Here is a 144,179-nt window from a genome sequence, read left to right as displayed (position 1 = left end):
GATTAATGAGTTTGTGCTGAATTAAATGTATACTTCCTCCAGACCACGGTGTCCTTTATTTCGAAATATCCGACCACCTTGAGAAAACTTGAGGAGTTTACTCATATGCATGCATGCTATCTTGAGTACTAATTGAAGATTCTACATGACTCATTCACTGTAGGTGTGAAATGTTATTGTACTCTTTTTTATAGTGATACTGTAAAAAATCTTTTTGTTATAGAAAAAAAAAGCTTTAAAGCAAAGTTTTAAAAACTTTTTGTTATGGAAAATTTCAAACATATTCAAAAGTAGAAAGAATAGCTAATGAATCCTTAGGTGCCCATTAACTCAGCTTCAATGATTTCCTGTCTGAGTTTTATCTGTACCACCCCCACTTCCCTAAGTCCTAGATTATTTTGAAATAAATCCCAAACATCCTATCATTTTGAACAATAATTCTTTTTTTTTTTTTTGAGACAGAGTCTCACTTTGTTGCCCAGGCTAGAGTGAGTGCTGTGGCGTCAGCCTAGCTCACAGCAACCTCAATCTCCTGGGCTCAAGCGATCCTACTGCCTCAAGCCTCCCGAGGAGCTGAGACTACAGGCATACGCCACCATGCCCGGCTAATTTTTTGTATATATATTAGTTGGCCAATTAATTTCTTTCTATTTATAGTAGAGACGGGGTCTCACTCTTGCTCAGGCTAGTTTTGAACTCCTGACCTTGAGCAATCCACCCACCTCGGCCTCCCAGAGTGCTAGGATTACAGGCGTGAGCCACCGCGCCCGGCCTAATCATTCTTAACCCTTTGCACTTGGATGTCGAATGTGGATAATGTTGAGTGGATGATGAGAAAAAGGCAACCAGTGCAAAGGGTTAATATTATGAAATAGTTACTATTTAAATTTTTCTAATTATCTCAATTTTTTTTTAGAGTTTGTTTGAATCATGATCCAAACAAGGTCTACATACTATTAGTTTATATATATATATATATATATATATATTTTTACTTTGGCATATTATGGGGGTACAGATTTTAAGGTTTCAATAAATGCCCTTTCCCCCACACCCCCTACAAGTCTGAGTCTCCAGCATGACCATCCCCCAGATGGTGCACATCTCACTCATTATATATGTATATACCCGCCCCCCTATATATTTCCTAAGTCTCTTTTAATTTATAATTGCCCCCTTCTCCCCTTTTCCCCTTTGCAGTTTATTTGTTAAAGAAACTGGGTCATTTTGTCCTGTAGAATTATTCATGGTATGGATTTTGTTTCTTGCATCCTACTATGGTCTGAATGTTTATGTCTCCCCTCTCCCCTCAAATTCATATGTTGAAATTCTAACCTCTAGTGTGATGGTATTAGGAGGTTAGGGCTTTGTGGGTGATTAGATCATGAAGGTGGAGCCCTCATGAATGGGATTAGTGCCCTTATAAAAGAGGGCCAAGAGAGATGCCTTGTCCCTTCCACCAAGAAAGGACACAGTAAAAGGATGGCTGTCCATGAACCAGTCAGTGGGCCCTCACCAGACACCAATTTTGCCAACACTTTGATTTTGGACTTCCCAGCCTCCAGAACTGTGAGAAATAAGTGTCTGTTGTTTATAAGCCACTCAGTTTATTCTATTTTGTGATGGCAGCCTGAACAGACTAAGGCACATTTCTAAGTTATTGTTTAACATATTTATTCTGCTGTTCCTTGTATTTCTGTAGGCTTGAGAGATTTATCTTTCATTATCTGGTATGTGGTCTTGTGTACTCCTAACCAGATCCAGTAATATCTTTTGTTTGTGATGTTAGCATCCATTAAGTCTTTTCTCAGATCTATTATTTCATGAGGTTTTATAAAATGATTATATTTAAATTGTATTATTCTTTATTAGCTGGGCTATTTCTATAAAGAATAACTTCTCTGTATAAAAGATGGTTATTGTGGCCTGAGGTATAATATGCATTAAAAAATCAAGACTGGCCGGGCGCGGTGGCTCACGCCTGTAATCCTAGCACTCTAGGAGGCCGAGGCGGGCGGATTGCTCGAGATCAGGAGTTCGAAACCAGACTGAGCATGAGCGAGACCCCGTCTCTACTATAAATAGAAAGAAATTAATTGGCCAACTAATACATATAGAAAAATAAGCTGGGCATGGTGGCACATGCCTGTAGTCCCAGCTACTTGGGAGGCTGAGGCAGAAGGATTGCTTGAGCCCAGGAGTTTGAGGTTGCTGTGAGTGAGGCTGACGCCACGGCACTCACTCTAGCCTGGGCAACAAAGTGAGACTCTGTCTCAAAAAAAAACAAAAAAAACAAACAAACAAAAAAAAAATCAAGACTTATGCTTGATTCTTTCTCTTTATTTCCCAGTTTTCAAAATAATGAATTGTTTCTCTGGCACCCTCCAAATTATGACTGGTGGGGTTTTGTTTTAGTGTAATTATGAATTCATGGGTTTAAATTTATTTGATGTGTTTTAGTCCTTATTAGTGCTCCAATTGTCCCATATTCAGCCAGTGGTGGGAATATTGGTCAAGTTGGCTCCTGAGTCCTTGTACAGGACCACATTAGTCTTTTATAGTTTCCTTGCTTTTTGGTATATAATATGTTATTCCAGTTTTATCAGGCACATTTTGTGCACCGGATTTGGAATCAGCTATTTCTCTAAGATATCTTGTGGTTTTTAGTGAAAATGATGTTTTGAAACTTCAATCAAGTTTCTAGGCTTTTTTGGTGGACAGAGCTAGGAATTTTTAAAAAATTAAATGAATGATGAATTCATACTGACACTGCTAGGTCAAACTCAGGATTACAGGGTTTTAATCCAACATTACCAATCTTATGTCATCTGTATCTCCTTTCTCCGTGATGGAATTGGTTGGTTCCCAAGCCCAACAACATAATCGCTCATATGCTTTGTCCCAGAAAACATACCCCCCCAAAATAACAGTATCAGCACCATACCAACAATACATTTACTGAAAACAATTTGTGATTAGTTCTAGAGTTATTTTTTGTCTTCAGGATCTATCCTACTAAGATTATACAACCAAATTATTGTATTGTAAAGTCATTTGAAATAATTTATGTGGTTCTTTTTTAAAAATTTGTATTTATTTTATAGAAATTAATTTTTAAATTTAATTTTGTTTTATAGTTACTTAAAATATTTATATGTCCTCAAAGTCAAATATGGAAAATCAAATATATTCAAAGTAGCATAGCTTTTACCCCCATCTCCTCTATTCTCTCCCTCTTCCATAGATAATTTTTTAAATTAATTTTTTTGTTTAGTATTCCATTTTTTCTAGTTATTATAGTGTCTTAAAAGATACATTATATGTAATTGGTCAGTGTTCTTAGGAAACTAAGTAGCTGCGACAGCCGGAAGTTACAGAGTCTGGGGTGAGGAGAGAAAGGGAAGATAGAGGTAGGTGTGAGGCTTCTGATAGGCATAGTTGTGGTCATGACGTGGAGATTGAAGAAAGTCTGTTTCTTGCTCGAATAAATAGGGGAAAATGCTATAAGAATGTGGGGTGATCTTAGGAAAACCAGAATGAAAGTGAGAAGCAGGGCAGGGCAAAGATTCAGTAACATTTATTGAGAACCTATTGTTTTCTGGGAATGGTGATGGGGCCAAGACTAATCAGGTTTCAGGAAAGATCCAATGTCTAAGTCAGGATGGATATTCATCTATGATCATTTGAGTTCTCTGATGTTATTCTTGTAGTAACGATACTGACAAAGGCCCATGCAATTGTATTTGGGGAAAGCACTTGTACATAAGTACATTTCAATTTAATACGTTTCAGCTAAAATAGCACAATTAATATATTTAAGATATTTTATGAAGTGCTGTGAAGACACAGACATGCAAAAGATATGGTTCTGCCCTTTAGGACTTCTGTAGCCAATGAGGAAGAGTGAAGGAAATAGGCTCCCTAAAAATATAATTGTGGCAAATAGGAACTATAACGGAAATAGGTCATGGAAACCCAGTTAAGAAAAAAATTGATTTTGGATTGGAAACGTTTCAGTCCAGTTCTAAAGTCTTATACTGTGTTATTTCCTTAGGTAGCTCTTGGGTAAGAATTCAATAGATGGAGAGGCCAGGAGAAAGGGCATTCCAGGAGGAAAGGTACAGGTGACTTAGGTGTGTTTGTGAACATTAATTCATAGCTGTTCTTGTGAATTGTTTCTAAAACCAAAACTTGAGCCGATACAACTCAACTTGCTCAGAAATTCTTGATGATTTGGCAGTATGGTAGAAGTGGAACATTTTAAAATAAAGAGAGCATATTTCCTTTCACAGAGTTATATTATCTAGAGATGGATGGTTAATTTTATGTGTCAACTTGACTAGCCACAGTATGCCAGGAATAAACATTATTTCTGAGTCTGTCTGTGAAAGTGTTTCTGGATGAGATTAGCATTTGAATTGGTAGAATAGGTAGATTTTCCTCTACATTGTGGGTGGGCATCATTGAATCCACTGATGGACTGAATAGAGCAACAGGGGAGGAAGGAGGAATTCTACCCCCTTTTCTTCCTGCCTGCCTACTTGAGCTGGGACAGCTCATCTTTTCTGGCCCTTGGCCCTTGTACTAGGATTCATACTATTAGCTCCCCTGGTTTCAGACCTTCTGATTCTGACTGGAGCTATATCACTGACTTTCCTGAGCCTCCAGCTTGCAGATGGCAGATCAAGGTACTTTGCATCCTCCACAAGAGTGTGAGCCAATTACTATTAATAAATCTCTCTCTCTCTCTCCCATCCTCCACTCCCCCCATAAAATCTCCTCCTGGTTCTGTTTCTCTGGAGAATCCTGACTGATATATAGAGTTAGCAATTAATTTTTAACAAGTCCTGCCTGTGAAAAAGGCAAAAAGAACCCCTGTTATTTCACAAAAATCTCAGTTGTTCTTTTCACAGCCTGAAAAGTGGAATAGTCAGGTGAAATGGAGAAAAATTGTTCTCAATTGTTCGAAATGGTTGCCTTCTAGGTGTATCCTGTTCTTTTTAATCCTTTAGTGAAGCCATAAGGGATGGCCCCTTCCAAGATGTGCTTTGGGGCATTATAGTGTTGCTTTTTATTTTCACAGTGTTACTTGTTAGATTTGGAAGGGAATTAAGAATGTTCTTGCATACAGTGGTAAGATAAAGAGAAAGAGAGGTAGATGGGTCTGCTATACTTTGGATATTTGATTCTCCAAACCTCATGTTGAAATCTGATCCCCAATAATATTGGAGGTGGGGCCTAATGGGAGGTGTTTGGGTCATGGGGGAGGGTCCCTCATGAATGACTTAGTGCCATTCTTGTGGGAGGTAAGTGAGTTCTTACTCGCAGTTTCAACAACCAACCCTGAGAGTTGGTTGTTGAAAAGAACCTGGCACCTCCTTACCACTCTCTGGCTTCCTTTTTTACCGTGTAATGTCTGTGATCTCGGCACATGCCAGCTCCCCTTTCCTTCTGCAGTGAGTGGAAGAAGCCTGAGGCCCTCACCAGACACAGATGCCAGCAACATGCTTCTTGTACAGCCTGCAGAGCTGTGAGCCAAAGAAACCTCCTTTTATAAATTACCCAGCCTTGGGTGTTCCTTTACAGCAACACGGAAATGGACTGAGACGTGTGCAGCTGGCCCCCACTCCCATCAGGAAAAGCTTGGTGGAAGTCGAGCAGAGAGGGTCAACTGGTGTTTGGGCTGTGACTCTCAGAGTAACCACCTTTAGTCTTGGTATGGGTTGTCTTCTAGGTGTATCCTGTTCTTTTTAATCCTTTAGTGAAGTCGTAAGGGATGGCCCCTTCCAAGATGTGCTTTGGGGCATTAGTTGAAGGGTCTGTGTCCCTGCTTGGATTCTCCATGGAACTGGGAAAGCAGGAAGAGCCCAGGGTGGGTGGCCAGCTGTGAGCGGAGATGCTGTGCTCAGAGTAGAGGGATACTCCAGACAGAGTGCCTAGTGGGGGAGCCCAAGGCTTTGTGGAACCTGTCATCCGTTTGCAGGTTTTCGCTGCTGTACTTGGGAAGTAACCCAGTGAAAGATGAGGCGTTCAGTTCAGCTTTTACAGGGATGTAGGTCAGGTTATTGTCATGGGAACATTAAAGAGAAGGTTGCCCTTGGAAAGCTGGGGAACTTGGGGGAATAGCTGAGTTGCACATCCTTCAACAGTCAGCTTAGATATGATTTCTTCTTAAAGGCTTCTCAGCCCCATGTCTGAGTTCAGTGTCTTTTTTAGTGTTGTTTTTTGCTCTGGGTGTTGTTATTTACACAAGTATATAATAATAACAGCCAACATTTATTGAGTGCTACATTGTATCAAACAGTAAGTAAAGTGCTTTATATGGATTATCTTATTCAGTACTTTGGTGATCCTCATTTTTCAGCTGAGGACCCTGAAACTTAGAAAAATTACGTGATTACATTACTTGATCGCATTAAGTCACACTGAGTGGCATTTGAACCCAGATGATCTGGTACGGAGCCCCTACATGAAGGATTTAGAATGTATTTTTCTCCTTGTCTCCTTTGTGGTATTAAAAAATACCACAAAACTGTGAGCTTTCTTATATACTCTCTGTCTTTTATCTGTGTATCCCTATCTTTCATTATAATGCAAGGCACTTAGTGTTTTTCGAATGTTTATAAAAAGGATGAATGAAAGATAGAGCCTAAGGAACAAAATTTTAAGACAACACACTGAAGCTCTTTTAAGAGTTTTTGACTGAATGAGATAAAGTACTCAACTCTGCTCTTGGCACATAATAATCACTCAATAAATGTTAGCTGTTATTATAGAAAATAAAGATATATTTATTTAGAAGAATAATTATCCTTGCATAAGAATGCATCATATATTTTAATTTTTCTTTCAAAATTTCCTCTACTATAATCACATACTTCCATATGATTTTAGAAAGAGGTGAACATTTGGTCTATGCAGTATTTGAATGCATAGAAGTTAAATGTCATTTTTGATAGAGTTTTCCCTTGAAATTTGAGCTGTGCTTGCTTGAAATATGAATACAGTTAAGTAGCAAAGCAGGCTGCTGCACATTCAATTTAAGCAATCTGCAGTGTAACAGAGTGAGAATACAGATGACACTAAATGTAAAAGGTTTTCTTATCATATGCGTCCAGCTACCACTGCCTGAGGACAAAAGCCAACTGGTCAGATTAGAGGAATATTGTGAATTTAATATAATGCAAAACTCAATTTGATCATTTTTGGCTTCATAGCCAATCTATTCCTATTATTCTTGCTACAAAAGTATCTGAATTGATTTCATGTCAAAAATTTTGTAAATATAAAATGTACTATGGTACCTACATATGGGGCTGGAATATTCTGATGTGGATGTCTTTGAGGAGGGAGATCAAGTAAATTATTATTATTGTTATATTTCCCCATTTGTGGCAAAGCCTGCTGGTTGCACATCCAAATAGCCATTCTCTCTCCTCCTTAGGAAGAGAATCCTGCATTTATATGGGGGCAACACACTCAGCTAAAGGACTTAGCCTCCCTTGCAACTAGGTGTGGGTGTGATTATTTCCTCAACAAGATAAAAGGGGAAGTGTTGTGAGTTACTTCAGGAAAATCTCTTTAAAAGAGAAGAAGTAGACCCTTCTTTTCCCCTTCCTTTTTTCCAGCTGCCTGGGATGTATATATATAATGACAGGAGCTTCAGAGGTTATTTTGGATCATGAGGTGACGTTGAGAATGGAAGCCATGAATGGTAAAACAATGTGGAAAGAACCTGGGTCTCTAACACCACGAAGCCTTAATACTAGCCTTGAACTACCAATTTCTGGCCTTCTATTTTGTGAAAGAGCTAATAAACTTTCATCTTATTTCCACTGTTACTTTGGGTCTTTCTGTTATATCTGGCCAAGCCCACTCATAATAAAAAAAAGCATTATTTTAAGGAAGTAACAGAAACTTTTCAAGAGCACTTTCTCTATATGTCTATCAGCATATTAAGGTACTTTCATTGTGTGATGTTTTGTTTCTGTTCATCTCCAGCTTCCTGATCCCATCTTCCCTCCTCCAACATTCTTTTTTAGTTTCCCATTAAGATGTCAGCTATTTTGAGGACCCTTATTGCTATAGTACTATTTTCAATTTCTCTGTACGAATCTTATAATTTCCTTAGTTATCTTTCTTTTCTCTGAAATCCCCATGAGGTTCCAGCATAAAATTACAGTTACCTCAATTAATGCATAGGTTTCTCATTAATTCAGAGGGCAGGAACTTGTGGACACAACTGTTCTGAGTGATTTTTTATTTAATAGGATTTGTAGAGACTAATTTTTAGATAATGTTTCTATGATGATAGATTAGCAAACACTGAGTTGAACACTGGCAGTCTTGATTTCAGCCAAGCATTTGATAGTCTCTAACAAGAAGTGCATAGAAAGAACTCCAACCAAGGAGTCTAGACCTTTGACTCCCAGCTCTGAAACTTATTAACTATAAGAACTTGGAAAAGGTATCTAAACTCCTTAAGCCTTTGTGTTTTCCTTATCCATAAGATGAGTTGTGATAAAGATTAAATAAGCTAATGTACATGTAAAAACACAAACAGACATGTTTTTGTTTTTAATTCTACTGTACTTTGCAAATGTAAGGCAGTTTGGGTCATTGGAAAAAAATCTGGGTCAATAACTAAGTATACACTTGCTAGATGCATGATTTTGGTTAAATTATTTAGTGTCTCTGAGCCTCAGTTTTCTTCAGGAAAATCAAAGTTGGGAGTAATGGAACTATGTAACAACCCTAACCCTAACCCTAACAAAGTTGGGAGTAATGGAACTATGAATGCAATATAATGGGAAAGACACAGCGTTTGATGACTTTAGCTTTGAGTCCCAAAATTCACTCATGTGATGATTCAGTATCCTCATCTGCAAAATGGTAATAACACTAGCAAAATACCAAACAGATGCATTACATGTGAGTATATGTTTTTAAGGATCTCATATAATTCATGACTCATTCTGAAAAATGATGATGGGCTTGCTTGTTTACAATCTAAAGTAGTCCCAATAAGGGGCAATAATATAAACATCAGTCACCAGCTTCAAAATTATGCAATTATTGACAATTTCTTTTAAAAATTTGAATTACATCAAATTTTATGCACAAAATGTTTCTTTATTATAATGTACTTAAAAATCTGCATTAAATGCAAGCAAATGAATTAACTTAGGCTGCCACTCAGGAGATGGCTGAATTTTTGAGATTCTAAAGCCAACCTGAATCATTGGGAAGACTTAAGGAAAGCAATTTGACCCAAACCTGATGGTCATTCCTAAAAAGATCAGTCTTGAAAGAACACTGACAATAAAAATCCTTTGTCTCTCAACCTTGTCTCTGAGACAATGGTGCTCTGCTGGTGTTGGGGGAAAAGCCAGTTGGAGCAGACTAGATAAGCTCAATTTATGTATTAAGTTGGATAAAACTGGACTTTGAAGCCAAACTGGGTAACTGTTATTTTCCTGTTTGTGCTTCAGACTATAGGAAGGTATATCTACCAACACTGGCTATCTGAAATGCATTTTCAGCCTCACCTGATGTTGCAAGCCTTGGGTTTTTATGGCTTTGCCATAGCTACGGTGGTGAAGAATTCTATATGGGTCCATGCATTTCTCTTACCTGAGGCTAACACTCAGAGTGTCTGGCCCCCTTACCATTTCCAGATTTGTGTGAAATCTCATGGCACAAAGCATGAGATAAGTTTCCCTAGTGGCCACTGAAGGGGCCACAGCTTCGGTATTCAGAGGAATAAACCCCTTCTTGAGCAAACTTTGATCAGTGGGAATTAGGAGTCAGGATGGAGCTAGCAGATAAATTCCCTTTTTATTTCTTCCTCCAACGGACTGCTCTGAGTCATGGTTTTTCCATATAGCATGTCCGGACACGTCCTGCATGGCCAAGTGGGAGCACTAGTCAGCAACGCTTGCTGTGGATAGTAGCCAGTGTGATCGAAGCATTGTCTCGCGTTGCTCCCCATCCTCCACGGCTTCACTCGTCTTTTCCTCCTCTCTCGCTGCCTTGGGATTACACTTGTCGATAAAGTCTTGCCTCAGACTCATTTTTTCTTGAGAACTCAGACTAAAGCACTAACTATGGACAGTGAATTGTGCTAGGCAGTGGTTCCATACAGTCTAAAAGCTACAACTGAGGCCAAGAGACAGATAAATCAAGCACGAACTACAATGTAAAGCCATGTATGATGACAATTCACAGTCTCATCTTTGAGATCCTCTAAAACCTGAGTAGTTATCTCTCATTCTGGTGATTTCTTTCTGTGCTAATTATCTGAAACATCTTGACATGCTTATAACATTACAGTTAGTCCTCTGAGATTTATTTAAGCACCTTACCTTATTTGGAGGACAGCATTTTCCTTGGAGTTTCAATAAAATATGTTCAATGTGTTCATGCTTCTGTAGGCCTTTTGCTTTAGAAAATATACTACTCAGTTTTTCTTTAATAATAGCATTTTATCATAGTTCTCTTCTCCTAAAATCAAATTACTGGCAGATTTTTTTTTTTTGGCTTCTCTCTTGACTCGGATAATTGAACATAATGATGTTGTTTACCCACAGATACTGTCTAGACCAATTTTTTGCCTGCTTTATGAAATTAATTTAGCAGACCTTGCAGCCTCGCTGGCTACCTATATGGTACTGTGGTGGGTGTTTTAGACCTAGACCTTAATATTTTTGAACATTATTGTCTCTAAGTGGAGAGAAAAATGTGACTGAATTTAAAAAGCGCCAGAAATTTGCTCCAGTTCACTAAAGGGGGAAGATGAAACCTATTGTTGGAGAAGTCTTTTTCTTTGTTTTATTCAGGTGGGTATAAATTAAACATATGGGTCAAATATTGCTGCTTAACAAATTATCCTAAAACTTGCAATAAGAATACTAATTCATTATTTCAGAAAGTTTCTGAGGGTCATTAATTCAGGAACAGCTTAGCTAGGTGGTTCTGGCTCAGTCTTTCATGAATTTGCCCTTAAGATGGTGGCCAGCGTTGCAGTCTTCAGAAAGCTTGACTGGGGCTGGAAGATGCATTGCCAAAGTGGCTCTCTCAGAGGGCTAGCAAGTTGATGCTGACTGCCCTCAGGTCCTCACCACCTGGATCTTTCCATAGGGCTACTCTGGCATGCTTATGATTTGGTAGCTGGTTTCCCCAGAGTGAGTGATCCAAGAGAAAACAAGGAGGAAGTGGCCATGTTGTTTTATGACATAGCCTTGAAAGTCACGCATTGTCACTTCCACTGTATTCCATCGGTTACACACAGCAGCACTGATACATTGTGGGAGGGGATTACATAGGGTACACATTAAATAGTATTGGTTATTTTTCTTGAAAGCCTTTTAATTGTGGAGCAACCCAAATACAAATGTATCAGGCTGGGATAAGAGATATTTTCTTTAGTAATGATATTCTCAAAGGCTGACCTGACTGGAGATCAGCGTGCATCTCTGCAGAGATGAGTTTGATGTTAAGTGATTTTTCTGTCTCCTCTGGCTAGACCACCAGAAACAGTGAGGAGATATGAGGAAAAGAGATGCCCATTGGAAGGACGCATGGGGGTCAGGTAAAATCTTAAGTTAAAGATTAAATTAAGTTTAATTAAAGATTAACTTAAGTTTAAGAGTAAAAAACCTTAAAACCATAGTGACTCAAAGGTCCTGTAACTCACCCTTCTGTCAAAGTTCCCACAGGAATTTGTGTGATTCTCCAAAGAGGCCCTGGCTTCACACATGCCCACATCCAGCTCATCAGGAATGATCATCACATGATATTTCTTTGTTTTCTCTCTTTTGTGTCAGCTTCAGTGAGCTCATGGCTGCAGCCTCCACTTGGCCTATGCTAATAGTACTCATCATAGGAATGGCAAAATCTTTGCCAATTATACTTTTTCCCCAAAGCCACAAATCCTCTAGGAGCCAAAGGGATGCTGGACCCAGTGCAGTAATATCACTGGTGGGGAACTCAGCCCTTTCTCTTACTCTTAGGTCCTACTTCATTGTCAGGGCCCTGAAGCCACACCACCTGTGCACAGACCATCGCAGAGTCTTTCATGAAAACGGATCCTTTTTGTCTGAGTAACTCTCCACCAAGAATACACAAGGACAAGCAGGAGTTTTTAGGCACAGTTCAGTCTTAATCCACAATTCAAAAGGAAACATGCCTCCAAAGGAAATGGAGTTTGCAGAAAATCAACTCGTCCTATAACGTAGATAACATTTTCTTATCTCGAGTATTTTTCTTCCTTGGAGAGATACTCTCTCAAATATTTCCTCTTTCATTATGGCATGCATCCTGCGTACCCAGAGACCCATTGTGGTAGGCTTTCCCAGAACAAAGGAGCAAGGCTTCTGTAATGCCTTATCAAAATTTCTACTGCTTGCATACCAAAAGCTCTTGCATAGCTGGACCAAATCCCACTTGGTCATGGTGTATAATTCTTTTTATACATTGTTGGATTTGATTTCTAATATTTTATTGAGGACTTTTGCAGCTAATTTCATGAAAGATATTGGTCTGTATTTTCTGTTTTTTGGTATACTGCCTTTGCCTGGTTTTGGTATCAGGGGATATTGGCCTCATAAAATGAAGTGGGAAGTGTTCTTTCCTCTTCTATTTTCTGGAAGAGATTCTATAAAATTAGCATTAAAGTTTTGTAGAATTCTCTCCAGTGACACAATCTGAAAATTGATTCATTTATTCCTTCCTGCCTGCCTTCTTTCCTTTGAATAGACTTTATTTTTAAGAATAGTTTTAGGTTCACAGCAAAATTGAGCAGAAGGTACAGAGATTTCCCATATGCTCCCTGTCCCCCACATTGGTATTCTTCCCTATTATCTACTTCACTCGCCATAGTGGTACATTTGTTATAATTGATGAACTTACATTGATATATTTTTATCACCCAAATTCCATAGTTTTTAAAAAATATATTAATGGATGTAGTGGGTACAAGTTGAATTCCATTATATGTATACATTGTATAGTGGTGAAGTCTGGGCTTTTAGTGTACCTGTCACCTGGGTAGTGTACATTATACCCCACAGATAATTTTTCAACCCTCACCTGCTCCCATCCATGTTTTGAGTCTCCAGTGTCCGTTATACCACTCTGTGCCCTTGTTTAGCCAGAGCTTAGCTCCCACTCATAAGTGAGAACATGTGGCATTTATTTTTCTGTTCCTGAGTTACTTCACTTAGGATAATGGCTTCCAGTTGCATCCAAGTTGCTGCAATAGATCATTTCACTCTTTCTTATTGCTAAGTAGTACTCCATGTTGTGTGTGTATATACGTATATATATATACATAACATACATATGTATATATATATACACGTATATACATACACCATGTTTTCTTTATCCATTCATCAATTGATGGGCATTTAGGTTGATTCCATATCTTTGCAATTGGGAATTGTGCTGCTATAAACACACAAGTGGAGGTGTCACTTTAATATAATGATTTCCTTTCCTCTGGGTAGATACCCAATAATGGGACTGTAAGAGCGAATGGTAGATCTATTTTTAGTTCTTTGAGAAATCTCCATACTGATCTCCATGGAGGTTGCACTAATTTACATTCCCAGCAGCAGTGTTTAAATATTTCCTTTTTACCACATCTGTGCCAACATCTACTGCTTTTTGACTTTAATAATGGACATTCTAATCAGAGTAAGATGGTATCTCATTGTGGAGGTTTAAATGTTTTTTTTCTCTGATGATTAGTGATAGTGAGTATTTTTTCATATGTTTGCTGGCCATTTGTATATTTTCTTTTGAAAACTGTCCATTCATGTCATTTGCCCACTTTTTAATGAACTTGGTTTTTTTTTGTGTTAAGTTGTTTGAGTTCCTTGTAGTTTCTAGATGTTAATGCTTTATCGGATGCATACTTCATGGATATTTTCTCCCATTCTGTAAGTTGTCTACTTACTCTTTTGATGATTTCTTTTGCTATGCAGAAGCTATTTAGTTTAAGTCCCATTTGTCTATTTTTGTTTTTATTGCATTTGCTTTTGGGGTCTTAATCATAAATTCTTTGCGTAGGCCAATGCTTTCATCTTGCAGCTTGTGAGATTTTCTCCTTCACTTTGACTTTGGCCAGATTGATGACTATAAACCTTGGTGATGTCCTATTTGCAATGAAGCTTCTAGGAGTTCATTGAGCTTCTTGTATCTGGATATCTAAATCTCTCACAAGACTGTGGAAGTTTTCCACCATTATTCTGTCTGATATGTTTTCCATGCTTTTTGCTTTTTCTTCTTTTCCTTCAGGGATAACTATGATTCTTACATTTGGATATTTTACATAATCTCATATTTCTCTGAAATATGTTCATTTCTCTTGATTCTTTTATCTTTATTTTTGACCGACTGAGTAAATTCATAAGCCTTGTCTTCAAGCTCTGGAATTCTTTCTTCTACTTGTTTTAGTCTGTTAAGAATATCCACTATATTTTGAAATCCCTAAATTACTCTTTCATTTCCAGAAGTTCTGTTATTTTGTCTTAAAAATATCTATTTCTTTAGCAACTTTTTTCATTCATGTCCTGAATAATGTTTTTGGTTTCTTTATGTTGGTTTTTAACTTCTTCATTAATCCCATTGAGCTTGTTTGTAGTCCATATTTTGAATTCCATATTTGACATTTCAAAAATTTCCTTTTGGTTGGAGTCCATTGCTGGAGAGCTAGTGTGCTCCTTTGTAGGTGTCAAAGGAGCCTGTTTTTTCATATTCCCAGAGTTCTTATGCTGGTTCCCTCTCATCTGAAACCTCTTCCCTCAGCTCAAAATAGATAGCTTTGCAGTTCATGTGTTTTCCTCTGCCGGGAACTCTGCTGGTCAATGTAGAAAGGGAGAGGTATGCCGCCTTTCATCGCCGCAGGTAGGTACCCACTATAGTGCTGCTGGCAGTTTGGGTTGTTTGAACTTCAGATGCCTGGGAGAGTATTCAGGACCATTTACTTTTAATCTGTATGTGTCTTTTTATTTAAAGTTGGTTTCTGATAAACAATATAAGTTGGGTGTTTTTTTAATCCATTCTGATAATCTGTCTTTTAATTGGTGTACATAGATCATTGACATTCAAAGTCATTATTAATATAGTTGGACTAGTATCTATCATATTTGTTGCTGCTTTCTATTTGTTGCCCCCATTCCTTATTCTTTTTTTGCCTTCCATACTTTTTCTCTCTTTTGTTGTTTTAATTAAATATTTTATATCATTCCATTTTTCTCCTTTCTTAGCATATCAGATATACTTATTCCTTTTTTTTCTTTTATACTTTCTTTATTGGTTGCCCTAGAGTTTGCAAAATACATTTACAATGAATTCAAGTCCACATTCAAATAACACTATACTGCTTCATATAAGTACCTCATAATTAAAAAAATTATAGTCCTCCCTCCCATCTTTTGTATAATTGCTTTCATTCATTTCACTTATACATAAGCCTACATAAGCACAGACACACACACACACACACACACACAAAATGATACATAATCAAATACAGCAGTCCACCCTTATCCTCATAGGGTATGTTCCAAAACCCCCACGGATGCCTGAAACTGTGGATAGTACTGAACCTGATTGCCATAAATGGGAACATGTATCTGTTCATGTCTTGCATCCACAAATTTAATGTCTTTTCCATCTTAACTAAGCACTTATTCTACTGTGGCCATAAATTGTTTTGGATTGGATATGATAGCAAAACTAGCATGAATTTCTTTTTCACAATTTCATGGGTAAAGATTTGTTCTTACCATAGAGTTTAGCAGCATCAGCATGTGGGTTTTTTTCTTCTCTCACTAAGTTGAGAACTTTCACCTTTTGCCTTGAAGTGCTTTATGGCTTCTCTTTGGCATATCCAAATTGCTGGCATCACTACTCCTGTACTTTGGGGCCACTGTGAAGTAAAATAAGGGCATCTTGAAAACAAGCACTGTGGTACCTTGGCAGTTGATCTGATAATTGAGACAGCTACTAAGTGACTAATGGGCAGGTAGCATATACAATGGGAATATGCTGGACAAAGGGAGGATTTACATCCCAGGCAGGATGACGTGAGATTTTATCAGCTATTCAGAATGACACATAATTTAAAACTTATGAATTGTTTATTTCTGGAATTTTCCATTCAATATTTTTGGACCTTGCTTGATGGTGCATAACTGACACTGTAGAAAGTGAAACTGTAGATAAGTAAGAACTACTGTATATTGTTGCTAGCATTATTTTGAACAAAATCATCTGTTAGATCAGATAAAATAAGAAAAAAAATAAAAGTTTTTATTTTACCTTCACTTATTCCTTCTAGTTTACTCTTCCCTTTTTTATGTAGAGCTTCTATTGGCAACACAGTCCCTCGTTTTTTTGTTTGTCTGAGAAAGTCTTTATTTCTCCTTCACTTTTGAAAAATAATTTCGTAGAATTCTAGGTTGGTGGGTTTTTTTTCTCTGAACACTAAATATTTCATTCCATTCTCTTCCTGTTTGCATGGTTTCTGGAAAGTTGGATGTAATTCTTATCTTTGCTTCTGTATAAGTAAGGCGTTTTTTTCCTCTGGCTTCTGTCAGGATTTTTTGTCCATCTTTGATCTTCTGTAGTTTGAATATGCCAAGGTATAGGTTTTGGGCTTTATTCTTTCTGCTTGTAGTTATCTGAGCTTCTAGTATCTATGGTTTGTTATTTGACATTAATTTTGGGGAAATTACCAGTTATTATTATTTCAAATATTTCTTCTCTTCTTATTCTCAATACATACATGTTATTCTTTTTATAGTTGTCTTATAGTTATTGAATATTCTGGGGTTTTTTTTCAGTCTTTTTCCCCTTTGCTTTTCAGTTTTGGTAATTTCTTTTTTTTTTTTTTTTTTACTGAGATGCTCCTCAAGCTAACAGTTTTGGTAATTTCTATTGAGATATCCTCAAGCTCAGAGACTCCTTCCTCAGCTATGTCCAGTCTACCAATAAGCCCATTAAAGGCATTCTTTATTTCTGTAAGTATTTTTGATCTCTAGCATTTCTTGTGGGTTCTTTCTTAGAATTTTCATCTCTCTGCTTACATCGCCCATCTGTTCTTACATTCTGTCTACTTTACCCATTATAGACCTTAGCATATTATTCATAGTTGTTTTAAATTCCTAATACGGTAATTCCAACATCCCTGCCATATCTGAGTCTGGTTCTGACACTTGGGCTGTTTCTCCAAACTGTGTTTTTTGCCTCTTAGCATGCCTTGTAAATTTTTCTTGATGTCCAGACAGGATGTACTGGGTAAAGGAAGCTTCCATCAATAGGCCTTTAGTAATGTGGTGGTAAGATGCGGAGTGAGGGGAAGCATTTCACAGCCCTATGATTAGCTCTCCATGTCTCAGTGAGCCTGTGCCTCTCACTGTGAACCTAGTGATGCTTTTCAGCTTTCCCCCCTTAGGTGGCTGGAGGGGGCTGGAGCTGGGTATTTTTCATCTCTCACGTGGAAGGCTAGAGCTCGTTGGACTTGGATATTTCCTTTCCCCCAGGTCATGTAGGCTTTGATCAAACCTCAGCAGGATAGGTGTAAGGGTGGCCTTGCAAAAAATAACAGGAAAATACCTAATCCTATAATTTCCCCAATAAGGTTAAAGATCAATCCTATGCGTTCTCTCACTAACAGGCACCCCGCAGGAGTTCCGTTTTGCACAACTTCTGAAGAAAGCTGAACAGACGGAAAAGACATGTAAATCTCTCTCTTTCAAAATTGTTTTTTGAGAATCTGCTTTTACAGAGTTCTTGAGTAAACAGCAGGAGAACGAGCTACAGCCTCAACCATATCTCCAGGACAGAGTCACGTCTCCTGTGATAATCCCTTCTCCTAGGAAAGGCAGGAAACCAAGTCTTGGACTCTGACATCCTTGCAGTTCTTTTTTATCTACTTGCTGCTGCCTTTGCTATCAACTGGCAGCCATCACTATTTTTTTCTCTTCATCTCCCTTAAAATCAGCACAGCCACTTGGCTTCACTGTTAGCCCTCCCTTCTCTATCTTTGGGATGCCACAGCATCTCCCTGCTCTCTTCTCCTTCCCCCTTTCTCCTCTTTCTTTCACTCTCTCATTCTCTTTATCCTTCTGAGAAGATAAAATAGATTTTACTATTATATCTTAACTTCTGCATGAGAAATCTTTCTCCACTTGCACCGTGAGCACCCACTAGGCTTTCCAGCCTAACATAGGCTCTGATTAGTTTCTTCTGGGGGCAGACTTTGTTAAGAAGATCCGAATGCTCTGGAGTGTTCTAACGGTTCCTTTTCCCCTCCCCTTGTGGGAAAGACTAGGGGATTTTCCTCGGATATTTACTATGAGAATCTGGTAGAGCTCCTGGAGGTAAAACTCACAAAAGTGTGCCACCCCATGTCCCATGACTGGGTATCTTTGGAGTTTTTATCTATTAGACTTGTCTACACCAGCAACCTGTCAATTACAGTTTAGGTTCTTCTACCCTGGCATTGGTTCTCACATGGGTTTCTGCCCTGGTAAGTTACAATTCTCTGTATTTACCTGTCTCTCTAATTTGGAGGGCAGTGGTTTACTCAGTGATCTCACTTCTCTTATGAATCTAAGAGAGTTGTTGATTTTTCAGTTCGTTGAGCTTTTTACTTGTTGTTAGGACAAAGTGACCACTTCTAAGCTTCATACATGCTGGACTGGAAATTGGGAGTCTAAGATTTCTTTTCCAGGAGATTTTAAATTATGAATTTAATTTATTTAATTGTTATAAGACTAATTTGGGTATCTATGTAATGTGCTGGCTTTGAGTTTATTTTGCTATTTTTTTCTAATTTCTTGAGGGCAGAACTTAGTTTGTTAATTTGAAACATTTCCTTTTTTCTAATGTAAGCATTAGAAATGTATGTGCTATAAATTTCTCAGCATTACTTTAACTACATCCTATACCTCCTAAATATTTTGATATGTTATAATTTCAGTTGCATTGAAATTCTGATTTTTATAAATTTCCTGTGAAACTACATCTTTGATAGCCTGAGCAATATAGCAAGACTCAGCCTCTATGTAAAATGGAAAAATTAGCCAGGCCTGGTAGCGTGTGCCTGTAGTCCCAGCTATTCTGGAGGCTGAGGTGGGAGGATCACTTGAGACTGGAAGTTTGAAGTTGTTGTGAGCTATGGTCATGCAACTGCACTCTAGCCCAGCAACAGAGCAAGACCCTGTCTCAAAACAAAACAAAACAAAACAACAAATCAAACATTCTGTATGATTTTAATTTTTAAAAATGTATTGAGGTTTTTGGCTCACGAAACGGTCTGTCTTGGTGAATGTTTCGTGGGCACTTAAAAAAAGTGTGTATTCTGCTGCTGTTGGATAGAATGTTTTATATATCAATTAGATACTGTTGGTTCATTATATTGTTCAGTTATTCTATATCCTTGATGGTTTTCTATCTAATAGTTTTTTAAGTTTCTGAGCAATTAAGAGCTCTTTAGGCTGGGCACAGTGGCTCACACCTGTAATCCTAGCACTTTGGGAGGCTAAGGCAAGAGGATTGCTTGAGGTCATGAGTTGGAGACCAGCCTGAGGAACGTAGTAAGACCCTGTCACTACAAAACTTAGCTGGGTGTGGTGGTCTCAGCTACTTGGGAGGTTGAGCCAGGAGGATTGCTTGAGCCAAAGAATTTGAGGTTGCTGTGAGCTCTGATGATGCCAGTGCATCGTCATAGCTCTCTAGCCCATGGCAACAGAGTGAGATCTTGTCTCAAAAAAAGAAAAAGAAAAAAAGCTCTTTCGTTTTAAAAAGAGGCTTTTTGGAAGAATCATCATCCCCAATAAGATAACAGTTAAAGCTCAAATTTAAAGCAACATGTGCTGCATTTTCTCCCAGGAATTTCTGTTGTTTCCAAACTCAGGCTAGAATCAATCAGTGGTCATTCTCCTTTTGCTGACAAACAAAATTATTTTCTGGACTCTTCATTTTTAATGCAGATGATTAACCTTTCAACGTGACTTATATTTACAGGCTGCTTTCTCCCCGTGTATTTATATAGTCTGCTAACTTTCCCCCACACTGCCGAATGTCTTCTGAAATAATCAGCTGTCAGACGTGAGAAAATCTGTTAACACATGATGTGTGGCATAGCACAGAGTTATGATATGAAATCATCTTGAGTATTAAAGATTCAAGCTAGCCTCTTCTATCTAAGCTTTGAGCAAGTGATAATCACTACCCAAAGTCATTTGACTTTCACCAGATTCTCTGCACTTTGAGCACTCTTGTGATACTCCTCATATGGCATCATTTAAAACAATCTTTTTTATACTGTCTAGATATTTTACATAAAAGTGCTAAGTAAACTGTGCTTAATGTTTTGGATCTATCCAATAAGGCTCCTGGGCCAGAGCCCTGGGGATCCCTAATTGACTGTTTCTCTGTTATTGCACATATTGTACATACCTCCTGTGTATTCTGCCTTCTAAATATCTTTCAAGTTTATCTCTTCCTCCTCATCTCTACTGCCACTGGCTTGGTTCTGGCCCCCAGCAAGTCTTTCCTGGATAATTTCAGTAGTATTCAAACTGGTCTTACCCTGCTTTAATTCATCTTCTATGTTACTGCTGTCAGAATAATCTAAACGAAATCACATTCTTCTCCTGCTTAAAGTACTTCTACAGGTCCCCCCTAGGTACTGGGTTCAAATTCAAGGTATAAGTCAGCCCACACATTTTTGCCTACCTCTCTGACCTCATTTCCACCATCCCTCCTGTGCTTATGGGCAGCCTCTCAACTTGCAATTCTCTTAAGATTATGTTGTTGAATGCCCTATGCGTTTGCAAGTATTATTCCTTCTGCCTCACGTGCATTTTCTACTCATCCTTCCAGACCTAGGTCAGGTATCACTCCGTTAAGAAGCCTTTCTGGTCTGGGTTAGATGCTCCTGCCATGTTTCCCAGCATCTTTTACATACCTCTCTTTGTATGTGATGCAATATTACATTAATTATATTAAGCTGTGGGCTCTGAAGCCAGAGTATGTGGGTTTAAATCACATTTTTTAAATTATTAGCTGTGTGGCCTCTGGCAAGTTTCTTAGCTTTTTTTTATGCCTCAGTTTCCCTGACTGTGAAAGTGATAATACTGTCTCGTGGTTGTTCTGGGCTTTCTACTGAGGTGAAAAATAGAATCCTTAGAATTATGCCTAGGCCAGAGTGAACACTTTGTGCATATCAGCTGTTCCCAATAACTTATTTTATTTTCATTTTGCTGTTCCATAAAATTCTAAGCTTTTTATTTTTTGAAACAGAGTCTTGCTCTGCCACTCTGGCTGGAGTGCAGTGGTGTCATCATAGCTCACTGCAACCTCAAACTCCTGGGCTCAAGCAATCCTCCTGCCTCCACCTCCCAGAGTGCTAGGATTACGTACATTGTGCACACCTCCTGTGTATTCTGCCTTCTATTGTGCCTGGCCAGATTCTAAGCTTTTAAAGGGATGGACCTTGTCTTTATTTTCTCAGCATCTAGCACAAAGAAGGCATTCAATGCTCTGTGAATGCATAAATGAATTATGAGCACCATATGTAAGGTGTTATTATACGTGGTATTTTCCTATTCTTCAGTACTTTCTGACACATTCGGTTCATACAGGAACAAGCTAGTCGTGTGTACAGTAAATCATTAAACAATTCTAGCAACTTATAGCATATATATTACATAGCATTATTTATTTCCAAAGAAAAGTTTCTAAACTTAGAGAAGGATAATCTAAGTTTGATAGAATTTTATTATTTGGATGATTTCTATTATAAAATCAGAGCTATTCTTTCTTGTTGGTGTGTGACATCTTTTATGATACTGGGTGCCACTGGCTTCAAATTACCACAAAATCCACATGTTGCTCATGTTGTTGACTTAGGTGAAAATTCTGTTTCCTTTGTCTTTGAATCTCTTGTTTTTGCATTTTAAATAAAGTTTCAAAATCACATCATGTGTTCCATAGACTAAAACCAAGCAAATTCTTGCCACCTCCCTGAGAAACGTCTGCTAAATGACGTGAGATTTCATTTTACAGCAACATCATCTGGCAAATACACAAGACATTTATCTTCCTCCATTTCTAGATTAGTATGTTTTTATTTAATAATTGTGTAATCATTCTGAGGCTAACTGTATTGTGTAGCAGTCAATAATCTTCTGGATGTCTATGTTAGAATTGGATTTGACTATGAATGATAGAAACTCAGTGGCTTAAACTAGTTAAAAATTTATTTCTCCCTTATGCAAACGTAGGCAGTCAGGGGCTAGAACAGCAGTTTCCAGCCTTCATGGCACCAGGGACCAGTGTCATGGAAGGCAATTTTTTTCACAGATGTGGGGGTCAGGGAGGGTGTGGGGGGAGACGGAGCTCAGGTGGTGATACGAGCAATAGGGCGACTGGGAAGCCACTGGGGTGACTGGGGAGTCGCTGTAAATACAAATGAAGCGTCTGCTGGCTCTTGGTGTTCACCTCCCGCTCACCTCCCGCTAGGCCTGGTTCCTAAGTTTCATGGAAGACAATTTATCCACATGGGGGTTGGGAGGCTGTGGGGGGGAGGCGGAGCCTGCGCAGCCTGGTTCCTAACAGGCCGTGGATCTATATCATGCTTGGCCCTGGAGGTTGGGGACCTCAGCGCTAGAATGGCAGCTCAGTCATCATAAACCAAGGCTCATCCCAACTTGCTACTCTAACATCCTTAATATGCAGGTTCCAACTCCTCGTTTAAGAAAGCTGCGCCAGCTCCAGCCTTCACATCTTTAGTCCGGCCAGCAAGAAAGAAGCAAAGGGAAAAGAATACTCTGCTGCTGTTTAAGGATACTTCCTGGAAGTCACATATACATTTCCATGCATTGGAATTAGTTACAGGGACAAACTCAACTCAAAGGAAGACTCAAATGTAGTCTTCGTCCTGGCTGGCCATATGCTTAGCTAAAAATGGTAGATGCTATTTCTGAGAAGTGGTTAAAATGTACATTAGATGAATACTACCAGTCTGTGCTATTCTTTGCCATTTAACACATTGACAGCCACACACAAAAAAAATCAGAAACTTTTCCCTGGGGCCACAGTGTTTTATTATGAAAATAGAATAAAAACTTTGAGTGTAATTTAAAGGTAAATATAAATAGGAAAATGAAAATTATTGACTTCTATTCATTTAATCCATGTTTTTAGAATTAAATTGTCAATATTAATTGTAACAATAAGAACATCAACAAGTAAGATTTTATATATGCTTCACATGGCTCGGGTCAAAACTAGAGTGAGTTAAACACAATTCTTATGGCAGTTACTGTGTTATCTGTCTCAGGTCACTAGAGTCTAAGACTGAAAAAATAGGTGGTAAAATGGCCTTATTCATGTAAAAAAATGTGCATTGAAGGGTCAAAATTAGGGTCTTAGCTAATATGAGACTTTCTAAAAAATTTTTAGAAGCTATGTTTATTTTATAAATGACTCCAAACTATTTTTAAAAATATTATTAATGTTGCAAAAAACTTTTTCATAAAGGAGCTATAAAAAATAAAGTGGCTTATGACACCAAAGGCACAGGTGACAAAAGACAAAATAGACAAATTGGACTTCATCAAAATTAAAAATTTTGTGTATCAAAGAACACTATGGAAAGAGTGAAAAGGCAGCCCAAGGAATGGGAGAAAAACATTTGCATATCCTATATCTGAGAAGGGAATAATATCAAGAACTACAACCACAAAAGCTGAACAATCCTTTTAAACAATGAATAAAGGACTCAAGCAGACGTTTCTTCAAAGAAAGTATATAAATGGCCAAGAAGCACATGAAAAGATGTTCGACCTTACTAATCACTAGAGAAATGCAAACCAAAAACCCTAAAAAGATACCACTTTACACCCATTAGGATAGTTATTGTAAAATAAAAATAAAAATAAACCAGTAAATAAGGTTTGGTAAGGACTGGAACCTTTGTGCATTGCTGTTGAGAATGTAAAATGGTACAGCCTCAGTGAAAAAGCATTGGATTACCATATGATCCAGCCATTCCACTTTTGGGTATATACCCAAAAGAATTGAAAGCAGGGTGCCTCAAATAGATATTTGAATGCTTATGTTCATAGCAGTATTATTCACAATAGCCAAAAGGTGAAAGCAACTCGTGTCTATCAATAGAGTGAATAGACAAAATGTGGTCTATCCATACAATGGAACATTATTTGGCCTTAAAAGAGAAAAGAAATTCTGACATGTTACAGCATAGAAAAGCCTTGAAGACATTAGGCTAGGCGAAATAAGCCAGTCATAAAAGGAAAAATACTATATGATTTCATTTATGTGAGGTATCTACAGTAGTCGAACTCGTAGAGACAAAAAGAATGGTGGTTGCCAGGGGCCGTGGAAAGGAGGCGTGGGGAGTTAGTGTTTAATGGGTATGGTTTCAGTTTGGAAAGATGAAACGTTCTAGAGATGCATGATGGTGATAGTTGCACAACAATGTGAACCCACTTAATGCCACTGAACTGTACACTTATGAATGGTTAAAAGAGTAAACTTTATGTTATATATGTTAGGGTGGAAAGCATAGTAGTTGCTCACAGCATCAGTGGAGAAAAGTTTTTGATGCAGAGATTAAGATATATAAAAGTAAAAAAAGTTTATTTTATGTTCTTAGAGGAGAGAGAGAAAAAGAGAGAAGGAAAAGAGGGGGAGGGAAAGTGGCATCCCGAAGAAAGAGAAGGGAGTGCCAACGCTGAGGTCAAGTGGCTTGCTGATTTTAAGGGGAACAAAGAGAAAAAAAATAGTGATGGCTGTCAGTTGATAACAAAAGCAGCAGCAAGTAGATAACAAAAACTGCAAGGATGTCAAAGTCCAAGAGTTGGTACCCCACCTTTCCTTAGAGAGGAGATTATCACAGGAGATGACTCTGCCCTCTAGATATGGTTGAGGCTCTAGCTCATTTTGCTGTTTACTTGGGAACTCTATAAAAGCAGATTCTCAAAAAAACAATTTTAAAGAGAAAGATTTATATCTCTTTTCCGTCCATTCAGCTCTTTTCAGAAGTTGTGCAAAATAGAACTCCAGTGGGATGCCTGTTAGTGGGATAGCTCAAAGGACTGATCTTTAACTGTTACGAGGAAATTAGGGATTAGGTATTTTCCTGTTATTTTTGCAAGGCTGACCCTTTTAACCCTTTGCACTCGGATGTCGGGTGTGGATAATGTTGAGTGGATAAATGAGAAAAAGGCAAGTGAGTGCAAAGGGTTAATATATATTTTGTCACAATAAAAATGGTTAAATATATTTTTTTAAAGTAGGTGTTTGGGTATTCTTACACCACATGCATTTATATAATCGGACTTGAAACTATTTCAAGAGATTTTTTCCCAAAAATCTTGATCTTATTTTGAAATTTTATTCTTTTTTTTTTTTTTCTTTTTTGAGATGGGGTCTTGCTCTGTCACCCAGGCTAGAGTGCAGTGGCATTATCATAGCTTACTGCAACCTCAAACTTCTGGGCTCAAGTGATCCTCCAGCCTCAGCCTCCCTAGTGACTGGGATGCACTACAGGCGCGCACCACTACACCTGGCTAGCTTTTCCATTTTTTTTGTAGAGATGGGGGTCTGGCTCTTCTCAGGTTGGTCTCAAACTCCTGGGCTCAAGTGATCCTCCCTCCTCAGCCTTCAGATGTGCTAGGATTACAGGCATGAGCCACTGCACCCCTCCTGAAATTTTATTCTTTTAAAATCCTTTAAAACATACACAGAACTAGAGAGAATAACACATGGAAAACTCCTGAGTTCCCTTCACACAGTGTTAACACCTCAACTTATAATAAGAATTTTCCGCGTCCTCAAACTACGGCCTACGGGCCACATGCGGGTGTTTTTGCCCTTTGGTTTTTTACTTCAAAATAAGATACGTGCAGTGTGCATAGGAATTTGTTCATAGTTTTTTTTTTTAAACTATAGTCTGGTCCTCCAACGGTCTGAAGGACAGTGAACTGGTCCCCTGTTTAAAAAGTTTGAGGACCCCTGGATTAGACCATGGCCCCAGGTGTTGAGTTTTTGTTTCATTTCAGTTGTACACACTTGCTCCTGAGGAGTTGGGGTCTAGAAAAAATTGTATTTACCATCCTTATTTCAATGATTTGAAAATCCAACTATGAACTTTTCATATTTCTGAACCGAACTGAACTGGCAAAGCCTTATTATTGACTCTGCAAAAGTAGCAGCACTGTATAAACCAAGGGTTGGCAAACTCTTTCAATAAACATCGAGATAATAAATATTTTGGGTTTTGTGGGTTGCATCAAACCTGTTGAATATTTGCCTGCTTTTGTTTTTGTTTTTATAACATCCCTATAAAAATGTAAAAACCTTTCTTAGCTTGTGGAGCCATGCAAAAGTGACTGTAATTTGCTTTGGTGCCAGATTTGGCCCACAGGCTGTCATTTGCTAATTTCTGGTAGACTATGAGGCCCTTCTGCCACCAAGCCATAGCTAATAGCCAGATGTGGCCATCTGATGAAGATCAGCTGATCTTCAGGGCGGCCAGCCACCTCTGTCCTCCCTGACAAGATGAGTGGAGCCTGTCAGGTCTATTTCCTGAAACGGACACAGAGGCATTTAAAAGTGTGCAACCCCAGGGGGAACAGAGATGGGTCCTGAGTGAGACATTGAGAGAGTGGCCATCCCCTAGAGTAGCCTCAGTTCCAATCCCAATATATGCATACAATCAACCACTTTTTCTTGAGGAAATTGTGTTCCTTGGTAACCAGAAGAACCTAAATTACTCTCATCTGTTGCAAATGTAAATTGATACAAACAGAAGACAGCCTGTGCACTTGCTATAGATAGAAAAAAAGAAAATAAAAAAAAAAAAAAAAAAAAAAAAAAAAAAAAAAGAAGACAGCCTGGTAATATCTCATCAAGTTAAATATGGACATATCAATGACCTAGCAATTCCATGCTTAGGTATTTTTCCTGCAGAAGTTTTTGTATGTATATGTGTGTACCAGAAGATATGTACAAGGATGTTCACAGCATGTAGCAGAGCGTCCGTAGAGACTGTTAACCTGACCAAATCCCAGCTCTGCCACTTACATAGCTGTGTGGCCTCAGACAAGTTACTTAGGTCTCGGTGGCCCATTTTACTTATCTGTGGGTGGGGATAATTACTTTATCCTCATAAGGTTGTTGTGGGGATTAAATGTTATTATATGTAGAATGCCAGACACATACTAAATGCTATATTTTTAGATATTTTCACAACTCTTACTATATATATAGCAGCATTGTTTATAATAGCAGAAAACTGAAAACAATCCAAATCTCTATCAAAAGAGGATAGAGAAATAAACTGTGGTATATTTATACTATGGAATCTTATGACATAGGTGTAAAAAGAATGAACTAGAGCTAACTATATCAACAGATACAAATCTTATAACATTAAAAGAAAAACACATGTAGTATCATCCCTATAGTATAACATAAGCAAAATTAAAGTTACATACTATTTAGAGTTACATACTTAGGTAGCAAGAGTAGCAAAGGAATGAAAAAGAAATAAAATTCAGGATAGTGGGCAGGGAAATGGGACTGGGAAAGATCTTCAGTGACCTTTGTAAAGTTCTTAAAATTCATAAATTGAATGATAGGTTCATGGGTGTTCCTCTGTGTTATAAAGAACAATTAACCTCAGTGAACCAAATCTTTAAGATAAAATTTACATCGATATGAACTAAGCTGGTTGAAATTCAGGAAATAAGAATTAAAACAAATAGTTTTAATAGTTAACATGCTCTATAAAAAATTCATTAAGTAACTAAATTGGTTGAACAGAGTTTGCTCTAGGAAATACTTTCTGATGAAAATTTATCCATCTGGTATACTTCTGATTAAAATGTTTGTTTTCATAAATTCAAAGTCAGTGTGATCTGGTTGTCAAAATATCGGAATTAAATCATCCTGTGCATAGTTAACAATACCTTAATGATACAGTAGGCATTGAATTTATATAATGAGTTTTACATGTCCACAGGGAAAACAAGGTTTCTAACAGGAGCCCCGGTGAGGAGCAGATGTCAGGAACCTAAAAAGTCAAATAATTATAAGGTAAAATAGCAGGAAAGTAATTCATCCCTAGAGTTAAGAGAAATAGGAAAATACCAGGAAATACCAGTATGTTATAAAAAAGAAGAGTGAATTCAACACTGAGGTAGTGGTTTGGGTGGTAAGTTTGATTTACTTTCCCCACGACTCGATTAACCTGGTTCTTGGAGTTTAGGAGTGGACATATCTGTTGACGGCTTCACTTCCAAATGCCACTGCATACTTAGCTAGTTTCCCAGGCAACAGCAGATACACTGCATTCTGGATATCTTCAGGGGTGAGGGTACAGCGATTCCTGAAATACATCAGATTGCAGGCTTGCATAGCAATGCGCTCAAAGATGTCATTAATCATGGAGTTCATGACGTCCAAGGTGCGAGATGACATGCCGCTCTGGGGAACCACTTCCTTTAGGACCCTGTTTACGTAGAGTGAATAATTTCTATGGCCTAAGTCAGTGCTGGAATGTGATCTCTTTCTGGATATTGGGTATAGATGTCCTCTGCAGCACTTGTATTTTTTGATGGTGGATCCAGCCATTGTAGATGTTGTTTTCCTCATCAGTTATGGAGAGGAGAAGGGCCTAAGTAAGAGTGGTGGAAGCTCTCATATTTATAGTGTCCTGTCACAGTCAGACTGAGGAGACTTCTCTCTGATTGGGGGATACCTTTCTATGTCACAATCACCTAGCAACAGCACATCTGTTGTTAAGGGGAAATCTTGTTCCTGGCCAACCCAAAGCTTTCCAAAGAAGGATTGAGGCTGATTTCAGGGCAGAAAAGAGGAGTGCTCATTTTTGCTACTTTTTTCTTAGTAATTGCGAGCATAATAGACAATATTCTCAGAATTGGGCAAAATCTCATCAAATTGGGGGGGGGTTAGTGAAAGGAAAGTAAGAGAAAAGGTGCCCCTTGTCTGAGGATCACTGTGTTTATAAAAGCATTCATAAGTTCATTTTATAAGCAAACGAATAATTAAATAAGCCATTAAAAATCTCAAAGTGTTGGGGGGAGGGGGGGAAATGGGCATTTATTGAAACCTTAAAATCTGTACCCCCATAATATGCCAAAATAAAAAAAAACTTAAAAAAAAAAAATCTCAAAGTGATCATTTTATAATAAAAATTAATACATATGGCTAATCCAGTTTTAAGAATTGTAACCTCTATATTTAAAATGAAGCTTAAATTTTTTTCTAGACCCCAACTCCTCAGGAGCAAGTGTGTACAACTGAAATAAAACAAAAACTCTATTACTTTATTGTTTAAATTATGATATATGGACTGTGTTTAACCTTTTATAATTATATGAATGCCACAAATTTCATTGCATGGTCTGCATTTAATTGATGTTGTAGTTCTGTTATTAATCAAACGATGTTTGCAAGGTCATTCTTGCCCATGTCATGTTGATATTCATGTGTTTTAAACAACTTTGTTTGCTTTCTTAATCAAATTTATCACTGAGTAAAATACAAAAGAAATGGAAGTAACTATAAAAATAACAACTCATGAGCATTTCAATTATTCACATTTGCCACAAAATTAATATAACCACTGAGTGTCCTTCACTAGGAGATTCTTCACAGATAAAGTCGATGGGATTAGGTGTAATTTCTGGAATGCTCTCTGTAATTCTTCCCCTGTTTCTCCCACTGGAGAAAGTAAATCTGAAATGAGATAAGAATAATGTTATTATAGGGATTACTTTGAACAAACTCTAATTTCTAAAGACAATAGACATCATTTGTAAATATCCGCACTTTATTAGCAAGTGTCCCAGACTGCATTTGTCGCACTCATCACACTCAGAGGGATGTGGCAGCTTCCAAGCATGCGTGGGGGTGATGGATTTGTAGTCAGCTCTTGCTAATTTTGCTTTCCGATTTCTCTAGATATAATTACTTAGTTTGCTTAATTATAGCATAGCCTTATTTGCTGCAATTTAGAAGAACTCTCAGGTGGAGAACGTTTATTCCCTCTTCTTCAGGATCCATCTTAGAGTTTCCACTAGAGTAACAATCTCGGCCTCTCTTGCCCCATCACTTGCTCCTCCCCCAGCACAAATGACTTACCTGACTGGGGAGGTAGAGACAAGACAGCCAAGCATATCTCAGCTGCTTCTGGATTCCTACTGGGGGGTCTCACAGTAGGCAGCTCCACTACTGGGAATGGATCACTATTTGCTAGCTGCTTGTGACTGAGTAGGTCATTCTGCTTAATTCTTTGATGCTATAATAGGAAGCCTATTGTCACTCCACACATAAAAGCTGTTCTCCAAATATTTTGCCAGTAATAAGGCTGACATTTTGAGGTCCATCTTTCAGCTTCCTTTGACTCTCTCAATTGATTCTGTGCTTGAGTAGGGAGAAGGAAGGATGCACTATATTATAGTAGCTAAAAGAAAAGAGCTTTTAAAGCTGAAACAGTTAGCTGTATGCTGAAATACCGACTGACTAGAAAGTTCAGAAAATGGGAACTACCGGTTCTATCAAATTTCTGGCTAATTTAGGGTTAACCCAAATTCTCTTTTAAAATTCCCATTCTAAAATATGTATGCTTTCACCACTGACATGCTGGATTTTTTTCTCTTTCCTCCTCCTCCAGACAGTTTGGAATAAGGGATAAACACCTTTTCATGTAAAGACCTTCAGGAGATGCATATTGGATTATTAATCTGGGCAATGTAGCAAGTCTGATTATTTTGCATCTACCACATCCTGGGAGTAGACATTGTAAGAACCTCTGTCCTCTCTCCCCTTCTCCTTTGTCTCCATCCTCAAGGTCCTAGACTTAAAACAAAGCCCCGTGTCCTTCAGCTGGAGACAAAACAGATTGAAAGCACTGTTGACCCACATACCAGAGGTCCTGGGTCTCCATGCTGTTTAAAAGTAGGCTGGAGTCCAAAGTCAAGAACTGTTTCATGCATTTTTCCAGGCTCTTGTTTTGTGCTCCGACACATTCTGTCTATTTGGGACATGGATCACATCATATTCTCCCTTGTATGATCAAGTAAAGTACTGTGGTTGCAGCTGCTTATTCTTTCATTGATGATTCAGGATCTTGTACCGATTCAAGGTCATCACTAAGACTACCAGTGATTATTCCACAATAACTGTAGTAGAGGTGACATTAATTCAAAGCAGAAGACATGCACTGACAGGTATGAGTGTACTCTGGGAACATTTTTATAGTCACTGTATCGGTTTCTCATTGCTGCTGTAACAAATTGCCACAAATGTACTAGCTTTAAACAACATAAATTTACTATCTTACAATTCTAGGCATCTCACTGGGCTAAAATCAAGGTGTTGCCATGGCTGAGTTCCTTACTGGAGGCTTGAGGGGAGAATCCATTTTCTTGCCTTTTCTAGCTTGTAGAGGCTGCTTGTGTTCTTTGGTTTTTCCTCCATCTTCAAAGCCAGCAGTGGCTGGTGGAGTCTTTCTGATACTGACTGCATCATTCTGACACCGAATCTCCTGCCTCCCTCTTTCACTTATGAGGACTCTTGTGATTACACTGGGCCCACCCTGACAATCCTGGATAATCCCCCCACCTCAAGGCCCTTAATTTAATCACATCTGCAAAGACCCCTTTGCCATGCAATGTAACATATTCACGGTCCCAGGGTGTGGGATGTGGATGTCTGTGGTGGCCAGTATATTGCCCACCACGGCCACCATGAACAGAATGGGATTGTCAAAGACCTGGGCACCAATACTATAGAAGTAGGCGATGAGTACTACTGTCTTTAGTAGATGACCAGAAATATATTTTAAAAATAACTTTCTATATATGTGTTTTCTTGTAATTTTCTTTTTCTCCCTAAAAAAATGGAGAGTTGTCTTGGATTTTTTCTTTCTGAATTGTGTCTTTACATTATATATTTCCAAAAATATGCTTAGTAATGCATTTTATCCTGGGAAGGCTGGACAATGACAGTAGAGGTAAGATATTTCTTCTTTTCTTCCTGCCTTCTCCCCTTGAATTCCCTTGTCTACCTTTTCTCTTCTGCTTGCTCTCCCTCACAAGTGTCTCTGGAATGCCAACCAGGTGTCAGGCACTGCCACAGTTACATTGTGGAGATACAGAGGTAAAGAAAATACAATTCCTACTCTTAAAGAACTCACAGTTTATGGAGGTAGGCAGCTATGGAAAGACCTGATTATTATGAACAAGGGAGATAAAGGCTCTGACAGGCAACTGTGGGATGTAATTGAGAAGAGAGGGTGGTCCCTAAATCACTCAGCCCTCCAGGGCAGGCTTCTAGGAGGAGGTCATGTTTTAGTTGCATCTTGAAGGACATAGAAGGTATTCAGGCAGATAACGTTGGTGGTGGGGGAGAGGGTGTGTGGGTTATGTGAATAAAATGCCTGCAGCAAAAGGCATATATATATATTTTTTGTTTGGTTTTGCATGGGGATGGGAGGCCCTTGGTGTGGAAGAGGCAGTGTGGGGCCTGGGCTTGGTTGCCTTTTCTGCCGGGTAGTACTCAGGTATGGGAGGATGTGTAATCTCCAGAGAGAGGCAAAAAAAAAGCACATTTGCCAGGAAGGAATCCAGGTTTCAGTTAAGGCAGTGAGAGGTTCTCAAGCCTGGGTGCACACCGGAACCCTTTGGAGAGACAAAACAAACAAGAATAAAACCGACAGCCATGCTGGGGTGAGACCCCAGGCTAGCCGAATCCAGTCTGCAGGGGCCAGGTTCAGGCCTTTATTTTGTTTTTTAAGTTCCCCAGGTGCTTTTAATGTGCAGCCAGGGCTGACAATCACTGTTTGAGCTAAGATAGAGAAACTCTTTGGAGGTGTTGGGAAGCTCTTTTTTTTAAACCCAGAATGGGAGTTGTAAGGGCCCAGGGTTAGGGGGTAGGGGAGAAGAAGAAGGTTGGAGTGACAGGAAGTGAGCAGATGAGAGGGTGGATGACTGGAAGAGTGGCCCCTGAGGGCCACACATATTCTCTGATCATGGGACTTCTGGTACTAAGACATGAAGAAAGGCTGACTTTGATGTAAACTTGTTTCTGTGCATTGCAGATTGAGGCAATCTGAAAAATTCTTTCAGCATTTGGCAAGGAAGAGATCTAGAAGAACTGAGGAGGGGAAATTGAGAGGAAGGAACCAAAATTTTTGCTGCAGAGACCAGCTTAGCTCTTAGCTGTCTTACTTTTCCATGTTTGAGGGGCAATAAAACAACAAACGTTCCATGCTCCCCTTTTCTGATTTGTCAACAATTTTTTGGCCTAGGTCATTTTTCTTTGACTTGACCTTCTTTCACTGTATTCCTAAGGCTGACACTTCTAACCTCACTAGTGCAGAGCCTTCTCCCTCCGGTACTGGAGTCACCTGTGTCCTGCTTTGACTAATCTGAAAGGTAGGTCATTGTTCTCAGGTGACCCGAGAGAAAGAAAGAGAGAGAGAGAGAGAGAGAGAGAAATTAGATTATCTTTGTGCAGAGTAAGAGTAATAAAGGAATTAGCCTTGAAAGTAAGCAGAAGACTGTCAAATACCTGATAAGTTCTTTAGCAGAAAACAGAAAATGTATTGGGACAACAGAGAGAAGAAAATTTTTAATTTTATTTTGAATGCTAGTTCATGTATTACAGTAAAACATCAGTGAACTACAAAGCAATTAAAAATCCCACTGAATCAATAAGATTATCATCGTAAAATGGATTTCTCTCTCATTATAATAAGAGTGTCCTTGCTAAGCACATAGAATTGGAATAACAGTTGCCCAAGGTCGCATGCTTGGGAAGTTGTAGAGCCAGGAGATAAAAATAAGGCCTGTTAGACATCCAAGCTGGAGTCTGTAACTACTATACTACACCGCCTCCATTTGTTGGCCCACAAGGAAGGATGTTCTAAGTAGGAGGAAAAGAATGGATAATATCAGGGAATCATGAAATTACAAGCTATATGCAAGAATTAGGGGAAAATTGTTTTGCTAAAGGAAGTGGGATTACATGTGAGAAGTATGGTGGGCTCAATTTATAAAATGTCTTAAATTGTAGTCTAAGTGTTAAAATTATTCTATTGGTATTTGATGATCACTGAGAATTTGAAGCATGTAAACAATTGGCTCAAAGTGGTGTTTTGAGAGAATGGATTTTGTGCCAGGTGCAGGAGGGAGTAGAAGAAATGAGACCATGGGGTCCATCTAGCAGGGCCATTGCTCAATGGCCCAGGAGTGGAGCAACAGAGGCCTGGACTGCAGGTAGTGGGAACGAGAGGAAGGAGTTGTCTTTGAAAGAATCGGGAGCTCTGATATTGATTTTCTATCTTTGAAAGAATCGGGAGATCTGATATTGATTTTCTACCGGGAATGAAGAAGGAAGGCTCTGATAATATGCTAACATTCGCTGGGCACTGACTGTGTGTCTAGGCACTGTTCTAAGTACTTTCCGGCTATCAACTCAGACAAGCCCATGATACAAGTACTGTCATCAGCGTCTCCTTTTCCCAGGTGAGGAAACCAAGCCTGCCTCAGATCTCACAGCTGGTTAGCAGTAGAGCTGGGACGCAAATCGGGTGTCTAGTTGCAGGCCCCATGCTCCTTACTCTCAGAGAGCCTGCTCCTCTCCTCCTCCCCTCCCTGTGTGGTGCTCTACCTGCTGCCTGAGCCTGACTGCCGCAGCTCCTGAGATCTTCACAGGGATTGAGGCCGGCTGGGAGTACTTCCTGCCTCACGGCTATAAATTTGATTGTTGCTAACAAATAAGTGTCACAATCAAGTCTTGTACCCAGATTGTTTAACTCCGTCTACAGTGCTCCTGCCAAACCCTCATGCTCTAGGCTATTTGGGATGGGGGGATGGGGGGAAAGATTCAAGAACCAAAATAGTACAGTGAGAGCAATGGAGAATCTGTGATTTTAGGATTTAGGATGAAAAATCTGATTTTAAGAAACCTCGGGAATGTGCTTTTCTCACTTTATATTCGATAGAATCCCCACATTGTACACGTAAAGGAGGAATCTTTCTGTTTTCCTTTTTCTTTTTGTGCAAGAGCATAATATCAGATATGGAGGAATCATTTCTTTCCTTAACAAGTGAGAAGATTCTGACAGCTGTCATATAGGTTTACATTCCAGAGAGGTCAGAGGGAAACCACACCTTTACCTAGAGGGAAAGGATGATTGATTCTAAACTGGGACAAAGGATTTAAGGAAGGGAGCCTGCACTCAGAGAATCCTGATAAGGTTTTAAACCGGTATCTCTTCTTCAATCATGCCTTTAACGCAGGTTTACATGTAAAGAAACCAGAAAGGCAAATATATTAAACATCATAAAATTACAGGCTGATAAGCATACTAAGAGAATCATGTCCATTGCCAAATAGCTAATTAGGTACCAGGGGCTGCCAACTATCTTTCTTTAAGTACGAAGGACTATTTTCCAGTTTAAGTGATACAATAAAGTCTTGCCTTGGTTATACTCAGAGAAAAAATATCCAGTATTCTTGACTTTAGTAAAACCCATATACCTAAATCTTGTATCTCTCCAGGACCCAATAAAAGAACACAACTCTTAGAAGCTCAGTCTGAAGATATTCACACTGAGGCTAGTTCCTAATGTTCTTGTTGCTGAGTTTTATTTTAAGACCACCCACCATTGCAGTACAGTCCTTCTCTTGGTTTCTTGATCTCTCTAATCTCTTTGGCCAAGGCTGTGTTGCTAGAGACCTCTTAGAGGAATGATGAACCGAGTGAAGCTGGTTTGCTTTGGAGTGTGCTAAAGGCTGCCATCTGGGGACATGATATCTCTGTTCTATTGTTTCTTGAAGTCATCATTTATGATTAACATCTGCAGAGTACTTCCAACTTACCAAAGTATAAGGAGTTTATGAATTAAAAGAATAATCCTATATACCCTGTTGTGGGCTTTGTCAGCTCCCTGATAAGGTCCTGTACTGTTTCCCCACAAAGGGGGGGGGGTTTACAAGACATCTGCTTACACAGGTTTGTCCAGGATCCACAGAATACTGCAACCAAGAATCTCCGGCCAATGGAATACCTTAGCAGTGCTTATTTTCTCCCAGCTGTACAGGTGAGGTAAATTGTGATATAATTGATGACTTTCAAATAATGCTATGGTTCTCTGAATGGTGCTTCCAACAGAGCAGGTTTAAGAAACATCTTGCCTTCGTGGCATTTTATCTTCACTGATGAGAATCTAATCACTTTGTGGAAGTCAAGGCCACATTTTCTTCCATTTCCTTAACAATGCTTTGATATAAGCAGGCTAGTCCTACTCCATCGCAGGTGAAATTTAACTTGGAGAAATTATGCTCCTTGCTTTAAAGATGCATACCCCAGCAGAATGGTAAAACTGAGCCTAGAGCTAGGATTCTTCACACTGCATTCCGCTGGAATTGAAGCACATTCCTATCTCTGGCCAGCTCACGCCCGTAATCCTAGCACTATGGGAGGCAGAGGTGGGCGGATTGCTCGAGGTCAGGAGTTCGAAACCAGCCTGAGTAAGAGTGAGACCCTGTCTCTACTATAAATAGAAAGAAATTAATTGACCAACTAATGTATATAGAAAAAATTAGCCGAGCATGGTGGTGCATGCCTGTAGTCCCAGCTACTCGGGAGGCTGAAGCAGAAGGATTGCTTGAGCCCAGGAGTTTGAGGTTGCTGTGAGCTAGGCTGACGCCATGGCACTCACTCTAGCCTGGGCAACAAAGTGAGACTCAATCTCAAAAAAAAAAAAAAAGACATTCCTATCTCTGTAGCCTTATCGAACTTGGTGGTTTTCAGTGGACTCAGTAGTATTTGTTAGTGAGTTTCTGTAGGTCCTTGATTCTTGTGAGAATCTGTGATGTGCACCCCAGTACAACATACCCGTCTCACAGATGTTCTTCGGTTGGTTTTTCTGTCTCACATTCTAATGACCATAAATCTGGGAACAGGACCCTGAGAGATAAGGACAATGGGGGATCCTGAGAGCCAGGGTGGGCTGTGCAAGAAAATATACACTTCCAGGTGCTAGTGGGGGCTCGTGGCAAGAGAAATGTGATTGTTCTTCCCTCTCTTTTCTAACTCAAACCCTTCATATTATGAACTACACCAACTCAAGGATTGTAATCATAAATAAAGAAGAGTTAGAAACTCAGCTGCTTTCAGTGCATGTAAAAGAATATTTTTTTAGGAACTTGGGATTAGGGAAAGGGTTGCGATAAAGGTAAAAAAGCACAGATAATAAAGGAAAAGATTGACCTATATTAGACTTAAGACAACTATATGAAAAAAGACATCATAAACAAAATTAAATGATAAGCCACTGGCTGGGAGAAAATATTTGTACAGCATGCAAATAATTTAAAATAAGCATTTAGAATACGTAAAGAACCCTATGTGTCAATTTTTAAAATGGCAATCTGTTGGGAAAATGGGAAAATGATTTGATCAGGCAATTCATAGAAGAGGAAACTCCCTAAAGCTAAGAAACACACAAAGAGACACTCAACCTCATCTGTAGTGAGGGAAATGCAAATTAAAACTATAGAAGTTATTTCACATGCACCATAGTCACCAACATTAATTACCCTGATCACACCAAATTGTTAGCAAGGATGTAAGGAAATTATTATTATTTTTATTTTTATTGCAGATATGAGAGCAAATTACTATAAGCACCTTGGATAGCAACTTTGGTACTACTTGGTAAATTTGAAGATGTGTATCCCCTACGATACAGCACTTCTCCTTTTGAATGTCTACTCTAGAGAAACTTATGCACATGTATGGATGCAAGTGTTCAGTAGAGTAATGCTTTGTACAGAAAAAAAGTGGAAATTATCTGTCCCTCTGTAGGGGAATGGCTAAATAAACTGATTTTCTCAATAGGGTGTAATGATCTGAAGCAATGATAACAATGAAATGGGATCTACATGTATAAAACTCAAATACTGTTGAGCTAAAAAAAGCAATTTACAAAATATGCATGGTATGTCATTTATTTAAAAAAATGAAACATAAAACAATAGTATATATTGTTTATGGATTTAGACATATGTAGTACAAATGTAAGAAAATACGTAGAATGATTCCAACTGCCTAGTAGTGATAACCTCAGGAGAGGGAAGGAGGGAGGGAGGCAGAAGAATTGAAGTGGGGCTTTAGCTGTATCTATAATGTTTTATTTAAATTTTTTTAAAAAGAGAGATCTAATGCAAATATGGCAAAATATGAGAGTCTGTTATGTTATTTTCTTCAATTTTTTTGAAATAATAATTTAAACCCTCAGCTACTATCAAAACCAAATAAACATGCACAGTGCTGTTATTATATAGTATTAAGTCGTACACATAAAAGAGGGACTTAAGGCTTTGCCTTGGGATTAAAAGACTTCAGTAATACCTCCTAGTCACAGATGGTACCACACAAATATGACATATATCCACTAACAGAAAATAGTAAGAGGTTTATTCTGGAGCCTGAATCGTAGGGGCTGCTAGGCTGATGGAAATATCAAATCATAAATATTGAAGGAATCCTAAAAACTATTCAGCCCAGTGTTTCTCAGACATTCCTGATGATAAGATTCACCTGGGAAACTTATGAAAATTATAGATTCTTAGGCTCCTTTCTTGGAGTTTAGATTGAATGAATTTCTGGGGGACCCAGTGTTTGGAAGAATACACTTGGGGAAACGCTGACTTATGTGTCTCACTGGCAATGGAGACTCATTCACTAATTCCTTCTGCAAATGCCCTTCTTCTCACCATCACTTCATTATTTGTTCTATCACCTTGCTATCTAAATTGACTGCAATTTAAACAACAAAAAAAGAAAAACTAAAAAGGATTGTGGAAGCAGTCAAAATTGGCCTACTTTTCTGGGAGGGGGGTGCTTTCCTATGACTCCTTGCCACCCCCTGCAGATACTCCCCAACAGCCGAAACCTCCCACTTAACCCTGAGTTTCTCCACCTTCTCTCTCGTCACCCTCCATGCACTGAATGGTGAAAACAAAGAATGGAGATGGAGCTCAAATTTTGGATCTGCCTCTGAGCTTTAAACTGCATATAGCTTGTGCATATACAAGCTCTTTGTGAGTGCTTTCTCCATTTTTAGGAGATTCCCTAGTAGAAGAGAGGATCTAGAATTCCTAGGATGATAGAAAATGGGGACTCCTGAGGGTCTTAGTCATAATTATGTTCCTAGTGCCAGCACAATTACTTATAACTATTGGTGTTCAAAAGACATTTCTGAATGAATCAAGAGGGCCCTCCCAGGGCAGTTGGTAGGTCCACAGTTCACTTCAGGGAACTGAACAAATAATTTTGAATGCCTGTTGTGTGGGTGCTTTATATATAAATCTCATTTAATCCTCATCATAGCTCTATGAAGTAGGTTTTATGAGCTCTGTAATCAAATGAGGAAACTGCAGATCATAGAGGGAAAGGGCTTTGCTCAAGACCATATAGTTGTGATAAGACTGGAATTTGAACTTAGTTTCGCCCAACCTCAGAGACCATGTTTTCTGATACATGGAGCTACTTCTGAAGGACCTAGATATTGTCTTGAGAAGTCACTTGATTTTTTCCATTCTCCTCCACCCATTTGAAAGGAACATGGATTATATTAATAACTATATTCAAATATTTAAATGCTTTCTCTTATGCTCAATTCAAAATTTTCTTTTTTCCCTCAGTTGTTTGACTTTCTACTTTCTCACCTGTGAGGTAAGTATTTCACAAAATGCTTGTTAAATTAAAACTCAGGCTGGGCGCGGTGGCTCATGCCTTTAATCCTAGCACTCTGAGAGGCCGAGGCGGGCAGATTGCTTAAGGTCAGGAGTTCGAAACCAGCCTGAGCAAGAGCAAGACCCTGTCTCTACTATAAATAGAAAGAAATTAATTGGCCAACTAATATATATATATAAAAAAAATTAGCCGGGCATGGTGGCAGATGCCTGTAGTCCCAGCTACTCGGGAGGCTGAGGCAGCAGAATCGCTTGAGCCTAGGAGTTTGAGGTTGCTGTGAGCTAGGCTGACGCCACTCTAGCCTGGGCAACAAAGCGAGACTCTGTCTCAAAAAAAAAAAAAAAAAAACCAATGTAACAATATCAGGAGCAAATTTTGAGAAAAGATGCCATATGACTTAAAGAGTTATAATTTAGTAATGTTTATAAACCTATAACAAAGTTTTAGTGGAATAGCTCTCAATATGGAAGTTTTTGAATTGCTTTATAAATAGCTGAGGTTCTTGCTAACTTTCTAGCATGCAAACGTCCTTTACCTTATGTAACTGTTCGTCTTCTCCCTGGTTTAGTGGCTCCATAACTAAGCTGGGTCCATTGTGCATTCAAGCCCTCAGGGGTGAGATCTTTTATGTGCTACAGGAAAGAGGTGAGATATGACATGAGATGTGAGATGTGTTGGCTTTATGTCTGAACATGCTTTGTGCCAAGACAAAATTTAACTGGTTCAATACTACTTAAGCATGCATACTTCAGAGCACTTGATAAAGATTCCAAATGGGTGCACAAACCTGAGAACAGGAAAGAGCAACTCAAAGCTCTGACGATATTTTCATGACAAAATGTTAGAAGCCAAATATTGAGGCATTTACCTAATTTTGCTTCATGCTACATATATATGTTGTATGTATATGTTTTATCTTTTCAACTGGACTGTGACTTGATAAAAGAGAATATTTCTGTATTCCCCCACTGTTCTTATCACAGTGCCTTTTAAAGGATTTTTTTTGGATAAATATGTATTGAATAAGTGAATTAATGAAAGAATAAATGAATATCCTCCTGGAATATAATAACTATTTTAGACTTAGGCATGGTTTGCTCATGCTCCCATAGTGGCTTCATTTTCAGTAAAAATAATTTTGGGACTAATCTTTTCCTATTTCTTATATTACAAAGGTGTTAATAGAAAACAGGATAACTCTAAGTATCCAAATAGCTTATATTTTTCTTTTTCTTTTTTTCTGCGACCCCTGTCCACAGCTCATTCCCTGGGCTCACCCAACATAACTTATATTTTTCTTAATGACATGATAGTTGATTTCTTTAGAATCCACTGTCCTGTCAGAACCAAGGTAATTCTTTTACATAAAGTAATAAGATAAAGTTATAGAAGGAAAAGACATTAAATGGATCTCAATTTTCTTAGCTATGATGTAAATAGAACATGCAAATGGACTCATGATGCCCATGAATTAATAGGAAAATAATTTCCTGAAGACCAGGAGAAAGTATTCTTTTGGAATGCTGACTGACCACCATTTTCCTGGACACCTCTTGCTGGTGTGAGTGGTGGCCTCGGTCATGTAGGCAGGTCAATGTTTTTTTTTTTTTTCAACCTGAGGAAGAATCACTAAAGTTGGTTAGTAATTCATGTAAACAAAATAGGAACCTACTATATGTTAAGCACCATGCTAAATGCTTCATTGCTTCATTTTGGCCTCTCAATAGATCTTAGAGGAAGATATTCTTCTTCTCAAATTAGTGGTTTCAGGGTTATCCCTACAATTATGTTCACTCACATATATTCTGATATATTTCCTTGAATGAGAAAAATATGGAGTAGGGCTCCAGGTTTTCTGTTGGAAGTTGCCAGAAGTTCAGATACTCATGTGGGATTGTGCTGGCCATGAGAATGGCATCTATATATATCATGGAGGGGAAAACGTTTCACCAGCTATCTGGGCATCCTTAGCCCTATCAAGTTGACACATTAAATTAAGCACCACATGGAGGAAAGTCAAGAGCTCTTACCAACCAGCTTTCTGTGGAAGAGGCAGGAAACAATCTGTTTTCCTTTGACATTGCTGAGGCTTCCATGACCCTTATTTTATTTTATTGCTGTGGTTTCCTTCACTTCTCAGAACAGAAAGTTGTTCAGAGACTTTTTATCAAGTACAATTTCTGCCCCAGGCACAGTGTTGACCAGGGATTGAGAGAGAAATGGCAGAATCTTGTCCTTGAAGAGCTATGGAAAACATTATTAGGGAGAACTCAGAGTGCTGGTCAGGGAGACAGACTGCATTTAAGAAGCCAATTCAGGACAGGTAAACCCAGCATGTAACAAAGACTTCTAAGAAAATCTCTCTATATTATACTATGATGAAGAAAGAATTGGAGTGGAGAAAATTTAACACAGAATCATAGTTACATACAGATGAATTCATTCTTGAAAGCCCAGGTATCCAGGTTTGCCTTAAGCCACTACCAAAAAATAGTGGTTATCTGTACTGTTTCTTAATATCTTCAGGGATGGGATTTACACATGTTTCCCACAATACTTATACCCAGGATATTTTCTAATGTCTATGGTAAATCCCTCCTGTGGAAAGTTAAGCCCATCCTCTCTTGGAGAATATCTGTCTGCTATTTCTTTCAATATCATGAATGATTGGAAAAAACTTTTTATGAGTCTTCCCTCCCTGTTCCTCTATATTCCTTTCCCCATTCTGCCATTCTTAGCGCCTCTGGTCATGAACTCTATCATCCTGTTTTTTCCTTCTTATATATTTTTCTACTCCCAAATAGTTGTACCACTACCTTCAATGTCTCCTTCTAACTATATAGACATAAATTTCTCTTGATGTATTATCTCTTCTCCCATATTTTAAATTTCTTTCTTTTTTTTTTTTTTTTTTTTTGAGACAGAGTCTCACTTTGTTGCCCAGGCTAGAGTGAGTGCCGTGGCGTCAGCCTGGCTCACAGCAACCTCAATCTCCGGGGCTCAGCGATCCTTCTGCCTCAGCCTCCCGAGTAGCTGGGACCACAGGCATGCGCCACCATGCCCGGCTAATTTTTTGTATATATATTTTTAGTTGGTCAATTAATTTATTTCTATTTTTGGTAGAGACAGGGTCTCGCTCAGGCTGGTTTCGAACTCCTGACCTTGAGCAATCCGCCCACCTCGGCCTCCCAAAGTGCTAGGATTACAGGCGTGAGCCACCGCTCCTGGCCCTTAAATTTCTAAGGTCTCACATTCTCCCTTCTTGCATTTTTCATTTCATCTTCAAATTTCCTTTATCTTACAAATTCTAAATGGTAATTTTATTTAAAGTCCAGGTCTGTTTACCTTTTAGCTGGATCTAATTTCTTTCTCAGGGAATCAGCATTGCCTCTTTTCATTCCAAACCTTGGAGTGTAGTTATGCATGTTCATTTCTCTCTCTCCAGAGGCACCTTCAGGATGAGACTTGACTTGGGGAGTCTGTCCAATGGAGGTCCATGGAGACGGACCGAGAAGGAGATAAACGTGCTTTCATCTGGGTGCTCTGGCAGCACCACATTAGGGACAGTTACTGGGAGGTATGTACTTCTTAAAGAGGTCTCAGGTTATTTCTTACCTCTGGATAGAAGACACATGGACTATGACCACCTTTCATGTGTATGTACCTAGGCAAGGTAAGGGAGCCCACTGGTTTAAATTATTGCCTTTCTGTGTCCTGAGGGCTAGAGCTACATTATTCAGTGTGTGAGAATCTGAGGGAAAAAATTATAGCTCCACAGCTTTGAGTGCTTTCCTGGGCTGTAATTTCCAGGACTCAGACCTTTAGGGCTGCATTAATGCTGTTGCTAACAGGGAGGGAGCAGATGGAAAATGAATACACTCGAGGGCTTCGAGGCTATTTAGGATGCTGGAGGCAGGTAGTCAGGCAACAGGAAGTAAATACAGAGAAACAGTGGGGAAAAGATATTTACCTTTGGTCTCTTGAGCAACACAAGTCAGGAGCTAGGGGATGGTTAGTCCCAGGGCTCCTGCTTGGGGCAGCATTAACAGGTGGCTTGCAGAACATTGTAGCCAACTAGCAATTGACTCTGAGCTGCTGAATCTTACAGACCTGAAAATGAGTTTTCTCAAGGGCTGCATAAGGCGGAGCTGGTGAGAGTGGTGCCAGCTGCACCTCTCTTTACCAAGTGTTTTCCATGCCCATTGTTGGAAAGGACCTTGTAGCTACTCTGTGGGGGACAGAGGGCAAATATCATTAATATTCCGTGGCACAGATGAAGAAACTGAGGCTCAGGAGATTAACTGAATTGCCGAAAGCCTTGGGACTTAGTTTTAATGTTACCCCATGCTTCCCAGGGCAAAACAGCTTGAGGGTAGAATTTGGTCCTAATAACAGTTTCTAAGCAGTATTTCTTTCATCTTTATTCACCAACTTTGGAGAATTTCATGTCTCCTAAAATTCTTCCATAATAATAGTAATATTTATACTAAAAAATAGCTACCATTGTTTAAGGATATACCACCTATTTAAACCTCACAGAAATCCCAACAGCTCATAGTGGTATTATTATCCTTCTTTAACAGATAAAAAAAAAATGAGGTCCAGAGAGGTTTAATAATTTGCCTAAGATAATATAGCTGGTAAGAGGCTGATCTAAGAGCATAACCATAGTTCTAAAGTCACATATTTGCATTAGGACAAATCCGGGAATAATTTAGGGAATCCCCAGGGATTACTCTTTGTGCTCATAAGCACAGCCCTCTCCCAGGTAGTTGTGCCCTGGGGCTACGCCAACTCTTGGCCCTGGTGGTAGAGGGTCTCTGTCCATCGTGGTTCTGGCTGCTTCTGCCCTGTTCCCACTTCCGTTCCTCATTACAGAAGCTACACATCTTAGGGTTGTGGCAAACACTGTTGGGGGGCGGGGGGAGAGAATACCTCTAACTCTTCGTAGGGATCGGCAAAGATATACAATGTAACCCAAAGGTCAAAAAAAAGAGAAAAAAAACTTTTATCGGGTGGTGGGCAGATGGGAGGGGGGAGGAGGGGAAGGATATATACTTACAAAATGGGTGCAATGGGCACCACCTGGGGGTAGGACACGCTTGATGTTTTGGTAAGGGGCAGGGGAGGAATGGCAGGGGCAATATATGTAACCCTAACAATATTTGTACCCCCATAATATGATAAAATAAAAGTTTTATATATATATATATATATATATATATATATATATATATATATATATATATATATATATATATATATAAGCTTCTGCAGTCATCCCAATGAAAGGGGCACCCAGAGTAAACTACTTCTGTAAGAAGCATGACCTGGTGCTCTGGTTTCTTAAAGAATGTCAGCAATAAAAACCATCTTACCTTTTTATGTATCTCTCTTCCTAAGAACTTGGACATGAACCCAGAGGGGCAGGGAGGAAGGGCTCTGACTAGCATGCTCTCTGGTCTGTTCAGAATTGCCCTCTTCTTTCAACAGCTACTTCTCATCTTTACACAGATCATGCTGGCCTTCAAATCTTCCATGCCTTAGCATACTGTTTTGCCTCTCACCAAATTAGGGCTGCCCATAATAATAATATTAATAATTATATTAAAAAATAGCTACCACTGTTTAAGCACTTACTGCATGCTATTTAAACCTACAGTCAAACATGCCCAAGTGGGTCTGACTTCTCAGAATTAATATACCCTTAGTTCTTTAAACTGGAAGACCCATTATCCCATTATTATAGTCATTATTTATTATGTACGTCTTGAACCCTTTCCTATTAAATTGTGGTTGTGAGGTTTTTTTTTTTTTTTGAGGCAACTCATCTTTGCATTCATACACACAGAAGAGTGCTTGATATGTAGTTTATTGTATGAATGAAAACATGAATGAATGAATGTAGGTAAACAAAATTAAGTGGTTATAGTTACTGTTGATTTTAGAATATATTCCTACCAGAATCCTTAAATAAGCCCAGCTCATTTCTGCCTCAGGGTATTTATATTTTCTGTTCCCTTTAACCAGAATATTTTTCTCTGAATTTTGCATGGCTTCCTTTTTCACTTCATTTAGATACAATGTAACCTCCTCGGAGAGGCCTTCCTTGAAGCTTTATCTAAAATATTATCCCCTGTCATTTTCTACCTCCTTACTGATATTTATTTTTTCCTAATAGAACTATTGAATGTTTGCTTATTAAGAGTAAAATAAAGTTCCATGAAGATTGAGCCCTTTGTTCTATTCTCTGCTATATTTCTAGGGCCTTGAATAGTCACTGGCAGATAGCAGGAACTCAAAAAAATATATATACTGAATCAATGAATTAAGGTGAGAAAGGCCCCCTGAAAGGGGTGTGTGCCCATGGCAGAGGCTTCCTTAGTCTTTCTTAGATGCTACTCTAGTGAAGATATTCAAAGTTCAACAGTCTGGTAACGTTTAAATGTTGACTTCTCAAAGAAGTTAATTGTTTATTGATCTTTTCTTGTTGATCCTTGAAAATATGTATCTAGATTTATAAAACTCTTAGTTTGGAGCCCATTATTTTCTGGTATTTACAGCTGGACAGTTTCGTGATGAATGACAACTTATATTAAAACCTGGTTTTATGTGCCAAAAATTGAGAAATAAGTAGACTTTAGTGCAGTGTAAACTTTAAAAATACCCTTATACTAAACAAACAATTTTGGTGATATTAAAATATTTTAATATTTAACAAATTTTGGACCTTTGCTTCTGGCCATGATGAAGTAATAATGACTAGATTTACCCTCTTGTCTGAAATAAGTAAGAAATAGGGCAAACTCCATGAAACAATGGTTCTCAAGATATCGGACATCAGATAATGCACAACAGTGACCTCTGGTAGATGACAAACAAAGAAGGTGAGCCCTATAGTTGCCCCAACTTACTGTCTTGAGACAACTTCTAGGCTGTGGTGCAGGGAGGGGGACCCAGGACAGAGCTGGGCAGGCTCCCTGAGTTTAGGGGCTGGAACTGGAAGTCAAGGTCGGTCAAGTGTTTAGAGTTCAAGGACAGAGTACCAGAGAGAGATGCACAGAGAACTCCAGAGATCTGCACAGGGTCTTTTCAAGCATTCAGCTGAGCACTGATCAGGTTGTGCATATATAAGATCCTACTGAGACCCCGGGAAGAACTACCTAAAATAATTAGAGGGAGCAATCTCTCTGGCTCACATGCTTGTTCCCACCAGCAGAGATGAAAGTGACATAATTCACAGAGCATGAAGTAAAGCATTAAGGAGTATTTTCTCTCAGTAGCACAGAACAATTAGTTGTATTCTAAATGCTGCTCTAGTCCTGCCTAACAAAGCTTAAAAGCAAAACTTGAAGTTTCCAAGTATCTTAACCATGTCCCAGAACTAAGCTCAATAACAAGGCAGATGACATCCAATAAAAAGTTTCCAGCCAAGAAACAAGGAACATCAAATCTCAGTGCTATGCTAAAAAAAAAAAAAAAAAAAAAAAAAAAAAAAAAAAAAAAAAAGAAACAAGGAACTACAACTCACAATTAGGCTAAAAAAATCAGTCAATAGAAACTGACCCAAAAATGACACAAAGGTTAAAATTAGTAGACAAGGACATTAAAATAGCAATAACCATATGTTATTGTATGTTGGACATTTCATATTTAGTGACCTAATATATGTTCAAAAAGCTAAAGGAAAGGTTTAACATATTAAGTAGAGACATGAAAGATACCAAAAAACCCCAAATTGAACTTCTAGACATGAAGGCAACAATAAGATGCAAAACATGCTAAATTGTATTAATGGCAGATTAGACATTGCAGAAGAAAAGATAGAGAACTTGAAAGGATAGCAACAGAAACTAAACAAAATGAAACACAGAGAGAAAATAGCATAAATAGACAAATCCACAATTATAATTGGAGGTTTCAACAGCCATATCTCAAAAATTGTTGGAAGAAGTAGACTCAAATTCAGTTAGGATGTAGAAGACTTAAATAACACTATCAATCAGCTTGGCCTAATTGATATTGATAGAACACTCCACTTACTAACAGCAAAATACACATTCTTTTCAAGTGCACACAGAACATTCACCAAAACAGATCATGTTTTAGACCATATAACAAATCTCAATATATTCAAAATGATTCAAGTCCACAAATTATGCTCTCTGACCACAAATGACAAAATTAAAAACCGACTGAAATGTACCTGTAAAATCACCAAACTTGGAAAATAAAGAAACATATTTCTAAATAACCTATGGATCCAAGGAGAAATTAAAATAGAAATTAGAAAGTAATTTGAACTGAAGAAAATTAAAACCGAACATATCAAAATTTATGTGGTGCACCTAACTTAAGCAGGATTTAGAGAGAAATTTAAAACACTAAATAACTATGTTAGAACAGATGAAAGTTCTCAAATCAATGACCTTAGCTTCTACCTTAAAAAACTTGTAAAAGAAGAGCAAATGAGACCCAAATAGGTAGAATAAGGAAACAGTAATAATCAGAGCACAATTTGATGACACAGAAAACAAAGACAATAGAAAAAAGTTAAGGAAACCTAAAGCTGATTATTTTAAAAGATAAATAAAATTGATAAATCTCTAACCAGACTAATCAGGATCGAGAGGTGACATCACTGCAGATTGTAAGAATTAAAAGGATAATAAAGGAATATTATGAACAACTTCTTACCAATAAATTCAACAACATATATAAAATGGATAATTTCCTTGAAAGATACAAATTACCAAAGCTCACTCAAGAAGAAATAGATAACCTACATATCTCCATACTTACTAAGTTTGAGTTTGTAGTAAAAAACATTCCACAAAGAAAAATCCAGGTCTAGATAACTTCACTGGTAAATTCTACCAAACATTTAAGAAAGAAACAATACCAATTTTATACAAACTCTTCCAGACGATTGAAAAAGAGAGTATACTTTTCAATTCATTCCATGAAGCCAGAATTATTCTGACAGCAAAACCTGATAAAAACATTACAAGAAAAAACAAACACATGAAAAACCAATCAGAAATCTGAAAAGTCTGGCTTCTGGCCAAAATTCTATGTGTGGTCTTTCAGGCCTGGCCAAGGTTGTAATTACAAAGTGTTTACCTAGCAGGTTTCATTGGGAAAGCTGCCTTTTCAACAAGAGACTTGCCTTGGCCAGCTGCCCATGTACCTCTATTTGGAGTCCCCTTTACTGGGGGCCTTTGCTGGAGGTACCTCTGCCAACACCTCCCTTCTTATTGGGGTAGGGGATGGGGGATAATTTGAAGACACTTTTCTCTATTCTGATTCAGTACTCAGGACTTTTCTACTCTTACTCATTCCCCTCTTCCTCCCTCCCCACTCTCTGGGTCCATAAAATGGCAGGACTCCTTTGTTCCTCAGCAGTGAGACAGTTTCCCTCAGTACATGCTGAGACCTCTGACCCTAACTGAATGCCATTCCGTAGGGCAAAAATGGGACTTTGGGGGAGCCAGCACTTTCTCTTGTTTAGCCTCTTGTTTATACTATTGCAGTAAAGTCTTGACTATTGCTTTCATTTTGACTTGTTTTAATTGGCTACTCTGCCACCTGGCCACTAAGCTCTTTCCAGCCCAGCTCAGCTCTTGACAAAACCAATATCCTTCATGAACATAGAAAATAAAACTATACAATATATAAAAAGATTATGCATTATTGTCAAGTGAGGTTTGTCCCAGGAATGCAAGATTGGTTTAACATGTGAAAATCAATCAATGTAATTCACCATATTAAAACAAACTTAAAAATAATAACTATATGATCATCTTAAATGATGCAAAAAAAAAAAAAAATTTGACCCAATCTAATATCCATTCCTAATTTTAAAAAAAAACCTATTAGCAAACTAGGAATAGAAAACCAACTTCCTCTTTTCAATTAAGGGCATTTATGAAAGATATACAACATTATATTTAAAGAAAAAATGCTTTTTCCCTAAAACAGTAACAAATAAGGTTGTTTGTTATTATACTTCAATTCAACTAGAGGCTGCAGTCAGTGCAATAAGGCAAGAGAAAGAAATAAAAAGCATCTAGATTAGAAAAGAAGTAAAACTATCTTTATTCACAGATCATCTATGTGAAAATTCTTATGGCCTGTATAAAAAAATTACTTGAACTAATAAGTGAGTTAGCAAGTTTGCAGGATACAAGATCAATATACAATTAAAATTGTATTTCTATATACTAGCAATAAACAATGTGAAATTGAATACTTAAAATAATACTTATAATAGCATCAAAATTATGAAATATTTAGGGATAAATTTGACAAAAGATGTGCAAGGCCTGTACGTTGAAAACTATAAAATATTGATGAGAGAGATTAAAGAAGACCTAAACAAATGGAGAGATAGACACTAGAGACACAAATAGAGACAAATAGAGAAACTATCTTCATGGATTGGAAGACTCTATATTTTAGAGAATTCAATTATCTTCAAATTGCAATATCAATGCAATATCAATCTAAATTCCATCAGGTTTTATGTAGAAATTAACAAGCTGATTCTAAAATTTGTATGTAAATGTAAAGGGCCTATAATACTCAAACAACTTTAAAAAGAACAAAGTAGAAGGCTAACACTACTTGATTTTAAATCTTGCGGTAATCAAATCAGTGTGGTACAGGCATGAAAATAGACAAGTAGATCAATAAGACAGAATATAGAGTCCAGAAATAGACCCACACATAGAGGGTTAACCAATATGGACAAAATAGCAAAGATAATTCAGGGAGGAAGAATAGTCATTTCAATAAATGGTACCGTTACAATAAGATATGAAAGAAAGAAAAAAAATTAAAAAAAAAAATAATTAAAACAAAGCATCGCGAAAAAAAATTAAAAAAAAAAAAAAAAAGATATGAAAGAAAAAAGAGCCCCTAAATTAAACATAAAAATTAACTCAAAATGGCCGGGCGCTGTGGCTCACGCCTGTAATCCTAGCTCTTGGGAGGCCGAGGCGGGCGGATTGCTCAAGGTCAGGAGTTCAAAACCAGCCTGAGCAAGAGCGAGACCCCGTCTCTACTATAAATAGAAAGAAATTAATTGGCCAACTGATATATATATAAAAAATTAGCCGGGCATGGTGGCACATGCCTGTAGTCCCAGCTACGTGGGAGGCTGAGGCAGGAGGATTGCTTGAGCCCAGGAGTTTGAGGTTGCTGTGAGCTAGGCTGACGCCACGGCACTCACTCTAGCCTGGATAACAAAGCGAGACTCTGTCTCAAAAAAAAAAAAAAAAAAAAAAAAAAATTAACTCAAAATGGATCATAGACCTAAATGTAAAACCTAAAACAAAAAACATCCTGGAACAAAACATGGGAGAAAATTCTTTGTGGCCTTGAATTAGGCAAAGATTTCTTAGATGCAACACCAAAAACATGACCCATAAAAGAACAAATTAAATTGGACTTCATTAAAATTAAGAACTTCTGCTCTTCAAAAGGCCTTTTTAAGACAATGAAAAGACAAGTCACAGATCGGGAGAAAATATTTGCACGTCACATATCTAATCAAGGATATGTAGAGAACTGTGAAAACTTGATAATAAGAAAACAACCCAATTAAAAATGAGCTCCGCCAGGCGCTGTGGCTCACGCTGGTAATCCTAGCACTCTGGGAAGCCAAGGCAGGCGGATCGTTTGAGCTCAGGAGTTTGAGGCCAGCCTGAGCAATAGCGAGACCCTGAAAGAAAATAGCTGAACAATTAAAAATATATAGAAAAAAATTAGCTGATTAGCTGGGCATGGTGGCGCATGCCTGTAGTCCCAGCTACTCGGGAGGCTGAGGCAGTAGGATTGCTTGAGCCCAGGAGTTGGAGATTGCTGTGAGCTATGATGATGCCACGGCACTCTAGCTAGGACAACAGAGTGAGACTCTGTCTCAACAACAACAAAAAAATGAGCAAAAGATTTGGACAGATGTTTCACTAAAAAAAGATATATGGATGGAAATAAGCATAGGGAACTATGCTCAATATTGTTAGTTATTAGAAAAATACAAATTAAAACTACATTGATACCATCACACACTTCTTAGAATGTCTAAAATTAAAATCTCCAACTCTCTACCATGATGTGTTAGTGGATGGAAAGCAACTGGAACTCTCATATACTACTGGAAGAAATGTAGAATGGCATAACCACTTTGGGAAACAATTTGACAGTTTCTGAAAATGTTAAACATACATTTACTGTATGATACAGTCGTTCTTCTAGGTATTAATTTAAGAGAAATGAAAGCATATGTCCATGTAAAAACTTACACATGAATGGTCTTAAGAACTTCATTTTCCTTTATATATTTATATATATATATATTTTTAGTTGGCCAATTAATTTCTTTCTATTTTTAGTAGAGATGGGGTCCGTCTGGCCAAGAACTTCATTTTTAATAGCTCTAAGTGGGAAACAAATAAAATACCCATCAATAGGTGAAAGGGTAAGCAAACTGTAGTATATTTATATGATGGAATTCTATTCAGCAATTTAAAAAATGAACTATTGATACACACAAAAATATGGATGGATTTTTAAAAATTATGTTTGAGTGAAAGAAGCCAAACAAAAGGAGTAGATAAGATGTTATTCCATTTACATAAAATTATAGAAAATGAAACTAATCTACAGGGACAGAAAGCAGATCAGTAGTTGCCTGAGGATTGGTCATGGGGGCAGAGAGATGTATTACCAAGGGGCATGAATAATCTTTTAGAGATAATGAGCATGTTCATTATCTTAATTGTGGTGATGATTTCACAGGTATATATACACATATCAAAACCCCCAAAAGTATACATTTTAAATATGTATATTTTATTGTATGTTAATTATGTCTCAGTAAAGTTGTTAAAAATATATAACAATTTTTCAGTAAAATATTTTTTAAAAAGAATTTCCTTTATCCTGAATTTTAAAAAAGAGCTACTTGAGCACGATTTAATACCTTTTGAGTGACTCTGAGTCATCATTATGAACATGAATTCTTATTAGCCTCAAAAATGAACTCAGATGAAAATGGACGATGGAGCCCATACCTGAGATTTTGGTCTGCTCTTCAAGTTCTTTCAGCCCCTCTCTCTGCTATTAACTTCCATGACCTGCCGCCATCATATCATCCTCTAATCTGAAACTTTAAGGCACTGTTGGCTGCAAGTGTATTGCCAAACCCTTCTACAGACTAAAGCTCACAGGCCACGTCCGCAGATGGCCTCCCCCCTCATTCTCACTTGCTCGGCTTCCTTGGACTACTCTCTGCCTTCTCTCCTTCTTCATTTTCAAGATCAATCCCAGCCTGGGGGACATCTATTGCCACAGTAAGCATCTGTTCAAGGAATGAATTAATGAAAAGATATTAAATAATTCTATAACCTGACACATGCTATCTTCTTTCTTGTTCCTACATTTGAGTTTCTGATGTTTGAATGCTGGTTTTTGGGGGAACGCTGCTCTGTGGGCTCTCGTTGTGGCTCATGGAGACGTGGGCCTTAGGGCTCTAAGGTGTTAGTCACATTAACACCTTAGATGTTGTGAACATCTAAGTCCCAGAGATGAAAGAAACAGCAGCATGATTGCTGTGGAAAATGGCATGAACTTTGTTTTGTTGTTAGCTCTGAGTATATGGAAATTGGAATAATTTTTGTTTGCCAAGCAGAGAGCTAGATATTTTCAGATTTCTTTTCTCCTTTTCATCATCCTAAATGTTATTTGTGGTGCCTCTTCTATCATTCATTTTGAATGCAGTAAGGCTTTCTCTGCAGGTTTGTTGACAGCTTCTCATTGAACTTTTCTGGGAACAAGCATGTTAATGGCATATTTAATGTTGGCATAAGCCATTGATTTGGGTTTGTGATATTTGCTGGAACATTGTGTCCTGAATAAAACATAAAAACACACTAAAATGTAACCTAAGAAACTGAATATTCAAATGGTCATGAATGAGAAAGCACAATCCAATTATTTTTTTCCCTGGAGTATACAGAATGTAGAATTCTAAATCTGGAGGATTAGTACTTGATTTTAAGAAGTGTTATGTTTCAGGAAAATTCCTTTTAAGAATGAATAGAGAATATAAATACTGACATCTAAAAAGTTGCTTGCTTAAAATTGCTATCAAAGGTGTAATATGTATGGTAGTAAAAGTCACTTATTGGTATTTATCATTGAAATGTTGGTCTTTAGAAATAAATTGCTGTAATAGAAATAAATTTGGTATTGCTGCTGTTCTCATAAAAGTACACTGAAATCAAAATCTCTTTGAAGCTGATGATTTATTCAGTCTTTTTTTTTTTTGCATTGTTGAAAATTATTATTCTGCTGTTGTATTCATTAAGTTAGGAAGCTGGTGTTCAGAGATCTTAGCTTTGAGATAATAAAACAAAATTTTTTTTTTTCTCATCATGGTAAATTGCAGCATTGCCCCTAATCTTTCATCCCTTGCTGTGTCCATGTCTTTTACTGTTCGTATTTGCAGTTTCCTTCACCCCCACGAGTGGAGGATATTTTCTCTGCCCTGCGACATTGTGTTGGCTGAAGAAAATAGAGCAGAAGTGACAGTGTGTCAGTTCTGAGCCCTAGGTCCTACATGATTCTGCTTCTCCTGTGCCTCTGCCGTCACCATGGAAGAATCTGCCTCACCTCAACTGCCCATAGGAGGAAGAGGGTGAGTGGCACAAAGAGCTGAGTCATCTAAGCTGAGCCTGGCCTCTATCAGCTGGGCCCCAGCCTACAAGCAGAGGAGCAAGTTAAATAAAAGCCTATTGTTACATGCCACTGAGATTTTATGGTCTTTGTTATACAGCATTATTATAGCAATATCTAACCGACATATCCGCAGATAAAGAGAATTTCAATGATAGCCCCAAAATAGTTATCCACAGTGATTTTCTAAACATTTGTAGCAAAATGACATACACATAATATTTTGCTTGTGTGTAAAGATCTTAGATTAGAAATAATCATAGCATCAATTTCTTGGAAATGCCGAAGTTAATCGACCCATGATGATATTCAATTAAGCAAGTAATCTGGATGGCATAAAAATTTGGGCTGTAATTGTCTTACCTACTTATCTTTAACACAATGTCTGTTCAATAAGGATTTGTTGAACAAATAAATGAATTAAGGAGTAGAGTGTCTTTTCCTTCCTTACTTTTTTTAATTTTTTAATTTTTTATTTATTTTTGAGACAGAGTCTCACTTTTGTTGCCCTGGCTAGAGTGAGTGCCATGGCGTCAGCCTAGCTCACAGCAACCTCAAACTCCTGGGCTCAAGGGATCCTCCTGCCTCAGCCTCCCGAGTAGCTGGGACTACAGGCATACACCACCATGCCCGGCTAATTTTTTTTTTGTATATGTATTTTTAGTTGGTCAATTAATTTCTTTCTATTTTTAGTAGAGACGGGGTCTCGCTCAGGCTGGTTTGGAACTCCCAATCTCGAGCAATCCGCCCACCTCAGCCTTCCAAGAGTGCTAGGATTACAGGCGTGAGCCACCGCTCCTTCCTTACTTTTGATTATTTTTTCCCCTTATCAGGTTAAGACAAATGGCAAAACATTTAAAGAAGAGTCTTCAAACAACAAACAAACCAATCAGAAATTCACAAATCATTGCTTTAGGTTAGTGGTTCTCAATAGATGTGATTGTGTCCCCTGGGGGAATCTGGCAATGTCTGGAGACATTGTTTGTTGTCATGACTTGGGGGTGGGCTGCTAATAACATCTAGTAAGTAGATGCCAGGGGTATTGCCAAACATCCTACAATGCACAAGACAGACCCCCACAATATTGAATTATTTGGCCCAAATAATGATATGTGTCCTTTTATTTATTTATTTTTTGTATTATTTTGTCTTGGACTTTCCGAAATCCTTCTCTTGGTTTTTTTTTTTTTCCCTTCTCTTGTTTCTTTTTTCCTTCTCTATGCTGACTCCAAAGATTGCCTCTATTCTTCTTTTGTCCTTTTTGTCCCCGGTCTTTCCAGAATTGCCTCCTTGAATCTCATGTCACTTTTAGGTTTCTTCCTTGTAGTCAGCATTCTTATCTACAAGAGCTCTTTTTCAGTATTTTGACACTTAAGATGGAATTTCTCTTTCTGGGAGCTATTTTAAGCTCAATTCCCTCTACTCTCTTCCACCTAGGTTTTCTGGAGATCCTTTCTGCCCCACGTGAGCTCTGCAATGGCTTGTGGTGGGAGGTCTAGATATGGCGCTGCTATAAATGGATTTTTAAAAATTACAGATAATTGAAAATTTGTAGTATCACTGGTTTTGAATCTAACTTTAATTTTTCCTATGAATAGTTGATTTAAAAAATAACATATTATTTCAGAGGGGTTAAACATCCTCTCCAAATTCTTAGGCTAAAGAAAGATTAAAGGCCATAGAGGACATATGTAAAAGATTTTGATGTGAAAATTCCCTGAAGGCGGAAGCTAAAGTGTGGGATGCATGACTGAATTGGAGTTAATTAAGCAGAGATTGAGATTAATGTTAGTAAGAAATGTACCCTTTTTTGCAAAGACATTTGAATGCATTTGCAACTTCTACCGACTTGTGAATAACTAACCATTTAAAATGAAAGTATTTAAAGATTAGTAAATGGTTGTGCTTCTGCAGTCAGTCAGGAAGGGCAAATAAATTTTGATTCATATGCCAGCTCCAATTGATTGATCATGGCTGCATGCAACACTGGGTTAAGAAGGATTCTCAGGCCAAATTTGAGCTCAGTTGAGAGAAAGGATATAATGACTACTGAAAGTTAGGCATGGGGTGGGCAACACTTTTTCTGTCCCCACAAACACCTTCAGTCTTGATTGTTGCCTAGGATGGTGTCTGGCACATGGTAGAGCTTGGACACAGAAGATAGGCTGCCTGGGTTTGGATCCTTACTAGTTTTATAACCTTGGGTAAATTATTTAGCCTCTCAGTGCTTCACTTTCTTTATCTGTGAGATGGGGGTAATAATAATATCTACCATATAAAATGGTTATTAAGAATAATGACTTACATGTAAAGTGTTTAGAATAGTCCTTGGTTTTTTATAAGCATTTATTATTATTATTCTTGTCATTGGTATTAGTATTATTATTATAGATGCTAAATAAAAATCTGTGGAATGAATATGTTCAGCTGTTTTATCACAATGTTCATAGGAAATTACACTAGTGTCTGTAAGTCTGTTAACTATGCTTCTGAAAAGCTTAGTTATTATGCTCAATAAAAGAATCATTTCCAAAGTATTAGTATGTTCTATTTAGTATCTACTTACCCAAATGATAGAAATGATAGAAAAATTAAATTGCCTTTGTGTATTAGCCTTGCAAATCCAGCTCTGTAAAGTGACCCATTTCCTTACCAAACTCAGAAAAGATTATTGGGAGAATGAATATGAGGTGTTATGAACTTCTCATAAGAAGGTAGCTATTAAGTACAGGACCATAATATCATTAAAGGTGAACTAAAAGATTCTGAAACTTTGACATTTATCTCCACAGTTGAATATATATTAGGCTAATAAATTACAAAGGGAGTTAGTTTTAATAATTACAGAAATCTTATTTAAGCATGTCACATTTAAATAAACTTTGAACAGGAGATGTATAGATGAGAAAGTGAACTTGAAATCTATTCTCAGGAAGAGGTTTTCAAAAACAAGGAAAGCATATATTGATCTGTTTGTGTATATTTACTGCAAAGGAAGAGCCAGGCAGTCATCAATAGTGCAGCCGTGGAAAAGTATTGGATTTAAGCTTTGCTTTAAATGAATCTGTGTGTGTTCTGTTTTGGATCACTTCCTGAAGCCAATACTCATCGACCTCAAAGGACCTCTCTGAGATCTAAAAAGATGTCTACCCAGGGAGATGACATTGAGGGAGACTACAACTGTGTTTTAAAATTCATGTCTAAAAGCCATTTCTCTTTAAAAACAATCATTGTTATCTTTCATGAAACAAATCACATGCAATGATGTAACTGTGTTTATATTTACTGTTGGAAGTTTCAGAGAACACTATCAAGATGATCTATGCCCACTGTGTGCTTCTCAGATTAGCAACATCACCTGGGTGTTTCCTGGCCCCACCTGGATCAGAGTCTACATTTTAACCAGATCCCCAGGTGATCTGTATACACACATTACAGTTTGAGAAGCAATGCTCTAGGTTGTTGGACTAATGGATGGAGACATTTGCTAAACATCTGGTAGGTGGGATAGTTTATTACACAATTTGGACTGATAGTCATTTAGATAAGTACAAGTTGAGTAAGGTGGGACTAAAATGTTTGCTCCAATGACTTGTTGACTTTTGTGAAAAGAAGGCCACCTGAGGGCATTAAAACAAAGGGAGGGCTGGGCGAGGTGGCTCACGCCTGTAATCCTAGCACTCTGGGAGGGTGAGGCAGGCGGATTGCTCAAGGTCAGGAGTTTGAAACCAGCCTGACCAAGAGCGAGACTCCGTCTCTACTATAAATAGAAAGAAATTAATTGGCCAACTAATATATATAGAAAAAATTAGCCAGGCAGGGTGGCGCATGCCTGTAGTCCCAGCTACTCGGGAGGCTGAGGCAGAAGGATTGCTTGAGCCCAGGAGTTTGAGGTTGCTGTGAGCTAGGCTGATGCCACGGCACTCACTCTAACCTGGGCAACAGAGCGAGACTCTGTCTCAAAAAGTAAATAAAATAAAATAAAATGAAGGGAGTCTCTGAGCACTGTGTGTCAGGCTGCTCCTTTCCTATTGCTTAATTAGAAACGTACTGTCCTGTCTGCTTTTATAGCCAGCTGCACATTGAACAGAACATCACATCTGCTTAGTGATTTAGGAGCTGGATTTTCATGGGAGAAAGTTATCTAATGACAGCATCACCAAACTTGTGCGAATTTCACAACATTCATTTTTCAGTCCTCTATGGAGAGCGAGATTAGGAAACATCCAGAAAGGGCAAGTCAGGTCTGCTGAATGAAGTCTGCAATCATTGGCTAATTTAAAACAAAACAGCCCTACGGCCCAACCCACACACAATCATCCTGTGTTGCCTTCTGCAGACGCATTTTCTGTCAGAGCTGCTATCTGAGGACATTTATCCTCTGCTTCCTGGGCTTAGAGCACAGGTGGATTTAAAGCTCTCTTTCGTATGATTTGTCACGAAGTAACAGTAACTGATAGATGATCTCCTTCCTCCTGGAGACAGAGAGAGCTAATGAGATTTGACGACTGCCTCTGCTTAAAGACCCAGGACTGATGAATGTACTAGTGACGCCACTGACCAGGTCAACTGATTTTTATTGACAGCTTGTTGACATAACAAACTAAGGGTTTGTGATTTAAGCTGTTTCTAAGCCCTTAAATAAATAAGGCCTTTTCTAATAGTACTTGTTTGTAATTCGTACTAATTAAACACACCTACCACCTTCCTGGAAGCATGCTTATTGTTTTTTAGTTATTTACAAAATGGCTTTGTCTAAAGAGAAGAGTGTGCATGTGTGTGTATGTGTCTTATTATTTTTTTTTTTTTACCATCCTCCCCCTCCTGTCGCAGTAAAACTCAGCAACATATGAAACTCGGGTGCTATAATTGATTTTTCAATTTCTATGTTGTTGGGAGATGGAAGTAAAAGGGTTACATCAGAATCTATCTAGAAACATTCTGCTCTAAATCAAACTACACTGGTAACAGTTGTTGCCTTGGTGAGCTTTATTGCCATTTGCTGATGCAGCTTGCTCTAGCCAGCCGGCCACAAGGGACATATAATGGGAGCCCCGTATTCAAGCCCCTCTTGGAAGAAATCCATAAAAGAGCAGAGATGTGAACCCAGCAATAAATCCTAGAGGCATTTGTGCCAGAGCCATGAAATGATACCAATAACTCCTTAGTAACACATTAAAGGGACAATAAAGGGAATTCACCAGGGTTTTTTTTTTTTTTTTTTTTTATGTATTAGGGCTATGTTTAATTGAAGCTCATCAAAGACACAGAGCATGTGACAGCAGCTGTTTGCCCATTGCTTGTCATTCATTTCAGATTTTATCTTGAACTCGACTTTTATCTTGCCACTTAAAGCTCATTATTTAAAACAACCTTAAAGATTGGTTCAGTCATACTCAAGGGCCCCGGAGTGGGTTCCGCAACCTACAAGCTCCATACTTGTTCTCACCCTTTCAAAGTTACTCTCTGTGATTTCATCTCCTTTTCTTCAATGAGCCAGCTACATAATCCGCCAGTCAGTGTAGGTTGAGTTGGTGCTTACTGTGTGTCTAGTGCTGTGCTAAGTGTCACAGAGAATATGGGGAAGGAGAAGTCACTGCCTCTATCCTCAAGGAGCTCAGAGCACATTTAAAGGTGCACCTTTCACTCTACAAGGGGCCAGGTGGAGAATAATGTATGGTAGAGTTAAATGCCAAATCACTTAAGGAGGGGGAACTCAGGGTGGCAGGAGTATTAGGGAGGTTTTCTTGGAAGGAGAGGACCGAGCCGGGCTCTGAACAGGAGGGAGAGAGGAAGGGCAAGCAGGAGGCATGGGAGGTACTGCTGTCTGAGGCACAGGCTTTGTGTTAGAGACATGTGGGGGAAAACTTAGATGGACTGGGGGCGGGGTACAGGCTGGAAAGATGATACAGGAGGATTTTACCTGGAGAAGACCACACTAGAGCCAGAGAGGCAAAACTGTGGCACCTCTAATGTGGCAGAGGATTCAGGTGATGACAGTGGACAGCAGGGGAAGGCAGAGCCAAGGAGACATAGCAGAGGGTTTGGGGCCTTTTCTCTCCGCCCCTCACCTGTTTCAGAACTTCCTTCCTAGAACACGCTCTGTGAACCACCTACATTAAACCTGCTGAAAAGGAAGACTTCTGGGTTTTACCCTGGACCTAATAATTAGAATCATTGGAAATAGAGTTTTAGTAATTCCCCATATATCTTACCTAGGAGGAAAACGAAGCTCAGGGAAGAAAAGCAATTTGCTCAGTTATCACAAAGCTCAGCCTATGGTGGAGCTGGGGCTTGTCTCCAGTCTCCCAAGTCCATTCTGCTTCCACCTTTTTTTTCTTTCTTTCTGTTTTTTTTTCTTTTCTTTTTTCTTTTTAGAGACAGGGTCTCATTCAGTCATCTCAGCTAGAGTACAGTGGCACCATCATAGCTCACTGCAGCCTTCAACTCCTGGGCTTAAGGGACCCTCCTGCCTCAGCCTCCCAAGTAGCTGAGACTATAGAAACGTGTCACCACACCCAGGTAATTTTTCTCTTTATTGTAGAGACTGGGGTCTTGCTCTTGCTCTTGCTCAGGCTGGTCTCGAACTCAGTCTCGAACTCCTGACCTCAAGCAATCCTTCAGCTTCAGCCTCCCAAAGTGCTAGGATTAAAGGCGTGAGCCATTGCCTGGCCCTAGCAATGTTGTGTTGTTGTAGCTTTGATGTGTTTATCTTTTTAAAAGTATTTTCTCTTTTCTTGTTTGTGTTTTTGTTTGCAGGGCAAATGCCATTCTGACAATAAAAGGAATAAAAAAGAAAGTTATCCACAATATTTGATCTCATCAAGTCAACTATTTTCATTTGTAATCTCTCTAACAGGCTGGGAGAGATATAAATGTAGCAAAATGTCCAGAGTTGATAATTCTAGGTGAAATATTTTTAGTTCCATTTTTACAAATCTCTCATTTTTTTCCTGTAGATTTGAAATTTTCTCAGATGAAAATTTACCAGAGTGAGGGAGAGAGGGGGAAGCAGCTTGCCCTATTCTTCCTCTTTCTACCTTCCCACTGACTGGGAAGTGGCAACAGCATTGGATTAGAGAGATAAAAGGCACATTTGAGCAAGGCAGTCTCTCCGTCAGCCCTGGCCCATGTGCCTCTGTGCTAATATACAATACAGAAATCAACACCTATCTTATTTAAAAACGACAACAATCACAACACAACCACTTGTAGTTTTGAATGTGGTTTCTGGAAGCAGACTGGGATGAATCCCAGCTCCACTGCTTGCTATTTCTTTAGACCTGTCTATGTCTCAGTGTACACATTTAAAATGTTTAAATATTGCATTTCTCATAGGGTTGTTGTGAACATTAGATGATCACAACATGTAAAGCATGTTTAGATAATGGCTGGCATATGGTAAGCATTCAATAAATGTAATTACTATTACATGTATTTAATACACATACAACATGCATTTAAATATAATTATTAAATGCCAAAAGAAATTGGTGATGAGACCCAAACCAGGCACTGAAGGACACGAGGCAAGTTTGTGTGGTGGAGAAGTCAGAGGAAGAAAGCGAGTTTCATATTGGTTTGGGATTTGAGATAGCTCTGCAATAAAAGGAATGTTGGTGTCAAACTAGGTATGAATCTGTATTTTATGTGATAAACAACCTATAAAAAAGGCCATCAGAAAAGCAAGTCTATTCATTCACTTTCAGAATCTAATGCTAGCAAAAGCCAAGAAGAACCTCTGGGGCTACCAGTCTGCAGTGCCTGGGTTGTACTGCTGTGGCCCTGGGGGCAGTGGGGGGCACTCACCCGACAGGTGGGGACCTGGGCTTCTTTTGCTACCTACCAGCTGTGTGATTTCTCTGGTTTCAGTTTTCCCATCTGCAGGAGGGGGATTGCTTTTAAAAATCTGGATTCGTTTTTTTTTTTGTTTTGTTTTTTGAGACAGAGTCTCACTTTGTTGCCCAGGCTAGAGTGAGTGCCTTGGTGTCAGCCTTGCTCACAGCAATCTCAAACTCCTGGGCTCAAGCAATCCTGCTGCCTCAGCCTCCCAAGTAGCTGGGACTACAGGCATGTGCCACCATGCCCGGCTAATTTTTTCTATATATATTAGTTGGCCAATTAATTTCTTTCTATTTATAGTAGAGACGGGGTCTTGCTCTTACTCAGGCTGGTTTCAAACTCCTGACCTTGAGCAATCCGCCCGCCTCGGCCTCCCAGAGAGCTAGGATTACAGGCGTGAGCCGCCGCGCCTGGCCGAGGTCTGGATTCTTAAGTAAGCATTGCATGGAGGGATTCTTTGATTTTAAACAGAAATCACTTATGACTACTTCAGTTTTTATTTCTAGTAGAGAAGGCTGATATTTCTCGATATGCCAGTCCTCTGATGCGTGCTGACTCAGCCCCTGCCCTCAGCTTCAGAGCCTGATGCACCTATCTGGGTGAAGACATCTGCTTTCCAGCATGAGTCTGGTTCACTCATTCATTCATTTAATACATACGTGTGAGCCAGGCTCTATGCTAGGCACAGGGTATATAGTGGTAAGCAAAACATTTGTAATCTTCCTTCTGTCTCATGGGTGAGACAGCAAATAAACAAAGAAGCCAACAAAAGAATATATAATTATAAAATTTTGTCAGGCACTATGAAAGAAACTGAGCATCACTAGGGTATTTTTGAGAACATGGTTTTACTCATCTACAGGTGGGAAAACCCAGCCATCTGAAGAGATGGTGGTAGAATGGGGAGACTGGGCCAAGTGAAGGGACTAGCTAAAATTTGTGCAAAGCTAAAATTGCCAAGAGGCCTCGTTACTTTTAACACAGGTTACAGAGTTAATGCTTCATGATTTTACCATGAATATTGCAACTTAAACTTTCTTCTAGTGTCTTTTTGAAAAATAAAGCAAAAATGACAAACCACATTTAAAAATTGAACAAATAAAGATGTTCATTATAAAAAAGTTGGGAAACAGATATGCCACAAAGAAGGGGAAAGAAAGCCCTCCTTTAATTATGCCCAGATATACTCACTTTGGTAGTATTAGACATTATATTTATATCCATCTCTGCTTCTATGTCTCGGTTGCTTTCTATATAAATTTTTATCTATATCCACATCTATTTTCATTTCCATGTCTATATCTATCTCCAAGGAAGCATATAGCTTATATTATTTTACAACTTGCTTTTTTATTTGTGAAACAAATCCCAGGCATCATATCATTTCATCTGTAAATATTTCAGAATACACACGTGCTTTTCCTAGGGATGTTTATATAGCACTGAGGTGGTGAGGGAGGTAACAATAATGTCAGTATCAGTCATTGCATTTGGGCCACTGAGAGTAATTGGGCAAACAGTTATTATTATAATAGCTTTCCAATAATAGCAACAACAATCATTAGCATTTATATAATAATTACAACTTTTTCACCCCCATCTTCTCATTCCATTCTGTTAGGAAGCATTTCTACTCAAATTTTATAGATGAGGAAACAGAGGCTCAGAGAAGTGACACAGGCTTCCTACAGTGGGTGTAGCAGGTGACATTGCTTACTCATTGTCAGGTCCTAATTCTGTGCACCTGGATGTCTTCTGACCACCAGGACACACCCAACTCTGCCACTTACCACGATACTTTGGGATTATAATTGGATATTAGTTAATAATTTGGATTGGAAGTGTTTTCTTGTCAAGACAGAGTAGACAAGACCAAAGTAAATATTCGATGATATATTTAGTAAGATTCCACTTTTAAGAACTTACTGCAACATACACAATGGAAAATAATTATTCCTTCTAAAAATAGAAATCTGCCCTTACATTCTAGAAGGGATTGCACACCGACTGGGCTGCTTGGTTTTATTTCTGCTGTAGGGCAGAGGAATTTGTAGGACAGAGGAAGGGCAGAGGAATTCTTCCAATTGTCGGGAATTTACTTGGGTGGGGCAATGAGCTAACCGCAAACCTTTGCTTCTGGTCATTGCTTGCTTGCTACACCGCTGTATGGGGAATTATGGGATGAGGTCATTGAAGCACGGGCGACTGGCCCATCAGGCAATAGAGGGCAACCAACCCGCCAATTATTTCAAAAGGCAATAGTGGGCAACCAATCATTTTAAAGGTCAACGCATGATCCACTTGTAGTCGGCTTGTGCGCAGCTTGTGCACCATGGGGATAAAAGGCATGCCGTTGTTCCGGTCGGGGTCCTTGCCTGCGAGAGTGGCCACTGCGTTGGTGCTCTGGGGCTTGGACCCTGGCTAGCCAGAAAATAAACCTCCTCTTGTGTGATTGCATCCTCGATGTCTCTGTTTTTCTGTCCGGTGGAGCTGTGGAAGGTTGGTCCCTAACACTGCCTGTCAGCTTTGGAGTTTTTTGTAAAGCAACTAACATGTTCTTTCCTTGCATATACATTTAAACACAAATTTCAAGCTTCAAGTCATATTGTTAAGTACGAACAAAGAGCTAGACATGTAATCTATGGAAGGGTAGACAACAATGGATGTGTCTCCTCTCCAGCAGGGGAAATCAAGCCCTTCTCCCTGTTATTCCGGTCTATCAGAGCAAACTGATTACTTGGATGTGTTCTGAATAGCTCATCTAAAATGGCTTGAGGCAAGCAGACACTTGAGATTTTATAATCAACCTTCAGGCTTCTATAGACCATTCTTATGCACAGAAGGCATCTTTGAGAGACTGACGAATATGCACGGGCTTTGCTGTGGATTAAATTGGTCATTTTTGTATGCTATTAAAAGGTTTTCTGTCTGGGTTGCCAGATTTCTGCAGAGACAGAGAAACAAGTTTTTTTTTTTTAATTGAAAGAATTCCGTGTTACTACTACTACTTAACATTTCTATAGGGCTTTGAAGTTTACCAGGAGCTTTTAACTATGTTATTAACAACAACTCACTGAATTTAGCATTATGGTCACTCTCAGTTTTTAGATGAGGAAACTGAGACTAAGACATTTAGTGACTGGAAAGACTATGTGTTTCTAGCACAATTTGGGTGTTTTCTGTAGCAAATCTGTTGCCTTGCACACTCAACGATCATAATGAACAACATTTCAGTTCAATGGATGGTCCTTTTGTGAATTAAGGGGAATGTCACTCTTTGATCATGAAGTCTATCCAAAAATGACACTATCCATTCTGCCTTCCATTCCAGCTCTGCTGAGCAGGGAATACTTTTTGGTTCCAGAGCTGAGTGCACACCTCACACGGTCCTGGGGACACCCAGGGGCTACCGAGGTGTCTGAGCTGCTTGGCACTCACCAGAAGCAGTCTTCCCAGAGGCGACAAACACACTGTACCTCCTGGCTCAGGTTCAAACAAGAGACCGTCAAAGTAAGAAAGATCTTCCTCACCTGCTTCCCTGGGGACACCTGGAGAAGACTTCCTTTTTGTCAATTGTTCCCAAATTGCCCCTATCTGAGTGGTTCTGAAACCCCCTGCAGTGGCTGTGAGGGTCTGCAAGGGGAGAAGGGCCCCAAGCATGGCCTGCGGGTGAGATAAATGAAGCCTCTCCCCTGTAAGTGTTACTATTTTTCAAGTAAATGAGGTTGCTATTGGGCTTAATTAAAATAAAAATTAATTTAAGAGCAAGGCTGAATGCTTAGTAGCTTTTTGCCATGATGTATTTTTGTAACCGGTGATTATGAAAACTACCGCCACTCTCGCATGGGGAATGGCGGAGTTGTTTACTGTGAAAATCTCTGGGAATGACCCACTGCTTACTCCCGGAGGGGCAGGGCACCGCGGTTTATCACACTCTCTTTTTCATGCTGCTTCAAGCTAAGATGTCTCCGCTGTTCAGACACAGATTCTCATCCTTTGAAGTTAGAGCCACAAGGATCCTAAGAGATCAGTTAGTCAGGGTCCTTGTTCTAGAGATGAAGAACCGGAAGCTAGAGGAGGTGATGTGACTTGCCTGAGATGACACACTTAGCGGTGGCAGGCTGGACCCAGGTCTGAAATCCTGTGACTTTTTGAGTCCAGAGCACCCACTCTGCTCAGTGCCCACTCTGCTGCCACCGCCTACAGCAGTCCTTAGTTATAATGGCTTGGTCATCTGAATTCATCTTCACAGCAGTCCTGCAAGGTGGATGGTATCATCCCCCTTGATGGATGGAGAAGCTGAGGCACTGAGCAATTAGGAACTTGCCCAGAGCCATCCATCACATACGTATGAGTTGGGCTATACCCCCACGACACCTCAAAGCCCATGCTCCTCACTACTGCACCATATACATATGGAGTTGTATGACATATTGTTTTGTAATCTGCTTTTTTTTCCACTTAAAAATATAACGTAATTTTTTGTGATATTTTCTACCCCAGGATTTAAAATTTATTTTATGTATATTACACTCTATTGCGAACAGCTTCTGTATCAATTTTTGCTAATAGAGACAATGCTAAATTTTGCAGAAAATTCTTCCTTATTTATTTCCTTTAGGCTAAATTCCCAGAAGTGAAATCGCTGGGCTAAATGGCATGCACGTTTAAGATATCTTTTGCTATGTGTATTAGTGTATATGTGTATTTTGTTATGGACCACCATAACAAAATACCACAGACCGGGTGATTTCAATAACAGAAATTTATTTTTCCACCTTTCTGGAGGCTGGAAAGTCCAAGATCAAGGTTCCAGCAGTGCTCGGGTTCTGGTGAGGGTTGTCTTCCGGGCTTGTAGTCTGCCACTGTGTCCTCACCTGGCCTTTCCTCAGTGTGTGCATGCAGACAGAGAGAGCTCTGGCATCTTTTCCTCTTCTTTAAGGACACCAGTCCTATAAAATTAGGACTTCACCCTTATGACTTTATTCAACGTTCATTACCTACCTAAAGGCCCTGTCTCCAAATAGAGTCATATTGATTGTGGGTGAAGGCTTCAACTATGAATGGGGTGGGGAGGGGCCACAATTCAGCCCACAGCACAATGTATTCCCAACTTACTTTAGAAAGATGTAGGGTTTATGTGCCTACTTTTGGTGCATGAAGAGTTTTCCCCTGCACCTTTGCCAACAGTGGGTATTATCATTTAAATATATTTGTCAACTTGGTGGGCTAAAAAATGGTCTTTTGAGGCTCTAATTGCAATAATTTTTCATCCATATACATTTCTTTCTTTCTTTCTTTCCTTCTTTCTTTCTTTCTTTCTTTCTTTCTTTCTTTCTTTCTTTCTTTCTTTCTTTCTTTCTTTTTTTTTTGAGACAGAGTCTCACTTTGTTGCCCAGGCTAGAGTGAGTGCCATGGCATCAGCCTAGCTCACAGCAACCTCAAACTCCTGGGCTCAAGTGACCCTCCTGCCTCAGCCTCCCGAGTAGCTGGGACTACAGGCATGCGCCACCATGCCCGGCTAATTTTTTCTATATCTATTAGTTGGCCAATTAATTTCTTTTCTATTTATAGTAGAGACGGGGTCTGGCTCTTGCTCAGGCTGGTTTCGAACTCCTGACCTCAAGGAATCCGCCCACCTCGGCCTCCCAGAGTGCTAGGATTACAGGGGTGAGCCACCGCGCCTGGCCCACATACATTTCTAATGGATTGTCTATTATATTTATTCCGTTACTCCATTTTTCTATTTGATATTCATCATTCAAGACATATTTGGGCACACATACTCTTTGTGATATGTTACAAAATTTTTTGTAGGATGATTTGTGTTTGCTTTAATCTGGGGGTGTCATAGACTAGGGGTCACTTGAAACCACAATTCTTATATTATAGTTCTTTAAGGACCATATAAGTAAGATAGATTTGGGCCTTAAATCCATTTAAGTCCTAAGCAGTAGAAAAAAAATTTTTTATTCTCAGCTTTTACACTGAAGGTAGAGACAGATACTAATTTTCTTGCAGTGTCAATTGGTTCCCCTACCTCCGTTTTTTCCTAGTCTGCCCTTTCCCTGATGGTGTACTTAATCCTAGATGTCAGATGTCACTTCCCTCCACATGCTCAAGACTTTGTGTGCTGGTCCAGGGCTTTGTTTGTAATCCTTCCGTGCTATGGGCCACCAGGATCCACCTGTGCCCGCAGGCGCCCAGTAGCTTCCAAGCTTGCTTCCCTTCCTAGGCTCATGCTCCAGGCTGTGGCCAAATTCTCTCACCTTCTTGTAGCCTCAGACACTCAAATAAAAGTATCTATTTATCATCTATCCATCTATCCATTTATCTATGATTTATTCATGTTATATTGAGTATTAGATGTTATGTAGCAGGTGGATTTAGGACCTCTACTCTGCCATAGGCCTTTCAGTCAATTTTTAAACCATTCCATTATATGTGCTGCTTCAGATGCCTAAAGTCCCCTTTTCCTAACCTTTTCCTCTCTCCTATTTTTCTAAAGAAATCCGTCACAAGGACTTCACATAGTTAAGAAGAAGGTGGGCTAATTCAAAGTGATGACATTAGATGTCAAGTCATCAGTTGTCATCTTGGCTATTCCAGTTGAGACTTACTAACCTGCCTGCACCTCAGTTTTCTCATTTATAAGGGACAGCATCACCCTAGGAGATCTCAAAGCCACCTTCCAGCCTGGACATTTGATGCAGAGCATGGATTCCTACAGAGCACAGATTCCTTCGTGAGCCTGGTACCTGCAGATGTCAGCTCTTGATTTATGGTTGAGGGCACTGTTTGCCCTGAGTATTTTTAAACAAGGAAATTAATTTTTGCTTGAGAAGACAGAAATCTTGTGTAGTTACTCTGTGCTGGTGCCCTGTCTAGCCTTGGAGACATCACTGAGCCTGACATCTTGGGGAAAGACTAAAGGAAGCATTGGGGTGTGAATCCTCATGGTGAACAGTGAAGCACATTAGACAGGGAGGGTGTGGTTTTGGCTCTGCTATTTTAACTCCCTCCTTCCCTCCCTTCCTTCTTCTCCCCTCCTTTGTCTATTTTCTTCCTTCTTTCCACAAATGTTTACTGAGCATATACAATATGGTACGGAATACAGTGGTGAACAGAACAAATATAGTCCTAGCTTTTAAAAAGCTTACAGTCTAGTGAGGCAAGTAGATATCAAACAGGCGAAATGTGAATTCGTGTCATAACACTTTAGCACAAGAAATGTCTCATCACTCGAAAAAAAATCAAATTAATTTTAGCTTGTACAGAATTATTTGGGCCAAGGAACACAAATGTATTTTTGTGTGGCCTGTCTCCCTTCCCTGGAGCTTTGCAAGATCCAAGGGTTTATGAAATCCAGGAAACTTGAGAAAAGGCCTCTGGTCTTCAGCCCACTGACTGGCCATGTAATGATCCCAGCCTGAGCCTGCAGCGTCCGCTAGGAAATGCAGACTTTGCTGCTCTGGGCACTCACTCTCTTGGAACCTCAGTGCTACATTGATTTATGGTAATTTGCTTGGAAATACTTCATTTCCAGGAGTGTGTTGTAGGTGTAAACAAGATAATCTGAGTCAACACCTTGAAGCTGGTTAAGTAACAAAAGGGATGTCAGAGATAATTTTTTCATGGGTGATATTAATGGTAGTTAAGATATCTCATTGGCGAATAATGCAACAAGAGCTGTAGTCCTTGTGCGAACAAGGTATTAAAAACTCAAGCTTGATAATTTGAGCGGGTGGTCCTACTTTCTCCGATTTGCAGAAGATCCTGTTGATGGCCTCTAACATTAGAAGGATCCTAACAGTCACCAAAAGGTTTCTGATAGTCACAGCGTGGTTGAGCTCACTCAGATCACTTCCCCACATGCTTGGCCAACAGTGTCTTATTTATTTATTTAAATTCACGAGTAAATATTGTATATATTTATGGTGTACAACGTGATGTTTGGCTATATGTATACACTGTGCAATGGCTAAATCAAGCTATTTAGCAAATGTATTACCTCACATACTTATAATTTTTTTTGTGGTGAGAACACTTCAAAATCTACTTTCTTATCAATTTTCAAATACTCAATATATTGTCATTAACTGTAGTTGCCATGGCATACAATAGATCTCTAGAACTTATTCCTCTTGTCAACAGTGTGTTGACCAAGGTGCACAGGCCAGGGTGCATTGTGTCCGGTATGTGGTGCTGTGTAGGCTCCTGCTTGGAGATCATGCCATCTTGGAAGTGCTGTATGGGATGAGGCACCTGTCCCTGGCCCTCCCAGGGCTGCCCACCTCTCTGTCCTTGTGCACCTGCTCCTTCCATTCCTCCCATCTCCAGTGATCTAGTTCTACATATTTTGAGATGTAGAATTTAACATACGGTGGATGAAATCCAAAGTCTCTGTACTCTGCCCTGGGGGAAGGGAAGCTCTTACCATCTTGAGGGGTGGGGAGGAAATAACACTGCTCTGACTGTCCTCTTGAGCCTTCTACTGAAAAAAGAAGGCTGAGGGTAATTTCTCACTTAAGTTATTCTGCCACACAAGTAGTTATGCAAATAAGGATTTTACTTTCAATTCTGATTCCGCTGAATCGTCCATCCAAGTTGAGTTTGCGAGTTTTTAAGGTCTATCGAAATATATATGTTAGGACTTTTCCTGAAAGATATGAAAGAAATGGCAAATGTGGCCCTAGACATGAACATTTCAGACACATATACACTCAAGGGTCCAGGGTAAACATATTTCAAAGAAATCACCAATGTCCTTGCGAGAGTAATGATTATTCTATGGACAGCAGCATAGAAAGTTGAATTTTACATGCATTTGTATTGTTCTCTAAGTAATTGGTCTAGTTTGGTTCTGGTGAGGTATTTTACTTTCTGAAACCATGCTCACACAGACTCAAGCATTGTAAAACATAATAAAATCCTTTTAAAGAAGACAAAGCATGATCTTTTGGGCTTTGCACTCCAATGTGTCTTTAGTACATAGAGATACTTTTTTCCTTTAGGCTACATAAACAAAAGGGGTTCAGCACTTGGATGAAAATACAAGATTTCTGCTCGGCCTAGAGCATATGCATTTTCTCTGGGGATGTTTACTCGATTGAGATGATGAAAATATTGAACCAGAAAAAGAAACATCAATTTATGCATCCATTTGATGTCCTGCAAAATGGTGACTGGCATGAATACAGCACTCATACAACAAATTGAACCAAACATATGATAAACGGGACTGAGCTTTGCTATTAGTATGAAAAACATTATTATATAGTCTCTGATTTGCAACATTTACATACGTCATTATGAACTGGATGCTTAAAATGCGATAGAGAATTTCGTTTCACCTTGTTTTGTGCAATACATGGTTTCCAAGAAATATTAATGAGACAATCTCATAAATCTTTATTTATGGAGTTTAGCATCTTCCCTAAATTTGCATTTGCAAACTATGATTGCATTATGTTCCTGGAACACTGGGCTACGAATTTACTATTGCATGTGCAGGCAGCTTTGTTAGAGCCTCTCTTATTAAAGAATGTTGGAGGAAGAATCATCGCTGTTTGAAATCCATCTGAGCACTTTCTTTTGTAACAACAACAGAACTTAAACTTGCAAAATATATTACACTTGCATATTTTTTTTCCATTTTAAGGAAATTTCCTTTGAATGTCTTGAAATTATACACTTTGGAATCTTAATATCTTTTGTTAACTCTAAAACTCTTCCTAAAAGGCTGAACCTTTAAAGAAAATAAATAAAGAGTAGAACACTAATTGTAACTTTACCCTTGGGGGACATTGCATTAACTTTTTATTTGCAGCATATTTGCATTTTACAGTGGCAGTCACGTCTGCATAATTTGGAGATCAAATTGTTCCTGACTCTCAACCTCTGATGAGCTGTGCTCTACCGAGAAGGTGAGCATGAGGTTAATCTTGACTCTTGAAAACAGATTTTTCTTTATAAACTTTCTCTATTCTAGGAAGAATGGTCATCACAAGGAATTGCCAAGGGAGGGAACATCATCTCTGTCCTCTGGAAGCTCACAGAGTAAAGGGATCTTTTTCTAAGAATGGGGCTTTCATTGCTGGTAGTCCTACAAAGATTTTAATAGTACATAGACGCTTTTAAAGTGTCAATAATTATATATTTTTTTGTAATGTATATTTGAAAAAATTATATCTAAACTGGATATTATTTCTCAAGATAAGGCTAAAGAAGGTGGCAATGTTGGATGAGCTGATATAAAGAAAAATATATCAATTAAATAATATGATTGATATTCAGATATGGCAAGTTTTCTCCACCTTCTGCTCTAACTGCCTGAACATCTGCAAAAGCCCTCCAGTCTGTTCTTTGCCAATCTCTTTCTTCCCATCTGACTTCTACTAATTTAAAGCCAGGCATTGACTTCTCCTCTCTAGCTATGAAAGTGCCATATGGCATCTCCATCCAGTAGAAGGCTGTTTTGTCTCCATGGAACATCTATTTAGTGAGTGTAGCTACCTTCATCAGTGATCTTAGCTAGATCTTCTGGATAACTTGCTGTGGCTTCTACAATAGCACTCGCTGCTTTACTTTGCACTTTTTTTTTGTTATACAGACAGCTTCTTTCTTTAAACCTCATGAACCGACCTCTGCTAGCTTGCGACGTTTCTTCTGCAGCTTTCTCACTTCTCTTAGCCTTCATAGAATTGAAGAGAGTTAGGATCTTGCTCTGGATTAGGTTTTGGCTTAAGGGAATGTACTGGCTAGTTCGGTCTTCTATCCAGACCACAAAAACTTTCTCCATTTCAGCAGTAAGTGTTTGGTTTTCTTATCATTTGTGTATTCACTAGAACAGCACTTTTAATTTCATTGAAGAACTTTTCCTTTGAATTCACAACTTGGCTAACTGGTGCAACAGGCCTAGCTTTTGGCCTATGTTGGCTTTCAACATGCCTTCCTCACTAAGCTTAATAATTTCTAGCTTTTGATTTAAAGTGATAGACATGCAACTCTTCCTTTTACGTGGACACTCACAGCCATTGTAGGGTTATTACCTGGCCTAATTTTAACATTGTTGTGTCCCAGGGAATAGGGAGGCCTAAAGAGAGGGAGAGAGATGGGGGCACAGCTGGTCAGTGGAGCAGTCAGAACCCACACAACGTTTATCAATTAAGTTCACTGTCGTATGTGGGCGTGATTTGTGGCGCCCCAAAACAGTTACAGTAGTAACATCAAAGAACACCGATTGCAGATCACCATGACAGACATAATAATTATGAAAAATTTGAAATATTGCAAAAATTAGCAAAATGTGGTACAGAGACACGAGTGAGCACACACTGCTGGAAAAGCTGTGCCCACAGACTTTCACTGTGCAGGATTGCCACAGACCTTCATGCTCTTAAAAGCATAGTATCTGTGAAATGCAATGAAGTGCAGACCAGTTAAACAAGGTATGCCTGTACATTCATTTACCTGATTTGCTTATACCTAGTCAGCAGGTAGCACAATCATTGTTTGTACTAGAAAATTTGAGTCAGATTAATTTTATCATGTATTTTGATTACTAAATTCTTTCCTTGAATGCTCTATTTTCAGGGATTATTTGTAGCATGGTCATGACTTATCATAGCTGAAAACAAAATTAGAGGGAATAATTGTGCAAAATGTTTTTGTCTAAATTACTTTTTTCCTCCAGCTGTATTTTAGGATTGAGTCTCAATGTGGCCATATTTACACATGCTCTTTTATCATATTGCAGGACTGGAATAAGAAACGGACTCCAGCACACACATTTCTATGGTACTTATAATCTATGCTATATGATGGAGTAAGGGGTACCCCGTGTGCCTAGTAGCCCTAAGTTTAATCAGAGCTGTCTGGTCTCCCTGGCACGTCCCCAGAGAGGATGCATTTTAAGTGGCTTTGCATTCTCTTTGGTTCTTTCTGCCACTGTTGATCCACCTCCCTGACTATAGCGGTGTTTCAATTATTATTATTTTTTACATCAAAGAATCCAGATTTCCTGTTGATTGCTGCTCTTGATTTCCTAACCATTTCTGTGAAGGAGCCTTGAGCCGCCATTATTCATGTTGTTTGTGGTCAACAAACCACAGTGGGATTTTTCTTTAATTTATTTTCAGCAGATCAAGTAGGGTTACTTGGATATCCTTTTTTTTTTTCAGTCATTATTTGTCAAAACTATCCTCAAAAAAGAAAATAATGGCAGGAGGACAGACCTCTGCTGAATGAAAGGAATGGACAGTGCCCCTCAGATTGAGAAAAGGAGAGCGTCCCCTGTGAGAACCCACGGTGGAGGGGCTGACCCTCTTGAGGGTTTGACCCCCCTGCAAGCTAACAAGTTAGCCTGCCACAGTTTCATGGATGCTGGTACATGACATGAGACTCCTGGGAAAAGAACAGTTTATTACTCACAGCAATAGCAGCAGCTAGAGTATTAGCAATGAGCCCTGATTCTTACAGCAGAATACTAATAGGGCCTGATGACACCTGCACAGGCAGTGCATTGCATTGCAGGGAGGAACCCTGAGTATAAGGAACCCAAATCTTTTATAATGGGCAGTGAGCAAGCTGCTTTTTGCTCTCTATCTTCTAAGACCTTTCATTCTACAAACATCCTTGAAAAGGCAGCCTGGAGTAAAGGGCAGTGTAAGTTGTGCAGAAACACAAGAGACCCATGAAAAATTGTCTCCCAACACTGAGAACACACAAGAGCATGTTGTTCACTGCACTGACGGCTTGGCTGTGAGAGTAACACATTAACTGCGCCAAGTCAGGACCATAGGGAATTAATACCATACATTTTGAGATAAGTGTGCTGTAATGAACCAGGGCTGTATGGGCAGTGCTAGAAGAGGCGTGCTTCTTTCTACTTACCTGCTGCCTGTCTTTCCTCTCCAGCGGGCTTGTACTCCCTGTGCATATCTGTTTATGTCTCACAGAGCAGAGCACAGAGTTGACTGAGAATGCTAAGAATAGTGTAGGCATTTATTCTTTATAATTCAGAAAGAAGCTTTCTTAGGCTTCCTCAGGGCTGAGGATGGTGAGGTGTTAGCATTTTCAGACTAGTGTTATTTTCTAGTATTTTTGCCCAGGGTCTAGCAAAACTCTTCACAAGATGGCCACTGGGAACATCTGCTTCCTCTGGTCCCGTCTGCTGCCTGTTCGGCTATCCACGTCGTGGAGGACTTGGCTGAGACCTACTTCAAAGGAGGCAAAGAGGGGCTTGCTTCTCCAGTCTGATCGGGAGGCTGCTCACTGAGGACAGGGGAGTGACAGGAGGCCACACTGTTGTGAGGAGAGAGGAGGGCACACCAGGAATGGGCAGAGAGGGAAGACTTCATGCACCTGCAAAATGATCTCAGGAGGTGGTCGGAACACCAGGGTCTAGTTTCCTGGTTGTGAGCTTCAGAAATAAATGGCTTTGGGGGCTTCATTTTTTTTTTAATTTAAAAACATATCTCCACTTTTTATTTTTAGTAACATTTCCTCCCAAATGCAAAAATGATGCATGCTTAGTGCATAAAATTTGGGAAACACCAGAAAGTGAAAAGAATAATCTGACCCTAGCAATTAGAATCTTGAAACCTGAAGGTCCCCGCAGCTAACATCTTGGTGTGTATGTTGGTCGGCTGGTGGAACAATGATATGAACAGGTGTGTGGTCAGTGTCAAAGACAGACAAAGCCAACACTTGTTAAAGTGGTAAGGACAGATTTTAATCAGTAAGCTATATTGCAACAGGGAAAAGAGTGCAGAGTAATCTGAACTCAACTTGGATTTGCACAGAGGTGTCCAGGTGTTTTAAAGACAGAAGGAGGGAGAAGGGAGGGGGCGAGCAGGGCCTTAGCAGTCAGGGAAGTGACAAACCACAAGAAGCAGGAAGCGGGGTGGGGATGGGTCCGAGTGACACACCTGGGTTTGCTAGGTGGCACTTACCTGGTTGGGCTTCTACCCTCCCACAGACTCTGGGAGACAGAGGCCCTCTCTTCAGAGGTTGGCTGGAACAAACACTGAATTCTTTTGGTAGCCATGAATTTTCTCAGGCAGGTCCTTTAAGGGGGGGTAGGGTCGCCATAGGGATGCAGCCTTGAGCTGTTAGAAACTATGCTAGAGTTTAGTTCAAGTCTTCCTAGGCCAAGGTTAAGACACAGTCAAGAAGGTGGCTCAGAGGAGCCTGGCTAGGGTTTGGTCGAGGAGAGAATCTTTGCCAGTAGTCAGGCTGGGTTTAATTCCCAGCTCACTCACACCTTGGGTGATTTATTTAATCTTTTTAAGACTCTGTGTACTTGGCCGGGCGCTGTGGCTCACGCCTGTAATCCTAGCTCTTGGGAGGCCGAGGCGGGCGGATTGCTCCAGGTCAGGAGTTCAAAACCAGCCTGAGCAAGAGCGAGACCCTGTCTCTACTATAAATAGAAAGAAATTAATTGGCCAACTGATATATATATATATATATAAAATTAGCTGGGCATGGTGGCGCATGCCTGTAGTCCCAGCTACCCAGGAGGCTGAGGCAGAAGGATCACTCGAGCCCAGGAGTTTGAGGTTGCTGTGAGCTAGGCTGACGCCACGGCACTCACTCTAGCCTGGGCAACAAAGCGAGACTCTGTCTCAAAAAAAAAAAAAAAAAAAAAAAAAGACTCTGTGTACTCATACTTACCTCATGCCATGCTAATGCTCTCTGAGCATTAACGAAGAAATGCAACCTGTGCCTGGCACGAGGTGAGTACCCAACACACGTTAGCTGTTACTGCTATTGCTGTTCTTTTCTCCCAAAATGCTGTCATCACTTACATACTGGTCTTAAATTTAGAGTTATGTCATGAACTTTGTTCCTGGTTTGGGGGTTATTTCTTCAGGCCAATGGACTCTTACTTGGCAGCGTATGTGAGTCAGGTTGACCTCCCCAAGAAACAATTAGCTGGTCTCTGAAGAAGTTCCCAGTCTACTCTGGGGCCACTGTTCTTGGGCCTGACTTGGGCGGTGGCCAGTGAGCAGAAGGCATTAGGTCACAGGAGAAACAAACAGGAGAATGATCCTTTTGAGACCTGCAGGGTTAGAACTCTTCAAATTCAGTCCAGGCAGGTGACTCATGTGCTCTTACCTCCCTCACCCAGATGGAGAAAATCTTTGATTTGGGGAAATGAAAGGGAGTTGTTTGACCCAGCTCATGAAGCAGGGTGACACAACACATTTGCAGGTGACCTGGTGTCAGACACTCTTGCGTCAGAGATGACACACTTTTTTCTCCAGCTCCCAGCTGGAGACCTGGGGAATTCTCTTCACCGAGCAGTCTTTTGGGCCTGCAGACACCTTGCATACAGGGCCCGGAAGACAGCTTTTAATATTAGAGGAAAAGAAAATCAACTCCCACATTCTGTAACAGGGACAGCCCCACCCAAGGCCACCCCCTCCCTGAGAGGCTCAGGGACTGACGCCTTCTCTGAGGAGTCTGTGGAACTCCCACGATTTTCCTTGGACTTCCTGAGTTCAAATCCCAGCTCTGTTACTTTCTAGCTGTGTTGGGGTAAGTGACTTAATTTCTCTGTGCCTTACTTGGCACATCTGTAAAAGGAAGATGATAATAATACTTCATAGTGTCATCACAAATATTAAACGCATAGGCAAAGTAATTAGATCAGAACCCAGCATGTGCTAAAACAATGATGATTATATTTTTAAATCATCATTATTATCACCTGTCAGCCCCAGTGTTCTCAGTCTGAGCAGTGCAGTTATTACTGATTTTCTACCAGGCTCTCTAACTCCAATACACACTGGGTCAGGCCCTTTGTGGCCTTAGCAGATTCGGATAGTTTGATACTTACCCAGGAGGGTGGCTTTGTTTTTTCTTGGGGAGCTAACATTCCCCTCTGCTTTGGGGCTCTATTTCCCCGTGGTTGTAGGAGAAGCAGCAGGTTTTATTCTGTTTTCTAAAGAGTCAGCCTGTTGCCCCCTATGTACCCCCATGTTGATGGCGGGATGGAGTGACCCATCTGGGAGGCAACTTGCTGTGCAGGAGCCTCAGCTACGTTCCCACTCCATATGAGCTGGTAATGGAGCAGGGATTCTCGCAGGAAGCTTTTCTGTGGCCTGTGGTTCTTAGGTGGGAGGTCAGAGATCCCAGAGCTTGCTGTTGCCAAAGAGGGCTCTGCAGGCAGAACTGCAGGGTGTGCTGTCGTCAGTCCCCTCGAGTGACTCTAAACAAGTCACTTCTGGAATATGTTTATACTAATGATGCCTTTTGGTTATGCAGTAATAATAATCCAAGCCTGGCAGGTCTGGGATAACACAGGGCCTGACAGGGCCTCCTTCCTCCGCAGCTCTTGCGTGTGGGCAGATAATGCGCCTTTCCCCCCTCCCTGGAGCCAGCAGCGAACAGCAGCAATTGAGGAGTAGGCTGGGATGGGTGTGGCGAGCTGCTCCCCAAAACAGCACCATGCTGCGGTGCTTATCCCTAATGAAGACGGCAGGATTTGACTTTCTGTGTTGTGTTGTGTTGTGAAGCTCTCAGAGTGGTTTTTGGTTCACTGCTTGAGGAATGATGGTGGCCACCACAAACTTTGGGGCTGCTGAGAGAACACAGCCCAGGGCTCAAGACTGGAGAACTGTATTTGTCAGAGCCAGTGAATAAAAAGACAGCAATGGCCAAATGTCCAGGGCACTCTGTTTGTAGCTCTCCCCTGGCCCTCACCTAACCTGCCTGCGGGTAGCTGCCTGAGCTCCTAACCAAGGCACAATTTCACCCTCTCGTGGGATTAGGTTTCTTGATTTGAATCCCAGCTCCACCAGCCATGCAATGCCTGGTATACTCCTTGACCTCTTTTAGCCATCCCCTGATCAAGGTAAAATGGAGACCATAATAGTACTGCGCTCATTGCAATGACCATTAAAAAAGACATTTTGCACAGAGGCTGAGCAGAGGCCTGGCCCATAGTGGCTGCCGCTCAATGAATGTCAGCCCAGATAGCATCATTCTTACTCTGTGAGGGATTTAAGCATTGGCCTTATCCGCTTCCCGCGTTCTGTTCATCTCACGAGGCAGCGCCGTGAAGAAGGAGCACACAGACCTGGAGGCTGCCTGGTCCACACCTTGCCTCTGCTGCCTGCTGGCTTTTAACTCTGGGCATGTTCCTTAACCTCCCTGGCCTCAGATTCCTCCCTATGAGTGGGAAGAGCAATGGGATCTGCCTCGGCGGATGTGACAAAGATCAATGAGCTCATCCACATGAAGCCCTTCCGCTGGGTGAGAGCCTGGAAAACACTAGCACTGGTGGCTCCGTGTCCAGGGAGGACCCAGCACGATGCCGCTCATCAATTTGGTGCTCCGCAAATGCGTCTTCGCTGGGTTGGATCCAATGCTGTGGACCAGCTCCCTTCAGTTCCTTCTTGCTCCCCACTTCTCCCAGCTTCCATTGTAAGTCTTTTTTTTTTTTTTTTACTTCTTTTTGTGGCTGGGTTACAGTTTATCTTTGTAAGTCTTTAAATGTACAGCCCAAGAGAGACAACAGAAATATGCTGGGGTGACCAGCTGGCCCTTTTTGCCAGAGTCTAAGTGGTTTCATGAAATGCAGGACTTTCAGTGCTAAAGCCAGAACACTCCTAGGCAAATCACTCCGCTATTGCTCACAACTCCCATCCCAGGGCCGGAGCTAAGGTGTTTGCTGTTGTCATGGAGGGGTGGTAATTTTGGTGATGCCTTTCCCCTCCTCTTTTTAATTAATGCCTTCTCTCCCTTCAATGCTGCAGAAATCTGCAGCGGGAAACTCAACACTCCACCCTGAACCATGGGTGCTGGGGCGGCTTCCAAGGCAGTGGGACACGTTGGCCAGCGGTGGTGGGGAGTGTGTTGAGCAGCTCACAGTGCATCTGTGTCTGCTTGCAGGCAGTCACACTGAGATTCTTGAGAAGCTGGTGCTGATGGAAACTTGGGGTCCCACTCAGCACAGACTGGGAGTTGATATACATGATTCTAAGCATCACTCTGCACTCTTTGAGCTGTGTGACCTTGGACAAGATGCCTCATTTCTGTGGGAATCCAGTTTTTTCATCTATGAAACAGCAAGGAAATTAGATAATACATCCAGGATCTTTCCCTGTGCTCAGCAGGCAGTGGCACTGGCCATGCTGGCCTGGGCTGGGCTGGGGGTGGGGGTGGGGGAGAAGCCTCATGCTGAGAATGTCTCACCTTGGGCATGTTACTTAAGCTCTCTTGGCCTCAGTTTCCTCATGTATAAAATAAACATAATTATAGTACCCTCTTTCGGAATTGTTGCTAGAATAATTATTTAAAGGCTAACTATCTGGATTCAGAAGACTGGTTTTCATATAAGCCCAAGAAATCAGTCCTATCATTTATATTCATAATTCATTCTTTAGTTCACTCATTAAACAAATATTTATTGGACAATTACTGTGTGCCAGGCACTGAACTAGGCCCTGGGGACACAATGATGAATGAGTCATGGTTCCTGGCCTCAAGGAGACCATAGAAGGTCAAAGAGATAAATTAGTAGGTCATTTCTCTTCTTTCTCCTCCCCCTTTCTTCTTCTTTCTTAAGCAACAATTTATTAAGAACTCACTGCAGCAAAGATTGCTAGGGTCTCTGACTGGTATGATTCTTCTTCTCCTTTTTGCTGACAGTATCCCTATATTCTTAGTGTGGCAAGGTGTCCACTAAAACATTATTTTTCCCAGCCTTCTTTGCATAGGTGTATATGTGCCATCGGAGGGGGGGGGTATGAAATGTAATTGGAAGTCATTAAATGGGGCTTACAGGGGAAGCTTTTTAAAGGGGTATGACTCAGGCAGTAGGCCACACTGTCTCTCCTTGTGTCCTCCTTCTCTGTGCCTAGAACACTAAAGTGAGGGCTGGAGCTTCAGCAGTCATCTTGAAGCCCGAGTATAAGGGCTACACCTTAGGGATGGAGGAACCTAGAGCTGGAAGGAGCCTAAGTCCCTGATGACATTTTGGATTCACCACACCTGCTCTAGACTATATAACTTTAGATATACTTTTTTTTTTTTTTTTTTTGAGACAGAGTCTCGCTTTGTTGTCCAGGCTAGAGTGAGTGCCGTGGCGTCAGCCTAGCTCACAGCAACCTCAAACTCCTGGGCTTGAGTGATCCTTCTGCCTCAGCCTCCCGAGTAGCTGGGACTACAGGCATGTACCACCATGCCCGGCTAATTTTTTATATATATATCAGTTGGCCAATTAATTTCTTTCTATTTATAGTAGAGACGGGGTCTCGCTCTTGCTCAGGCTGGTTTTGAACTCCTGACCTTGAGCAATCCGCCCGCCTCGGCCTCCCAAGAGCTAGGATTACAGGCGTGAGCCACAGCGCCCGGCCTTAGATATACTTTTTAAGGGAAAAAGAAATCTCTGCTTGTTTTAAGCCAGTATTTTAAGTCTCAGTTACTAGTAGCTGAACACAATTTCTAGTTGATCTATCTCATATACACAGAGCACAATGCAGAGACAGATTTAATTATTTTCCCCTAAACATCATGAAGAAGTGGAGGTTGCAGAATTGAGTAAGAAGTTAATATTAAAACACAAGACACTCATTAATCTTTTCCAGTCTACATCAAGAGAAGCTGACAAAACCTGCCTTTTCTTCCTATGAAAAAAGAACTGAGTTTGAATTACCCTTAAATCCTGGTCTCTCTAAAGTTTGACACCATGGGATTAAATTCACAGAATTAAGTGTTTTATTTCAGCTTTGTTGGTATTAAATGATGTGCCTAATTAATCTTTTTTCTTAGTGGAGCACTCACAAATGCTCAAAAGATTTATCAGGAATCCAGATTGTTTTATCCAATCTGCATACCCCCATTATAGTTGTTTTTAATAATGTTAATGGAATTAGAGTTTTTAATAGGCCTAGCACACATTTCCACTCACTGCAAGAAATGATGAGAATAGCTTGCATTTATTAAGCACTTACTCTTTGCCAGCTAATCTGATAAATATTTAACAAGCAAATTTTCTTTAGTCATCTCAATACTCCTATGAAGTAGGTGCTATTATTGTTGCCATTTTGCAGATGGGGAAACCGAGGCAAAGGGAGTTTAAGTAGCCTGCCCATGGTCCCACAGCACAGAAGCGTTGTTGGGATATGAACTCAAGTAGTCTTGAAAGTAAGCTAGCCTGTCCCAAAATAGGTGAGTGGCTTTGAACAAACAAATTATTTTACTGATTTAAAAGAAATCTTGCACTGATTTTCATATTACTATGTATCAAAAAGAAGATATATTTCCAGGAACATTATTTAAATCTGCCAAAGGGCACACTGAATTTGCCCAAGATCTTGGGCAATCTGTTTGAAGACCCTCATGTTAAGGGATGGTAAAAACATTGCTCCTTGATTTGAAGGCAACCAACATATGTGATATTTAATATTTATGCTTTGACATCTCATTTAGAACATCTGGATTTTATAACCATTTTATAACCACTCAGTTGGGTAGGAAGATGGGGGAGACATTTAATATTCAACACCTAGTAAGTCACTAGGTGCTTACCAGAATGGAAACCAGCTAGTACATGCCTATCTGCCCCATAGAAAGCTAAATACTACTGCCGCTCTTAACAGACGAAAGACCAAGGCCCAGGAAGATCAAGTGATTGAGGGCAAGGCTCAGCCTCAGCAGCCTCACATCCAGTTGGTTTGAGCAAAGGCCCAGGCATCAGTATTTTTATTTTTTCTTTTTTTCTTTTTTTTTTAATTTTTTTTAAAAATTTTTAAATTTTTTTTTTTTTTTTTTTTTTTGAGACAGAGTCTCACTTTTGTTGTCCAGGCTAGAGTGAGTGCCGTGGCGTCAGCCTAGCTCACAGCAACCTCAAACTCCTGGGCTCAAGCGATCCTTCTGCCTCAGCCTCCCGAGTAGCTGGGACTACAGGCATGTGCCACCATGCCCGGCTAATTTTTTTTTTTATATATATATCAGTTGGCCAATTAATTTCTTTCTGTTTATAGTAGAGACGGGGTCTCGCTCTTGCTCAGGCTGGTTTTGAACTCCTGACCTTGAGCAATCCGCCCGCCTCGGCCTCCCAAGAGCTAGGATTACAGGCGTGAGCCACAGCGCCCGGCCAATTTTTAAAATTTTTACTAATACTTTCTTTTTTCCTTTTTTTATCTGGCCAGCCAGGGATCAAGACAGGCATCAGTATTTTTAACAACACACTTGGTCATTCTATTGTGCAGCCAAGGTCAATAACTACTCTATAGTCTTAGAGGTAATCAGTGACAAAGTGAGATCACACACTTGAGACTTTAGTCCACAATTATAGGCCGTTTGCAGTCTCTGCTCTGCAGGTTCCCTCGGACTCTCCTGTGGGAGCCCGTGCTAGCTGGGTCTGGCTCCTCCTGAGATGGTGTGCTGGTTCACAGCCCTGCCCCGCGCTGAAGAGCAGGACAGTTCCCAGGGTGTGTGCGACGTCGGTCCGGGAGGAACAGGCTCTGCAAGGGAGAGCTGCACTCAGGCGGCTCACAGCGCAGCCCAGCAGGGCGGCAGGGCTGGTGGAGGGAGGGGGCGACTGCCTTGTGGTTACTGCTGAGTGGGAGCTCGGGAGTGGCCGTGGTCATTCAGGGTTGTGCTGCTTTGGGGTAAGGGGACTGGGCGTCGATTAGTCTTTGGATGTGGGTCCACCTACCCCTCCTCAGAAGGATGCGATTCAGAGAGGGGCAGTTCCTGGAGAGGGACTCAGCTGGGAGCCGGGAGCTTCTCATACGCCCAGCATCGGGGTGGACGAGCGTTCCAGTCCTCAAGAGGCAGTGGGGGCCAGCTAGAAGGGAGCCTGGGGCCACCACAGCAGCTACTACAGAACAAAAATGAAAATGAGACAAAGGCTGACTGTGGCCTTGGTCCCATTTTGCTGTCGGCTTCACCACAGGCGGCTGTAGCCATTTACCTCCCCTGCTGCTTCCTAGTGGGGCAATTCCTTTCACCAAATCATGCCTCCTACTCTTGCATGTTTTGAGAGTAGTCTCTGGATGATACAGGTTGTCCCAGTGAGAGTGAATCTGGAATGAAAACTACTCAAGAAAGACCCGTAGTCTGGGACCCACAGTGGCTGCTGTGGCATCCCCCGGGCTCCCCTCCATCTGGCCCCCACTGCCTCTTGAGAACTCGGAGTTTTTGGAAAGTCAGCAATGCCATTTGGAACCAACTGAGAGACAGATCTAGAGTCACTCAGATTTGAAGAGAAACATCGCATGGATAATGCTATGAGAGGCATGCCTAGGTAGTTCAGTGGGCTTCCTAATGTTTTACCTCAGACTTAGGCAGACCTGTTTATCTAGTCCCTACCTGTGCTGGGGACAGGCCTACCCGCCATGGAGGAGCAGGTAACATGTGCTTCCGGCAGGCAGGTGGGCTCTGGGGAAAGAGATAGTAGTGGGAAGGTCATTCTTCCATGCTCCCCAACCAGATAAGTCACTCAGGCCAGGAGTGCTGCTCTAATGGACGTCCCTGGACGCGGGGCCAGGAAGAGTGGGGAATAAATATTCCTCCCTCCACCCTGTTAAGATGGTACAGTGTTTCCAGGGCAGTGGGGGAGTACTTAGATGCTAAGCCAACCCATCCATCAAGGGTGTTGGGGAACAGGCTTATCACCCTACAGAGCTGGGAGAGGGACAGAAATATCCTTGCAGACTTTGGGCACTTTGTGAGTTTCTTGTTGTCCTTAGGGCACTTTGGGGAGAGCATGAGAGAAAGGGGGGATTCTCCAAGTGCTCAGTCAGAGGCTGAATGAGTGGCTGCCCTCCATTTGGAGGAAAGGGCCCTGCAGGCTGGAGGGAGAGTGAGTAAGATGAGTTTTCACACTGATTCTGAGACTCCGGTGTAGCAGACACTGTTGTGGTCCCACCTGCACCCCCTCAAGACTCTCTGTTCCAGGGTTTGCAGCTGTCCTACTGCAAGCACTGCTCCTCTCAGCCTGGGGGTTTCCTTCTGGCCAAAAGTGCAGGGAGTTAGTGCCCCTGGTGTAGTCCCCAGCCAATGCCGATGGGGCTCGACTGAGGGATGCAGACTCAGCTTCCTTGCACCTTGGGTGGGATAAGTCTCAGCCAGGTTCTGTGAAGTCCCCCAGAGTTCTCCAGTGGGATTGAGCTCAGGTCACCTACAGTGGTAACCTTCTTTTTTTTTTTTTTTTTTCTGGCTAGCCAGGGTCCAAGCCCCAGAGCACCAACGCAGTGGCCACTCTCACAGGCAAGGACCAGTGGTAACCTTCTTGATGACATTTATTGGCATTCTTCCCTTACCTGTCCCACTTCCCTTCTCTCCTATCAGCACCTCCTGGGATCCCCTCCTAAATAAATAGCTTTCACTCAAATCCTTTTCTCAGGATCTGCTTTGGGGGAACCCAAACTAAGACTCGTGTTATCCACAACATCCATCCATCCATCCATCCATCCATCCATCCATCCATCCATCCATCCATCCATCCTCATTCGGTGCATAACACAGCACTGGGCGTTCCCACCTGAGTGTGACAATGGTTCCTCTCGGTGTGTGTTCAGGTGTCTTTCACAGAGAGAGCTTTAGCTACCCAGATGGAACCCAAGGGGGAAACAGGCCAATTTCTTCTTTTGGATATCGAGCGCAGCCACACGGTGTGGAGCAGAGACATCTGCCCTCTTTGCAAGGGCCCAGCCCGAGACATGCTGCAGTGCCAGGTATCTCCCGTTGCATGGTGGCCTTGCCACCAGGACAGTTGGAGCACATGCAGGTGGAATGCACATAGGCCATAAGTATATTCATGTCATTGTATAACCAATCCCCAGAACTTTTTCATTTTGCCAAAGTGAAACTCTGTCCCCATTAAATGATAACTGTTCCTTCTTCCCTCAGCCCCTGGCAACCGCCATTTTACTTCCTGTCTATGAATTTGACTACTCTAATACCTCAAAGAAGTGGAATCACACAGTATTTGTCTTTTGTTGACTGGCTTATTCCAAGGTTCATCTGTGTTGCAGCATGTCAGAATGCCCTTCCTTTTACAGGCTGAGTAGATTCCGCTGCATGCATGTGCTGCATTGGTTTATCCCACCACCTGCTGATGGACACCTAGGTCGCCTCACCCTTCGACGGCTATGAATAATGCTGCTATGAACATGGGTGTACAGGTAGTTCCTCGACGGCCTGCTTTTGACTCTTTGGGGTATGTAGCCCATTGTTTCTTATGTTCAGTGGCCACAGTAGAAGGAAAAGGAAAAAAAACACAAAAAATTAAAATATATTTATATAAATATATAAATAAAATAAATTTAAAAATTAAAATAAATCAAAATAAAACAAAGCAAAGGAAACTTCACCTGCAGCTCACAGACGGCTGCTTATACAGCCGTAAAGACGACAACCACCCAGCCAAGGGGCAGAGGGAGCTCACAGCCATGCTAAGCAGTTTCAAAGGCAATGTCTAAGGCCAAGAAGCTGACAGCTGGCAGTCCTAGGAAGGGCCAGACAAGACTGGGGGACAACACATCTGACTCCCTCATGAACTCTTCAGTCTGGAACATTCTTGGATCCCTATTTGAATTTCTGCATTTAGCCATGGCATTATTCAGAATTTGTTCTTACAAACAACTGAGCCTACATAGGAAGCCCAACATCCAACCATAGCAACCAGCCACTCCCAGCTCTGCTCCAGAGGCCCCAGACAGGAGGCAAGAGCCTTGAAAGAAATTTTCTCAACCTTCAGCTTTTCTGCTTCCTTAGCTGGGGAAAGAAAGCCTCAGCCTGTCACCAGAGCCCAAGCCTGTACCATCTGGGCTCTCAGGGGAGGCTGGATGGAAGTGTGGCTTGCTCCAGTCTTGCTATTTAGGGCTAGCTGCACGGCAGATGTCCTTTACATGGAGACCGTATGTACCCCTCCCTCTGCGGGCAGAGAGGAGGAGGGCTGCTGCTTGGAGGTCTCCATGAACCATAAAGGGGCCTAGTCTGGGGGGAAGCAGCATGGCTCTCGAGGGGATGCCCCTTCAAAGGCTCCGAGCTGCAAGTGTCAGGCTGTGGCTGGCTCCAGTGAGCCAGGGGAGGGCAGAGGGCAGTGGAAGCCAGCCTACGGCTCAATATTTTTGTGCAGAGAGCCTGAGAGAAGCCTTGGTGTCCTTTGTCCCACTCTGCACTGAGGGGGTTTTTAGCTGGTAGCCCCCTAAGGGCTAAATGCAAATAGGCCTGGAAAGGAGCAGGGTATGGCTGGTCCCAGATGTCTGCATCCCAGAGGCTGTGTTCTCTGGCTCCGGGCAAGGGCTCCTTGTGACGGCAGCATTGGGATTGCAGACTAGACCCTTCTCAAAGGTCTGCACGTGGCATCCCATTAGAGCTGAACGGGCCCTGAAGATCATCTGATTCAAGTCAGTCATTTTACAGTTTTTTTTTTTGAGACAGAGTCTCACTTTGTTGCCCAGGCTAGAGGGAGTGCCGTGGCGTCAGCCTGGCTCACAGCAACCTCAATCTCCGGGGCTCAGCGATCCTACTGCCTCAGCCTCCCAAGTAGCTGGGACTACAGGCATGCACCACCATGCTCGGCTAATTTTTTGTATATACATTTTTAGTTGGTCAATTAATTTATTTCTATTTTTTGGTAGAGACGGGGTCTCGCTCAGGCTGGTTTCGAACTCCTGACCTTGAGCAATCCGCCCGCCTCGGCCTCCCAAAGTGCTAGGATTACAGGCGTGAGCCACCACGCCCGGCCATTTTACAGTTTTAATTAAGCTGGGGGATGTAAAATGACTTGCACCAGGCTACACTGTTAAAAAAGAGCAGATCCAGCCGCATGACCCTAAAGTTTCTTTCTTTCCCCCTGCAGGCCCTCCCCTGAAGGATCAAGTTGCTAACACAGTTTCTGACAAGTGGTCTCAAGTGTGATGAATGCAAGTTTTCATCAAGAATGAGAATGTCAAGAGGACATAGACTACATGGGCAGGTAGTAACAGGTGCCTGCAACAGGTGGAAAATTTAGCTTTGGCCAGTTTAAGAAATGTCTCCTTCTGTACTATTAATATCTTTGTGATTAATTAATTTCTCAAAGGATCCTTTCTTCATGGAGAGAATTCATGTTCTTAGGTTCCATTTAGTCTCTTAAACCGAGCAAATGTCCTCTTTCCTGGTCATCCAGGTAATAGTTCTTTTATGAAGACTTCGAATGTATAAACTTAAACTTGACTTATCAACCCGGCTTCTGTTTTCTCCTTGACTGGCTTCTCTAGAATCCGGATCTATTTGACCTGTCCTGGGAAAGACATGCCAGTACCTTTCCCAGTAATATAGAATTTCCCACGCAAGAGCCCAGACCCTCCAATTGTTTGGCCATTGACAATCCCTGGGTGTCTTCTTCCAGAAATGTTCCATGTGTTATTATTAATCTTCACAACAGTCCTAAGTGACAGCTACAGTTACACATTTTCAGGTGCAGACACTGAGGCTGAGAACCTCAGATTTGCTCAATCTTCTAAAATAAGGGGTGGGGTGGAGTGGAGAGAGAGAGAAATTTGTTCCCAGGTAGAACTGTGAAGCCCCTCTCCTGCACGATGTCCCAACACTGTTTGGTGAGAGATGCCTGGAGAGCCAACTCAGTGACATATGACACTCCAGGACTCCTATTGTTTATAAAGTGAGCCCCCGACACTCTCAGCCCATTGGTACTAATAATATTCAAGGCTGTATTTTGAGGACTGGGCTTTGGGATAAACAACCATGAGAAGGGTTATGAACAGGTAGCAGCTGTCTGTCTGAGCTGTCTAAGGGGATTACAGCCAAGGTAAATCTGCCTGCGTCAGAAATCTCCCCCCGCTGGCAGGACAGGCCTCTAAGGAGGATTCTCTCCCTGTCTGGAGGACGAGGCCTTGCAGCTGCACCTCCTTGCATGCTCGTTCCTTAGAGGCGTGTCTAGGGGGAGCTTGGGAGGTGCTGGACATCAGAGGCCTAGGGCCGAAGAGATCATCTGGACCAGTGACATTCAAGTGCGTCTTCAGCGGAGGAGTCTGTCCAAAGAAAGCCCCACAGGGAAGCTGCAGTGGGCGCTGTGCAGGTGCCCTCAGCCCACCCAGGGCTCAACTGCAGCAGTTTCTAGACACTCCAAAGCCTTACCCCAGTCACTGGAGCGTGTTCAGCCTGCACGAGGGTCAGGCTAGGAGTGCTGGAGAGTGGGTACCCACAGGAGTGACCCGCAACCAGTGAGGGCTGGTGGCATATGGACAGACATGGCCCCGCTGGGCCGGTCTGCAGTGTGCTCTCAGGGGCCACCAGGCGTGGGCTCCGTGGTCTCTAGCAGTGAGCCCTGCCTTGATGCTGTCTTTACTGGCCCGTCTCCCACCCCTGTCTCACTCCCATGCCTTAACTGTGCTTTTTAAGATCATCTCCCAAATAAACTAATGGCACCCAAAATCTTTTCTCAGGATGTGTTTGGAAGAACCAGACAGAGACAGAAGCCCAGAGCCCACACCTTCAGGGCCTTCTAGGTTCCAGGGGAGCTCTAAGTATCCTCGGATTTTCCCAGCTCAGAAAATGTAGGTCTCATCCAGTGCTTTCAGGAGCTGGCTGGCCAATGCACTGCTTGAGTGCCATATAGCTTTCTATCTCCCCATCCCCAAGACCCTTGTGTAATGCACATAGAAGGACCAAGACTCTCTTAGTCGTGACAGATAACTCAAACTGGCTGAAGCCCCAAAGAAAATGTATTGATTCAGGAAATGAAAGGTTTGGGGGGTTGAGTCTGGGCTACCATTAGCTTAAATGGCACCTTTGTGCAAATTAAAAAAAAATGCATCTTCATCAAGATACTATCCTGCCATCTGTCAGAAAACTTTGTAATAAACAAACCAACCCGAATGGCTCTGAGGTGGACAGCACCCGTGAGAGTGACACAGTGCACCATCAGAATAGGGGTGCCCAGCTGCCCTGAGAGGAGCTGGGTTAAGGCTGGATCTAGAGATTGGTCTCTCTCTCTCTCTCTCTGTCTCTCTCTCTCTGTCTCTCTCTCTCCGTCTCTCTCTCTCTCTCTCTCTCTCTCTCTCCCTCTCTCTCTCCATCTTTTTTTTTTTTAGAAATGCAGGGTTTATTCTCTGCAGGGTTTAAATTCTGTAGGGTTTATTCTCAAGCAGGCTCTCCTCTTAGGATAACAAGGTAGCTCACAGCAGTTTGAGGCTTATATCCTATTTTCTCAGCAACCTCAGTGTAAAAGATCATGCCTGCCTCTGACCAAAGTCCTGGAATTAAGTCTCATTTGCTGTGATTCGCCTGACTTACGTCACAAGACACAGATCCTGAACCAATCACTGTGGCCATGATGATGGCATGCTCCGATTGGCCAGACCTGGGTCACATGTTGTTTTGGAATTAAGGACACAGGTTAGTACTGTGGCCCCAGCCCTACATCCTGGAAATGGGAGGGGCTCTGGTTTCCTGAGGCAAATTGGGGGTGTTATTGGAATAAGAGTAGTGGACTTGGATGCTGATCAGGCAAAAACAACAGATGTCAATTCTAACAGTGTTACTAAAATTTTAATGTGGGTGAGTCACCTGGGGACCTTGTTAGACATAGATTCCTGGGGCTCAGTTTTAAAGATTCTAATTCAGAAAATCGGGTGGGGCCCATGAACTTGCATCTCTAAAGATGCTGATGCTGCCAGTGCCGGATAGAGCACAATATGTCACCCTGCACCATGGTGCTCTTTGTCATCAAGTGTCTCAAGCTTCTGCTGATGCCCTTGAAGTAGTATGCTCCTGGGGCAGGCTTCTTTGGGGACTTAGCAGGCCAAAGGGAAGGATGCTTAGCCAGGTTTTCCTGGGTATGACCATCTTCTCGGCTCTTCCTGTATACCAGGAGATCATGCGACTTGGCCAAAGCATGCTTGTGTGGGTACCCAAATCATCACAGAAAGGGTTTTCCTTCAAGTCCTTTGGGGAAGGCCTCTTTCCCCTATATATCCTTCCCTAGGAGGTGGCCTTTTGACATAGGAAGGGGAAAGGGAGAAGGTATGCAGTGAAGAACCCAGGGCTAAGGTGGGACATATGAAAGTGATTTGCCCTTCAGGAAGGGCAATGGGCTTCTGAAAGTGGAGATAGTATAGGGAGAGGCTGGACTTTTAAGAAACCTGAAAAAGACCGATGCCCTGGGATTGTTACACACTAGGACAGGTTCCCTGCAAACACATCCACATGTACCTGTGGACTGACCCACTGAGATGAGACAGGAGCCGGATTGCGGTGAGGTCTGATTGGCCCCAGAGCTGCTGAGGCGGAGGCAGCAAATGCAAGTCTTGTCTTACCCACTAGAGCCTGCAGAAATGCTCATAGCTCCAGTGCAGCCTGATAGAAATATAATAAGGACATGATGTGAGCCATATATGCAACTTAACATTTTCTCTATATAGTAGCCAGATTATAAAAGTAAAAAGAAACAGGTAAACTAGGCTTTATTCATAATAATATATTTTATTTAACTCAATATACCCCAACGCATTATTATCATTTCGACATATATTCAATTAAAAAAATTCTTAATAAGATATTTCACATTCTTTTTTTTTTTTTTTCCCGTATAACAACTTTGCAATCTAGTGTGTATTTTACAACATAGCACCTCTCAATTTGGGCTCACCACATTGCAAGTGCTTAGTGGCCACATGGGGCAGGTGGCTGCTGAATTGGACAGCGCACCCTTCATCCCAGCATGCAGAGCTGCCCACCATCTCTTCCTCATTTTCTTCCTCTTCCACAACGCTGTGGGTGTTGCTTGGCTGCTGAGCAGAGGTAGTACCAGGCCTGGCAGAGGTTTAGCTCCAACAGCGGTGGTGGCTGTGAAGACTCAGAGAGAAGCGTGGCTTGTTTTGCGATTGGGTCTCTTCTGTCTTGGTTGCTCTGTGCAATGTGTGAGTCACTGTGGGGGGCGGGGAGGCGGGTGGGTGAGGTTCTCTCTATTCTGAGGCCTCCTCAAGGGCCCCCGGGTGTGTGGGGGCGGGAGGCAGGGATGACACAGTGGAGAATGGGATGGTGAGGGAATATGGAAGGATGCGTCTGGATTCACAAAAATAGATCTCTATCTGTGGGGTGGTTACAAAACTGAAAATACTATTTCCCTGTGCAGGGGAGGAACAGGACGAGGGAGATGTTAAAGAGCTCCATGCTTTTGTGATTAAAATACTCGGGAAAGAGAACGAAGACAGGCTGTCAGAAATGTTAGGCTTTAGGGTTCTTTTTAAAATTGGATCCTAGCATTGTCTCAATTTTCCAGAGTTTTGTCTGAAGTGCCATTTTTCTTTCATGTGTCTCTCACATCTGTTTTCAGTCTTCTACTTGACTTGAATGTTAAAAAAACTTGCCTCTTGTGCAAACTTCCACTGGCTTCTAAAACGTGCAGATGTGTAATCTTTGAAAAGCAGCTGGTCAAACGCCTGCTCATGGGACGTGGCCATAGAGCTGCAAGTCTTTGGGGAGAGCAAGTTACCCTGGGAAGAGGGACGGTGATCTCCAAGGACTCATCGGCATGATGCCTACGGGCTTAGACTTGCTTTGGCTCCCATCCCGTCACTTGCCAGGCCTCCGCCAAGTTATTTTACCTTCCTGAGCCTCAGTTTGCTCTTCTACCACGTGTGAATAGTTATAGTTCTCACCTCACTGGGATGCTGGGAGCATCAGATAATAATAAATGATGGTTTCTCTGCAAGAAGCACCACCTCTTCTTGGCTGCAGCCTGGGCTCTGCAGTTCGGTGCTGGGGCTGGCCAGGTGGAATCTTCTCCTTCGCCGGGCTGTTTGACTTTAAATTAGGCATGACAGTGTCACATGAAAGATGTGGAAGATGACACCAAGACAAGAGTGATTTGGCCATGCCTGCTTAGGGAATTGGTAGCAGAACTCAAGACAAGACCCAGGATTATTATTCCCCAGTGCTAGTTTGGCGGGGTTTTCTGGAACCTGTGTCTTCAAATTCAGAAAGCATAGAGAGGAAATGGATGAGACAGGATTGAATATGTAGCCACAGAGCAGACACAGTGGCTGAACCTAAAGGCAAATAAGAAGCCTTGAAGTGCGAGTGCGAGATGTTCAATAGGATGGGCTGACACGTAGTCACTAAAAATCTTACAGTGAATATTGATTTGACATGGGGAAAAACTTTTGATCCATGGTAAGTAAAAAAAAAAAAAAAGGAAATTATAAAGCTGCATATAATTTAATGTCATAAATTTAAAAACAGTGAATCCATTTATCTATGTATCTATGCCAAAATGCCCTAAACCAGATGTTTCTTATCTCTGTTGGATAATAGCTTTTTTCCTTGATGCTCTGGTGTGTTTTCTACAATAAACACTCACTACTTTCATAATCAGAAAAAACAATGCAGGTTATAAAAGATTTCCAGTCTCTGGCTCACACCAGGGAGGCTGAAACTCATTCTCTTCCCTCTCAGCCTTGCAGGACTCCTAGTGGCTTCAAAGCCTGCTTTGTTTACACAAGGATGATTATGTCGGTGTCCAGGGAGAGAGACTGATCGAGAACAAAGTGAGACATGTTTTATTGAAGACGATAACCAGAGTCAAGACACTGTTACAATGCAAACCTTCAGTGAATTCAGTGGATGGCTGTTACAGTCAAAGTAAATTGGGTAGCTGGTAAATGCCAATGTTAGCAAGCTCTGCGATGGAGGACCATGAATTCCCTTATCTGTCTCTTTGGGGAAGAGACTCAAAATAAAGTCTACCACGATAGTGATTTTTATTCAGTCAGGGATCAGCTAACTCAGTTAATCAGGAGTGTGATGAAGCCAGTGGCAGGGGTCAGGGGGTCATCCCCTCTATCCCTCCCGCCACCCACTGGCTTTCTCACCACCTTGTCTCCACATCACATGGGAGTTCTGCTTCCACTCTGCATGGTCTTGGAGCCTCACCCATGGCTGTCTTCCCAAACCTGCCCATTCTGTTGTACTGCACTGATTGCTGTTCTTTTGCCTTGGCTCCAGTTGTTCCCTTCCGCCCAGCCACTTTGGGTCTGTCCGTTGTCTACATATTCTTTGTTGTCTCCTACCCTACGGTTGACCCTTTGCTTATTCTTTGGGTCCCCACCCTGCAGCTTTGGTGCAGTCAGCCTTACTCCTCTCCCAGGTCCAGCCACAGCCAGTAGAGCTCCGACCCAGGGCAGAGCCCTGCTCCTCGGGGAGATGTCTGGATGTCACAGGCCCTTTGGTTTTGCTCTGTGTCTCAGCCACAGAATCTCTGCAACTCTGTTATTTTTGACTGTTATTCTACAGCCATAAAGACACCAAAGACTGGGAGATGGGATACTGACAGATCAAAGTAGGCCTGGCCTGTGACTTGGTTCTGCCACTTCCTAGTTGTGAGACTTTGAACAAGTTAATGAACCTCTCTTAGCCTCAGATTCCTCATCTGCAAAATGGGGTGATAATAATAGTTATCTGATAAGGTGAATTATTACCTGTAAAGTTATGTCCAACTTGTCTGGCATATAGCTAGTACTCAATAAATGTTAGTTGTGACGATGTCATTATTTTATTGTTATAAATTCAACTTAACCTAAGTGGTAAGAAGATGGGCTCTGGAGCCAGACAGACTTGGTTAATCTTACCATGACTAGCTGTGGCATACCTGTGTGCTTCAGTTTCTTCTCCTGTGGAATGGAATATACAGAGTGCTACATCCAGGACTTGCTGTAGGGACTAAATCAAATAATGCAACGAACCACTTCCGAAATGTCTGGTAGATAGCGCCATAAAATGTTTGCAGTTGTTTTTATTACAGGTGATAGACAGCTTTTTCTAGCAAGGATGACTTTATGAAATTATTATTATTTGTCATTACCTTTATAATATTCCAGAGTTGACACTGAACTCTAAAGTAGATCAAGCTTTCATGGTTCTGCTGAAGAATCATAACTGTATAAGAGTGAGATTAGGACGTGAATTGGCAAGCTGGGCTTTCCCTCTGTCCAGGAGAATGAGCTCATTTTGTCCTAACCCAAATTCTATTTGTCTTGAGTGCACATGTGCTGAAACCAAGGGGCCTCCGAATGGGTGACTCTACCGTCCAAGAGCAATGTGCTTGGATCATCACACATGGATCGTAATGTTAGAGATCTAGTTAAAGGTCTTCATATAATGTAAGCAAAGGTGAGAGTCCATTCAGAAAATGATCACTACTTGTTCCAGAATACAAAAATGACTCAAACTCATCCTGAAAGTCTCTAGGCACAGGAAAACATGACCTCATGGAGTCAGCTGGAGAGGGCTAGTCATCTTCCAGAGAACACCGGCCTGTGACATTATTACACACCCGCCCTAGCTTAGAGATTGTCATGACGCTCGAGGAGGAATACTTTCTGCCTTGAAGGAAACGTGCTTTATGAAACCCAGGCTTTGTCATCACTTCCATCAGCCACACATGATTGCCCATTTCCTGACGGCCTTTGTAGTAAATCCACCTGATAAAAAACAGCATAACTGAGTTCTATATTTGCCAAAACAAGTCACTCACGTACTAATGTAATAAGAGGTTGCTTTGTACATTAAACGGGGCCTTTATATCAGATATTTCAAAAGTTTTTTTTTATCCATTGGCTCATAAATAATGACTGGGTTTTATTAATCAAGTACAAGCTGCCTTTTCTAAGAAAAAATAAGCAGCAAAGCATAAGGGATCAAGGCTAAGCTAGCTGTGAGTACGTCAGTAGAGAGTTGAATACCAAATTAGGACTTCCGTTTTCAAATCTAGGCTCTAGGGCCACATAATTCCCCCACCCAACACCTAGATAATTGGTTTATGCAGCAGGGAAAATGTCCTCTAGGTTAAGCTGTTTACCCAGAAGCTCAGCAGAGAATAGCCTGTTGATCCTGACCTCAAGACTTATGTGGGTTCAGCTGAGATGATTAAAACGGAGAAGGAACACTGAAAACCAAACAAAACACGGACTCAGCAGTTATCATGAATGAAAGAGTAGTTTGCTTAGTAGAAACTGTTAAATAAAAGTGTAAAAGTATGCTTTTTATAAAAAGAAAAACAAAGTCTGTGGGCAAATGCACCAGTCAGTACTTGGTGTTTCACGATGACGAGGATCAGACAGTGTTTACTAATGCGTGTCTAGTGCTGCAGTGCTATGGCGAATGTCATACACATCAGTCTAAACGCAGCAAGCCCTTCTCTTTGCACTTCAGCATGCTTACAAATGCTGCAGGTGCTTGCTAAGTACACAGACTCCTGGGTACCACCCCCAGAGGCTCAGAGCTATTAATAGTAGGTTTTAGGTGTGTCTGGAAACTTTCATTTTTTTTCTTGAAGAATCACATCAGGTGGTTCTGATGTAGACAGTTCACAGACTACACTTTGAGAGACACTTGGTACAGCAAATACAGTAAATTATAAACAAGATCAGAACCCTACACATTGCAAAAATGAGACTAATAAATCCACAAATATAATTTTGTGACAGTTCTATGAATAAGCCAATATATCTAAAAGCTGTTCAAAAGCTACATTTTTAAAAACTCACAAGTAAGTCTTTGAAGGGGCTAATTAGCCCTTATATGAGGCACAAAAGTGAACTCAGAGCCAGCTAGTTAATTTGATAGATAATATTAATCAGTGCCTTGCATGTTAGTATTTAGTGGTAGTCCAGGGGTTCTCTGCCCTGGATGGATACATATTAGAATCGTTTGGGAGCTTTTAATAAGCTGATTCCTGAGCTCCAGCATCTGAGATTGATTGAAGCAACTGATCTGGCCTGGAGCCCAGGAATGGGCGTGTTTCTAAAGCTGCTCAGGTGATTCTGATGTACAGGTGGGATTAAGAATCTCTGTCCACCTCCTGTCCCCACCCCAACACACACTTTTAAAAAAGAGATAGGTTAGGACACTACAGTCATAGAGATTAAGTGATTTGTCCAGGCCATAAATCTAGTTGGTGCATATGAAGATAGCCTTAAAAATCAGAAACTTAGACAGCAGAATGGTCCAGGGAAGATTCCTTGATTGAGAAGAAATGTATGAAATCAAGCTGCTTCTGGTGTCCCTGCAACCCAGGAAGGGAAAAGTCAGCACTTAGCAAAAGGAATTGCAGTAGAGACTGTCTTGTGGGGGTGCAAAGCTTAAAAAAGGGGATGTTTTCCTTGATGAGAAGGGACAGAAAAGCACTGGGAGGCATAAAGAAGTATTTCAAGGAGGCAGATTGGCCCCTTCCCTCTGGCGAGTAGAAACTAGGTGGCTAAGGTAGCATGAGGCGGGGGTGAGCTTGGCCATCCTTGCCCTTCCCTCACTGACACCCCAGGCCAAGTTCTTTGCTAACAGCACCCTCTCCCGTGAACCCAGGCCCAACCTCGCTGTGCTTAACATAGCACTCACCTAGCACAGTCTATCAGATTGGGCACATGAGTTCAAAGCTATTTGCCTTCTCTGGCTAGTGAAAAAGGTACAGTCTTTGCATTCAGAACTAACTCTGAGTACCAGCTTGACCGAGCTGTGTGGTCTCAGGCCAGTTACTTTAGTTCCCCCTTAAGTTAAAAAGAACAGTTTAGCAAAGAAGAAAACGGAATAGCTATCTCATAGTATTGTGTGAGGTAAACGACAAGAAGCGTGTCTGGCACACGGTAGGCCCTTGATAATGCTAGCCAGAATTACGGGTTGTCTGTAAAGTCATGGGAATGAACCCGATGGCCAACATCCTTGAGGTAGAATCAGGAAAGTGGGTAAGACTCCAGAAAGAAGGCTTGAAAGGCCTCATCCAGTGAGGACCTTAGTCCATGTGGGACCCCATATTTTAAAAGGAAGTTTCAAACTGTGGATGAAATAAACAGGACTTGCCAAATCACATGAGTTCACTGCATGACCTGCTGACCGCACATGGAGCAAAATCTGCTATGACAAAGCAATTCTCTGCTCGGTGATGTTTGCAATTAGTCCCTGGATTAAGAGAGCATCAGGAAAGCAAGAACAGGGGTGAGAGACACTCAGGGGCCAGAGCCTGCAAAGAGGAAGCAAAGGGAGAGACGTCTCTGCCCACCCCCTTGTCCCACCTCCCCTGCCCACCTTGTCATCTTCTCTCTTTCCATCCTAAGCACAGCCCCACAAGCTATGTTATTATGCTAATGGCACCTATTTACCAGTCAGAAAGCCTAGGTCAGAGAAGATAGATATATCTCACGGAAGTGGTGGACCTAAGATCTGATTCATACAGTGAGATTCCAGAGCCTGAGTTCTTTGCCAGGTGTTAGACATGGTCATCAAGATTCCTTGGCAAAAAAAGAAAAGCAAAATTCCTTCCAGTGGAACACGTATGTAGTATTCTGTTCATGCAAAATTATGTTCCTGGGTCACTCAAATTATTGAATTAATCTATAGGAAACAGCCACTCCACCTCATTTAATAAAAGCCCCAATCCTTTTCTGTTATGCTTAGTTCAACTAAAAAATTATAGAGGGCAAAGTCATTGTAAGCTAGTCAAAAGTGGTTAGTTGTGGATATTTATCAATTTGCTTTGATTTGCACAAATTAAAGAATGAGTAGATTCAAATTGTCTTTATTAAATACTCTTCCATGTGAGAAACATTGTGAAGTAAGACTTTAGGTCCTTTAAGAATCAGAACACTGTCATTGGCAAGGAACACAGAACGCAATGTCAAGAAAGTAAAATAAATCCAGTCTTTTTATATGCTATGTGCCACAGAATCAAGATGAAAGCTCAGGGAACAAAAGTAAGATAAATAACTGAGAATGCCCAGTGATAGTTTTTTTTTTTTTTTTTTTTTTTTGTAGAGAATTATTTTGAGCTGTGTGGTGCTGGGATCTCTGGATTGGTGGCCATGAACTTGAGCCTCACTGCTGCCAAGATAGGGGAGCCTTCACAGAGGGCTTGTGGGTTTTGGTAGGTGTTTGAAAGAGAACAGAGCTGGTAGATGCTCAGAAACTAATGGCTTTTAAACCTGCAAGGAATGCAATTTCTTTTCCTGCAGATACGAGAGAGAGGATTTTATTTTAGAGAAGAATTTGTGGTTTGAATTAGAACAGCACTATTGTGACAAAGTTGGCTTTCTGTATAAGTGATGTATTTGCTGAAAATGATATCTGTGCCTTCACCAGAAGTTCATGGTGGGTCATAGCTTACAATTATGTTTTGAAAATAAGTCCGTAAGCAGTAAGAGAACAGAAGTTCTTTAGAGTGATATTGATTTAAATGTCATTTTCCATCAGCCTAGGAGTTATGATGGTTTGGGTCCCTGGATGAATGTTGGAGGTAATTCTTTAGTATAGCAATAGAGTTTTAGATATATCTAGGATTTCATGCAAGAAAAAAAAGGTATTTGGTCATATTTGGAGTATAACCTTGAAGGGCTTGAAAAATATGCTGAGAAATTTGGATCAAATTTTCTAAAATGGTGTCTATTTCTCATAGACCCACCTATCAAAAGGTGAAGTGAAATGTCATACCAGGTAGAACAGGATTATTCATTTGAAGAGTCTATGAGATATATTGCCCAGGCAATGAATAGGATTAAGCATTCAATGATACTCGGAGAAACATCAAAGAGAGTCAGACCAGAGATCTCAGAATACCAAATGGATCTTCAAACCTATCAGTTTCCTTCAAGCTCTAAAATGCATGAATTGCATGACCTGACAAATATAAGAAATGGCATCTAAGACGGTGTCTGTCTGATTCTTTACATCCTGGAAGTTGGACTGGGAAATAGGATGGCCTAACTGACAATGCTGAAACAAAAAGTGCCAAGAAATCTCAGTATATTTAGAATAATACTTTGCTCATTAGGAAATTAATGAGGTGGAAACAATTATATCCTCAAGCCTTTAAGGATTCTTTAGAGAAAACAAGGCTAAATAATGGCTATCTTAAATTGCAAAGGCAGAAACCAGGAATTGCCACATTTGAACATTTAACACACAAATCCCAAAGCAACTGAAAGAAACTAAAAACAAATTGGTAATGAATTAATTGAAGATACAAACAATATTCTAGAAATGGGTTATGATTTACTAAATTAGGGACATCAAGAGACAAGTAGATTATGCCATTTGGGTATTTTGCTTGTTTTCTACTTTATTATTTCATTTGGGTTGGTACATTTTACCATTTCTAATATTATTAGGTTTTCCCCCTTCAATTCCATGGAACTTTTTAATAAAACTAAAATATATCAGGTTGTAACTTAATTTTGGAAATAATTAGAAAATAAAATATTTTAAAAGTATTTAACAGTAAGATGGGAGGAACAGGGAAGAGAGTGGTAATAAACAAAGAAAATATGGCTGGTTCTAAAATGTCTTTTCATAGCTTACTATGTATCGCTTTATATTTGACAATTTGAATTTTCTTTGTTTTGAAAAACTAATTGACAATGGAAATTTCTCTTAAGCATTTCCAGATGAATTTCTGCCCCATAATTAAATCAACTGGCTGTTATGCTTTACTCCACAAATCAAATTTGTTCCTATTTCAAAAACTTTGTAAAACATCCATAAAGCGGTAATAGAAAAATGCTAGCCAAATAATTGTTAGCAAAATAAAATCTGGTGAATTTTGAGCTGTTCAGATAATTGAGTACCAGGAGCCACACAGGGACATCAGACTTTAGTGGAACAAGTCAGGCCTCTAATATTCCACGTTTTTCCCTCTTAACTTTGCATGGCTTCTGGATTGTGTAGACAACCAGCATGTTCTATTCTAAATACAGTTATTCTCTGCAGCTTTGTTGTGCTCAAGAAAAAAACGTGATAATTATAACCAGAAGAGAGGAGTAGAAACATTTAAGTCTCCAGGTTTTAAAAAGACTCCTTTAGAAATGTTATATTGGCTTTAATTTTCAAAGAGGATGTGTTCTAGGGCAATTCCTAGAGCTATCCGATGTGGGCAACCCCCCCTCCCTCCCCCGTTAGTGGGAACTCAGGTTTAAGCGAGCTTTTTCCTAGATGGTTTGTTCTCACTCATTCTTCTTTTCTAGTTCTTCAGCTTGTAATAGAACCAGTTTTACAAAATGACTGAGGGTTACACATGAGACAATCACTAGATGTTAAAAACAAGCTCATTCCTCCAGTGTGCTGGCTGAATTAGGTTATTTTACTGGGTTCCTTGGTTTTCCTTTTGTGTTTTTACTGTGGAAAAACGCTCTTTGCATCTCTGTGTAAAAACTTGCAACGTCCCTTATTAGTTACTATGGACGCCGCCATCTTAATCCATACTACCTGTTCCCTCATCCCTTTTCATTTTCATTGGCATGCAACCTGCTGTTCTGTGGTCAGTATTGAGAGCCCAATCATGCCGCTGGATGTCTTACAGGCAAGTAGCTGCTCTGTCGCTGTCTATCACATGGGGCCAACCAGGAGTCAGAAATTCAAATTCAGAGAGAAGGTAAGGCTGGTGGTGAGACTGATTTACAGAAATCACTCATTAGACTCCCTTCCCGCCCCTGCTCCTTTAATGGTGTCTCTGTGTGTATTTGGGTGGGGGGGCATGCCACACATCTTTATGCAGAAAGGAGAGGGGGACTGTGGATTTGGATGCTTTTTGTGCAAACACTTAATGGGTTTGCTCTGGAAATTCAGTTCTATTTGAATTCCTCAGATGATATGTACAAATAGACACAGCCTCATTTGATAACGGAGGATGCTGAGGTCCCAGGAAGGTTAAATAACTTGCCCACATCACGTGAGCAGTTCGTGACAAAGCCAAGTCTCCACCTGGGTCTTCTGATTCCTCATTGGAGGCGCTTGCAGGTAGGTGCATGGCCAGTGTCATTGTGTCTCAACAATATTCAGCTGATTTTATTTTCCTGCTAAAGGAATTTTTCTCGTCTGTGTTCTCTCATTGACTGCACTGTCCCCAGACAGCAAAATCAAAGGGCACACTCCTGGGGAGGGAGGGGGAGGCAGGGGGAGTCAGGGCGGGGACAGAGGGTGCCACATTTCCGCTGGTTGTCTCCGAGGGAGCCCTGCTGGGCCTCCTCTCCCATCTCACTTTGACAAGTCCTTGACATACCAAATGCGTAAGCTTGGCCTCTTCTCGGCTTCTCCTTCTGTCCCCCAGAGAGTGCTTGATGTTTTAAATGTTTTAAATGAGCTGCATGGGAGTGAATGACTCACATGTGGGATGGTAATGAAATTTTGGAAATGAATGCCTACAAAAAGGCATAAAAAGTGCAGGCCCTGTAGGACTTCAGGATGCTGAGGGCTTATCCACTGCTGTAAGGGCATTACAAAACTCTTAATTTAGACTTATTAAATAAGTAGGACAGGAAATAATATAAAACACAGTACAGTAATTTGCTTTTTCAAGAGGCTCTCTTTCTCTTTCCCCTCCCCTCTCTCCCTGTCTCCTCTGCGACTCCCTACACAGGCACAGATGGGTGTGCATGCTCAGGAATTCTATTACCAATACAAGATGAGCTCCTTTTCTCCTCTTTGCTGTAGCCCAAGATGGATTTTAGCATAATGACGTTGGTAACAGTTTTTGAATAATAGTTCTTGAGATCGGAAGAGTGTCTTGCTTCCAGATTACTGGCTCAAAGCTTTGGCAAACACGATGCCATTTTGTAATCCTTGCCCCAGATCTATGGGAGTGAGTAACACACAGCGTCTCCTCATTGCTACAGCGAGAGAAACTGTGGGGGTGGCAGAGGCATTAGGAGCAGACGTGTGTTGTGGAAAAGTACTAGCCTGGGAGTCAGGAGGGCCGAATGCTGGCCCTGGCTCTGCTGCTAACCAGATGGGCCATTTTAGATAAGTCCTCTGACCTCCTCAGGACTCCAGTTGGTCATTTGGCCATTGAAGAACTTGCCAACATAATTGCTAAGCTCCCTTCCAGCTCTAGCCTTGTGTAAAAGACATTTTCACTGTGCATTACAATTTACAAAGCATTTCCATGTCTAGTAACCCAATTTTCATAGCACCTCATGGAACAAGCGAGGAAACCGGGAGCCAGAGAGGACAAGGGATTGGCTTTGTGGTCACAGAGCGTATAGACAGGAGAGCTGGGTTTGGAAACCAGGTTTCTGACTCTACAGCCACATTCACGTCATAACCCCAGGCTGCCAATGAAGAAAAGGACTTCTACAATTTTATTTCTTATGGTAGAAAAATGAGATTTTTCAACAATATATATATTTTTTTAAAGGTGAGTTTTCAAGTTTATAAATCAGAATATTTCATTCAGTCAGGAATGGTAATTTTCCAAGGGCCAGACCATGGGTTGTTTCTGGAGAAGGGCAAGCCTTGACCTTACTGGAAGCTGAAACCCCCTGGGGAAGACCACTGTCAACAGTGCCCAGTCCACGGACATATACGTACGTGGACATTCGCCCTTGTGCAACTGGGGGAGGGGCGTCTCTCAAATGTTCTCTTTACGCAGTTGCATTTGATAAGTCAAGTTATATTTTGAACACGCAGAGCTTAGCTGCCCTTTACAGTGGTCCTCTTAGGAAATTCTTGCATAGTTTAAAAAGAGAGAGAATATTTTCTAATTCCACCCCACTTGGTCACATTCCTAGCTAAGTAGCAGAGCAAAGGGGAACTTGCAAGTAGGCAGAGGGAGACTTTGACCAAGGAGGGCAAGAGGGGTTAGCTCCCAGTAGTCAGTGCTGCTCACCACCACTTCGGGCCTGAAGCACTCATTCCTGCAGCTGCTGGGAGTGTTGCTTGTCCACAGCTCACAGCTGAGCCCCCAAACCAGTGACTGCCTAAACTCCTAACCCAAGGCTACACTCTAATTCCATGGGGCAGCCTGTGTCCCATGACGGGTTGATACAGTGACATCCAAGAGCATAAAATCCTGGCCCCTTTTTCCTAAATGGTAACCACCTTGTAAGTCCAGAAAAGCTCCACCACTGTGGGGTTGACTGAGGCCTCTGTTGTGGCTGCATCACAGCCCAGCATATCCCTTTGCCCAATCCTACTTCTCTCCCTCCGCCATGAATTTACTGCGCCCCAGTCTCCACCTCAAAGTGCTTCCCGGGAGCCTGACCTGCAACACACATCTTCCTTTCTCCCTCAATCCTGAAGCAGCATGCTGTAAAATCTCTATTTCTTTTTCTTTCATTGTTAAGAGCAACTCTCTTGGCAAGGACTCTGGAGGTGGGACTCAATATGGAAGAGAACGGGGTATGGCTGTTTGTAAATCTCGATCCATGTGTACGTACAATTTTGGAAATTGGGAACTGCCTTCCAAGACAAAGCCACACAAAGAATAAGTGATTTGGCCGAAGAAACAGAATATAGAGAAAATGATGTTGAGTAGTAAATTAAGAGGAAGGTCCATGGCATATGCAAGTACTTCAGCCAGGAAAAAATAAAGTCCTCTCTGCCTCCTTCCTGAGGGGCTCTGTCTTCACGCCCTGTGGTCTCTACTGTGGTATGATCATTCCACCCCTTGTTAGCAAAACAGCAGCCGCGGCTTCACTGATGGTGTATCTTCTGCATGAATTCTCTACCCTAAATGTCAGGATATTTCTGCTTGTCTTTTAGTCAGCTTAATACACTGTAAATTTTTCTTCTCAACAGAGAAGTAAATCATTTAGTTACAAAATCTAAATAGGTCTGCATAAAACTAGCTATATGCTAAATGATGGCCAAAATATCACAAGCTGGTCCCATAATCAATAGCATTTCTCATGATCTACTGTTTATGGACGATCAAATCATCTGCGCTGGGGGCAACACACAACCAAATTTAAAGAGTATTATTGTTCACAGGAAATTGTAATTGGATGGTGTTGGATGGAAGTCTGATTTTGTAACTTTTCCAAACTTTATCAAACTATCTCTAGTTATCACACAATGAATGTAAAAGGGCTTGGAAATATAAACAGCTTTTACAAATATAAATTTGTTATACATTATGCCTTATATACCCAATTTCAATACAATTTTCCTATCAGATGGGCAAGTGTGTACCTCCTAAGGGAATCTTTGTAGCTGCCTTCCAAAGCACACAGCAGTAGAGCATTGCTGGCTTGCTTTTCCTTTTGGTACCGCACTCACTGGCTGTGAAACCTTGCCCAGAGCCAGCACTAGTGGTCCGCACGATAGTTTGTGCTCTGCATTGATGACGAATCTGTTTTGCTCTTGTGTGATGAGGAAAGCTATAAAGCACTGAAAGCTTGTTTTACTTTACAGGCAGCTTTAGGAAAATAACTATAATAACTCCTACTAAGGACTTGTTAAAAGGTCACAGATTCGTAGTAACTTATTAGCTGAACGTATACACTGCAACTGCAGAGATAAAAGTAAAAGCCTTTGCCTGTCGACTAAAGTTGACGCTCGGCTGTGCGCCTTCATATCACGGCTGTCAGCTAAAGTCGCTGTGCGCGTTCATCTGTGGCTGTCCACTATAGTCGACGCTGGTACCAAAGTGGTTAAGAAGGAAGTCATCTAACACGTAAATATGACACATTAGCCCCCAAAAGTTACAAAATCAGACTTGCATCCCAGAGTTCTGTCCAAATTATATGTCGAAATTTGTACCTAAAATCCTCACAATCATATTATAACTAACCTGATTGTGAGAGGTTGACATAGCTTTTGTTGTTAGATTTTTTTCGTACTTGTAGACATACAAATATGTAGCTACCCAAGTGGTCAGACAACACCATCCAGCTATAATTTCCTGTGCCCTAAGAGCCTCATGGACACTCTTAAACCATTGCCAGGGGACGCACTGACACAGAAGCTGGGCATGTGGGGCTGTCATGCTGACCAGGCCAAGAGAGTCCTCACAGCAAGGCGTCGTTTACCAGCAGGTGCCACACTGTGGTCCCTTGGCATCACTCATTTCCAGCTCTACTTTGGAAAGTTAATCAATGTTTCATCTTCCCCCCACTGGGTGTGCCAGCTTGAAAAACACAGTGTGAAAAATGCCCAAAGGATGGCTCTCCTCTGCCTTCCGCCACAGAGGGGGTCCTTGCAGACAGTCCTGCTGCCAGGGGCGGCTCCTGCAGATAAGCTACTGCGTCAAGGAGCAGGTGGGTAGGGGGAGGCGAAAATGGCTCCCACAGTCTTATTTCTGTGTGTAACACTTGAAACTGAAGAAGGAGTTAGATACTAGCTCACAGCTGAGGCTAACCCTCGGAAATTCATGCAAGAGCTTGCTGCTTTTCAGATACACTACTGTGTGATCAGCGTGGTGTCCTCCGCTCTCAGAACGGACTTAACTCTTTCAGAGGCGGTTCTGTCCTTGTACCTAAATATTCTCCCTGTCCTAAAAATTCCTTGTGGATAAGAGTCATGCTGTTCTATACATAGGGAATTCAGCATATGGGTCGAAGAACTTCTGGGGACTGAATGCATCAACACACCAGAGTTGGGTTGGAGTTTTCATTTCCTTTTGGTGGCTAAGAGATTCTTTCCTTAAGCTATTCAGCATCCAGAAGTTGCTTCGATCTTTATCTTGGGGGAAGAAAATAGAGTTTGTGACCCACAAGAGGCACAGCTGACCTCAGCTTAGAGAACAGGGAGAATTCCATGACCTTGCTGTGGAGTTGGATGCAGGGAGTGGAACACAAATCTTTTCTTTTTCACATCATTTTGTGGTGTGGGTTCTCTCAAATTCTAGGTGCATAATCCATGGACTCCTTAAAATCTGTCTACCCAATTAGTTTTATAGGGAGAAAACTCCCAAAGGATTAGAGGCAGTAGAGAAAGTCAAAATTAGAGATAGAGGCAGAGTTAGAGGTTTACGGTAACTGGACTAAAGGCTTGAAGACCCAAGTTGCAGTTCTGGTTGTGTCATTTACCAGCTCAGAGACCCTGGAAAAAAATCACTTCTATTTGTCTGAGCCTTCCGTTCCCCTAAGATGATGAAGTAATAGTAGCTCCCTGCCCCCACCAGCACATCTTCCCACCCCATCTACCTCACAGTTGTTAGGATGAGGATGAACAGGGGAGTTGTTTGCAAACTGTAAAGCATAATTCTTTCCAGGATCATATACATCTTGCTCATGTGTGTGCGTGTGAATATGTGCAAGTGAATACCAGGCAAGCATATTGTTCACGTGTGGGGTCAAGTTTCCGTTTTAATTTTCCGTTGTGTTTGTTAATGGGGTAAATTGAATGTAAGCATATTAGGAAAGATAAATCGTCCATGATGTTTACGATGTTCACGGCAGGGTGGATGGGTTAGCCAATCTGCACTCTCCTGTTGACAAAAACTTTACGACTACAGAACTTACACCTTGGTTAGACTTTGTCCTGGGACAGGGGCTACATTACTGTTCCAGCAGTAACAGGTGGGCCTGTGACAGGCCCCAAGTCAAAGGCCTACTGTAAGAGAAGAGTGTCAGAGGTACTTAGTGGAGATTCAACATTGCTTTTTTATTCCTAGAAAGACTTATTATGGTCTAACATATTTTCCTTCACATCTCCCTGGTCTGGTGAAGCCTTATCTGATCTTAAAAAGTTTTTAACTTAAGAACTATTTTAATGTTTTGGTTTGGTTTGGTTTGGGGTGAGATTCTTAGGGAGAATGAAATCTTCAGGTTTTTCTTTTAAAAATAGACATTTTTGCATGAAAATCCTCTTGGATTAAAGGGCAGTGACTATATAGGGAAAGATTCTACAATGACAATTGTGGAACTGATCACACAAAGCCTTTGTATGCAATTAAAAAAAAATTGTTTTCCTCTCTACTGCAAGGAAACTATTGGATTTCAACACCACTGTGTCAGGCTCACTCAGTATGGCTTTCAGATGTAACAGACAATTAAAACATTGAATAACCCTCCCACTTGGCACTGCCCTAAAATTGCATTGTTAACCTTGGAAGCTAATGCAGTTGAAATAAAAAAAAAGACAAACGTAAAGACAACAGGTTTTCTTGTCAAGCTTAAAACAATGTTTCTGAGAGAGAGAGAGAGGAAGAGAGAAAGAGAATAAGAGAGTGCCTGAATGGGACAATTAATAACTGTAAATTTATACTTTTATATTTTACTTTTTATTCAGAGAACTCAGCAAACCACCAATATTAAGCACTCACCAGTCCTTATATCTTATATCTTTATACCTTATCCTTATATCTTTAATTTCATTTTATCCATGGACTTCGTGTAGTTTCCATCAGGTTTTGGATCTCAGTGGAGGCGGTGGTGGTGAGGAGGGCACCGTGTTGTCATCGGGCCTGTTTATTGGTTAAGATGATCTTGGATTCAAAGGGTCCTTCTGTTTGCAGGTCATGGTGAGTTTTATGTGTGTTTGTGTGTGCACGCGCGTGAAACAAAGGCTAGAGGTCTGCTGGCAATGCCTTCTACCTTTGTTGATCTAAACTCTCAATGGTCTTTTTCAAAAGTACCTTTCTGTATTGTCATAAATTACTTGAACCAGTAGAATTTTCGCTTGACCTTTTCCTTTGCTCTCGCTTTCATGGGAAGCTAAGCTCTTTCCCTGGCGTCAGTGAAACGAGAAAGCAAAGGACTGGCAGTGATTGGTTTCTCTCTGTGGTTCTGTTGGGCTTCGACTCGTGGTTGGAAAATCACTGGTTCCTGGCTGGCCTGAGTTTCTGCATCTTCGTTTTTATTGAACATTGCTCTCCTCACTCAATCAGTAGTAAGTAAAATCCTGCTCTGTGATGACACAATAAAGCAGGAGAGGGACACTGTGAAAGCGTAGCGTGTATATCTTATAAAGCACTATGAATTGTTTGTCAGCACGCTTCATAATGTTTTGCAATTTTAGTGGAAGAGAAAATGTTAGCCTGCATTTTGCTGACTAAGGCCTTGCCCCTATCATCTTAAAATTGAGAATGTTCAAAATGTTCTCACTGCAGCAGTTAGTGTACATTGACTATCACATTCCAACAATTGAATCAGATGAGGAACTAAAGCTCCAAAATTATAATGTCCCAACATTATAAAGAGGCCAGGGGAAAAACAGGACCCAAAACGCCATCAGTAGTACTTACCCCCAGCACACCTACAGACGGGAAGGCACAAGCTGCCTGTGAAACCGTGGTCAGGGCAGCCACCTTGGAGGGAGGGGTTCTTGACCTTCTGGCCATCTCTGAGCATTTGCCTTGGGGCAAATAAAACCTGAAACATGGTATTTTTCAATATGCCTAACTCATTCTAAGCCTGCGAATGATCACCATGTTGCATGAATTTTGTAACTAGCCTGTGAAAGTTGGCTGCCGCCCCATGGCCAAATTTGAGAGTGGTTGCTGGGTCTGGTCCAGCGATAATCACTCCGCTGCAGTTATAAATCACGGGGAGGTTGTGAAAGAGCATCTGTAAGAGGCTGACTACTTGACGCATTTTTCTCCTTCTGGGAGACTACAGAGAAACAGACATTAATAGTCAAACTGCCTTCCTCTGGATAGGGCGCCAGCATCAGACCTCCCCTCTCCACTACAATCTCAAGCCCCATCTTCCTTCTCTCTTGTGTCTTTTCCATGTATCTATTTCTGTTCCTCCCACTGACAATGCTGCCTTCGTTTTTAAAAGACTTACCATCCCACCATGAATAAAGTCATTACAGTTGTTTTGAATTCCAGAGCATTTGATTGATGTGGCTATTGGTATAAGCAGCATCCTCCTCTACTTGGAATAAATGTCCAGCCTGTCTTTGGGAAATTGACTCATAGTGGGGCTATGGAGCTGAAGTGTGAGGACTAGAGATACAGAGCGGTATCTCCAGTTAGATTAGAGATGATGCTTGGAAATTATCACTTGAAACCCTGAAAATGAGTGTTATCTCCTGATTCACTGATCCTATTTCCTTAGGACTTTCAATTCAGGGTGATACCATTTACCTATAATTATCAAGACTTTTTTGCCTTTTACTATATCAATAGCAATTGGCATCATTGAAATTTATGACATTGTAATTTTATACAATTTTAGAAAAGATCTAACAGTGATCTAATCTAATAATTCAATATATTAAAATGAATCCTAAAATTAAAGAAAAAAAATCAAGAGAAATAACAAAGAAAAATAGATTGGCAATATAAGGACCCATAAAACATTAAAAAGTCCTTAAAATATTTTGATTTGATTTTTACCTTTGGGTGAAGGCAATGATGCTGTTTGAAACTTGGCAAACCATTGGTAGAGAACTGAAATCAAACAAAACAACAAAGAACTGGAATAAAAATCTTCACTGAATCTGTTACCTCTGTAAGAGCCAAATGTAATTTTGAAAGCGGATGCCAATCCCCAAGTGGTCCAAGTTACTGCCTTTGCTCTTTTGAATGTGCTGGCTGATTATGGAGCTAATAATAAATATAATTGAAAATCACTGTTGGATCCTTTGAAATTTGCTGCCCATGTCTTGAGAAAGAATGAAAAAAACAGACAACAACAACAACAACAAAAAATAAACCTCGGGGGAAACTCTTCAAACAGTGCTTTAACTATTCAGAATCAACAGTTATGGTGTCAGATTCCCCCCAAGAAGTTAACATTGATTAGAAAATATAATATTAACTCAAGAAAACACTATAATTTCCTATCTCTAATAAATGTCACCAGGGCAGTCATCATCCTAATTACTGGATTTCTGCCTTGCACTATCTGAAGTTAATTTTTTTTTTTATTTCTAAACAAATATGTGACCAGAACAAAGTACCTCAATTAATCAATTATTGTCAGCCAGCTTCATCCATGACTTTGGAAATGACGCAGTAAGACAAAGTGGTTCTTTAGTAGAAACAATGTCATGCTGTCTTGGCTTTCATTTTAGAGTGGGATTTCTGCAATGAATTAATACTCTCTGGAAATGGTGCAGAGCTACAATAACAGCTTTCTGGTTTTGATTATAAGGCAGAATGATTTCTGGCTTTCTGTAATATTTGCATTGTGAATGGGATTCCATTTTCCCTCATTTAGATGCAACGATCAGGTGAGAGAAATCTGAGCCTGTTCCATCAAAGCCTTATATTGTGACCAGAATATAAATTACTTGATTCTGATTCTTTTAAACATATAGCTTATTTTGAAACAGAGAGAGTCCTTGGGCAATGCACAAATGAGAATTTGAGACGGTGTTCAAGACGCCAGGCACAGTTAAGCTGAAGTCACCAAGTACTGCTGTGGACTCAAGGTAGTGAGCTGCGTACCTCTCCACCAAAATGCTTTCATGCCATTCTTCTTTCTAAGGAGTTAGATTTTCAATATAAAGAGTAATATTAATACAGCTTAAACAGAAGCAGGATGGTGGGGAGGAATGTTATCCCAAACCATCGCCGTATTCATAACTCCGAGGAGATTGCTGATTGAGATAAGAGGCATCATAGCCCATCAATTCAGCAGACAGAGCTGTGAAGAGTGAGGAAAATGGAGTGGTGAGTTCTAATCTCCCCTCAGACCTAGGAAGATTACTGAAATTCCTTTCCCTTATATAAGTTTCCTCCCCTGAAAATGGGATGGTGATGATGTGTACCTAATTGCAAGGCTGATCAAAGTCTCTGAAAAGGGCTTTTTCAGAGAGATAGTTCCCTATGCTTAATAACCAAAAAATCACTCAAGGCTGAACTAATACTTTCTCAATGTACAGTGAAACCTCTTATTCCATTATTATGGTTTATACTTTCAATCAGTGCCATTTCCAAGCCCTTGGAATTTCCCATGTAGAAAGTTTTTTAATACCAGTTTAGCTCCACATTGAACATGAATTCCTTTCCCATGTGACTGTCCTAAAAATATTTGAAACAGCTGTCATGATCCCCTTAAGTATTCTTCTCTCCAGACTAAGCAAGTCCAGTTCTTCGTAGACCATGGTTTTAAGTGCTCTTGTTGTCCTAGGCTCTCTGAGCTGCAAGGGTTTCTGTTTACTAAGGTGAATTATTGGGAGCAAAATATGGGGCTCCCCTTGTGGTCTGTCCATGCGGAATCTGGCAAGAATTGTCACTCTACTTATTCAGCCTACCATGGCTCTTTAAAGACAGCTGAAGTCTAATCAGTTATTTTTGGAGGCCACATCAGATCACTGGCTCATGTTGAACTTGGAGTCAATTAAAACCACAAGCTTTTTTTCACACATGCTCCTGCTAAGCCACCTTGTGTGTATGTCGCTATATATAGTCATTATCTGTTGAGTGCTTGTTATGGGCAAGACAACGTGCTAAATGCTTTGCATCTTTTGCATCTCATTTAATCCTCTCATCCACTTTAGCTCTATATTGTAGATAGGCTGAGGCTCCCCCAAGTAGAGACTTGCCTGAAGGGGCCTGACTCCAAAGCAGGTAGGTACGCTTGAGCCTGATGCTATTCTGTGTTCTGTACGGATGTGAGCTTTTTGTTGCTGAGCTTTCTTGGAAGGGGGACACAGAGGACCCAGTGTCAAAGAGCAGAATTGGGTAAATATAAATTGAGTTAGGTCTGCCCATGCTTTTTGCCTACTGGAATCTTTCTGGGCCCTGATCTTGTCCCAGAATATATTAGCCATTCCCTTAAAGCTTCACACCACCCATGGTTTTCATCAGCTGCCATTACTACTCTCATTCAAGTGATTACTTCAAAAAATAGAACCAGGCCAAAGACAGAACCCTCCAGTCCACACCAAAGCCTCCATCATTGTTGGCACTGATCACCACTCTGATTGAGTTACAAATTTAGGGTACTGTGATTCAGCTCACATTGTTTCCTCCTTCATGAAGCCTCCTTCATGAAACATTCCTTCCATCATGAAGCCCTTGAAAAATTCCTTGCTGAAATTCAAGTGCAAAATTTCTGAAGTTTGCTTCTAATGAGTCTAGCACCACTGTCACAGACAGCAAGGAGGCCAGCGTGGCAAGAATTGTTCATAGTAAGACTGTGTTGGTTTTAACTGATCATCATTCCCTATGCTAAGTGAGCAGGGACCAACCCTAACTCTCCATTCTAGACTCTGGTTTGGGACTGATAGCAAGGTCATCAGCTTCCAGTTTACAGCATCAGCCTTCTTCTCCTTTTAAAAAATCTGTTCTGCATGTGACCGTATTTAATTTTTATGCAGTTTTCCCATTTTTCAGAATTCTTGAAAAATCAGTGACAGTGGTTGGATGCCCTCGTGTACAGGTTCCTTTTGTATCTCAGAAGGTATTTTTTTTTTTTTTTTGGCAAGGAGATTTGGACATATTTAGGACACATTATCGTATCTTTCGAAACTTTTCCAGATTAAATAACAATTTTATCTTACAAAAAAGATGGAAATAAAATGAGAGGTAAGTGGTTTTGTAGAGACTTCCATGTGATAATCTGCATTTTGTTCCATTTCCTTTTAAACTAGCGAGATGCCTGTGTTCTGTCAGTAAAGTGCACCACATCAGTCCTTCTCAGGTTGGGATCTGCTCTAAAAACTGGTGTTCCAAGGCATGTAGACACCCCTCCTATGTGATTTACTAGTATCCTAGGAAAACAACAGATTAGGAGGTAGACTTTACCAACTTTAATATACAGCATGACTCAGCTGAACAGAGAGCATAGAGCCTCTTCAATTTTTCTGTAATGAATTGCTCAAAATATAATAGCTAATTTGATTTTTCTGTCACACTCTTGCACCATTTAACTTTAGTCTGATACAACAATTTAAATGGTCTTTACAGGAAATATTGTCATTTGAAATCTTCTCCGAAGGTTGGTTTCATCTTCTTCTACTTTTTTCTCCAAGACCGTCATCCAGTTGGGGTGGCGTGACTTATATATCTTCATGGTATTGTGCAAAGGCGAGATGCTTAGCTTCATGCTGGTTCTCTGTTTGTACTGGCTTATTCTTGACTAGTCTCTAAAGTGATGGCCTGGGTATACTTGTTTTTTGGGTTTCCAGGTGCTCTGGTGGCCTCCCAAGTTGCTGTCTATGACCAGTACTGTGATCCATTCTTTGGGCTTGGATGTGCTTCCCTTGTGATGACTCAACTTTCTTTCGGCTCTCACAGGAGAAGACCCTAGGGTTTCTGTGATTTCTCCATCCAGTTCCCTGGACTAGTTTTCATTCCAGCCTTTGTTCTGAGGTCAGCTTGTCCCACCACAGTGGGGCTCATGGCCAGCTCTCAATTCAATATTCATCCCCTGCAGGAACCCAGGTTAGCTCATGAGTGCCAATCAGACCTACTCCCATAGCTGGGGGGTGGGAGGTGCCCTTGCCTTTGGGGTTCCCCTCACTCTGTTTGACGTTCCCACTCCTGCAGGCCAAGGAGAGGAGAGGCAGGAACACATCTTACTGTTGGCTCCTCTGACTTCTCTTGCTTCTCTGGTCCCTTTCCAATGTCTGCAAGGCAGAAAACAAAAAGCTGGCATTCCTTTGATTTCCCCACCATTATGAGCCATTTCTTTCCAGCTCCAGCTAAGCCATAATGGTGAGCGTGAGTTTCTTTTCTATGTCACAGCAATTCTTTCTGTCTGAGATGAGTCCTCAGAGTTTAGATGTTGATAGGCTGAAGGGAAGACAGAAGAATTGAATAGTTTTGTCTTAAGGCAATGAATGGCCTTCCAAGGCCATCCTCTTGCTGCTTATAGTCATGAGATAGATATGTCCCTCCTTACTGTGACTCTGTGTGGCCTTTCTAATGAAGTTCTTGGCACAGAGTGGAGCACTTAAAGTTATATCATTCTTCATTTCTGGAGAGTTGCCTTCATTCACTCAGGGGTAGGCAGCCATTAGTACTGGTAGACGAGGAAACAGAAAATGTCAGTATCTTTTCTTTGGATGAGAAAAAAAAAAAACATAATTTGATTTCATGAAAGTTTCCAGTGAATGACCATGCTACTATTGGGAAATGTATTTTGAATTCTGAAAGTTCACTTCCATAATCCCTAACAAGGTGCATGTGATGAAAGAGGAAATGACTGTGGTTCAAGGCAGGAGGATGGATTTGAGGTTAGGAGTGCTGAATTTTCAACCATCAGTAGGAACTTGCTGGGTTAACTCACATCAGTTGCTTAATTACTGCCTGCCTTATTTCCCTGGTTCTAAAGGGAAACAAGAAATGCTTACACAGTTAACACTTGCAAAGTAAGATGACACCAGGAAAGGAAGTGACTACAAGTTGCCTAAGCTTTGTCCCTATCACTTTTGACCTCTTTTCCATATATACTTTGCCAGTTGCCTCTAAAAATATGAATCCGCTGGTTCCACAGTTCTAGAACCACATGACTGTAATCCAACTCCTGGACCAAGCAGAGGCAGTGAAAATATTTCTCTCACTGCCCTGTCCCTCCAATCAATGACACAGCACGTACAGAAGGCCAAGATGGAGGGACAGAAACTCCTAGGTGACAAAATTAAGTTGTCTCCACAAAAGATGAGAAAAATTGGTTTATGAAGTTTTGGGTTTTTCTTACACAACATATACCCTTCATTTATTTCTTTTAAATTGTTAAAATGTATGCTTGATCTATTATATTATGTATTATATATATTATATAATAACATATTGTATATTTATATTATAATACATGTAAAGATAGAGGAAGGTTTTTTTCTATTATTTCCAACCATTATCAACCCTTTTGGTGTGTTGAACCACTGTTCATTTTCCAGCAGTTTGGGTGAGTGTAATCTGGGGTCTCTTATGGCCCCTGGAAGAACATCCTTGTGAGGCTGGGGCTTTTGCAGGAGCCGGGAGTGTGAAGGTCTCAGAACTCAGCAACATCTGAATTCAGCTGAGAACTGGCACGACCTGAAGTCAGCTCCCAGGACCCTCGGCAACAGACCTAAACTCCTGAGGAAGTGAGGTCTGAGGTGTAAGGGCATGGATGTTTTCCCTTAAAACTTTAAACATTGATAATAATCCCAGGTTACACTAGGCCAAGACAAAATCTCAGGAGCCAATGTAGGTTGCAAAGGTATTTCTTTTCTCTTAGGAAAGAAGATAGTTCTCCACTCTGACCGCAGACCACAACTCCCGGTGGGATTTGAGGTGGTAACAGCCCAAATACCCTCAGCTGCCAATCTGTGCACAGGGACATTCATATTTGCTGTTGGCGTAAGCCTGATTTTTTAAAAAAACATCTCTCTCAGTGCTCTGTAGTTTTTGATTGCTTATGAAAAGGAGGAGGAAAACCATTACAGGCGTGTTTTTATATTTTTCTCCTTTTGCTTATATCATTGTCTTCTCTCGTCTTCCCACTCATACAGGAGGGAGGGTCTTATCCACTGCTTTCCTTTCAGTCAAATCTCACCCATACAACCACACATTTGAATGTCTCCCTTAGTTTGCAAACTGTTCACTGGAATGAAGTCTTTCTTCCAAATTCCTTTTCAGAGAGCTTTTGTTCACATAAATAAAGTGCCAATAAACATTCTCACAGAAGTCTTTTTGTGGACATGTTACTCATTTCTCTTGGGTAAACACCTAGGGGTGGAATTGCTGGGTCATAAGTCTGATGTGTGTTTAACTTTATAAGAAACTGCCAAACTGTTTTTCAATGGTAGCTGTACCATTATATATTCCCACCAGCAGTGACCATTGGTATGGTCAGTCTTTTAAAATTTTTCCTTCTAATGAGTATGTAATGGTATATCACTTTGGTTTTAATTTGCATTTGTATCCTGGCTAACAATGTTGAGCATCTTATCATCTGCTTATTGGCCATTGTATATTCTCTTTTGTAAAGTATCTGTCCAAGTCTTTTAATATTTTTATAAGATTGTTTGACTTTTTATTGTTGATTTGTATAGTTCCTTTCATGTTTTGCATATGAATCTTTTTGTGATATATATATATATATCACAAATATTGCTCCCAAGTCTAATACTTTTTGATGAGCAGAAGTCAAGTTTATCAATATTTATTTGATTGCTAATTTTATTTATTTACATTTTCTAACAATTCTTTGCTTATCCAAATGTTGACAATATATTATCCTGTGTTTTCTTCTAGGTGCTTTCTGGTTTTAGTTTTTATGTTGGGGCCTGCATTTCATCTTGAATAACTTTTGTGTGTAGTATGAGAAAAATATCAAGGCTCATTTTTTTTTTTTATAAAAAAAATATATAAAAAATATATAACCACTTGTTCCAGCAGCAGCTGTTGAAAAGTCTTTCCTTTCTCTCATCAAATTGCATTGGCACATTTTGTCATAAATCAATTAACCTTATATATGAGTCTATTTCTCACTTTTTTATTAAGTTTAAGTGATCCATTTGTCTATATTTATGTTCATACCATACTTTGTTAATTACTGTAGCTTTATAGTAAGTTTTAAAATCTGGTAGTATATATCCTTTAATTTAGTTTTTTCTTAAGATTATTTTGTCTACTCTAGGTTCATTACATTACCATATAAATTTTAGTTTTATCTTATAAATTTCTACAACAAAGTCTTGTGAGATTTAATGGGAAGTGCATTGAACTTATAGATCAATTGGGACAATTGACATATTGCAATATAGAATCCTCCAACCCATGAGCATTGTGTGTGTGCGTGTATATATATGTATCATATATTGACCTTATGTCTTGAGCCTTTGCTAAATTTATTTATTAAATTCTTAGTCTCCTCCACCCCCTGAATGGAATATTCTAGGTATACAATCATGTTGTATATGAAAAAAGACTTTTATATTTTTTATTTATCTTTTATTGTCTTATTACCTTGATTGTGACCTCCAGTACCATGCTATATAAAAATGGTGAGATAGAATATTTATGCTTTGTACCCAGTTGGGAGGGGGGAATTTAATATTTCAAGATTATATGATAGTATCTGGCTGTTTGTTTTTCTTTTGTAAATGCTTCTTGGACTGGTGGATTGCTTTTTTAAAAAATCTAATTTTGAAATTTTTTGACATTATTTCTTCAAGTATTTTTCTGATGCAGCAAAATCTCTTAGTCTTTGGCAATCCTTTTTCTTCAGCTGCCTTCACTCATATCCATCTTTTATCCCTAGGAAACTTCCACAGCTCTCTGCTTATCCATGAAGGGCTCTTCTTTAGGAATTCAGTTCATCAAGGCTTTCTTCCATAGTCCCATTGGAAAGTATGGTTTTTACATTATTAAATTTTTGTTTTTACATGTAATTACATGCATTTTACATGTATTATCTCATTTAATCTTTAGGAAACCCTCCAAAGTATGTATCATTTTCTTTATTTGATAGGTATGACAGGGTAAAGAACAGTTAAGTCACTTTGCTAGGGTCATGCAATAAATAGTGGCATAACCAAGATTTGAACCTGGCTATTTGACTCCAAGGCTTGTGCTCTGGGTCTCCAATGCACTTTCTTTGTATCTTACTTATATATTCACTACCTCAAAACCATGTGTTACATTTAGCAGCTCTTCAACTATTATTTTTATAAGAATAAGTAAAGAGGACCTGTTTTTAAAACTGTAAAACTACTTAAAGAACTTAAGGAAAAAGCTCCATGATATTGGTCTGGGCAGTGACTTTATGGTATAGGACCTCAAAAGCACGGGCAACAAAAGTGAAAATAGACAAATGGAATTACATCAAACTAAAAAGCTTCTGCATTGCAAAGGAAATAATCAACAGAGTAAAAAGACAACCTATGGAGTAGGAGAAAATATTTACAAACTATACATCTGATAAGAGGTCCTAAATATATAAGGAACGCAAACAACTCAATAGTAAGAAAGCAAATAACCCAATTAATATATGGGCAAAGGACTTGAATAGACATTTCTCAAAAGAAGGCATACAAATGGCCAACAGTTATATAAAAAATGTGAACATCATTAATCATCAGGGAAATGCAAATTAAAACCCCAATGATATATCACCTCACACCTGTTAGAATGGTTATTATCATGAGGATGAAAGATAAGTGTTGGTAAGGATAGAGAGAAAAGGGAATCTTTGCACACTGTTGGTGGGAATGCAAATTAGTGCAGCCATTTAAAAAAAACAGTATGAAAATTCCTCAAAAAATTAAAAATAGAATTACTACATGATCCAGCAATTCCATTTCTAGATATATATTTAAAGGAATTGAAATCAGTATGTTGAGGAGATAGCTGTGCTTCCATATTTACTGTAGCCATATTCACAATAGCCAAGATATGGAATCCATAGAAGTGTCCATCAGCAGATGAATGGGTAAAGAAAATGTGGTACATATACACAATGGAATACTATTCAGTCTTAAAAATGAAGGAAATCTGTCATTTGCAAAAACATGAATGAACATGGAGGAAATTAGGTTAAGCAAAATAAGCCAGACACAGAAAAATAAATGCTGAATAATCTCACCTATATGTAGAATATAAAAAAGGTGAATTCATAGAAGCTGAAGGTATGATGGTGGTTACTAGGGGCTGAAGTGGTGATAGTGGGAGGATTTGGGAGAAGTTGATCAAAAGATACAAAATTTTAGTTAAGAGGAATAAGTTCCAGAGATCTGTATGACATGGTAACTATGGTTAATAACAATGTATTATATTATTGAAAAATTGCTAAGAGAGTAGATTTTAAATATTCTCATCCCCAAAATGATAAGTATGTGAGGTAATACATATGTCAAGTAGCTCAAATTAGCCATTCCACAATGTATACCTATTTTCAAAACATTATGTTGTACATGATAAATATTTACAATTTTCATTTTTCAATTAAAAATTAATTAATTAATTTTGAAAAAGAAGCCCTGTTATTTGATTAGTAAGGATATTATGCTTACACTTTAAAATTCATACATACTGATAATCTGGCAGTTTTACAAAAATACATTTTTTTGTGTATTAGTTCATTTCGTGTTGCTATATCAGTCCATTTTGTGTTGCTGAGACTGTGTAATTTACAAAGAAAAGTTTATTTAGCCCACAATTCTGCAGGCTGGGAAGTTCTAGGGGCATGTCACCAGCATCTGTTGGCTTTGGGTGAGGGCTTTGTGCTGCATCATAACATGCAGAGAAAGTCAAAGACAAAGTGGACACATGTGAAGAGGGGAAAATCCAAGGAGTGTCCTGGCTTTATAACAACTCATTCTCAATGAAGTATTCCTGTCAGAACTAATCCAGTGTTACCAGAACAAGAACTCAGTCATTATCACAAGAACAGCACCAAGCCATTCATCACCACATTGGGGATAAATTTCAACATGAGTTTTGGTGGGGACAAACCATATCCAAACCATAGCAATATGAGATTCTAGGCTGACACTAAGTGAAAACTTTTGACAGAAAACACAGTGCCAGCGCATAAGATGCACTTAGTAAATACTTACTGAATGAGTAATCAAAACACAGGCTGATGTTACAGTAAATCTCCCTGTAGACCATCTATGTAGCTGGCTCTCTGGAGAAGCACATGATGCATATTTGTTTTCAACTCCTGCTCCATGTTCCTATTGCTTCCAGGTTTTGCAGCATGGAGCCCCAGACCCTGGAAAATGTCACAGGGTGGGAGGTTTGAGTTGCACATTCTGCACATCCTTTGTTGCACACCCAAATTAACTGAGCTGTCTCCTTTTACTTCACTTTGCCTCACTCTCCAGGAAGGTTCTTTGAAAAGAAAATAATTAATTACCTCTCCAGATCTCAGCTCTACAAAGGAAGGTGTAAGCTGGTTAGGGGAGGTGAGCCATGGTGGCTATCCTCTCAGAGTTTGGAGTGGTGGTGCCCATCCTCAACTATGATGTGGGGGATACAGAAGCCACTGTGGACCTGGGTTGTGGTTTTCTACTCCTGCCTCTCTCCCATCTCCACAGGGGACATTTTTGTTTGGTTTGATATTCTCTGTGCAAACCAAATACTTTTCAAAGTTAAGGACCAAATGTCAGACATCAGACACCTGGCTGATTTGCAAATTGACATTATCTGCACATCTGTGAATGGATCTCTCTTTGTACATTCCTGCTAACCATCTCTAGCAAACGTTCTGAGATTCCTCTTGCTTGAATGATCAATAAATATATCCTTTGATCATCTTAAGAGCAGTGGTAGAATCTTAAAGCAAAGGTCATTTTGTTTTGTGGGAATGTGCAGAGAGGAATTGGAGGAAGGGATTCTAGAGTCTCACTAACTTCCCAGTAGCTTTGGCAGGTGGATGTGGACAAGATGCCAGGAAGGTCCCTATAACTCTTCAATGATTAGCACTCATTGTGCTGTTCCACCAGCAGGTGCGGGGCTAAGGGACTTTGACTCTAGCTATCCTTAAATCTATTGAGGACAGGATTCATCTCTCTGACTTGGCACAGAATGTGAGCTTAGTTTGCTCTTGGATAAATGCACCATGTGGATGTGATGAGACTTGGCTCTGTCCACCCCCACGTGGACTCACCCCATCCCTTTCCTATGGACCAGCCATTTTCCACTTGTGAGCAGCAGTAGCTTGAACCACATGTTAGAGATTAATGATGCTTCTCACTTACTCATGGGAACCTGAACTAGAAAATATTTGGTTCTAATGATGTTGAAGAGGATTAAAGAGGTTGTATTATCATAAAGACTTTCCTTTGTTGTGTCTCTTTTTTTAAGTTCCAAAAAGATATATAAACAAATATGTTTATAAAAGAAAAAAAAAAAAAAAAAAAAAAAAGAAACAAAAAGACTGTTTTAGGCTTAATTGTATTCACCAGTCATTTAGTACATTTAGACGCATTGCGTATTTAATGTTCTACTTTACTGCTTGCTGAAAGAAATAAATGCATAACAAAATGCTTTGAAAAATGCTTAATTTTTCAACTGTTGATTTAATGTGTAACGGTTCAATAAGGCGATGGATCGCTCTGGTCTACAACTACTGAAAAATAGAAAAATTACCCTCACTGGTATGTTGAATCTGTGAATATTAAGTTTGTCAATGTAATTTATGACTCGGCAGGTAATATACCGGTAATTTGCATACTAATTGCTATGGTGGAAGCCAAACGACTTTAATTCAGTAAATTAGTCTGCCTAAGCAGAAGCCAGCAATTGGCTCTCTGCGCTGGGGAGAGAGATGAAGCTTGTTCAGAAGGGAGAAAATGGAGCCCCGGCCGGGCGGCCTTTCAGAGCTGCAGAGGCCCCCTGCTGGCAGGCAGGCCGCATGGCCGCAGAGCCCACACCCTTGCTGCGAGCCTCGTGCCTGCTGCTTCTCAGATCCAAACCCAGTGGATTTTCCAAGTGATTCAAATTCAGAAAACAGAAGAGCGAGGTCAAAGGAGTTCACTCTGGGCAAAAACAATACATGTCTGTGTGTCCAGTAAGAGAAACAAATAGAAATTTGAAGGCAGAAAAATAATCCATTCCAGCTCCTTAAAAGGAGTCCTTTTAATAATAGGCATATGTTCTTTAATTCTTTCAAAACCTGATTGGATTCTCTTTTTGCAAAGAAGAGTGTGTTTGGAGAGTCCTGGGAGAATAAAACGATGTTTTAAATGCCATGGGTGCAATATGCATACGAAAAGATGTTCAACCTCCTCAATCATAATGAAAGAAAAGCAAATCAAAACACTGAGGTATAATTTTCCAGCAAAAATTAAAAAGATTGAAAGCTTTTATTACAGTCAAGGGCATGGGGAAATGAGCATAGTATAAATTTGCATATCCTTTAGGTGGGTAGCGTAGCAGCAGCCACGGAAATAAAAAATACCCATCTCCTTTGATGCGCCAGTTCCACTTTAAGAAGCGGATCCTGTAGAAATACAAATGTGTGGTATGAGCCATATGAAATTACGCCATTGGACCACTTTTAATATACAAAAATGATAATTTCAAACGATTCAACCTAACACAAGGGTGTCGGTTTGTAATGACGATAGTTTGGAAAAAGCCTAAGTGTTCAGCAGGAGTAGACTGATTAAATAAATAGTAGTACTTACGAAGCTTTTAAAAAGCACGAGGTAGAGCCAATCTACACTGATATGGAAAGATGATCAGGGAAGATTAAATAAATAGGCCAAGTCGTGTAACATTATACATAATCCTATTTTTGTTTTTAAAAAGTGTGGTGTGTGTTTATACATTTTGGTTTGTATATAATGTACATGTAGAAAAATACTGGACAGTAATGTCCTAATGTTTAACCACGGCTATCTTTAGAGAGTGGGACTCAGGATAGAATCTGGGGAGAAGCATTTCTTCAGCCTTTTTGTGTTGTTTGAATGCAACATAGCCAAACAACTCTTTTTAGAGTTTAAAAATCCCCACAAAACAAAAGATAATGAAAATAAAGCATATAAGTGAGGGGGGTTTACTCAATTAAAAAGAATACTTTGTTAACTAAGTTAATATTCAGTAATATATTATTTGCTCTGGCTTATTAAAACTCACATATCAAACTTTTTCAAGAAGTAGGATGCACCTATACTTTGTGTGTAAGTATATTTTAAGAGTGGTAGTAAAAATTAGGATGCACGTTGTATCAAAATTAGTTATATGTGAATCACATGCAGCTCAACAGATTACAGAGCACCCAGTGCCAAGCCAGCTATTTCCTATGGCCATGGCGATCCTTAATTTTAGAAAAGGGAACTTAAAAAGTCACACAGGGGCATGAAAGTGATAAAGGGACAACCGGACTAGTTCACTAATTGAAGATGCTGTTTTATCTTTTTTCCCCTTTTTTGCTACCGTGCTTTATTGAGGTATGATTTATATGCAGTAAAATTCATAAATCTTTAGTGTATACTTTGGTGACGTTTGACAATACATCACCCCTGGATGGTGTATTCAGGGGTGTCCTAGTAAACTGGCTCTCAAAAAAAAATCCAACCCAATTTGTAGCATGTGTTAATTTTCATGATTTAAATACTCCCACCTTTGCCTATTTTAGCTAACAATCAGCTCACAAAACTTTTCTGGTTACTTGAGAATTGCCTCTTGGGAACATAAGAGATGGACTTGGCACACTGGGGCAGGTATTCAACCATGTAACCATCACCCAAATCAAGATATAGAACATTCTCTTCACTCCACAAAATTCCCTGAGGGTTTTTTTCCCAGTGAATTCATCCCTTACCCTGCCCTAGACAACCACAATTCTGACTTTTATTGCTGTAAATTAGTTTTGAACTTCGTATAAATGGAACTACACAGCAGATATTCTTTTGTTTGTGGCTTCTTTTGCTCAACTTAATATTTTTGGAATTCATCCATGCTGTTGCAGAAGACACTGTTTTAAAATCATGCATTTTCCCATAAATCAATATCTGTGTCCTTATATTGATTTTTGTTCTATTACTGGAACAGAATCTATGCCTTAACACATAGTTTTACTCCTTTAAAACTCCTCTTTCTTATTTGCTTCCTCTGGTTGCTCAGCATGTGATGTTGGCCACACTGCACATGGAGTAGAAGAGAAAGCAGATTCTGTGATTCTTAATATTTCTAAATTTCAGGTCTCACATTTTATCAAAATAAGAATCGAGTCAAAAAAAAATTCATAGACTATCATCAGAAGGTATTCCCTGGTTGCTTTCTCTTTTCTTGGTATGTGCATGTGTGTGTGGGCCTGCATGTGTCTTGTGAATTCTGAATACTGTTACAGAAAGCTCGGCCACAAGGTAGCAGGCACCAGCCAGACTGAAACCTGACGACATCCTGATGGGTTCATCAGCTGTGAGTGCTTTCCATGGCAACGCCCCAGGCTCACCGCACGGGCGATACTAGAACTCAGAGGCTAGGGATAAGGCCGAGATATCCAAGCAGAGGCCCTGGGGGCAGAATGCAGGAGCTGTCCAGTCTGAAGAGTCTGATGCCCTCAATGCTGCACATTGTCACTGAGGATTTCTGTAACACTTTGCAATTTCATGTCATTTTAGCCATTTCCTAAAGATTTTCCAAAATAGCCATTTCCAACTGCCTTGGAACTGCTATTGTTTTTACAAAGAAGGAGGGAAATGATGGGATCTTGAACGAATAGACATTTCACATTATCCGTTCCCATTAGGAACCCACACCCCTAAATTATGATCAGTGATTATTTAATTGTGCCAGTGGGGCTAGGAGAACATTGGGAATGGATTTCAGGGAAGAATTGCTCAGCACTTGCTTTGGTTGGATTTTTATTATAATCTGAGCTAACTTTGGGGTTTAAATGAAATACTATAGGCCCAGCATATAGCCCTTCCCTTTTAACCAGGACTAGGTCCGAGCCCCATGATCCACGGAACTTGAGCACTGGTCAAATGTCTGCCCCGAGTGCCCTGTGGGAGGCAGGTGTGAGTTTCTGCTGCTTCCTGGTTTCCAGGCTTGTCCTCTCTCCTCTGCGCTGGTCTACCCCCACTCCACCTGGGTGTCCTGTTGTCCTGTCTTCCTGCTCTGGGAGATGGGTGGCTGACACAGGAGTAGGGAGGGACAAACACACCATCACCGCCGCTGCACACAGGGCGTGCCTCCTGTAGGCGCTGCCTGCCAGCGCATGCGTGGCAGGAGTGCTAAACCAGACCCATTCCAGGGCAACACGGGACTTCTTGGCTAGCCAACTTTGGCTCCCCAGGGGCTTTGCTGAAACTTTCTTGGGTTGTACGCAGTCTAGGAAGTTTCCACCCAATCTTCCCTCCCTCTATCCTTCACTTAGGGTCAGATTTGCATCTTGATGATGGCTCTCCCAGCCTTCCCTGGCTCCCTTCCTATTTCTTTCATTCAGGTATTTCCACTAATAAAACCCCTGCACATTCTATCCTGCCTTGACACCTATTTCTCAGATACCCAGACTAATGCTGGCTATTCAAGCACGTCCTGATGGCTACTTGGGAGGGATAGTGCAGGTGGGATTCAAAATCAGGTGGGCGGTGATTTGCTGATCTTAAGTTCTCCTCTGGCGCCGGCATGTATGATCCACTTTTCTAAGTCCCCATGGAGTGCCTGCCCTGTCTTTGGCTGAAGAAAGGTTCCCCAGTGGCAGCAGTCTTGGCTGCAGCCCCAGCCGTGAGGGGACTTACCCAGCAAGTGTTCTCTTGTCCACACTGTTTCTGTGGCACACAGGACATTTCCCTGCATTAAAGCAGTTCTGGGCTCAAAAGCAACACGAGAGGTGGGAAAGAAGGAAGAGCAGATGGAGGTGAGAATCTGGCCCAATATCCTCAGTGATGCTAGGATCAGCCAGAAGACAAAGGAATGTTGTTCAGACACTGCTCTTTCCAGACGAGCATCACGCGGAACAATGAGAGAGGGTGCTGGCCAGGCCAAATGCCAGCAACAGGCAGTGTCTGCTGGAGGAGCCAAAGAAGAGGGAAGAGATTGAGAATCTTTGCCTTTTCCCAACATTTCTAGCTCCCAGGTTTGGCCAGCTATTGACAATCTCGTAGGAAGGTAGTGGAGCAAAAACCCTAAAGCCTGTCTCCTCTCCTCCAGCCTTAAAGGGCCACTTACTCATTAGGTCCGAAGAGTGTGGTCAGAATGAAAGTGAGGGTAAGGGACCTGGTCACATTGCATCCCAGGGATTCCTCAGGAGCTGGTTAGTTCCAATTTGGCAGGGAAATCTAGTCCCTTGTATGGTGGCTCCAGAGCTCAGTACAGCCCAAGGCCTTGCTGGGGACAGTCAGAAGAAAGCCACTGCTGGATCTAGCTTTCGAGCCCAACTCAATCCAGATTATACTCTGAGGACTGGGCCGAGTCGTATTAGCATCTGAGAATCAGAGCAGGATTGGGGATTAGAGAGGGTGGATAGTGTCTTCCAGGGCTCACACTTGGGCTTCAGCATGATCAGGCTTTGCCAGACCACGTGTCTCTCATTTTTGAAGTATAAAGAAGCAGCCTGTGTCTCGGGCCATTAGCTTCTCCTCCTGTCACTAACGGTTTTATCAGGGCTGAATCTGCACGTGTGCAAATCACCACAGAAGTGTGTCCAGGGTAATTGTTAGTTTTACTTGATTTTATAAAACATTTTTTTATCCCAATGAAAGATTGGGAGGATGAAACAGAGAAATTTCCAAACTTGGGGGACAGAGAAGGGACATGTGCTTGTCAAACCACCAGGATTTGAGAGCAAAATGAAACTGTTTTCTGGACCCAATTCACAAGGCAGCCATAAGCACTTACAGACACTTGGCTAACAGGAACTGGACACACTAAATTAGCTCCCAGATGCACAGTCCAGTCTAAAATATAGGCATACAATTTGAATGCCAATTGTCTGTTTGCCAAACCTAGCAATAATAAGCACTATTGGGGGAGATGGTCTCATTGCAATTCATCTTGCTCCTGCAGCCAGCAGAGACCTGACATATCTGTATCTTTCTTCCTCTCTAAGGAAAGAAATCATTCCCCAAACTAAGCCCCTTGGCAGGGGCCACTGAGGTTGCTCTAGTATGGACTTAGGGATACAAATTATTTCCCTCATTTCTATTCTGGACACAGTTGCATGCATATGAATTCCACAGGTGCATGCTTTTTTATTTAAAAAAATAACAAGGGAAATGGAGTTAGACCTTGGAACAAGTTGTTCCACAGAACTGAGTGAATCATCTCCCTTAATGAGCAGCGTCGGCCGGAGCTACAGCAAACAGAACACGGTCCCATTTATCAATTATTCAAGGGCTTCTGCCTACCAAGGGCATTCATTAATATACTGAGGGCTGATTGGCTCTTTGCTCTATTATTGAGCATCCACTGGGAGGAGACGGACTCGCCTGCCATTCTCACTCAACAGTGGTGTGCATTTCCATGGAAAATAAGGGGCCTGGTCAAGGAGAATTTTCCCCAGAATTTTTCTCTTCTTCACTGAAGACCCAATGCCACGTGCTGGGGACTCCTTTTGTGAGGACCAGGAAGCAGAAGAGGGGTGTGCTCTGTAAGCCTGCATTCCAGGAGCAGTTTCTGCTCAGTCAACCAGTCTTTGTTGACTCTGCAAAGGCCTTGGTCCTCCAAGAGGAGCCTGTGGCATGCATGGGGCGCTCGTTAGAAATGCAGTCTCACCTCCAGCCCAGACCTACTGAATTGGAGTCTGCATCTTAACAAAGCTCGAGAAGTAATTTCAGAAGTGATGGGGCACTGGATGCTGGCATGTCCTAGCCTTTGCCTTCTCAGAGCTGTAGCCTGGAGGTGGGGGAAGGATGGATGTGTTAAAAGAAAACTCACTCCACGAGAGGGGTGCCATGGTAAAGGTGGGTACCCAGTGCTAGACAATAGAAGAGACAGCGGTTAACTCCACTAGGGGTTCTAGGTGCTCTGGAAGGTGATGGTTGCCAGGCAGAGAAAGGAAAGTAGGGTTCCCTGCTTCGCTGCTATCACCCTGCAGCCTAATGTCAGGCCTGAACTGTGGCGAGAGTGTCCTTGCCTCCCTTCTTTGGGGGTCATAAAATCTACTTCCTCCCTTGTTCCCTGAATTATCTAGAAAAACACTAACCAATCCCTTCTCTGCTTAAAACTTCTCATTGCTTACAGGGCAAAGTGCAGGCTTCTTAGTTGGTGCACAAGCCATTTTTGCACACATAACCTCTCTAGGCTATCTCTTGTCATTCTCTCGCCTGTCTCATTTTGCTCCAGTCCTCCAGAACTGCCCATGAGTTCCCTAATATGTCTTTCCACGTTCTCTTGGTGAACTTCTCTTCATCCTTCAAAGCCCTGCTCTAGCATTATACCCTCTGTAAAGCCTTATATGAACTACTCCTGGAGAAAATTAATAATTTCCTACGTTGCTCTACTTTTATACTTTGCATAACTGTTATTTTATATGTTAGATTATACTGTTATTATTTGCTTAATGGGAGTGTCATCTGCAATGGTGGTCGTACATTTATTCTTCGAAGGCAAGAAATGCATTCTTTTGCGTCCCCAGAATGGCACACATACAAAGCTTTCAGTATTGCTATTTGAATTAACTATAATTTGGAAAATTTTGAAACTATGAAGGTGCTGGGTGTGTTGAGAGATCTGTAATTCTTCTGGTCTAGTTTAGGCATGAAATGAGTGAGAGTATGCAGATATAATCTGGAAGGGTGGCTCGACCCTAAGTTTGGAAAGGCCTTTGGTGCTCCGCTAAGGAGTCTGAACTCTTAGAAATCACCAGTGTTATTTACAGCAGGGGAATGATATGATGAGATCTTTGTTTGAATAGCTGGCTAGGGACAGGGGGGGCAGTGGTAAAAACAGGAATTGGTAGCTGGAGAGGCTGCTGTCATAAAGGCCTGAGTAAAGAATGAAGCTGGAGCCGATTCTACTAAGTGAAGTATCACAAGAATGGAAAAACAAGCACCACATGTACTCACCAGCGAATTGGTATTGACTGACCAGCACTTATGTGCACATATGGAAGTAACATTCATCAGGTGTCGGGCAGGTGGGAGGGGTGAGGAGGGGATTTAGCGTGACTTAGACTAGAGAGAATACTTTCCTGCATATAGAGATATCTGGATCGGATGACATCTTCAGGATCCTAACATAGTATACAACCTGTCTGACAGATTCACCTTTATTTTATTTATTTATTTTTTTGCCATAAAAGTGAGAAATGAAGATTCACCTTTAAATGAATGTATTTTACCAGTGGTGTGCTGGTAAAGGCTAAATGACCAGCTGTCCAAGAAAAAATATAATATGCAATATACTTGTGTATACACTTATTATAAATTTTACTGATATTAAGAATTTGTAGCACACAATATACAAATTATAATAAGATATATAATCCTTTTTATGGTAAATTCCATATAGCCAATTGATTCTCATAGAATGCTTTCATTGATTTTTTGCTGAACTCTTAATCTATAGCCAGCCTATGGTTGCAAGTGAACCATGATTTAACAAATGGAGTTGCATCTCAATCCCCTAACTCTCTCTCTCTGAAATTTATTGTCATTACTCTGATATGTAAGCTATTATGTTATTCTATTAAATTATTTCCTACCCTTATAAAATTATAATCATTAAATTTAAATATCTTTTGGCTTTTACTATGCATATCAGAACTCCACTTATTTGTCAATGATGTGAGCAATTTCTTTGTTGAATTGCATTACAGTTTTTGAATACTGGAAGAATTTTTTCTCAGTTTTTGTGTGTATGCTCTTCACAGTGCAATGGCTATTGAATGATGACTTTTAATCTTCATTATTAACATTTAATCTATCATTTTCTTTTTTATTTCAAAATATTAAAGAGGTACAAATAATTTTGTTACACGGATACCTTATATAATGCTAAAATCAAGGCTTTTTGTGTGTCCATCACCAGAATAGTGTTCATTGTACCCAATAGGTAAGTTTTTGTCCCTCACCCTCCCTTCAACTGTCATTTTTTTTCTTGGTTTCCAGTGTTCTTTATATCTCTGTCAGTCACTTTGGGCAGTATGGACATGATATTGTTTCTGCCAATCCATGAGCAATAAATATTTTTTCGTTTGTTTGTATCATCTATGATTTCTTTCATCAGTATTTTGTAGTTCTCCTTGTAGAGATCTTTCACATCCTTGGTTAACTATAGTCCTAGGTATTTTATTTTCTTCGTAGCAATTGTGAATGGTATTGAATCCTTGATATGAGTCTCAGCTTTACTGTTACTAGTATATTATAGAAATTCTATTGATTTGTGTAATGGATTTTGTAACCTGAAACTTTGCTGAATTTATCAATTTTAGGAGTCTTTTGGTGGAGTAGGGTTTTCTCTGCAGGGTTTTCTTGCTATAAGATCAGGTAACCAACACATAGGCATAGTTTGACCTCCTCTTTCTTGATTTGGATGCCCTTTATTTCTTTCTCTTGTCTGATTGTTCTGGCTAGGACTTTTGATATTATGTTGAATAGAAGTGGTGACAGTGGGTACCCTTGTTTTATTCTAGTTCTAGGGGGAATGCTTTCAACTTTTCCCCATTTAGTATGATGTAGGCTGTGGGTTTGTCATATATGGCTTTTATAAATTTAAAGTATATACCTTTTATGCCTAGTTTGTTGAGGATTTTTTATCATGAAAGAGTGCTGGATTTTATTGAATGCTTTTCTGCATCTCTTGAGATGATCATATGGTGTTTGTTTTTGCTTCTGTTTCTGTGTTGAACCACTTTTTGCTGTTGCCTATCTCTGGGTGGCCTCACTGTCTTTTGTTTGGCTTCTCAGCTGTCCTGTCACTTGTTGTAGCAGACACTATTGTGTCGTACCCATATCCTTAGGTATTCATCTTTGCAAGCCAAAGGCCTCTTACAGAAACACCTGAGACTCGCTGCTGGAAGGCTTTGGTTCTGGCCACTGGAGCATGTGCAGCCTGTGTTCAGAGCAAGCTACAGAATGAATGTCCCCAGAAACCGCAGCAACTCAGAAAGACCATTGATAGATGAATGCTCCAGCTTCCTTACCCCTGAGGGAGGGCAACAATTGTGGACTGTGTCCTACACGGGCTTCCAAGGCACCCTGCAGGCTTGAGCTTCAGTTCACAGTGGGAACATGCTTGATAACGTGCCCTTAGATTCACTGGCTGCCTTCCCTTGCCTGTCTCACCACTCTTCTACTTGCATTTCCTGGCATCACTGCTCAGCAAAATTACTTTAACTGGAATTCTTGTCTCTAGGTCTCGTAGTGAATTCAAATAGGAATACCCATGCAACCTATTTCCTGCATTCAGTCCTCTCTGCTTTAAGTACTTGCGTGGTTTCTGTGTTCCTGCTTGGACTCCAACTCCTACACCTCTGGTCTGATGCAGACCCTGGCCGTAGCCTCAACTTCCCACCTTGCTAGGAGTTAGGAGGAGGAAGAGAAGCAGCACAGCAACACTCTATTACATAGCGTTTCCACCACTGTTCCTCATAGCAGCTTCCAAAGGCAGGTCTGAGGCAAACCGTATAAACTGAGAACCCATAAGAAGCAGAGAATCCCCCTTCCCACCATGCGTGGCATCATTTAACAACTCCTCAAGGCTGTTGGAAGGTGTTTGAATCCAGCCTTTTTGATATCACATTCTTTCAATTACTGTTCTATGGTGATTCATTCTTCTAGAAGGCAAGTCTTAATGTCCTAATCTTTTCTTTCTTATGATGAAATATGCCCATTCTAGCTATCTGGTGCATGGGGGCATCTGCCAAAGACAGAGGTGCAAGGAGCTTTATGGTGGGTTTGCCCAGTGCTGGGTTTCTCAAATGGGTGAGCTACTCATGAGTCTATGGTACCAAACAAAAAGTGTTGGAGGGGAATTTATATTTGATATTTCAAAACAAGCATTAAAACAGTCATCATGGGAAGACAAATATGACAGAGTTTGGTTGCCCTTTATCACAAGTTTTTATGTCTTGTGCTTTGTCATAAAGCAAATTTGTTTTATGGCTTAGCACTGTGTTTGTTTTACATGACATCTGTGCATCATGTTGCAGGACCAGCAGATAGACACGCAGCCCTGTGGGAATGATGCCCCTGGAGTTGCGTGATACAGCAGCCCCAGGAGAAGGAGGAAAGAGAAAAATTTTGATGCTGATGGAGTCCATAGATTTCAATATGCTTTTGAGTCTTTAATACACAGAGGAACTAGAAATCAAGAAATTACCAGTGACTGCATAGCAACCCGACTCCTAGGAGGTCAAAGGAAGGAAGGATCTAAAAAAGAAAAGAAGAGAACAAAACCCCAAGGTGTCTCTTAAGGAAACAGGCTTGGTGCGAAGTCCCCAGGAAAATCCCCTGCTTGGAGTGTTTGTCCGGCACAGGAGAGGACGAGGGAGGAGAGGGGTCCTCGGCTCGCATAGCTAACTGCAAGCTGGAGGAAGAGGAAAAGAACATGATTAGCATGTTTCTCTCCTCTCTATGAAGATGGCAGAAACAGGCAATCTGCTGTTTGTGCAGAAGGGGCACAGGGAAGGAGAGAAGCGTGCATCTGTTCTGAGAAACTGCTGTTTAAAAATGCAAGAAGCCCACAAAGCAAAGGAGGAAATCACCATTGTGCAGGCCACTGGCTCTGCAAACAGGGGAGAAGCGGAGAGGCACAGGCTGAGGAAGCCTCTGAATCCGCGCCCGGGCTGTGGAGTCCCGTGGAGGGCTGGCCCCTCTTACCCTCAGAGCAGAGGCTCTTGGCAGCGGTCTCTAGCTGTGATCTCTGACTAAGGAACATCCTCCATAAGGACAGACACGCCACCTCCTGCTGCAGCCAGCCGTCGTCACCGTACTGCCCTGTGCTGCCCAGTTTTACAATGAATAAGCAAAGCTTCCCAGCCAGAGAATGAGTCACGGTCTCCACCCTCGCACCTCCTCCTCCGTTCTCTGCCTGAGGGGTGATGCTGACTGTTTCTGATGGAAAATAAGGGGAGCCAAGATCTCCAGTGGATGATGTCACTGTGAGCCCCAAAGTCTGAGAGGTCCCCACGCCTCTGGAGGAGTCAGGGAACACATTCAAAGAAGCCAGCCTGACCAAATATCTGAGGCCCTGGAAGTTGGTCTGGCCTCTAGAGCCTCCCTCTTTTGGGGGATGGGGTCAGGAGGAAGGTCCCCTGTCACACACCTCTAGGGGCTTTGGATATGCAAATCCACCACCTAAAAGGCTGCTTGTCAGAACTGATGTAGCCTGACCCCACATCTTGTAGGTACTTTTCTGATGGCATTTCTATTCCACCTTGGTTTATTTGTAGACCGGACTAGACAGTAAGCATGTGTGGACAGCAGTCATCTTTGCATTCCTGGTGTTAGTGAGCCCAATGCTATTCTGATAGTGGGTACTTAATAGTTATTTAAATTGGTGAGTAATTGGCTCTCAGATCTTGCCCCTCTCCCAGTTAACGTAGATCAGCATTGTAAACAGCAACAGAAAATTGAACAATCTTCTTTCCTGAGTCTCAGGGGTCTTTATCCCCCTATTCATATGGAAGAGAGGATCATTTTCAAACCTATTTTCTCATAGCAAAATGAGAGTAATAATAGAACCTTCTCTCAAGGATGTAATGAGGTCAGGCATGTAAAACAGCACCATACCTAATGCTAGCTGTTTTATTGTTATTATTATCATCATCATCATTACTTAGATTGTTAATTCTAAGGTGAAGCATATTTTCTGCAGCTATTCTGTGAGCAGGATGGGAGCCCCTGGCTCTCCCCTATGAAAGAGAGCAGAGCACGGTGCAAGCGTGGCTGGTGTAGAAAGGAGCCCAGTGACAGTCATACCCACACTCCATCGGCTCCCTGGCAGCCATCTCTCCATGCCTAAGCGTTTGCATTTCATAGCCTGTCTGCAAATCCAGTGGTATGCATGCACCCATATCTTTCCCTCTCCTACCGCTCTGGCCAGAAATTACCAATTCCTTGAAAGAAGTACCGCCCGCAGCCCCTCCATGGGCTTGGATAGATGCTTCCATCTGCTTTTGGTTTGCTTTTTAGGTCAAGACACTTTATTCTTAGGCTCCAGGCTGGGGAGAGTATTCGCAATGGCAGAGGAGAGACCTACTGGTGTACCTGCATCTGTGAAGCCACATCACCCACAGCAGGCCCTGAGCTGCTTCTCTTGCCTGTGAAGTCCAAGACACAAGAGGTCAGCCAGGATGACTTTGCTTTATGACCTGCCTTGCAAGAGAGGCCTTCTCTGAACTGCATTTTAATGCTGTGTCCTAGTCTTTTAAAATCAAGGGTTAATGTAATAACATTCATTTAAAGAATGTTTATGTGTCTTCTATATAATCATCACAGACCACAGTATTATTAATTGCTGGTGCTAGTACTCTCAGTCCTGGTGCTAGTACCAATATCTTACATGTGCAATGTGTTCTGTACGTTACCACCCACGTTATCAATGAGGAAAGGTGGTGAGAGGGGTGAAGTGATGCTGTTGATGGAGCTGGGGTCCAGGGCCCCTGGGTTGGAGCTCCATGTCCTGCACTGGCTAGTGTGTTGTTCTAGTTTAATGAACCACACAATAAAGTCCTCTAAATATAAGAACCAGAAAGAAGTTTTAATCGCTTGCTTTCTTGTATCAGATAATGTTTTCCTTTGGCTTCAGGCTGCCAGGGAGTTCAGAAGCAAATATCAAGATCAACCACAATCCTACTGGTCTAGGCTTTGGGAATTCAAACTTCCCCAACCATTTCTATTTCATTTGATTTTTTATTTCTATTTAATGGTCTTATTGTTTGTGCCTTTTATTTTATGCCATTTCAGTCACTTGGGACATAAAAAAAGGAATACATGTGAAGAAAGACAAACTTCATCCCAGGGATGCAGGGATGGTTCAACATATGTAAATCTATAAATGCAATTCACCACATAAACAGAAGCAAAAACAAAGACCACATGATTCTTTCAATAGATGCAGAAAAAGCTTTGGACAAAATTCAACACCCTTTTATGATACGAACACTTAAGAAAATAGGCATAGAAGGGACATACCTAAAAATGATACAATCCATATATGACAGACCCATAGCCAACATCATACTGAATGGGGAAAAATTAAAATCATTCCCACTTAGAACTGGAACCAGACAAGGCTGCCCACTATCTCCACTTCTGTTCAACATAGTGCTGGAAGTCTTGGCTACAGCAATCAGACAGGAAAATGGAATCAAAGGTATCCAAATAGGGGCAGAAGAGATCAAACTTTCACTGTTTGCTGATGATATGATATTGTATCTAGAAAACCCCAAAGATTCAACCAAGAAACTCCTGGAACTGATCAATGAATTTAGTAAAGTCTCAGGATACAAAATCAATGCACAGAAATCAGAGGCATTCATATACGCCAACAACAATCTAATTGAGAACCAAATCAAAGACTCAATTCCCTTCACAATAGCAACAAAGAAATTAAAGTACCTAGGAATATACTTAACCAAGGAGGTAAAAGACCTCTACAGGGAGAACTATGAAACACTGAGGAAGGAAATAGCAGAGGATGTAAACAGATGGAAATCCATACCATGCTCGTGGATCGGCAGACTCAATATCATCAAAATGTCTATACTACCCAAACTGATCTACAGATTCAATGCAATACCTATTAAAATCCCATCAGCATTCTTCACAGATATAGAAAAAATAATTTTACGCTTCGTATGGAACCAAAGAAGACCCCGAATATCAAGAGCAATTCTAGGCAACAAAAACAAAATGGGAGGCATTAATATGCCAGATATCAAACTATACTACAAAGCTGTAGTAATTAAATCAATATAGTATTGGCACAAAAATAGGAATATTGACCAGTGGAACAGATGTGAGAATCCTGATATAAAACCATCCTCATATAGCCATCTAATCTTCGACAAAGCAGACAAAAACATACGCTGGGGAAAAGAATCCCTTTTCAATAAATGGTGCTGGGAAAACTGGATAGCCACCTGTAGAAGGCTAAAACAGGATGCACACCTTTCACCTCTCACAAAAACCAACTCACGCTGGATAACAGACTTAAACCTAAGGTATGAAACTATTAGAACTCTAGAGGAAAAAGTTGGAAACACTCTCCTAGACATCGGCCTGGGCAAAGAGTTTATGAAGAAGTCCCCAAAGGCAATCACAGCAGCAACAAAAATAAATAAATGGGACATGATCAAACTACAAAGCTTCTGCACAGCCAAAGAAATAGTCATGAAAGTCAACAGACAACCTACAGAATGGGAGAAAATTTTTGCATCCTATGCATCCGATAAGGGACTGATAACTAGAATATACTTAGAACTCACGAAAATTAGGAAGAAAAAAATCAAATAACCCCATTAAAAAGTGGGCAAAGGACTTGAACAGAAACTTTTCTAAAGAAGACAGAAGAATGGCCAACAAACATATGAAAAAATGCTCCACATCTCTAATCATCAGGGAAATGCAAATCAAAACCACAATGAGATATCACTTAACTCCAGTGAGAATGGCCTTTATCAAAAAATCTCCAAACAATAAATGCTGGTGTGGTTGCGGAGAGAGAGGAACACTCCTACACTGCTGGTGGGACTGCAAACTAGTTCAACCTCTGTGGAAAGCAATATGGAGATACCTTAAAGCGATACAAGTGAATCTACCATTTGATCCAGCAATCCCATTGCTGGGCATCTACCCAAATGATCCAATGACACTCTACAAAAAAGACACCTGCACTCGAATGTTTATAGCAGCACAATTCATAATTGCAAGGCTGTGGAAACAGCCCAAGTGCCCATCCATCCAAAAATGGATTAATAAAATGTGGTATATGTATACCATGGAGTACTATTCAGCTCTAAGAAACAATGGTGACATAGCACATCTTATATTTTCCTGGTTAGAGCTGGAACCCATACTACTAAGTGAAGTATCCCAAGAATGGAAAAACAAGCACCAGATATATTCTCCAGCAAACTGGTATTAACTGAGTAGCACCTAAGTGGACACATAGGTACTACAGTAATAGGGTATTGGGCAGGTGGGAGGGGGGAGGGGGGCGGGTATATACATACATAGTGAGTGAGATGTGCACCATGTGGGGGATGGTCATGATGGAGACTCAGACTTTTGGGGGGAGGGGGGGAAATGGGCATTTATTGAAACCTTAAAATCTGTACCCCCATAATATGCCGAAATAAAAAAAAAAAAGAAAGACAAACTGATCCAGCTGCCATTTCAGTGGCGCTGTGCTGCTATTACCCAGAACTTCTCTTTTGTGCTAGATGTTTTATTGTTCTGCTTTCTTGGGGAAGAAAGACCTATTCAGGGTAAGGTTGCCAGATAAAGTATAGAATGTCTATTTAAATTTAAATTTTAGATAAATAATGAATAGTTTTTAGTATATAAATATGTCCCAAATATACTAATTTTTATACTAAAAATTATTCACTGTTTATCTGAAATTAAAATGTAACTAGATATTCTGTATTTTATCTGCTAAATCTGGCAAGCCTAATTTATAGCCACAAAGATTCTAGATATGTGTTAATTACTTGTTTTTGCACCTATGCATAGAACCTGGCTAAGGACAAATGTACAAAATTAAAACAAGTATATAATAATAATTTAAAACCCAGAAGATGAACTACACACCTTTAAAAGTCACATTCTGAATGGCCAAACTTTGGAAGCAGTTAGTTCTCTGGCCAGAGTTCATTGTCTGTGTCCTGGGGAGCCATGCTCTACTGGGGCCTGGGACTGATGCTTGAAGACCACCTGGACCTGCCTGTGGTTTCCCAGGGGCTGCTGAGCAAGCACTTGACTGCACCTACCTCTCCAGAGTAAATCAATACATGTTTTGGCCAGTTTTCCCAGCCTTTGATCTAGAAATATTTAAATGGCAATGTTAAATCTCATTTTCCCAGATGCCACATTAACTTTGATACTCACATTTCACTGAGTCCCTGAGTCCTGCCTTCTCACTCCCACCTCCATGTAAAAAGAGGCCAAATTCCCTTTCTGTCCCAATAAACAATGTGTGCCAGTTATTTCCAGGATCCCCGGGGACATGTTAGATGAGCTCCCAGAGTCCTCTCCTTGGAGTCTGCAGCCCTCACTCATATGAGGGTGTCTTGCCACTGCAGCACACCAGCGAGTCAACTGAGCATGCTGCTGGCTGCCTCTCTCATGGGCCTCCAAGCCTCCAACTTCCATGTCTCCTCCACCTTCAGTACCTGGCTGTGCTACAGGCTGAAAAGGAGAGCACACTCACTCCTGACCCGTCACACTGCTAACACATGGGGCCCAAAGCAGCTCTGCTTGGGCCTCCCACGAGCCATAGAGCTTTGGGACAACAGCTCCTTCTGCCTTTTCCCGAAGGTCCTCTCTCAAATGACTCATCCTTTGGGCCCAGCATAGGATAGATACCTCATTCCTGCTTCCTTTCCACCAAAAAGTAGAGCACACAAGTTTTCTCCCAACAGCAATAAAAGCCCTCCTGCAAATTAGCTTATGATGTAGACTGGTCTAGAAGCTTTTCCAGCGGTTTGCTAAACATGCTTAAACTTGCAACCCATGGGGAGCAGATTCTAATGCTCATACTGCATCCTTGTGGCACAATCAGGTCTGATTGTGTAGGTAGCCTGGGAGAAGGCCGTGGTTTTGATCCTACTCTCCTTTGGTCTGTGTTCCAAGGACACTGGTGAAGAAGGGCTTTTGGCTGCCAGACAGATGCCCATAGCCCTTCTCTTTGATGATTTTAGGGTTAGGAAGTCCAGATTTTTCAAGTTTCCCCCAAGCAGACCAGTAGCCAACAATCTGAGCTGCTGTAGAAGGGATCAGTGTTCAGGAGCAAAGGGTTCCTCTGAGTTCAGGGTGTTTGCTCCCTGCTGAAGACAAAGAATTAGTAGCTAAGATAAATCTTTGTAGGGCACCTTACAATGGTTTCTTTTTTCCCTCCTGCACTCTCCTGCCTCCCCTCTCGTACGTGGGATGGATGCTGCTGCCTGCAGAGCACTCAGAGACTCCGTCCCCGCGTGCCAGTGCTTCGCTTCAGCACTGGGACCTGGCCCGACTCTGCCTGGCGGATGCCCCTGGGTGTCTTTGTTCCATGTGAGCTTCTGATCTAACGGCACCGAAAGACTGAAAGGGACAGCCATGTGACACATTTCTCCTTCCTAAGGAAGGTGCCTCTGACTTTCTCGGTATGGTTTGCTTGAATGAACCTGAAGCCTCAATAATTACACATGTATGTCCCAACTCCTAGGCTGGAAGCCCCTGAGGACAGGTTCCCCCCCAAATCAGAGCCTGATTCTGGTGCAAGTAGTTTATTTAGAAAATGATCTCAAGAAGCACAATGAGGAAGTAAAGAAATAGGACAGGGAATGGAGGAGGGACGATAAAGGAAGCATTAATGATGTTTCTGCTGCGGGTTCTAGAGCTGGGGCTCAGCTCTGCCCGGGAGCCCTGGACAGTCTGGGAAGAGCACACTTCACACTGTCCCGCCGAAGGGCAAGGAAGCCGGGCATTTACCCCCCAGCTCCCTCCCCTCCTGGGCTGCGGGACACTCCTGTGCACGGGACACACACGCTATGCCAGAGAACACCCTCAGGCACAGAGGGGCTCGAAGCCTTTGGCCTGCACTGGGCCTGGCTGCTGGTGACCGTCAGGATAGGGGGACATGAGTGGGCCACCAGCAGCCTCTGCTGCGGGGAACGTGCCTCTTTCTCCTCTGCATCTGTAACACCCGACAGTGCCTGGCATTTCGCAGACACCCAGTGAATGTGAGCGGAATACGCACATGCATGAATGGGGAGCACAGTACAGAAATATGGTTTAATGGTTCAGCAAATGCTGCTCAATAGTAAAAAACCATTTAGGACCTTTTAAAATCAACTCAAATGTCAATGACGGCAGTTCGTAGTGGGCAAGTCAAGATCAAGATAATCTGTTGGCTCTTTAACGTCTTTGACCAGAGTAGACCGGAAAGAACCAGTGAGGCCATCAAATGCAAAGCCACGTAAGGAGGTCTCCCTCTAAGGCACCTCAGATATTACAAAGTGTGATGTAAATAAAATATATTGTCACCTCTTTTCCTGGAGGTATCTGGGCCTACGGGACTCAGGACGTCACTGGGCAGCTTATCGTATTGTTACATGGTTTGGGTAGTTAGGTCTTTTTAGATTGAAGCATTATTTGTCCCGTAATTGCTTACTGGTTTCCAATGGCTTCCAATTCCTGCTTTGTCATGACTAGCTGTGCGACTGCCACAGTGGCTTGTTTTTCCTGTGCCTATTTCCCTTGCCTGCCAAATGCCCGTGGTAGTGCTGTGTTGCACAGTGCTTCAGAGATGGCCTCTGATTTCCAGTTAGTTGTCTTGGTTCACATTCGGCCTCCACTGTTCACTGTCATAGTTTGACTTAGAATCTGAGTTTCCTTAATCTCTCTGCGCCTCCGTTTCCTTCTCTGCGAAACGGGGGTGATCCTAGTACCTACCTCATGGAGCTGTTGTACAGCATTTAGTAAGCAATATGTAAGTGTTAATTATTATGTTATCTCTTAGGGGTGTTGTAGGTATTAACTGAGGTAATACATGTAAAGCTTCTGTAGAACACAGTGCCTGACGCAGGTTCAATAAATGTCAGTCATTATTGTTTTTAAACTGCATCAATATTAAAATATTTTGTCAATTATTTGTACCTTCTACTACTTCTCTTTTCCAGATGAAGTGTCCATTCCTCCTAGCACACACAGTCAAATTTCCATCCCCACCTGTGATCCGACCCGTGCAAATGCCACGCCACAATCACTCTGCCCTTGACTGTGCCGAGTAAAATTGCTTTGGTCCAGTAAAGCATGTCCTTTCAATCACTTCTTCACAATCACTCAGACATCAGTCATCATCAGCAAACGGCATCCCATCTACGTATTTACCAAAAGACTGGAGAACAGGACTGCACCTAGAGTTTCCGCTGCGTTTGCAGAGACCCGGCTTTGCATTTTGGTCAGTTAGCCTCATTTCCTCGCCACCAAGTACTGCCCCACTGGCCCAATTTCAAACCACACAACACAATCCATGTTAGGAACGGAGAGAGAGATTATTAATACACGCAAGAGTGAGTCAGACTATGGGTGAATTGTGAGGTTATGGGCGAGGGGAAGGTGTGAGTAAAAAGAAAAAAGAATAAAAGAGGAAGGAGTTTGAAGCCCTGGCAATAGGTCATGGTGTAGAGATGAGAGATGAGTTTCACGATGCAACTTCGAGCTGCCCCCACAGCCACATCCCATCCTAGATGCTGTCATGCATCTGACATGAGCCTTTTCTGAGTCCTGATCACCAGTCGCCCACTTTCAGAATTCCCTTTCTTTGGCTTTGTGATCTCTCACGCTCGCACCTCCATGAGCCCTCAGGGAATCACCCTGGTTTCCCTCCTACCCTTCTATGGCTCTTTCTCAAATTCTGCCATGGGCCTGCCTTGAACCATGGCACCCGTCTCTCCTTACTCTCTGTATAACGTTCTTGGGTGTCCTCACTGACACCCATGGCTTCAGCCATCATCCATGCTCTGACAAGCCCCAACTCTAAACTCCAGCCCCAAATTCCCTCCTCTCTTTGAGACTGGCCTACACATTTCTAACTTCTAAATAGACATTTTCACCTAGATTTCTTGTTGGTCCCCAAACTCAAAATGTCCAACACAGTACTGGAGAGTGCCCATATTTGTGCCAACAAGTACACGGTAAAAAGTTGTGGGAAAGATGGCTTCATATCCTAGTGGCTCCATCCCTTCTGTGTCATCCACACCAACAAGGTGTTGTCCTGTGCTGGGACTGACAGGCTCCGGACAAGTATGCCCTGTGGGCACTGTGGCCAGAGTTCACATTGGCCAAGTCATCGTGTCCATCTGCACCAAACTGCACAAGGAGCATATGACTGAGGCCCTTTGCAACTCGAGGTCAAGGTCAAGTTCCCTGGCTGCCAGAAGATCCACATCTCAAAGAAGTGGAGCTTTATCAAATTTAGCGAGGATGAATTTGAAGACATGGTGGCTGAGAAGCAGCTCATCCCAGATGGCTGTGGGGTCAAATACATCCCCAGTCATGGGCCCCTGGACAAGTGGCAGCCCTGTGATCATGAGGGCTTCTTCCTCTGTGCTGCCCCCTCATTTGTGCCCACCAATAAATCCTACTTTCTGTCCAAACAACAAAAGACCAATAGTATAATGTTTTGAAGTTTTGAAAACACTTTCACACATACCATTTTATTGACTGCTTGTAACTCCTCTTAGGAGTAGGCAGAACAAGTAGTATTCTTGTTCTTACTTTAGGGACAAGGGGACCGAGGCCCAGAGTCCAGGGGCACAGTACTTCTTTTGACTCGTCCCCACTCCCTGCAACTCCCCAGCGTCTCGCTCTTCTTCCCTTGGGCTCCCATGTCATTGTTCCAGATCCCACTTGATCCTCTGCGCCTTCTGGTTTAGAGCCTGGAAGCTTGGATTGGTCTTCCCATCCGCTCCTAAAGACAAATTTTCTCTCCTGCCCCTTTTATTCCCAGCTATCCCATAATTCCTTCTCTGAGAAAAATGAAAAATCTGCTTTTCCCACAAGCATATGATGGCTGCCTACCTTACGACAGGATTCTGCCTGTTCTCATCCTTCCCCTTTTCACTCTTCATCACTATGAAAATCCTTTATTTCTTCAGCGAATGTTCCCCGAGTGCCTACTTTTGTGCAGGGCACTATGTAGATATTTAGTGTTGAACGTGGTGGTCACCACACAAGGTGTTCCTCCAGTCGGTGGGGCACCGTATGCGTTTTCAAGCGGTATGTGTGCTTCACGATGGCCCGTGTTCCTCTGCATTTGTGTTTTCAGTCTTGGCTTGCAAATTACACAAGCATGGGTGCCTGCATTTTGAACTCATCCCTGGTATATGAAGAGAGATACCTCAAAGGGGCTTTTTGCTAATCTCACTGATTTCCACTGATATCAAAAGTCAGGGCTGGTAGAAACATGAAAACAAAACAATTTCATCTCAAGAGAAATAGCTGAAGAAATGGTGGCAAAAACAAGATCATTTTCATTATCAAATGGTATATGTTTTTTAGTCATAATTTATAAGAGTACAGAGATTCTTGTGCACCCAGCTGCTGGGTTCATGGAAATTTCCTACTAAGAACCAGCTACTTTTACAAACGCTCATTTGTGCTTCTGCTCCATGAAGCCTATAGTGAAGTAGAAGTTAAAGGCCTTTTTAATTCATTAGTCGGTAACATATTGATTCTGAAAGCTACAGACCTTGTGCCTTGCCATCATTTTCATAAAGTATTCCTCAGGGTAGTGCTTGCTGTAAAATATTGAGCTTATTAAGAGTTTTTGGGCCCCTGATTAACTTTCACAGCAAAAGCTATGTTAAGTAAATTAGGTACCAAATAAATCTAAATGATTGGGGAAAGTCATCAGCTAAATTAAGATGCTGACAGCTCACATAACAAGATGCAAAGTAATAGTAATTAAGAAAAATAATCACCTTTGCTGCTGAGAGGACAGATTTGGCCCCCAGTGAAGGAAGTCTCCAAGGCATCTGTTTTCTAAAAGGCAAATCTTGCTGTTTTGCTCTGATGAGAAGGGGCCAAGGGGGAAAAGGAGAAAAGGAGATCCTTTTCTGTGTTATCACATACTCTAATGGAG

Source organism: Microcebus murinus, chromosome 11 (assembly GCF_040939455.1).
Source record: "Microcebus murinus isolate Inina chromosome 11, M.murinus_Inina_mat1.0, whole genome shotgun sequence".
Classification (NCBI taxonomy): domain Eukaryota; kingdom Metazoa; phylum Chordata; class Mammalia; order Primates; family Cheirogaleidae; genus Microcebus; species Microcebus murinus.
Note: the sequence above shows the minus strand (reverse complement) of the source record.